At 41.1% G+C, this 109,519-nt stretch overlaps 2 protein-coding genes across 8 annotated transcripts; one reads left to right on the forward strand and one right to left on the reverse strand.

Moving 5' to 3' along the window:
- Nucleotides 1–422: 422 nt before the first annotated feature.
- Nucleotides 423–7,786, reverse strand: ADCYAP1 (adenylate cyclase activating polypeptide 1). 5 transcript variants are annotated; one of them, XM_064507268.1, is made up of 7 exons: nt 7,515–7,786; nt 6,504–6,611; nt 4,572–4,706; nt 4,027–4,122; nt 3,105–3,242; nt 2,437–2,551; nt 423–1,361 (listed from the first exon to the last, which is right to left on the reverse strand). In XM_064507268.1, exons 1-7 carry the CDS (start codon nt 7,571–7,573, stop codon nt 1,359–1,361), a joined length of 654 nt encoding a protein of 217 aa, XP_064363338.1. In that variant the 5' UTR covers nt 7,574–7,786; the 3' UTR covers nt 423–1,358. The 5 variants fall into 5 exon arrangements, with proteins under 5 accessions (XP_064363338.1, XP_064363337.1, XP_064363341.1 ...); XM_064507267.1 differs by having other exon boundaries at nt 423–2,551; nt 7,515–7,784; XM_064507271.1 differs by lacking the exon at nt 7,515–7,786 and adding an exon at nt 7,353–7,508 and having other exon boundaries at nt 423–2,551.
- A 43,872-nt stretch (nt 7,787–51,658) lies between these two features.
- On the forward strand, nt 51,659–101,350 carry YES1 (YES proto-oncogene 1, Src family tyrosine kinase). Of its 3 annotated transcripts, none has more exons than XM_064507272.1 (12): nt 51,659–51,836; nt 85,048–85,320; nt 89,060–89,159; nt 90,223–90,321; nt 93,311–93,414; nt 93,598–93,747; nt 93,959–94,114; nt 94,392–94,571; nt 97,029–97,105; nt 97,447–97,600; nt 98,136–98,267; nt 99,092–101,350. In XM_064507272.1, the coding sequence occupies exons 1-12, from the start codon at nt 51,674–51,676 to the stop codon at nt 99,298–99,300; spliced, it is 1,797 nt and encodes a 598-aa protein (XP_064363342.1). In that variant the 5' UTR covers nt 51,659–51,673; the 3' UTR covers nt 99,301–101,350. The 3 variants fall into 3 exon arrangements, with proteins under 3 accessions (XP_064363342.1, XP_064363343.1, XP_064363344.1); XM_064507273.1 differs by lacking the exon at nt 51,659–51,836 and adding an exon at nt 51,917–52,156; XM_064507274.1 differs by lacking the exon at nt 51,659–51,836 and adding an exon at nt 52,320–52,420.
- The last annotated feature ends 8,169 nt before the right edge of the window (nt 101,351–109,519 follow it).

Here is a 109,519-nt window from a genome sequence, read left to right on the forward strand (position 1 = left end):
TATGAAGCACATTATCGCATACAGAATGTTCATTAAAAGAGGATTAGGTGAAGATCTCATCAAACATACCAGCTCTGTTTCAAATTAACGGCTTCTGAGCACAGGAACTGTTAGAGAGCTGGGCTGTAGGCACTGGCCGGTTTGATTTGCATATTTTAGAAAACATCATTTAGCTAGCGTGCGTGGAGGTAGACTTCTGCTTCAGAAGTTCTGTTTAATCAACTCCAACAGAGGAACAACCATCAGTAAAAATGGTAGAGGTTATTCGAAGATAACATGTGGAGACTTAATAAAAAGGTATCCCAGATGTGAAAAAGTTAGAAGAATGCTGCTTAGAAATAAACTAATTAAACACATTTTATAATGAAGTGCAGCTTTCACTGTTGGATTCTAGATTACTCTCCCCCAAACATTAGACGAAATTGCATTGTTTACAAAAATTTATTAATACAAACTTTACACACTTTATATAACAGTTATCAAAGTCCTAGTTATAGATATCATGTGTGTAATAATACTTTAAGTTCTTTTTATATTCATTTGCACACAAAATAAGTTCTCCAAGACTAACATCTACCTAAGCTATCACTGCATCTCAAATCTGCTCAAATTTTGGTAAGGCTGTTGGCGTTTCTAAAAAGTATACAAAGGATAACCTAGGTGATCACTTCGAAATGCTTGCAACTAGCCACGGAACTCGAGCGGAGAAGGTCATAAACAAAACGCCGAGAGAGCCCTATGCCAGTACACCACAGCCGACACAAACACAGCAAACTCTGCCCGTCGCCGAAGAACAGAAGAAGTACGACTAAAACGCAAGCCGATGTGTTGCAGCATCGTAGGGCCACTGAATAGCCATCCGCGAACTCGTGGCGATTTACAAGGTGAAGAGAAGGCACGAAAGCTGCAGCCCGCGCCCCGCCGAGCCCCCCCGCCGCCGCCGCTGCCCGCACGGCCGCTGCGGGCGGCCCCAAAGGCGGCGCAGGCAGCGCGGGCGGCGCAGGCAGCCCGCAGGGCGGCGCGGGCAGGGCCGGCAGCGCCGGCAGCCCGGACAGGCGGTGTCGGCAGCGCAGGCAGCGCCTGCCGCCGGGGCTGCGGGGGCGAGCCTCTCCCTCCGCGGCCGCGCAGCGGGGCGGGAGGAGGAGGCGCGCTCCTGGCAGGGCTTCCCCGCGACCTTTTGGGGGGATCGCTTTCCCAAGCAATCGTCGTCTTGAATTCGGGGCTCGGTTTGTGTCTTTGGAAAAAGACTCCGCTAAGGTTTGTGGGGCGAGCTGGAAGGAAGCTTGTACCTACGTGTCCTCCTCCGCCACCTTCCCGGGAGGAGGGACGGGGCGAGCCCCGGCTGCGTGCGCCGCTGCTTACTGTCCCCCGGGAGCAAGGTAAGATAGGAGTCCGTACATAGAGAGATGAGGTGAAAATGGTTTATCTCGTTAGAAACCGGACCACAGGTGAACACTACACATTCTTTTATGACAAAAGTTTGTTTTATGAAATAAATTTTACTAAGCAATAAGCCAGAATGTAGAAAAATACATTTTACCTCCAAACTCAATAAACAAGGAACAAAAACTTTAGTAATAGTGCATAATTATTTAGTGGTAGCTACAACAGGGGTTCCTAAACTTTTACAATAAGAGCTTGCATAAAACAGAACAAAGGAGTGAGAGAGCGTTCACAATCTTTTTTTTTTTTTTTTTTTTCCCCAAAAGAACATAATCCAAAAAGGTGACTCAGGTGGGTTAAACAGTGGATGAGAGGCGGGAGGGGCTACAAGAAAAAACAGTCAAAGAAAAGAGCAACTCCGACCGAAAAATGCCAAGGCGAGAACCCTGCCCGTTACACATGATGAGAAGCATGGACAGCACTGGAGAGTAACACACTGTACTTTGCATCCAGGTCCAGTACCGAGCTGCCGGGGCAGTTGGGTAGCGGATCGGAGGTGGGGTGGCCTCGCCTTGCCTGCGCCCCGCCGCATCGGCAGCGGCACCGGCAGCGGCACCGGGCGCGCCCCGGGGCCGCCCCTCGGCTCCTGCCCGCTCTTCCCAAACGGCCCCTCGCTCCGCTTTGGCTTGTTCTGCAACTCTGCCCGGCCAGCCAGGAGAACAGCGCACGGGGCTTGCTATCCCAGCTGCTGGGTCGGGATTTAGGAGGTGGAGGGCTGTTTTTTTGGTTTCTGCTTTTTTTTTCTTTTGGGGGGGGGGGTGTCGCTGGGGGATTTTAACTGTTTCTCCCTTCACTAGTCAACAGAGATGCACAATTTGGATCGAGCTGTTGTTTTCACCACAAGAGAATTATCGTCTAAGCTCATTGTTCGAGGAGACACTAATACAGATACAACTGGAATCAAAGAAAGCAGAAAGAAATCGAAATCTAGAGCAAAGGGGACGGGGCCCCTTCAGAGAGGCTAGTGGCAAAGGAGCCTGCCTTGAGACTCACCGGGGGAAGAATCTGCTTCAGCAATTCTCCCAAATCATTTTCCTCATAATCCCCTGGGAGCAGGGCATCCTTCTCTATGTACAGTAGCAAATGGTGAAAATTAATGTCTTCGACCCTGTCGCGGATAAAAATACTATCCTTTTAATTTCCGTTACAAAAATAGGAGTAATATTCAAAACAATGATTGTCTTTTTTTTCTATTTATTTTATATAAAAACATAAACAGCTCAGGCGAATTCTTGTTCTTGTGCAGGCTTTATATGAAGATTTGTTCTTTAGTATTCGTAGTAGTATTTATATATATATATTTATATATTATATATAACTTAATGATTGGTCCACAAAGTAGATCTGTGCGTTTCTCTAGTGCTTTTGTACAAAAGAAAAACAATATTATTATCAAAATATTCATTTAATGGCTTTACTTCATACATAAATACATGTTTAGATAACACAGGAGCGGTGATTGTTCAGTCAGTTTGGAAATGACTTTTGTTTTTGTTTTGTTTTTTTTTTTGTTGGGTTTCTCTCTCTCTCTCTCTCTCTCTCTCTCTCTCTTTCTCTCTCTCTCTCTCTTTTTTAGGACTTTGTATACACAGGAGTGGCTGGTTACTCATCGCTACAAATACGCTACTCGGCGTCCTTTGTTTTTAACTCTTTGTTTATACCTTTTCCCCAGGACGGCTGCTAAGTATTTCTTGACAGCCATTTGTTTCCGGTAGCGGCTGTAGCTGTCCGTGAAGATGCCGTCTATGTGCCGCTTGCTGAGCGGTTCCGCCTCGTCCCCCAGGCCGCTGCTGGCACCGCTGCAAGGGCCGAGAAGCACAGCTGCATCAGCGGGGGCCGCGCCGCCCCGCGCCGCGCCGCGCCGCGCCGCTCCGCCCCGCGCCGCGCCGCGCTGCGGGAAGGCGCGCGCAGGGCCGCGCCGCACCGCCCCCCGGCGCCGCTCGCCGCGCCCGGTGCGGGGCCGCCGCTGCGCCGCGCGCAACGCGTCCTGCGCCGGGAAGACAAAGGAGCCGCCCGCACCGCTGCCAGCGCCGGGGCGGCGGGGAGCAGCCCGCCCCGCCACGCACCACCCGCCGCGGCGGGGCGAGGGCTCCGCCCGCGGCCTGCTTGCAGCGCTGGTTGCAGCGGGGCGCCGCGCTCGCCTCCGCGGGGCCGCGGGGGGCCTCCCCAGGAAAACGGGGAGGCCGCCCAACTTCTTATTTTTAAATAACCCGGTTGTAAAAAATATATATATAATATATGTGTACACATATATACACGTATCTGCGGGCACACCTCAAATCCGTACGCGCGCACAAACCGGGCGACCGCGGCGAAGCGCGGCTCCGGCAGCTCGGCCCCCGCTGCCCCGCGCCGGCCGGCAGCCGCGGCCGCGCAGTTTGGGCAGCGGGAGCCGCCCGTGCCCGTGCCCGTGCCCGTGCCGGCGCCGCGGCCGGGCTTCGCCCCGCCAACCCCCCCGCCGCCGGCGCAACAGCTCTCCGGCGCGGCCCGCGGAGCGTTGCTGCCTCCGGCCGCCGCCTTTTAAGCAGCTACTGCAGCAGCAGCAGCGCCCACCGCGGAAGAGAAAGGGCAGGAGAGCCTCACCCGACCCGCTTGGCCATCAGGGAGTGCAGGTATTTCCTCGCAGACAACTGACCCAGGAGTTTCCTGTAGGCTTTGTTGAAGATCCCGTCGGCGTGCCTGGGCGGAGGGAGAGCCCGCACATGAGCGGCGAGGCCCGGGGCCGGGCTCCGCAGGGATGCGCGCAGCCCGCGTCGGCGGGCACCGTCCCCCCCGCCTCCCCGCCGGCAAGCCGCGGTCCCCCGAGGCCCCCTCCCCACCCAGATCCTCCCGCCTGCGCGCTGAGCTCCGCGCTCGCCCCGCGTCTCTGCGCTGTTCCCAGGAGCAGCGCTCGCCCTCCCCGGCGCGGCTGCCCCCCGCTGCCCCCCCGCATCGCTGGAGGTAAGGCGGCTTTTCCCTTTCTTCTGGTCTTTGCTCCGGCGGCCGGGCAGCAGGACGGGACCCGTGTATTCCGTTCGTTTTTTTTTCCCTTTTGCTTGTTGGGTCTTTTCTCCCCCCAGTCGGTTCGGGCAGACCCGTTTTGCTCCCGGCTCACAATTCACGCCCGCCACCCCGCCACTCGCAGTCACCTCTTTTCCGGCGGGTAGTACAAGGTGTACATCTCGCCTATCATGGAGGACGGGCTCGCTATACCGAGGGGCTCGTGGTCATAGGCGAAGTCCTGCAGAGTGTTCCCGTCCTCGTCGTAGACTTCATCCTCCAGCCTGCAACGAGAGCAGCGAGGGGAAGGAGGCAGCCGGGCGCGGGGCTCTCCGCCCGCCCGGCCCCGGCCGCGGCTCCCGGTCCCCCCGGCGCCGCCGCCGCCGCCGCCGCCGCCGAGGGAGCGCACACGGCGGCCCCGGCAGCCCCGGCCCCGGCCCTCCCCGCGCCCGCCCGCCAACCCGCTCCGCCGCTCCCCATCCCCGCCCTCCGCGCGGGAGGAAACACCCGCCGCCAGACGCGGTGCAAGAAGGAAAAAAAAAGAAAGAAAGAAAAAAACACACACGCACCCGCCCCCAGCCCCAGAAACAGCTTCAGCGCTGCCAGAGCCGCGGCTGGTGCTTTCCGCACCGGCTGCGCGCACACACACACACACACACACACACACACACACGCACACGCACACGCACACGCACACGCACACTCGCACACATGCACACCGCGGGGGCCGGGCCGCGGCGCAGCAGCACCCCGACGGCGCCGGGAGGCGGCGGGCTGAGGTGCGCGCCCCGCGCTGCCCCGCGCAGCGCCCCGCGGGCCCGCGTTGCGCGGTGTCCCTGCCCGCTGCGCTCGCCCGCGTTTCGCGTCCCAGCCCGCCTCCCCCCCGCTCCGCTCTCCGCAGCACGATGTAGGTCACGGCACGTTACAGGCAGCTATTTTTGCCTGCGCGTTAGCGGAGGTATTAATAATAGATGCCGCTCAAATGTCTCCCTTCTGCCAGCCCAGGCGCTGGGAGGAGGCGCGGCGGGCGCCTGGCGGCCCCCGCGGTCGCCCTGCGCCCCCCCCCCCCCCCCCCCCACCGCGGCGGCAGGGCAGGGGCTGCCCGCAGCCGGGCCCGACGGGCCCCGGTGAGGCCCGGGTCGTGCGAGGGCACCTCCAGCCCGCCCGAGGACACCCTCTGCGCCCAGCCGCGGCCCCCGAGGGCACCCCGGCACAGGGGGGTCCTCCACCAGCGCGCCCCAAAGCACCCCCAGCCCAGGCGACACCGGCTGCCCCCCCACACCCCGGGGCTAGCAGCACGGTGGGCCCGCGGTGCCCCAGCCTGCGAGTCCTGCGCGCCCGGCCGCGGCCTAGTGCGGGCAAGCGGCCGGTGCGACCCCGCCGGCGCCCCCGGCCCTGCCCCCGAGCAGCGGCTCCGCGCGCCCCCGGCTCCCCGGCGGGGACAAGACAGGCACCAGCCCGCGCTGGGGGCCGCCAGCGCCCCGCCGAGTGCACACATACGTATTTAAAAGAAAACCAATCTTGCCGGCCGCTTTCCCCCGAAAGGGGGGAACTACTCTAAATACAGACGAGGCGGGGAAGAGACTAAAACCCCGTAAGGTGCCACCCGCGTCCCTGCCGGCCAGGCCCCTCGGTGCCCGCCGCGGCCCGGGCGAGCTGCAGGAGAGCGGCGCGGCCCGGGGGCGCCCTCGGAGCCGCGCTGCCCCGGTGAGGGGCGGCCGCGCCGCGGCACCCTCCTGCCGAGACCCGGCGCAGCGGGACCGCCGTCCCGGGGTGACAGGGGGCCGCAGATCACCGGCGCTGGGACCCTGGGCACTGGCCCCTCTCGGAGTTAGTGCGGCAGCCTGGCCGGGCACCCCCTCCCTCTGTTATTCGCCAAGCCGGGTTTTTCCATCCCGCCGGCTCCTCTCCTCAGGTGGAGGGGGTTCACACACGGGCGAAGTGGAGGGGGCTTCGTTTCGTGACTCCCCCCCATTCCCCTTCCCCTTCCTTCCTTGCAAGTTTTGCCTTCCCTTAGCCAGCTCGGGGCAGCAGGGGCCTGCAGGGGTCCCGGAGGAGCCCCCGGGCGAGGGCGGACCTACCTGAGCGCCGGGTACTGGAGTCCAGCCGCAGGTGAGCAGTAGACGCTGCAGTGCATTATTATGCCATAGACCAGGAGTGCTAGGATCGCTTTGCTACACATTGCCACTCTGTGCGGGAGGGAAAGGAGAAATGCTGTCACAAAAAAAAAAAGGGGGGGGGGGACCGCGACCCACCAAGCCCCTCGCCGAGCCCGCCGGGGAGGGAGGCAGCGCGGCCTCTGGAGCCGGGCGCCGTCCGCAGCCGCGGCGCGGAGCGGTGCGGAGCAGCGCGGAGCTGCCGCCGCCCGCCCCGTCGGCGCCCGCCCGCCCCGGGACCGGCCGCGGGCGCCGGGCGAGCCGCCCCTGCCGCGCTGCGGGAAGGCCCGGCGAGCCGGCTTGTGTCCTTACCATCAAACTCTACACCCCCGGCACTAAGAGCGTTTGGCTGCGAAACTAAAAGGGTAGGTCTTAAAAAAAAATTTAAAAAGGGGGGGTGGGGAAATACAGCTGTCTCCCAAGTTGCGGCCGAAAGGAGTTAAAACCCTCGTGGCATCGCCTCTCCGGTGGGCGAAGGACCCGCGGGATGAAGAAGATGCAAAAGCGGCAGTTACTTGTTTGCTGATTTAAAGGGAATCCACTCCGAAAAGAAAAAGAAAAAAGATAAAGAAAAAAAGTTTGCAGGTAGCAGCACAGATCTGGAGTGGAGTCTGCGAGGGAAGGGACAGAGAGAAAGAGGGATGGAGCGAGATGTCGGCGGAGAAGGGAGCACAGGGAAAGGGGGAAGAGAGCGAGCGAGCCCGGAGGGAGAGAAGGAGGGGAGCCGAGGGCTGGCTGCTTGAGATGTTGTCTTCCCCAGATCTCTCCCCTCACTGAGAGCCTTCAGCTTTCTCCTCTTCTTCTCTTCCTGCTCGGTGGCTCCAAACTTGACCAGCCTTCCGCAGCCTTCCGTCTGATACGCAATTAGCAGCAAAATCTTTGCAAACACCCCGCTTCAGCCAGAGCCCTCTTCGTAAACATTTGCCTGCATGTTACCTTAGAGGACGGGCAATATTGTTTGTTACCCCCGCGGTGGTGTCCGGATTTTTATTCATGAATCAAATGCCTTTTTTTTTTCCCCAGTCACGTAATAATCGGGTATCAGAAAAGACGTCACCACCCCAATTCCTCAAGGAACACATTCTGTGTCGTCCTCAAAGATGAGCTTATCAGGAGTCATAAAGCTTCTCATAAACACCAACTCATGCTTCCCCCAAAATAAAAAAATAAAAAAAGCCCAAGCCATCCCACGAGCCCAAAAGGATGTCCGCCACGGCCGAGCTTCACCTGCCGTGGGATGGAGCACGGAGCGGAGGAGGGAGGCTGGGGGTGGGCTTGGGGGTCCCCCGGGCTTGGCCGCCCCACCCCCCCCGCTCGGCTCCGCACCTCTCCGCGGGGCCGGCTGCGCCCGCGGCTCCGAGCCGGCCCGGGGGCTGCGCGCAGGCGGAGCAACCCCAGCGCGGGACCCACTTTTCCACGGAGATTTGGGAGGGCGTCCTTCTCCCTTGCTCCCCCCCCTCTTTTTTATTGTTATTGCTGTTATCATTATGCAACGCTCCCCCCCCGGGAAAGCAGCAGTGCCGTAAGCGCTCCGCGTGTGCCGCCCGCCGCAGCCCCACGGCGGCCACGGGGACGGGCCCACGCGCGGCTCCCGGAGCCCGGCCGCCGCCAGCCCGGGGGCGGCGGGGGTGGCTTCCCCCCCCCCCGTCCGACCCCTTCCCCCTTCCCCGCCTGCTGCAAAGCGCCGCTGCGCGCCTGGGCACAGCGGAGCGCGCACACTGGGAAGAGGGAAGGATTGCCATAAGAAAAAAAAGGAAAAGAAAAAAAAGTTAATTTGCGGAGGGACTCAGGGAAATCCCTTCTCTGGGGAGTTCCCCGCCGCCGGGATTATTTTCCCCCAAGCGACGCGGTGGGAGGCGAGCGCCGGGCGAGGACCCCCGGGCGGCTACCAGACCCCCGGCTATTTCGCTCATCTCCGCGCTCCCCTCCCTCAGTGGTCGAAAGTCAGCCCTTCATTTCCGAGAATTACCCAAAGAAATACAGGCTGCAGGAGCCATTACTGCACATTTTAATTATTGGGATCATAAGCAGAGAGTTCAGGAAGCAGCAATAATTTAGTTCTCCTGTTTCCTATTTGAATGGTTTTGGTGTAACATGTTTAGATGAGTTATTTGAGCCCCAATCGATTTCTCAAAAACAACAACAACAAAAAACATACCATACAATTACGTTCCTATTATGGTCATTTAAGGTTTCCATATTTTCCGGAGGTAAAGGAAATTTAACGTGAATGAATTACTCTCTTAGAAATGGCCACTGACGTGATTACGGGGAAGGGGGACGGGACACGCAACACACAACAGGACGTTGTTTTAATTACTGCTCCGTGTCGGGCGCGTGAAAATACGGAAACGTCATGTAACCGGACAAAGTAACCGCGCAGGGCCCCAAGCCGGAGCGCCGCGGCGGAAGGGGGCATCGCCTTTCCCGGAGGCAGCGGGGCCGCGGCGGCGGCGGCGGGGTTGCCCGCAGGCGGGCGGCTCCGCGGGCGCGCAGCGTGGGGCGCGGCGGGCGCTGCGCCAGCGCGCACCGTCCGTGAACGGCGGGCGCCACCGCGCGGGCAGGCAGCGCGCCTGCGGCCGCCGCCGCCGCCGCGGGGCCCCGTCGGGGCGGCCGCCGCCGCGGGCGCAGCGCGGCCGGGCCGGGCCGGGCCGGGCCGGGCCGGGCCGGGCCGCGGGGAGGCTCCGCGAGAGCCGCTCCGCGGGGAGCGTCGGCGGCCGCGCATGGCGCGAGGAGCCGCGGGTGGGACGCCCGCCGCCAGGGCAGCGATGCCTCCGGCTTTCCCCCGTCGCAGACCCCCGGGTGTTGCCTCTCGGGGAGGGCTGGTTTTTCTGTTCTCCTTTGAAGTGACTCTGTGATAGCAGGTGTAAGTCGAGGCTTTTCTAGCCCCGGGCGTGGGTGGGTAACCTCACCGCGCCACCTTGACCTAGGGAGCGGGAAAGAAATATTACCTCTTCCCAGAAAGACCAGAATCGTGGGCAGCAGCTTTTAAAGCCGTGGCTATTTCCACTTTAGAAAAGCTACTTTCAGCTGCTCTTTGTTTACACATCCTCATTTCCTCTCCTCCCTCCCCTCTCCCCCGGTTCCCTACAGAAGTACCTGGATACTTGGGCTCAAGCAACACAGAGATACAAATCCCGGTAAAAAAAGGACTAAACTTCCAGACCATTCTTAATGGCCCTAAGCCTCTCCGCTTTTACAGTGTACACAGCCAGTGTGCTTTGCAAAAATACAGCTTCTAGACGCTCATTTAGGGTGAGTAACTCACAAATGATTCATGCCAATAAAACTCTTGTAATATCTCCGTCTAGTTCACAAGTGTGTGTACAACACAAATATGCATGCAACGTGATTACAGCTCAGACTGAATAAGTGAAGGTTTTAATCTGGCCTCCATATATAAGTAAATTTCTAGATAACTCTCATTTCAAGGCTGAAAGGGATTTAAGGTTTATAACACTTGCCTCTAAGGCAGGCTCCTAAAACTGCATGTGAAGGAAAGTAGGTTTTTCACTGAAGAACTTCTTTCATCTTTCTCTATCGGCTTAAATTAGACCTTTTAATTTATCTGACTCTGCTATTTTAAATGTCTATTTTCTTAACTAGAGCATTATAATTCTATAGATATTTCCAGTGGAGCTTACATCCTCTGAGCCTTGTTAAGCATGTCTGGGACTGATTGCTCTAAAACCTACTGCCATAGGTTTAATTCAGAGGAATATATCTGATCATGTACCATGAGGGGTACATGGTCCCACTCTTCAGAAAGCCTCTTTTATGCATATTTATATGTGTTTCTATAAAAAATACCAATACCAAAAGCAATCTATCAAACTTGTCAGGGACTTTGTTACCAGTTGGTCCATAAAGCAGGATGATATTGCATGTGCACTTGTCGGATGCCCAGCCACTCTACCTGTATTTTCTCAGTATGTCTCACTTTAGATGTGTCTTTCATGAGACTCTGGGAAAGTGCCAGACCTAGAATAAATAATTTTATCATGAAAGCTTGTGTAGATATAGCTCAATATAGAAAGGAGTAAACTCTTCCTTCTCAAAAGCAAACAATCAACCCAGCTGTCACACACACACACACACACACACACACACACACACACACAGGTTTATCAGGTATCTCGCAGTTCTCTTTCTCCAGGCCTGATGTCTTACTGAGATGGTCTTACTGAGATGGCTTGGGGAAGCTGCTGCGGACCTGTGGGCTGCTGAACTTTGTTTGCATCAACGTTATGAATGTATTGCTGGCCTTCATCCTCTCTCTGCCTTCCAGCCTCTGTCTTGTACTAAATGCCAGTGAGTTAGCGCCTAGGAGGAACTGCCTTGCCAGAAGGGAGATTATCTTGTCGGTGAAGCCACTCAGCTGTATCTGTGGCCATCTGATAACAGCTATTTAGGGGATCACCCAGCAGAACGGAAGTTATTAAAGCTCAAGCACCAGCAGCTATATCTTGTCAGATATTTTCAGCAGTTCCATCTGAGACACGGTATCTGCAACAGAGGCAGGAAAACCCCACTCTCCTGCTCAAATAGATCCCAACAGCCTCAGAGACAGAGAGTGCTGAGGGTGTTTCATTTACAGAGTTGTTTTTCTCTTATTAAACTGCCCCCCCTTGTGCCTTCTTCTTTAACTAAAAGCAGCAGTATACTTAGGAGCACTGTGAAAAGCATATATACCTGCATGTTTTCTCAACTCTCACAAAGAAGAAAGCTGAAATCCAGAAAGTTTATTCACTCAAGGAGATTCTAGGAAAGAGGCACAAACTACAGAAAACTTTGAGAATAACAACCGGGAACAGTACCTGGACTGCAACTCTCCCAAGACATATACCGTGGAGGGTCTGAAACGTGAAATTCAACTCTAAAATCCCAAGAGTGAAGGGAAATGCTTATGCCTGATTGAGATGCCTTGTCTGGTGGCTGGGTCCCTTGGAGTCATTTCACAGGTGACTAAGAGGGGTTAGCTGGCCACATCCCATGGCAAATTCTTCATGAGGATTTTTGAGATAATGCCTTGTTGCCTTTTGTTACCATAACTCTGTTCCAAAACAAACAGTTAGAAACCATTCTTAAATATACTCTGGGAAGAAGAGCTTTTCTTTCTTTTTTTCTTTTTTTTTTTTTTTCCTTTTCTTAAGAGACAAGCCACAACACTTCTTCTCAAGACAGCAGCGTGGGAGTAACAGGAGTGTGGTCATCCTTCTCTTGCCTCTTCTTAGAGTTTGTGGTGAGATACAAGACTAGCGGGTTGTCTGTGCCCTGCTGGGTTGCCTACACACCTACACAGAAGTTCAGTGTTTGAGTCTATATGACAGGTTTCCTCCTCCCTCCCTTTCTGTCAGCCAAGCCAGATGACCAGGACAACAAAGCAGCAATGGAAGAGTCATTCCTAGCAAAGCACAAAGGCAAGAAAAGCACTTTCCAGATTCATGAAAAACCGAACAGCAGACTTGGTTCCACGCAGAGTTGCTGTCACGCTATGCATGCACGGTGGCACTGGAAAGATGTGACAGATAATTTCCTTGGACAACCAATACCCCTGTTTATAATCTTCCTGTCTTTTACCTGATTTCCCCAGAAATAAATTCATGTCCTACAAAAGAAGAAAAAAGCTATTTTCCTTGGCACTTTTTGATGAAGGATCTTTGATTGATTGTTTATATTTGGAAAGTAAGACAATACTTTGTTATAAATAAGTAAGAAAGAAAATACTTTGTTAGTGAGAGGCTAACAACAACAAAAGATCATTTTTCGAAGATTTAGTATTCAAGGACCTTCTCTACATTAAAGCCAGAACCATACAAAATGCCACTAAAGATCTTGTGAGTCTGCAGGGCATGAAATAAAAGCAGAAATATTTTATTCTGCAGGATAAAAGCAGTGGCAACTGCTTGTGAATGGCAACTGATCCAGGCCTACTCTCACTCTCCATTCTACCTTTTTGAGCATTCAGGGTCAATCCTAAAAAAGCTAGAGTAAATCTGTAATGGCTTGAATAGGCAAGGTTTCACAGAATGCTGCTGAGCTACAATAATTTATGCCGGACAAATAACGACCACACTATCTTTGTGTTCTAGGTTGTTTTAGATGAAGCTGTAACCCAGTGCAAACAGCAAGTACAAGTTTATGCACTCAGACATGGTAGAAATTTGGGTACACTTTCAGAAACAGTTGGCATCCCATGTGCCTGTGTTCAAAACAGAAAATCTGTCTGCAGTTTTGAGGTATTGCTAATGGCACGGCTAAAGTTATTCATAGTTTAGAATGACCAGAAATAGTTGGAACAAATTAATAATGAATTAGAACAGTTCTTATCATTGCAGGAGCAAAAGAGAATAAACAGAATCATCTATATTTTCTTATTACAAACCAGTGTGCAGCCTATTACAAAACACTAATTTGGTGTTGCTTGTGCTGGAAAACTGTTAAAGGGTCCCTGACTTCTGGCGGCGCAGCTTAATGCTGCCTGATTAGCCCAAGGCTGCGCAGAAGCAGGCCAAGCCGGGCAGGCGCGGACCGTCCCAACAGGGGTGAATCCCAGCCTGCCAGAGCCAGGCGCCGCTCGATAATTCCAATTAAGCACGCTAAAGACAGCAGAGATGGGGCCTGCAGAGCCCAATAACTATCAGTCGGAACTGCATATTGCGACGAGGGAATAGCAAAGTCCACCTCGCCAAGGACAGGAGAAAGTTTGGTTGGGCACGCCAGCCCTGGCTGGCCGGTCCCGCACCCTGCGAAGCCGGGCCATGGGGCACGTCCCGCGGGGCTGCAGCGCCCGCCAGCCCTGTGAGAGCCAGGGAGCGCAGCCGCGACCAGCGCGTTCCCAGCCAAAACCGCACAGAGCGCGGGAGCCCTTCGGGCTGCTTGTTTCGTGCCTCGGGAGCGATGGGAAGAGCGCTCACTGCCCGTCGCAGCACGGGGGGTCCCTGCTCGGTCACGTCCAGAAGGATGCAGGGCCCGGGATGAGCGCGAGGAATTCCGCTCGCTGGCCTCCGTGGCGGGCGCCGACGGGGCAGCAGACACCAGGGATGCGAGCCAGCCCGCGGTTTGGCGGCTGTCGTAACCGCGGTCGCGGGAAGCCCTGAGACGTCTGCCCTGCGCCTGCCCCCGGGGGAGCCGCGGGCTGGACCTCTCTGGCCGGCCACAGCCTCCGCTGCCCCTCACAGGCACGGCAACGTCCCCGGCTGCGCGTTGTAGCCGTTCGCTGCCAGCCTCGGGGCTTCCCAAATTCCAAAACATGCCCTAATTAAACAGACTGAACTGAATATCTAACTGCACGCATGACCACTGGGGGGATGTTTAGGGGCAAAAGACTGTAATTGTAAGACAGAATTACTGTTTTTAAACCTTTTTTAAAATTCATTTAATTTCAATAAAGTGCTTGGGGCTACTTAGCCTAAAGAGAAGTGGCTGATTCTTATTTTTTATAATTAAAGATGGCATAAAGCATTTCCTTTGTGCGGCCTTATGGCTTGATACATCTCTATCTTCTAATAAAATGCATTTCTGTAACAGCTGAGGCAATTAATCACTTAAACAAAATTGGATTACAATCTCCATTACTTAAAAAGTCAGCCTTGCTGTCTTTCTAAAAGATCCCAAGCTATTGAGCAAAATCCTTTGGCCTGCTTTATGCAAAGGTCAGACTAGATGTTTGTAATGGTCTCTTGTAATGTCAAAAATCAGTCTCTGACCCCTGCAATGCCAGAGGAAAGGCTCTCACTCATTTCAGACAGAACTGGATTAGATTGATCAACCTTTCTCATTAGGAACAAAGATTGTCTGCAGAAACTCCTATGTGATTTCATAACTTCAGGTAGGTGTTGACTGAGCTCATTATGTAAATACTGTAAATATATGAAAATGTTGCCTTTGGTCTTTTTGGAATTTCTTAGGCATTTACAGTGCTCAATGCAACCAGAAGTTGCTAGGACTTTGCAGGACTGAGCCTTCTCTTTCCACCCCCAAAATTTGTTTTTAATCTCCGGATCTAACCAGATTAGTCAACAATAATCACTGTAGCTGAAATATTAAACTATGGTAATCTGTGGGTACATTTAAATTCTGAAACATTAATCTTGTATTCTTCACTGTAGTGCAATTCTATTTCCTGGGTTTTTTTGCTACCAAGTGCAAGTATATTATTCACTTTGCACTTAGGTCTCATAGATTTTTAGATAAAGGAGTCAATTGTATTTAATTTTGTGTGATTCTCTAAGATGTTTCACCCTACAGTGAAAACAGTTCTCTTATAAATCTCAGTAACTCTTGAGATTGTACTAAAATGGGTATATTGGTTTTGTTTTAACTGTCTGAAATGAATGTTTTACCCCGGATAACTACCTTTAGTTAGCTTTCTGATATAAAAATCTGGAAGTAACAATAATTTGCCCTGAAATATAATAGAGAAGAAGTATGAGCATGGAATTATATGAAAAACATTATCTCATTACCTGATGATAACAGCTGAAGGTGGTCTGGAGGAAGGTGTTGTTAGGTTAGTTGGGGTTTTTTGCCTTTTTTTTGTTTTTCCTAAGGACTCCATAGGGAGATATCTTTGTATGCTTCACTTTCCTCTCTGGGAAAAAAAATTTCCTCTCTGTGGAAACAAAAATCTTTTCATCACAGTCAGAAGAAAGTCATTGTCAGGAACATTATCTATTCAAACCTCTCTTCTACAGAAAGTAAATAACCCTGTTTTGAATATAGCTAGTGACCTTCTCATCTCCTCAGATCAGTTCTACCAGTTCTTTTCTGAGTCAGGGACTGCTCCTTATGTACCGTTCATTTTCAGATGTGCTCAGTTTCTTTTCCCTCTTTCCTAATGTAGAACATTTTTATGTAATTATTCCAGAGCTTGAGCTATAAGGTAAATACAGGAATATGGGTTTAAAAGTCTGCTTAGGAAAACAGCAATATTTATTCAGTACTGAGAAAATTATGTTAAAAACCCCTACATAGAAGAGTTAGGAAAAAAACTGCCTGTTTTCTAGGTAAAAGATGTTCTTTATGTGATCTGCTGATGACATGCCCATACTGATTTTATGGGTTCTTCATCATTGTAAGATATTCTACAATTATATAGTAGTTTTCATCCAAAAACATTACTACTAACCTGATAATGCTCTTATGAGGCATATAGGCACTATTCTATTTCTTTTATCCAGTACAGTCTGAAATATAGCAATTTAAGTGACTTCTTTGAGAGCACATAGCTGAAAAACAGAATAGCTCTAAAATAAATACTTGACTCCGTTGATGTCAAAGGCAAAGCTCTTAGTGACTTTAATGAGGCTGGATAATCACTTTTGGTAACTTGACTCCAGTTTGCCAGCAGTGGAGTTTTACTGCTCAGGAGTAATACATCCCCTTGCCACCAAACACAAGCACGGTTTCTAGGAGAATGGTTACATCCTTCTATTTCCCAGGCATAAATTCATGCAATGCCATTAATGTATATATAAAGTAAACAACCCCTGATGAGATCTGTCATGGATTCAGGGGCATCCAGGGAGAGTCCCTATAAAGAGTGATTTTAGTCAAAGAAGGTTATCCCCTGAAAACAGCAGTCACTGAGTGGCGGCCTCCACCAATGTATATAGAAATCGGTATCATTTAGCATGGCAAAGAAAACTATGCATCCAAAACAGAAAATGTACCGTGAATGACATGAAACACTGGTGAACTGCTGTATTTGTTGTTAGCTTGAAGATGATTAATAACCTTGAACTAAACCAAAAATAATTAAAACCACATTACTCATCCTCAGAGAACAAGTTAATCAAAGGAGACTTCGCAAATGAGCAAAAGCTGTCCTTCAGAAGAAATCTTTCCCATCTTTCAGTGTTGATTAGAGAACAGTAGTATTAGTCATTACACTCAATATAGTTGGTGTCCTTCCTTTATTTTCCTGGGGGAAGGAGAGGCAGTAGAGAGATTTGAATCATGAGTTTTCCTCATATTTTTCTTAATGAACAATAGTGCGCGCTGCTGTTCTGGAACACAGCGCTGGGTAATGCCAGCGGAGTCACTGGCGTGCATTGGAAAGAAGACAAAAGTTCCCAAGCATTGATCTCTGGACTAAAAGCATAAACTTGCTTTCAGGATGTGAGGAAAAGTATATGGCCAATGGTTCCTCCTGTTTTCAAAGCCTACCTTTAGATTAAAGAAGTTAAACCTATAGCCAAACCTTTCTCAGGATCACTTCCCCCTATTTCTGCAACTGCCAAAGGATGGGAGAGGAGGGTGTTTTAGAGACAACATCCCAAACTGTGTGATTCATTGCTATAAAATTTAGGAATGGTTAACTGGGAACAGCACTGCAAAATGTCAAATCCTTGTGGTATTCTGTGCTGTGCTACATTAGTCCTAAGCCTAAATGAGCCTGAAATGAAAGGGAAGCTCATCTTGAAGAAGAAAATAGCTTCTCTGCTCCAGTTAGGCAATATAAAACTAAAAGGTCACAGAGATATTAAACTCAAATTTTTGAGCTAGTAAGAAATGGAGAAAAGGTGAGGGGTTTGTGGGTTTCTTTTTGCAGATTTTTTTGTGAAAGGAACAAAGCAGAGTGAAGGCAGGTATGGCTCTTTAATTCCTTGGAGATTTGTGAGCAAAGCACTTACAGTTGCTTTAACTCACAGCTACTGCCTTTACTCTTGTTAAGCACTGCATACCAGCAACTCCTACTGAAGTCATTAAATGTTGCTAATATCCTTACATAGCCTGGAGTCCTGGGTAGAAATACTGCAAGTTTTAAATATGTAAGTACAATAAATGGGGGTGTTGAATGCCTGACTTCCTCAGGACTTGCTTGTTAATGGAGCCTACACAGTACCAGGCACAGGAACTGTTTGTTTGACGTTATCCTACACCCTCAGATCATCTGGTAAGCGAAATGTTAAGGCTAGGTAAAAGGAAAACTTTCCAGGGGCAAGAACTGTGCACTGCTCCCCTGAGGGGGCCAGCAGAAGCTGTATCTCCGGTGGAGACCTCCTAAACGTTATCTGAACAAAGCTTTTGAAGGTATGTCACAGGGAAAATTCTGGCTCTGACAGAAGTAGTATTGCATGGAGAACAGTAAAGTTCATATAAATGTATCTTATAATGTATAAATGTATTTTATATTATTATAACGCAGCCCTGGATTACCTCTGTCTCTACCACATCCTCACAGTTCAGTTTTGCCTCAGCAAAAGCTGCAGCAATACAAGATGTGTCATCCCATCCTGCCCCCCAGCCACCCATAACCAGCTAAATGTCCCAGAGGCATCATGTATGCCCAAGGTATCCCATACTTACCAAGGAGGGGTTTATTTGCTAGGGAAGATGCTGACTGTACTCCCACCTCAGCCTCCCCTAGATATCTGTACCAAAGACAGTTGCAGCCTCCTATGTCAGTGCCTGTTCTCATTTTGCTGGCAGCTAGCCTTGCTGTAGATTAGCTTGAGAGCAGCAATATTAGAAAAGCTGAGGTGGGAATACCTGCTGCACTGCATAAGGCCCGTTGCAGCTGCGTGGACGCGGCAGGTACAGGGTATGCTCCCGTTCTCCCACCAGCAGACGCTGGGGCTCCCGCTGACTTAGCATGGGGCTTGATGTCTTACCGTGCAAGTCAGGTGGGTCCTCAAACGCCACCGGCCCTGTAAGGCAGAGCGGTGGCCCTTCCTTAGAGCACCTGAATGATGCAGCAAGGGACGCTTGTTGCACACCCCCAGGCTAGTCCTAATTTAACCAGGCTGAGAAACAGCGACCCCAAGGACATAGCAGTTCTGGGTTTTGCACACAAGAGTCCTTGGAGTACCTGCGAACAGCTACGCAGGTTGTGAGGGATCAGCATACAGTGGGAGTATATAGCCAGATGCTACTTTATGGCATACATTTTATAAGAAAAGCGCAAAGGCTTCGTGCCACCTTGCGGTTGCTAGACTACAGCTGGCACAGGGGGATGCCACCCCTCCTTCTGCTCTGTAGACATGCTCTTAGAATAAAAGCACTTAGCCTGCAGCAAGCTACGGGGACGTCTATCTATCACTTTAGGGCGGGTGTGAGCCTCCATCCCACGTATCTCCTTCAGGCGTATTATGGGGCCTGAGTCATCCTTAGGAGCTCTTGGAAGAAGCAAACGCTTGGGTCTCCAAGGTGAGCGAGGGCACGCACGAGTGCCCGTCCTGCCGGCACTGCCTGCGAGCAGCGCGGAAAATCGCCTCCTGGTTTGGGTACGCAATGTTCCAAGCGAGCTCCACAGCTGGCCACGGTGAGAAAAACATTTTCTTGTTCTCTCCCAGTGCATTATGAAAACCCACTAAAAGGAGCTTTTCGCACCACAAAACCTTTTAAAAGGATTCTGTCAACACAAAAGCAAACATTGACAGTGGTTGCCTTTAGAAGTACTTGAGTCTTCAAACTCTGAAAGACACTTCTTAACTTATTTTGCTTATTTTTTCCTTTTTTCTTTTTAATTTTTCAGACTTGCTCTACTCACAGCCTTCAGAGAAATATTTTTTGTAATTGCAGGAGTAAGAAAATGTGTCTGGAGATTAATTCCCATAATGATTTTTAAAACCATTTGTAAACATATTCTTCACAAACTGGGTATTCAAACACATGGACCATTGCCTCAGCACTATTACAAAATATCCATAGGGAAAATTTACCAGAGATATTGAGAGGGTATGAGTCCCATTAACATGTGGTGCCCATGGCCCAGGTCACGTCACTGAAGAATGGTCACCATTCTGAGCCGTATTTTTCTCACCTTCTCCTCTGCCCTTCATCCATATGTATCGGCATCCTGGCACTGACTGATAGGATGCACAAAGCTGATTTTTCTAACTCAGATTTTCCCCTGTTTTTGATGATATTAAGAGGCAGGTTGTTCCTGAATTTAGCCGCACAGACAGCAACATGCCCATCTCATATACTTTTAAGTAAAATACTGCCATTGCCATCTCTGGGAAAACATATAGGCTCTTTTATCTCTCAGCAATAGATAAATCATTTTTCTTAAAAGGGGCGGGCAGTCAGAGTTCTGTCTCCTGAAACTTCTCCCTTGGCTCTCATTCTGATATCTCATTACTGTAAAACTCATAGAAGTGCTCCATATAGAGCTACTACAGCACAGGAATTTGCAAGTCAAAATAGCCAGTTAGTTTATCAATTAGCAATCTTCCATCTTTTGGAGATGATTTAAAGCTCTGGCCACTGCAGCATTCAGTAAAGAATGAAAGTACTGGAAGACCTTAATGCTGATCCAGCTGAGATGGAATCATGTGCTACATTCAATTTCTGTACTGAGAGAAACTAGTATCACAGTAAGAGGAGCCCATTATTTTGGAATAGTACCAACCACCCACTTATTTTTTGCTTAAAAAGGTTTTTTTATGGTCATTCAATAGGAAGCATCAAAGATGCTAATAGCTAAAAATTAGTCACCCTGCACCAAAATATCCTGCTCCCAGAAATAATCATGCAAGTAATGAAACTGTGGGTCAGCTGATGCTTTGCGAAGAGTTTTTAGTCTCTAACAAGAGGGCAATCTACAGCTCGCATCAATACCTTGGCTGTCAGAGAGTAGCCAGTTTGGCTGGACAGCTAGTAAAAATGAAATTTCAGACGTTGAGAACCAATTCAGTCTTAATGACTTTGGAGCTCAAGTTGGCAGCTGACCCTGGCACCTGTCAATAACAGTTACTTTACAATGTTATGCTATAATGAATCCCAAAAGGGTTTTAATATTTTGACCTGATACTATAACTCAGAGGCAGGCACAGGAAAACATCCTTTCTTAAGACATAGCTATCAAAAAATCAAAACTCATAATACAAAATTCAGTATCACTCCTTTTTTTTTTTAGCATTAACATAATGTGTCTAAAGAATAAGCAATACTTCACCTCTGTACAATTCAAACCCTGAAGATAGAAGGACTGCAACATACCAACTTTTGAAGAATATAAAGGATCCATATGGAACTTTCTGCGTCTGAGGAGCACTAACTCTGGATCATGTGGAAAAGTCTAAAATAAGAACATGACTAAGCTGGCCTCTTTAATGACTAGAAAAAGAAACAAAATGGAAAATATCCACCTTTTAGGCCTCATCCTGTGCAGTGACCTGGAAAAGAAAACCTATTGGCACCAGCAATCAAGCTTTTCTGTATTATCCTCCCGGGGGGTTGATTACTCTGTCCTAAATGTGGGTGACCGCTTGAGGTCCAAAATTCTTTATACTGTAGTTATCCCCCAGAAATCTAAACATAATTAGAAAAGCAGAAATATAGAGTGGTATCCAGCATACAGTATGGCATATAGTAACAACAGTTAGAAAATTGCCAGTCAGGTTGGGTAAAAAAACAAGGCTACCAGCATGCCAGCTGTGAAGTTTGTGATTTTCAAGGCAATTTTTATAAAAAGAGTGTAAAGCAATTCCAAAATTTGTAGTTATGCAGTATTATGTCTGTTTCTCCCAATAGGCATTTATAGTTTCCAATGCAAGAAATGCACCTATTCTCAAAGTACCATTCAGCATAATTCATTCACTTCTAATCTTTTTTTAAGACAAAATTCTAGCTTTATATAAAACTGAAACCGACAAAAGCCTTTAAGCTTTCTAAATAGTGAGGGAGTTAGGTGATGGGTTTGTTTCATTCACATGTCTATCTTATGTTACTCTACAATTAAAAAAGAACAGCAAATACAGCAAATGTTCTTCCAGTATTCACTTATTGCATTGACAGCAAGTTTCTCAATGTTCCCATCACATTTTTTATTCATGTTATGATCGAATCACGACGTACCAGCTAGTACGGGCAGTGTGTTGTACCAGGCACTGTATGCACCTGTTTGAAACAGATCTTTTCAAAGGACTGCACGATCTGAACAGGCAGGACAGACACAAATGAGAAACTGCCGGCACAAGGGAGAGCACTTTCCCTGCGATTGCATAGGGAAATCAGTCTCAAAGTGGGAGATCAGCTCCACCTCTCCAAGGCTGCTGCTCTGTTTCTTAAAACATATTACTTTGCAGTACACGCTTGTTTTTTTTCCTCTTCAGTTGGTTATAACATATACAGAAGGAGTTTTTTGTGTCTAATAAGGCTTGGTCCTAACGGCAAATTCCAGCTAGAGATTATGGGGAAGATTATGGGGAACGTTTTCTGTTAAACGTGAATCCAATGTCTCAGGCAAAATCTGTGCCTTCCAGATCACCTGCAGGATTAGAGTGGTGCTGACTACTTCCCTTGCAGTGTTTACACTTGGATAGTGGCCAAACTGTATGGACATTTTTGGCCTTCAACTTCAAAAACAAGCATTCCTGCTGCTTGCATTCCTGTGGGGAAGTCACATGCAGCGCTATCATTTCCAGTTCCTTATCCTGTAGAGGAGTATTGGCATCCTATTTCGTACTAGACGCAGTTGTATTTTAGCAGAGCATAAGAGTTTTGTGGGGGGTTTTTTTTCCTATACCCACAAGCTTGTAAATCCCCTTGGAAACCTTACAGAGGAAACACTCAAGATCAAGTTATGAACAAAAAAACCAGTAAAACTCATATAAAATTTGGTGTACATCCTTATTTTTGTAACCACGCTGTAGGTCAGCCGGTATTAAAAATAACATATAGTTATTCATATTTCACTTTATATCCTAATTGCATACTTTTTTGTTAGAAGGTCTGGAAAAAATACTTTTCTGTAGCAGTATGTTGGACTTAGTCCTTCATCTTAATCACATAAATTTAGTTGGAAACTAAAAAAGAAAGATTGGTTAATATTTATAAAGTGCTTTAAAGATGAAAGAACTGCGTATTTATACATTTTATTGCATTTATGGCATTATCATCATAAGCTTACATCTGAAATGAATGTTTCTTCTGTTGAACCGGGATCTGAACTAAGAAACTTTTTTGCAATAGATGTTTTTCTTCATTGTATTGAAAGCTTCAGCCTTGAGGTGATGAAATCACCCTGAATGCCACATGGAGCGAATGCCATTCAGCAAGCAGTGATTTTCTAGCTGGAAAGACCAAGAAACTAATTTGTGGCCTTTTACATCTTTAATGCAGGACAGAGTTTAGTCATTTTGGACAGAGATAGATTAGATCTGTCTGGGTGAGTAACCTGAGGGCAATTCATTAATTAGGGAGAACATGCAGCTGTGTATGGGTGAAATTAGGAAGAAAACAAATTTGTGAATGCATGAATGACAGCATCAGCAACTCCTTCTCAACACTTGTGTTTATGCTGTCATGAAAGAATGGTATTATTCTGCAAACTGATAATAATTTAATATTGGAGATTCCAGAGGTCCATTGTAAGTATGGGTGGATGAACTCCACGCAACTGAAATCCTATTCCAAACTACTTTTTTTCTAGCTCCTTTTTTTCTAGCTCCTCAATGTTCATTTTAGATCTGCAGCAGATGGTGTTTTGGCCAAGACAAAAAATGTGGATAATTGAGATATGAAACTAGGTTTGAGAGTTGAATGGCCTTCCTCATGGGTATCTGTACCTGCAGCCCAGGTAGCAGATGATAAGCAAAATAAAAATGAGAGATATCAGGAAGGGAAATAACTTTTATGAAGTCAGTAAATATCTGTCACTGTGTCTCAACTTGCAAATTTCTGATGAATAAGAGTGCTTGCAGAAATCCTATTTAACTAATACAGCCAAAATAATGGATGTTGTTATACCAGTCACCATTTTCCCATTCTCCTGAGAAAACAGTTGTTTACAGACTACAGATTGAGACAGTTGAAATCGGCTGTCCATAAACATGATAGGAAAGGAAGAAGGGTTGACAATGCAGTAAGCTCTCATATAAAAGAAGATTTTTCTTTTTACACTGTGCCTCAATGATCAGACATGTTATTTCCTTTTGCAGTTAATTTCATTACTGACAGATGTAGAAGAGAGGAGAAAAGAAATCAGCTAAGCAAGCAAAATTCTCTGTTTAACATGAGAATTGAGCATGTCAATATTTTCCTCTGCACACTTTGCAAATGAAGAGCTCTTGCTTTTCACATTTAGGCAACCTGGAATCTGCTCTGAGGTTTTAAAATATTAAAAAGAAAAAATGTTTACATACCAGATTTTCTACTGATCTTTTGCACCCTGACATTTTAGCCAAGATGTATGAATTAAAATAATACATCAAAGTCCATACGTATCAGATGCAGCAACAGAAGCATTTTTCTTTGTAAGCAAAGAAAGGAGCTTAGATTGGTGCTACTGTATTACACTTCCATAAAGTGATCAGGAGTATCTCTGAGATGCTTCCTCCATCTGCCAACCCCTCCAACTTTCACTTCCCATACCTCCCCAACCAAAAGTGCCAGCAATGGAGATGGATGAAGACAAACAGACCAGTTCATGCCCTCAGTGTCTCAAATCCATTTGTTAGCCACATTTGTCGGCCTAAATGACTGATGGTGAATTCCAGCCTATGCATCTGGTTATTGCTCTATAAAAATTGACTCTGTGCTTTCTATACCTAATCTTGTAGCTAGTGCTTTCTACATCTCACTAGATAGCCACACAGAAGAAGCTACACCGCCTGGGTATGGCTTTCCACAATTAGGATGGAAATACTATATCTGAACCTTTGTATATTGCTTTTGTTAGGAAACGTTGGGATTCTGACCATCAGTTCTAAGGACAGTGCTTTTTGGTATAACAATACAAACCGAGCAACAGAGAACTTGGTGAAGGTTTGTATAGTAAATAAACAATTTATTGCTGAGCTTATTCTTTTTTTCTTTTTCCTTTCAAAAGCAATGCTTTCTATGTGACAGGTTGAGACCATTCCAGATGCAGGAAGATGTTTAAATAGGAAGGCTTTATCTGTCATTCTTAACAGCAGAGTTCAGTTTCTTAGCTTCTGACGCTCTTGTTAATTCTTGGATCAGTAAAGTGGAACAAGGACTAAGTTAAAATTGTTATTTTACTATAAGAATTCTGGGCTCACACAATGGAGAAGCTCACCGAAGGAACATCAGTTTTACGGTTCTTTCTAACTCTCCCCAAATTTTCATTTCCCATATCTCCCTAAGCTCCAAGGCAAATAGTGAGATTGGCAGTAACACTCAGAAGGAGTCAGAACAGGAGGGGCAAGTGTGATAGACGTCAGGCTCAGGCAGGTAGCTGGAGTTTGACTTTACACAACAGATTCTCTTCCCATGTCTAATGAAAGACTAGCACTATTAATTCTCTATCAGAAGTCAGTCAGACAAAAAACAGGCTTAGACTGTTTCCTATGATTCCTGTGTACTAGAACAGACTTCTTTGTGAAATCAGAACTTCTATGATTAATTTAACAGTGGTAAATCACCTTTCATCTAGTACTACCCATTGTATTTTAGGAGCCTGATCCAAAACTGACTGTTGCCAAAGAAAAGGTAAATGAATAGATATTCAGAAGTGTCCACCTCCCACCTGGGCATCAGAAAGAGGTACCCAGATTTTCAAGCACTCAGAACAGGGTGCTAAGTTCATTTGAAAATTGGGACACAAGTACTGCAAACGTGAATTTCTAAGGTCTTTGAAAATCATTATCTTTTGGGGGGGAGAGCTCAATTCTTTTGATAATCTCTCTCTTAATAAGTATGTGAAAACTGAAGTGTTCAATGACACATAGAAGAAACAGCGTAGCAGAAAAGCCGAATCATAACAAATTATTAGAGAATTAATTTCACATGGGCATGCCCAGAAAATGTCTATGAGTGTCTTAAGCATCTGAACTGTCAGAAGTTAGCATTACTTTAAAGCTACCTGGTTTATATTAATTACAAAATAAAACACTATAAAATGTCACAGCAGAGCCAGTTATTATTTGAATGGAAGCTGTGTGTAAAAAAGGTGTGAAGTGTGATAAAACAGAAATGCCTAAAGGGAAATCAGACACTATTAACAAATGAATTTTATGGGTTTCTGACTAGAAAGGGCACAAAAGAAATACTTAAGCTGGTTGTGCATATACGTATAGGAAAACAGATGTTTACAAACTTTAAGATAGGAAACTAGTTACTGAAATCTTTTAGATACTATAGTTACTTTGGTACGGTTTGAATGGACCTCAGGTTAGCAATTTTGAACGTGTCAGAGTGATAAATAAAATCCTTGGCAGAATGTAAAACCGATAGCTTAAAAGAGGAATTCCTTGAGGAAATCTGAGAGGCAGAACAGATGTTCCACTTATCAGACAAAATGTGTTCAGCAAACTCATGTATTCACTGTTGTTTAATTGAAGATCAGTCCTTCCCCATTTCACAAGGTGAAGGAGACACTTATTTACTGATGGAAGACAGTTAATGGTTACTCCTTTTTTTTTCAATAAATATTTCATTATATAACTACAAAAAGCGACAAATGAAACCTCCAAATACAAGCTAATAGGTCCAAAGCTTAATGGTTCTTTACAAAGCAAAGGACACATGACAGTTCTTTCCCACATTTGCTTAGAAATGATTAAGTACCACGGTTCCAGGAAAAAAAAAATCTTTTTCTGGTAAATTACTTTTGTGAGATCAGATAAAAAAATAGACTTATTTGCAGACATACAATAGTTTCTAAAGACAAGATATTTATTTTCAAGTAAATGTAAACAACAAACTTGGAGTTTAGACAATTTCCAGTTCATTTCAACAAAGCCAGAGGTGAGAGCAAAAAATAGGAAGTCTCAGCTGACAGCATACAGTGGCTCACCTTGATTTGGAAGTTCAGAAATTTAAGAAGCAAGTTTTCAAAGAGGCTCTGCTTTCACCCCAGGGGCTGTATCAGTGTAGTCACAAGTGGCTTCCTTCTGCCCCCGCTTTCATAGGGAACGAAGGACTGTGATTCATACCCACATCAGTGGGCAGGAGACACTGTGGCTCTGTTCTTGGCAGTCCTGATCCTTTTTTTTTTTTTCAAATGTATTTGCTGTTTCAGGCCAGAAGGCAGAATTCAATTGTTTAGTTTCACTTCTTCAGTTTCATTTAGTGAATGAGCCAAATATAGAACCAAATAAGTTATGATTTGGTCAAACTTCACTTTTTTTTTTGGCCAGATAAACAGATAAGGCCCTCGGTTTTGTTGAAAGACATTCAGGAACAGCAAAACCCATTGTCTCTTCCCACAGGTCCTGGTAAAACCTCGTATGCAATTTGACACAACCTAAAAAATTATTCAGGCAGTAAAGAGAAACATGATGGGATTCATCCGTTATTGCCTGAAGAATTCCTCATTTGACCTTAGTTTCCAGTTTTTCCTGCAAAGACTTGGGGAAGGCAATATATCTGAGTAATACACAGACAGTTTTGAAGCAAAGATGAGTGTTGTGCTTTCAGGTGTGTTTGAGAAGCGTGTTGTCTAGCCATTTCAAACCACTGCTCAGGCAGTTTGTACACCACTAAAACGTGACCCACCTGAGACAAAATATGTTTATAAAAATATTTAGCCGGCATGTAAATTTTTGAGCTTTCCACATGTTGTGACTTTTATCAAGAGCCTTCGAACAAGCGTCCCTCATGTTTTACAAAGTTAGATCGACTCCTGGATCATTGTGCCCTGGAAAAGGCTGCGGTTCCTTTCGCATGGAAATCCAGTTCTCTACCTCGCAATACATAGGTAAAAAGAGTGTGTTAATCATGGCATTTGTGCCAAAGGATGGTATCAGATTAGTTACTCTCAAGTGCCCTACGTCAGCCTTCGGCATCCTGATGTGCTCACGGCATTAAAGCAAAGGAACAAGGCTGATTCACAGGTCAGTTGCAGTTGCAAAAGCCATCCCTGCTTCACCCTCCCTTGCGTCCTGGGCCTGCCACCTAGCTGCCTGATGGTTGCCCAAGCCCCTGATCCCAGCCAGAGGAGACACGCTCTGGTCTCATGATTTAAAGAGCTCGTGCTTAGAGGAAGCCTGGAGATGGTCTTCCTCTTATAGGATAGGCCATAATCATCTTGTCTCTAGTGCTCCTCCTTTCGTCACGCACTCACCAGGGGAGAGCCAGGCTGTCGCTACCACGCTGCTAGGGGACACTGACCCTTCAGGCATCACGTGAACCACATTTTTGCCTCAATTAGCTAGACCAGCCCTGCCACGGCCTCGGCCTCAGCCTAGCCCTGCCAGGACCAATTTCCACTAGTTTTACCTGTGGAAAGTTGTAGTATATCCTTGAGGTGAACATTTCTGAGGGGTCCCTGTGCTGCTACTTCAGTGGCACCAATAACACATGTGCTTCAACTAAGAAGCATTGAGTCCAGTCCTTCTCTTCTTAAACTTTCAGTTTCACCAACTTAAGAAAATGATTAAGGAAAAAATGTAGTTATGAAGATGCAGTCTTCCCTAGAAGGCTAGTTTCAAGCTTTTTCAATATTTGCAAGTCTTTCTGAACCATCTGTCTGATTAAATAAACACTAAGGAATCCCAAGGCCACAGTAAAAGTTGGAAGAAGCAGCAGAATTGAGGAAACTTCTCTGGTCCCTGTCGGTATTTCCACGATGGCTGAAGTCTGCTTAGACTGACCGACCTTTTCAGCATCAACAGAACTGCACTAACAGCACTGAGGTAAGCTAAGCCAACATAAGGCAACCAAAGAGTCTATTACTGACCCCAAGAGACTTACTGACCCCAAGAAAGAAGGCTGCACTTACACAAGGAATAGGGTACAAACTGTGACAAACGATTCAATAAAATGAGTGTTGTTGACCAGTCCATTGAAACAAAATCAAGAAGAAATCATTTTAATTTTCAGCAAAGATTAGCTAAGTTAGATATGCGGAGAACTTTCTAACTGGAAAGATAATGAATCTCTGGACCAAGCTGCAGAGAAATGCTGAGGGACCTCCTTCATTCAAGGCACTTAGGAATAATTTGACAAACATTTTTGCCAGTGGCCTAGATATACTTGATCTTGCCTTACACCAAAGCATTAGACTAGATGATTTATTGAGGTCCTTAAGGCTGTAGATTTCTATGATTTCTATTTCTATTACTGCTAAAACTAAGGTATTTTTCCACAGCTATAAACAATATCTTTTGCATAGCTCTTATGTAGAACCTAAACGCATGCCTATTCTGCAGCCTGCCCCCACTGGAAGTGCAAAAAAAAGTGAAACAAAAACATCTTTTCTTTCTCCCGCTCCTAAAAGAAGGATTGTCTCTGATACCTTTGCATTAAAACAAAATTGTGAAGAGCAGAAAATTCTGCAGGCTCTCACCTGCAAAAATGAAAAAATCCCCCAAAATAAAAACCAGATTGAGAGGTTGACTTATTCTTCTATTTAAAAGAAGAAAAAAAGGAAGCAGAAATCATCTTTTCTGAAAGTGCTAATCCCAGTGGTATTGTAATAGCTGAAAAATATCTTCTTCAAGTTCTCTATGCAAAAAATCTCTATCCACTTTTAGATAATGACATTTGGGTAGAGAAGAATAGATTTCCTGTGGGAATGCTTTTATGTCACATGTGGTATTAGGTTCCTGAAAACAGCAATTGATTGGTGGGGGTCAAATCTACTTAAATCATGTTTAATATTACCAGAAATTAGTCCCTCAATAGTCTCTCTCAGACAAAAAATCAATAACTAACTGGTTTCTTCTCTATATGTACATAAAACTATATTACTGTTACTTTGTAGATTTTGTATTTAGCATTTTTCCCATTTTTTAGATGTACAGTTTCATTGGTCTTAGTAGACATAAGCCCTTAAAAGGAATTTTAACCAAGATTTGTATAATCTATGTGGCCCCAGGCCCTCAGTTTTTGCAGTTTTTATACTACACTAGCAATGGGTCTCTAGTGAGAAAAGTGCTGTGCTCAAACTACACTGTGCTCGTGTAATAACTCTTCACTATGTGCTTGAAAGAAACTATCAGGTGTATTTAAATTTTAATGTAATTAAAGTATGCAGGGAATTGTCAACAGAAAATGGCAGCTGACAAAAATCTAAGCTTTCCCTAGCTGAAGACAGAGTTTTGGTGAAAGGAATTTATTGCAGAACAGTAACAGCAGAGACAGCAGTCCCCTGAGATACGAGTTTGAGACTCTCTGACCTTCCTGGAGCACTCTGGCATTTGCTTGTACAGACACTGGATGAGTTGCACAAGACCCACGAAAACAGTTCTGCTTAGAATACTTGTGTGAAAATGCATATAGCCCGATGTTTGAGGTGTCTCTCTGCAATGTGGAACACTCAGATTCAAGTCCCTTAGAGTAAAAGACCTAAGACTTAAGAGTTGTAGAGAGCAGATTTGGGGACATGAAAGCTATAAAAACTGCTGTATTGACTCAGACCAATGGTCTGAGCATCAAACCTGCTCACCTACCTCCAACAGCAGCTTGTGGAGCAAGCTTCAGATACTTAGGAAAGAAGCAAGAGCAGGGCAAGTGTATATGGGTACTTTCTCCTCATGCACTTCCAGCTTCTGGGTATTTGAGGCTTAAGGAATTATTGAGGTATTAAGCATATCCTCATTCTGATTTTCTGTCATTGTCTGACTTACTCTTATGAACGTGTCTAATTGCATTTTGAACTTGTTTATACCCTTGACTTCCCTAAGATCTATGGCAATGAGTTCCACAGCTTAACTAGGAGCTGTGAGCAACCAAGTGTCTGTTCTGGACTTTCAGCTTTTTTACACATTCATCTTATTCCAAAGGGATCTTGGGTGTTACTAGAATTCCAGAGTTCAGTGCTTTTCATGAACCGTAACTTCTACATGTTTCATCCCTTTGCAGTGATGCTCTGGTGTATGGGGCAATACAAAATTGCACTTGGTGGATGGCAACCACATTTTTCACTTGCATATTATTAGCGTTCAGATTCGTCCCCCAGATATAAACAGAGTCCACAGTGCAGGTCGGAGGCCAGATAGTGCAAAAGTTCATGCAGAGCTCACTGCAGGAGCCTGAAGACAAACATGCTCAGAATTGACTGTTGAGCAGGTTTAACTTAAACTACAGTTATGCTGCTGAGGCAGATGGGAAATAACAGTGCAGATAGTGACCAGGCTTTACACATTGACCTTGGCTACATCCCTCCCATCAGGCAAGAGGAAGCGATGAGCTAATTGTTTGATCAGCCATAGCATTCTCAGTTAATATTGTGTCAGCAATGCATGTTTATAAGCAAAATTCAGTCAATATAGTAGCTTAGTAGTATTAGTAACTTAGTAATATAGTAATATTTACATTTCAAAAAGCATTAATTTATGCATGTATTACTACTGTAAGAAAGGGGAGTATTGTTATTCCATTTACATTCCATGTGGTTTTTGTTTTTGATATTTATCTTAACATATCTATATAGCTGTATGGCACAGTGGCTAAGTAACTTGATATAGATTAGCAGAGACTGTAGCAGCATAGAAAATTGAAGCAAAATATCTTAAGTCCAAGGACATGTCTATATTATGGATTTTTGAACCAGTATAGCAACACAGCTGCACACTTTCTTTCTTGCCTAGAATGAAGCTGGGCTTGCACTGAGGTGACCAAATGTAGTTTGAATACTTAAATTGCACTGGTTATAATACCATTTTACATAGAGCACTATGTTTCTCTGGTCACTTTACTGACACTATGACCCTAGTATAAAATGTGTCGTGTTGACAAGCAGGCCTAGCTTTCGTATTTAAGCCACAAGCAACATTTTCTAGTGGAGCCATGAGTAAACACTTTTGATCTTTGTTTAGGTTCTTTTTTTGCTCCCCTCTTAGGACTTCCTGGAAAAAGACTAAGAAAGGGACAATTTCATCATTACTGAAAAATGATACTGATTCTACAGGAACAAAGCTAAGAAAGAGGAAGAAGGAAAGTAGTCTGGACTACCATTTCCTGCTATTTTTATGTTCCACCTGTGTTCAGCCTAATCTAGCCAGCAATAGCAATGGCACAGAGCTACATCCCAGTTATTACATCAGAGGCGATATGTTGTGGCTGCTCTATGCCCATGAGTCTGCCACCTTGGAGCACTTAAAGGTGCTTCTGAGACACCAGAATTCCCTTCTCGCATTTTACAAGGACTCCATGGCAGGTCCAGAGTTGGTGTAGATCAGTCGACTGTTAGGTCAGTGAGAGTGAAGGCTGAAAAAGTCATTCAGATGTGTTAGGCCATTCATTTCAATGCTAGTGCTGGCTAAAAAGAAGACCATGGCCAACAGCCATATGGAATGAAACTGAAGAAGAGCCTTCAGGGCACAACTCATCCTCTGCTGGAGCCTGTAGTACAAGTAACATTTCAGAAGAGCTGCATTTTCCTTTGTACCAGCCCATCTCTTAAGTCAGCCATTCCCAGCTGTTTTAATAACTGAGAGAGGCAAATGCAGGAGAGATTTAAACAAAGGCAGATTTACCCAGCCCCTAGGGCTGCAGCAAGCTCCAACGACATTACAAGGACCAACCTATCTTTGTGCCATTTCCCCATCCACACTCCAAGATGATATCTTGCCAGAGATACACTGGCTCCCTCATGAGTAGTTTCTGTCCAGTTACAGGACGGCTGTTCTTTTCTGAGCCAGTGTGTACAGAGCTTTTACAGCTGTATGCTGCTGGACGAAGTATTAATTGTTTTAATTTTAAGGGAAGGGAACAAAATTCAGCTCTGGAAGATCAGTGGGAGCTGGTTAATAGAGCTTGTTGGGAAAACAGTGTTTGAATAAATAATTCACTTCCATTATCATTGACACATTTGCAAAATGGCATAATTTTCTCAGCAATTTCATTCAGCAAAGGGAAATAAAAGGGAGAAAAGTTGTGAAAATGTTGCAAAATGCCTTTTTGCAACCTGTGGAAATATCCTGATTTTTTTTCAAAAGGATTGTTCATTTAATTTTATATTTCACTATAAAATCTAAAATGGCCACATCTTAAAATGAAATATCCAGGCTGACCTGACATTAATCCTTTGTGAAATACCCTTCTGCATAGAATTTGTGAACTTACTGGTATTGTTGCTAATGAGGACAAGTGTCCAGTCCTTTGCCAAATGGAATTTCCATTTTCTGCAGGGCTCTATTAATAAACTGTGACTTCTTGGGGACTTGAAGGTAATGATTTTTTTCACCACACACTTGCAAGAATCAGATTTGCTCACCATAGATAATAGCAGCTTGAGGACAAATGATTACTACATGGTCTCATTACCAGATTGCCTGGCCTGAGACATTTCTGTTGAATGGCTTCTATAGCCAGATAATACACTGTTACCCATCTTCTAGGATTTACCTTTTGCTGCTGCTATTGTTCCCAATCCTCCTGTCATGGACACTCATTATTTCTCTACTCTCTCACAAGGCTTTTTAATAGCACAGTGTGGTATGGTGATTGATAAATTTAGAATTGCACCCATCCTTTTACCTTGTCTTCCATCCCTCCTATCACAATCCACTTATTTTTCTCATTCGTGTGTTCTGTCTTCTCTCATAGCTGATATGCTCTTTGAAGTAAGTACTATCATTTTCTATATGTCTGAATGGCACCTGCCTTAGTAAAAAGGCCAGGCCAGCTGAGAAGTACTGTAATGTAAAATTATCTAATAATTGTAATTATCATCAAAGAGACAGATTCCTATAACTAATTGTAAAACCATCTAAAACAACCTTGTCTTTCTGCCTGCCTGTCGTGTTCCTACCATCATCCTTATTGCTCTTCCTTACCCTTTTTATCCATTTTTTCTAAAGCAGATTTCTCTAAACAATTGGCTCTCAGTGGAATTCTCTCCTCCGTATTTATCGGGTACTAGTGCTGGGCAGCACTCTAATTCTAAGAATAGCCATAAGTGAGATTTAGGGAATTGGCTGAATGATGTCCATCTGCAGAAGGGGAGCATCACATAAAATAAATATCTTACTGAAGTCAAATACGAATGCACACTCATTTGTTGTGCTTCGCCTCATTTCCCATGCTCTGCAGCATACTGCGTCAATGCTCCACACTGGAGAGAGAAGGCGGCAAGCAAACACACATAGTGTTAGTAAGGCCATTCCCTCATCTAAGAAACATCTGACTACAAGCAAGCTGCAGCAGATTTCACAGGTCCTTCCTCAGAAGGCTGACCATGTCCCATATGCTGCTTAAAGCCTCTGTAGCTCATTTATGCCCAACTCCACCAGCCTGCCCTAGTTCAAAAATACCCTTCAGACAGATGGATAACTTTCACTTCACTTATTCCCTGACAGTGAAAATACACCTCCATTTGGGAGGCAGTGAAAGCCTGACTAATATCCTTCACGGCCTTAGCAGAAGAAAAACTATGCACATTGCACAACTAGGTATCTGCACAGTGTGTTTTTTGCATTTTGACCACAAGATGTCTCCTGCAAACCATGGAAATAGCAGAGGACTATACGACAAACGCAGTATTTTGGGAACATGTATTTTGGACATGTGCACACAAGTGTAGTGCTGGTTTGTCTTACAGCTGCCTAATAAAAAATTGATTCAGATTCATCCCTCTTGTTCCAGCAATTCCAACAATAAAGAATTTGGAGCATAGAAAGGATTTTTTCATTTTATTTTAACGCTGCTATTAGTTTCCTACAGAAGTTTACAAAGGTTACAAAGATTTCACAATGCAGTAGTGAATAAGACACAGTAAAAAGAAAGCTTCTCACATCAAGCAGCTTCCAGGAAACTGTATGAGAGGAGCTTCCCCATGAATGTCCCATCTCCCACCCAGTAAGCAATGGCCAACTTTGAAAAACAAGGAATGTCCACTTAAACTAATCTTCGGAGGGGGAGACTAATTGAAATAAGCTATAAGCATTTACAGAAATATTTTATAAACACCCAGCATGCAATAAAAGACCAAAAGACTGACTGGCACAAGGTGCTAAGGAACCGCTCTGAAAAACAGCAATTTGTGCAAAAGCAGGAACTTCCTTGAACCATAAGATTGCTGGAATAGAGAGAAGCTTCAAGAACAGGCATGAATTAGTCTGTGAGAACATAGGGAGTATTTGGCTTTTCTTTCAGCGGAGTATTTTTAAGCTTGGCCAATACCAGTTATTGTGTCCATCCATACTGGAAGGGCTGTATGGCTAGATTGTACTCATTGTTTCCTCTTGTATACAATGAGGGCTTCAGCATATAGGCAATGTTTTAGTTAATGTATTGTTCATCCATATTCTAACACTACATTAAAGAATTGAGTTGTCCTCCGACTGTTCTGTTTCTAGTGTAGGTTCTCCTTTTGGAAATGTGATTTACTGTAATGCGTAATGAAACTGAATTGTCCATTTACAAGTTAGATCTAGTCTGCATGCTCAGGAATATTTGTTTCTGCAACCTTTCGTTAAAAGACTAATGAAAAAGCTCATATTTGAAAACTTGGCAAATTTTAGTTAAAAAATAAAGGCATTTTACATACTGATTTTTTTCAGCTTGAGGATTGAGGGATTTTTTAAAGAAACTGGGCAAATCAGAGGCACATATTCCTGAAACAGGCTTTCCACCTGAAATCAATATCAGGGAGGTTGTCATGGTAATTTCTCAAACAGCAAGTGCTGAGGGGAAGGAGCCTTAAAGAATAAGGAGCTCTTTGGAAACGGTGACCTGGAACGTAGCTCTCAGAGGCTGTACTTGAAACTAGAGCCGCAGAGAGCAGTATAGATTGTTGCCTTCCCTGCACAAGCCCTGTCCTCTTAATTTGTTAGAGTACTTATCCCAGCAATGTTTCTACTTAACCTAAATATAAAGATGCCTAAGGGCCCCCCCTCTGTTATGCATTTATCTGCTGTTTAGCTCTACAGGACAAATGTGTGATGCAAATAATAACGAAGACAAAATTTTGAAGGCAATTTTGAAGGCAAAAGTGTCTGTATTGCAGTGGGGAGGAGAGGGGTGTAACTTCCCCTTGCTATTTTCCAAGCTACATTCCTTGTTATAAAGAGTATGTTCTCTTCAATAGCACTTACTGTCAGCTCCACTAAGGTCAGTGAGACTCCTTTATAAGCTGTAAGGTTTGACTTTTGTTGAATATAAGCAGTTACCCAAAAAAGGCAAATGAAAAAGCCTATTGGCTTTTGAACAAATGGCTTATATGAAATCTAAAGATACCAGGGACTGTTTTGAGACATAACACATAAATTGATTTGTGGTCTTAAAGTGAAATTGAATATATACCTCCAAAGTATACTATTAAATATTATAATATGAAAGAATTGCTCTAAGCACTTTTGTACATTTCTATTCTTGAAATATTGATTCAGCAGTTTTAAAGGGCTACCAGAATTTTTTATAAATACCAAACCAAGTTGGCTACCAAATATATTGTATGATAAGTGCATAATTATTGCATTTTCCATGCACTGTGCATTATGCAATTTATTATTTATGTATGATACTTCTTATTGATCATGAACCATTGTTAAAAGAAAAGTCAGCTCAGGATACTTAGAAAAAAAGGGTGAATGTGTTTGAATTTCCAATTAATTGTGGAAAACATACACATAAATTGGTGATTACTACTATCTGTTCTATGATGGTAACTACAGAACTTCATTAGAATTTAACTGAGTGGTCACCAATGTTTTTGCTAAAATTAAATTGGTAAATTCATTAGAATTTAAATGACTTCTCACTGCTTTTTTTTTGCTAGAATTGGTAGCTAGGCTTTGAGCCCAAGTATTCTGATTTTCAGAAACTTTCTGGCAGTGATGTCTCAGTCCTTCAATTTCCTTAGAACCCATACAATTAAACATATGTGTGTGTGTGTGTGTGTGTATTTTTTATAAACCTATGTATATATATTTACATGCGCGTGTCCTATATGGGACACTAAGAATGCTGGCTACTGTTTGCTCTGCACACCTTTATAGAGGCACGAGTGTGTTCGGTTTTCCTAGTGCTCTTAGCCAGCATATCTGAAATCTGATTAAAACCTTAGAACACTTTAATATTATTTATTGGGGAACTGTCAAAAACTATGTTCACTCAGAACCCTTTCTAGCTTTAACCTCATCAAAACTGGCTCGTCCAATCTAATCTCTCCCCTCCACCCCCAAAAATACAATAGCTGAACTCCCATTAGTGGTTCCCTGACTCTCTTGTCAGAGCTGACATGGAAAGAAGCAAACTCTAACTAGAATAATCTTAAACCAATCTAATACTTCTCCCACCTTAGCATCTACAACTTCCAAGTTCAGTAGGACTGAATTTTTTAAATAAAAATAAATAATTTTGTATCAACATAGCAAGAAATTAAGCCCTGCTGTTCTTAACCTTAAATGTAACCCTAGAACTAAGCATAAATCATTCCTTTGCTTGAACCAGCTGCTGCACTTAACCTGAAGTAAACTGAGTATTTCAGCCCTCAGTGTCCTAATCCTTACACTTAATCATCATCCAGAAACTCCTAATTGACTCTGAATGAGCCATAAATTATTTGCCAGCACTGATCATGTTTTCCTGTAGGTCTTGCAGAATTCAGTAGTAAAACTGAGCCCTTTGGTCCCTGTTTTCCTGAACCCAAAAGCTAATCTCAAATCCTTGAAATAAACCTAATTCTATTCTATCCCAGAATAGATCACGCTATCTAGCTTTTGTTACCCGGAACTTAAATTCAGCCTACCCTTCCTTCACCCTCATCAAATTCCTATAAGCCTTGGGAGACACTGAATTTTCCTGATTTTTTCAGACTCCCATGAACTGAACCCTAACATTAACCCTAACCCAACCACAGGGCTTACATATATCCCCCCAATCCACTTCAGCATGAGCCCAAACAGTGAGCTGTTTTCCCCCAGTTGTGTGAGTCCACAGCCTAACCCTTTGTGCCTCTGGCATTCAGCAATCATTTTACTTTTCAGCCCTCCTAAATTCTGGGTTTAAGCCAACCTCTAGCATTAGTTTTAATCAGAGATCAGAATTTAATCTGCAGTCGTGGCTAGCATCTTCATCCCCTGATACTTTTCTGGATCAACCCTTTCCATCTGGACCTTTAGCTGTAACTTTAGCCTTCATTGCAAGGACTCACATCTGATCCTACCCTGTTACCGAGAAACTGTCCCCTACAGGCAGCACTTCCATTCTAACTTTAAGGTTTCTGTAAGAATCCACAATAGTTCTGATTTTCATGCCTTACGTTTCTGAATCCAAACCTTTACCTCAGCACCAGGCTCAGAACTTACTCTTCTCAGATCTGCTGCCACAACCCTTCACCCTTGCCACCCCCAGCCATCGTTCTCTTTCTATGAAAGCAGCGCATGAATACGTCAGGATCTTGCAACGTCCTCCAAGAGAAGGGCTGGGGTTACTGTGGGAAAGAAGGAAGGAGATGGTGATTACTGGCCCATGATTCAGCCACGATTATGATTAAAGCTAAAATTTACTAGCAGAGCAGAGACCAATGAGTAACATCCATCACTAGTCCCTGGAAGGTGCATAGTGCTAGGGTAAGAGCTTCTGCCAGCAGGGCCGAGTGACTCATGCAAGGTTTGGGAAGGCTGCACCTAGCAGGGGATGGTTAATCTTCAAGTTAGGGTTTCAGAAGAATCATGCGCAAAAAGAGTTTTGCTGATTGCTGAGTTTTGCAAAGCCCCCAGGCCTTGTGCCAGGAACACCCAATGGCCTATAGTTAACTGGAGTACAAGTAGGGATCCATGGTTAATGTTTCAGCTGGAGGGAGGGACAGGATTATTAGTAAGATTCACACTGCCAATAAATGAAGATCGTGGTTTATTTATGGATTTTCCAAAGCCACAAGTTTTGGGAGAGAGAATGGCATAGGCATAGGGGGATTGCTTATGACAAGCTAGGAGAAATGGAGGCCGCTAGTCTGTAGTTATTCCAGGACTGGAATTATGGCTTCTAGGTGGAAAGGACTGAAAATTTCTGTTTCTTGCAGTTCTCAAGCCAAGTTCATCCTAAAATCAAGTTCTGATTAAAGCTAGGGTTAGAAATGGCATTACGTTTGGAATATGGGATAAGAAGCTGGGGCCAGGGGTGGGGGTTTGTAGCCAGTAGAGATGCCCAGGATTATAAAGGGGAATTAACACTAGAAGTTGAAAATGGCTTTGCATTATTTATTGGTCCCACAGGGACCATTTTAGGTACTTGAATTCACTTGTAGATCTTTGGGTTTCAGCAATGTTTTTTTCTAAAATGGGAATGGACACGCTCCCTTCCCCAGGGGAGAGTGGAACCAGTTGAAATCATGCAGAGGTATGAGGTACGGCTACAGTGGCGAATTCTGGGTACAGGAGCTTGAAGAAGGCTCAGATTACAGAGGACTAGGTAACGTGCCAGGATTTCAGCAGGGAGGTAACCTCTGCGGCAGGCACCCAGGGATATAGGCAGGCTGGTTCAAGTGGGAAGCAGTGCAGTATGGGATCGAAGCTGAAGCGCTGAGAGTGATATAATTGACTTGAAAGAGGGATGCAGCTGCATAAACTTCACATTCAAGCTCACTCTAGAGAAGGAGCTAACTCACATGATTCAAGGGTGATAAAGGAGCCCTTCTGCCTTTGGAGGCACAAAGGAATTCATGCTGAGATCCAAGAAGCAGTTTTCCCACGCACGTGGGTGCTCATTCCCATTTTTGCCCATCCGCCAGTGCGTACTTGCATGCCCCGTGGAAAGGCGTAACGAAATTACAATGTCAACAGTCATGAGAGCATTTGACCTGTTTTTTTTTTTTTACCTTTGTGCTAACCCACAGAGTGCTAAGCCGGCTGGGCCGTGTGAGCTGTCTCTTCGAGAGACCTGCAACCATAACTGTTCGTCTTGGGTCAGCCAGCTCAGGGCCAGTCTTCCTGCAGTTCTGTGTTAAATACACAAAATAGAGCTATACAGGACAAGTGTAAATATCCTACAGAGATACTAAAACAAGGCTTATATCCTCATCTGGTGTAAAGTACCGTATTACTGAATACAGAAATCTATACTTTCTACGGATACAAAGTGCCAGGTAAAGCACAGAGCAGAAGCACAACAGAAAAGCAAGTAGAAATACAAACTTCAAATACAGTGATTGGTGTGGAAATACAAAAAGGGCAGAAACTCTGCCACAGGTAACACAAAGGCAATATTTGACCACGATTCCTTATATGCAACTTTTGGAACAGCATTTTGAATTACCCCACCTGGCCGTGTCAATGGGTTGTGCTCCACTGCTCAGTGAAACATGCTGGCAGTGTAAGAACATGTTCAGACATAAAAATGCAAATCAACTTACCTAATTAAATTCTACATAGAGCAGTGGATCAAATTGCTTTATAACTGTTACCTTTTTTTTTAATTAACCATTTGCAGAGAGTAAGACAAATTCTTCCAGATTTGAGATTACACCAGGCTCTCTGTTAACTCTGTTCTGAGAAAGAATATCAGCACTGTGCCCCATAATAAAGAGCTGGTCCTTAAATGGGAGCTTATTTCATCAGAATGCTTTGTCTATTAAAATTATACAAAATGTTTCAATATTATTTCTTTGAAATTTATCTGTGAAAACTGGTATTCTCACAATGCTTTGCTCTTTTTTTGTATTATTACCCTTTTTCTCAGTGAACATATCTGCTTACGGATGACATGATGAATTATTATTTCAACAAAATTCTGAATTTCCTGATTTTATCTCTGGCAGAAACTCATTGTTTTCACACTAGTAACAAATAAAAAGAGAGTCTGAGTGTCTTTCACGGGAAAAATGAATTTCTTGTCTACTTTTTTTCTTTTCTTAGTAAGGGAACTATTGTCTGAATCTCTGTGAGCCCCTATATTGCATGGTGGGACTTGGACTTGCCAGTGTGCATCTTCCAAGTTGAGGGAGCTCTTGCTGTTGCTTCCCCTATCACCAGTGCTCAGAGCCCAGAGTTTAAATGCATTCATGAATTTAAATACACTCATTTTAAATACAGTCTTTGCAGGAATGGCTGAAAAAATGACATGGTGAGATTTACAAGTTTTCAAAGTTAAATCTTTAATGTGCTGCCTAACCTACTCCCTTCACAAGCATATTTGCATGCAAGAACAAGCAGTGTTTCCATTAGTGCACACAGGCAGGGTTCACGGGATTTGCACATATAGGCAACAAATGTAAACTACTTTGCAAGTCTGTGCTGGATCCTAATACTGAATTATTGCCCAAGTTAGTTCTAAATGTATACCTTTGATGCACGTAGCCAAACCAAGTCTGTTTTTCTTGCAGAATATATTGTGGTAGGAACTCCCACAAAAGTCAAGGGCAGAGAAGTTCCCCAGGGCACCTTTGAAAGACTTCCCCACAGACGGTTGTCTTCAGAGGCCGTCAGAGTTCAGACATTCCTAAGTTGCAGCTCATTTTTGAAGTTCTCCAGGAAGCTTTGCTGCAGTGTGGCCTCAGGGCACTTCTGCTATTTGCTTTTGTTTCATTTGACCAAAAAAATAAACCAGAAGGGGCACCATGAAACCAAAATAATCTACTTATCAGCAACCACAAGAGGGTGCAGTTGCATCTTATTAAATCCAGAGCCAACAGCAAACAAGAAATTGATTGCAGCAATAGCTGCCTGCAGAAACGTCTAACAAAACAATTACAGGAAAAATTTAATCCAGAGCAGTAAAATGGGAGAAAAAATATATTGAAACACTCTGAATGCATTAATAAACAAAACTGTTTCTCAGTTGACATTGGCTAAAAAAAACTAATGCACTTAAAATTCCTTTCAAACCGTAGCAGGATCCATTTGTAATTTGTTTTCTCTGAGCGCATGAAGAGCCCCAAGTGCTCCAAAGGGAAGCAATGGGCTATGAAATTCATTCTGCTGTTTTACTTTGGCTTCTCAGACATTCTCAGAAACAGCATGAAGCAAGCCAAGCATTTTCTGCTTTACCAGCATACGTCTGCAATGACGTTCTGGGCTTCAATAGTTAACTGTGAATTTATATGGGTGTGATGAAGCTCAGAATTGTTAGTGATTATTTCACATCTGTCTGACTAACACAGGTCATTTACATGATTATAGCTCTTATTAAGAAAGTCCCTAATAGACCCACTTTGGGGACAACCAACCCATCTTGAAAATTGTACACAAAGAACAAAAAAATGATAGGTGCCTGCAAGGACTAGAGAAATGATCATGTAATACAGCCGACCAAATGATCTGCGTACCAACAGGCAGTCACACTCAGATACCAGGCACAGTTCTGATGTGGTTCATTTCTGCACTCTTCATGGTCTGGTGTCACTGGCTATACTTGTCACTCCCTGAAGCCCATGTCACCCAAAGCAGTGGCTCTCCCTCTCTCAAGTCACTTCTGATCAATATGGATACTTTAATACAAGTTCGTGGGCTCAACCGTGGTGTAGCTGCGGGAAATCTGAGAGGCGGTGATATTCAGAGTGCTTGACTAGCTGATCTGTTAGTCACACCTACTCTCAAATGCAAGGAATTACGTGTTTATTATACTCAGCAAAGCACTTGATTAACTTGGGGAATGGGAAACACAGGCTCTGTCCTGTGTCCACTGTTGTCAGGATGAAGCTTGCCCTGATACAAAAGAAGCAGGACAAACTTTGTCATGTTTAAACCAACAGTTGCCCTGAAATATAGACACTGAGACAGCCATCAATTATAGAAAGTCTATAGAAAGCCTTCTCTTCTACTTTGCAGCCTCTTTGTGTAGTCAGTGACTCGAGGCCTCTTTTACAAAGCCAGGGAGTACAAAATGGCCTGGCAAGATATCTTAACTACCAATATCCTAAAGCTCTGACCAAAGTACATCATCCCATACCTCTCCCAAAAGTACTTACAGTTGTTGTTAAAACTGTTTCTGTGCCTTCTGTTAGAACTGAATTTAGCAGTATGTTTCTGAATAACAAATAAAACCGAATTTTGCTGTATGTTTCTAAAGCTAAAAGTAAACAAAGCTTTTGCTTTGTAGCCAGGGATCTTTTTTTCCAAAAGCAGAGTTCAGAGTTTTTAAAAAATGCCCAGCCCTAGCAAAACAGTTGTGAAATCTCATATGTGATTTTTCACCTCAAAGGCCTAGGTCTTCCACATTAGTTCTTTTTACATTTTTTAAACAAACATAGCTTTTGAGTGCCTCTGTGAAACATCATATTTTAAATGTGTTGAAACACACTAAGTCATACCACATGAATTTCATCACGTTACATTCAATGTGTATGAAATATATTTACCTTTATACTTAGAGTAAAACAGGGAGGTGATATACAATTCTTACTGCTAGGTTGGAGCAACCATAATATTCTCTAGGGAGAACATTTTCAAATGTGCTCGGTTTTGGCTTGACTCCTTTTCCTTATTACTGCTCCAGAATTTTCTGTCCATGTTTTTTAATACAAAAGCGGTTTCTGTAATATTGACTTTTTCCACAGGAAAAAGTTGGTTATGCCAAAACAATGTGATGTCCCTTTGGGAAAATAAAAGCGAATTGAGAATGTTTTGAACTGTCAAAAAGAATCTAAGTGTTTTGCTTCAGGATGGTTTGTCATTACTGGCCATGAGTTTGTCATGGTCTGGGTCCCTCAATTTCCCTGTCATCTGGGGTCCTGGATGGATTACATTTTCCATAAGGAACAATAGAGTCCCTTCTAGTGTGTTACAATGATGCGTCAAAGATGTCCCACATTTCAAAACCAAAATATTTTGGAACTTTCCGTGTTTTATTTTTCTCCTCATTTGGAAAACAAAAGCAAAAATATGTGAAATTATAGGACAGACGATCTGATTTTCAGTAGGCTCTGTTTTGAAAGAACTAGGACTAGGATATGCAAATTCCTGTGCTCTGGAAAACCCACTTTAACCAAAAGTGAAAGGAAAAACAAGCTGAAGGAAGCAGCATGTGAGCCACACTAATGTAATCTTCAATGCCATATATTTTTCTTTCATTAATATTTTTCTTCTTTCCTTTAACTACATTTGTTTCTGAGTTATTAACTAACATTGTCCCATTATTATGAGAAGATTGATAAATCTATGTATTTATCCCATCAGTTACAATTCATTCCATGGACAATGGAATATCACCTATGTGATGTTTGTCTGGCTTCCATAAACCATTAAATGAAATGTAGGAAACAAAGGTAAAGAATTAAATATGATGTTACTCAAAAAAAATCAAACACTTAAATATTACCTCCAAAGTTTTGCAGTTCTCTGAAACAACAGGATCAATTACTTACAAATAAAAATAAACAAATAAATAAATAAACAAACAGACAGGAATAGCTTCCACCTCCATTTTGTACGAAAACCCAAAACTTGGAGAAATGTATGTCAGTAAAAGCCTTTCTTTCTAAAATAAAAAAAAGTCCTTTTTCTGGCTTTCAGCTCTGAATTCATGGCATGTACTTAGCTTTCTCCTGAACCTTAATAGCAGCATTTTTTCCCCCTTTTGAAGACTTTAAATAAAAAAGTTCCGAAAAGCTGTGACAGACATCACCTGTTTAATCATCTGTGCTAGGGGAGTTTGGGTTGGGCTCTGCTCTTGTTTCCCCACTTGAGAATCAGATCCTAGAGAAGCCTGGTGATGAAGCAGCAGGATAAATCAGGAGCCCAGAAAATGAAAAGAAAGCAACTTGGAAGTAGTGTTTTCCTTATTTATACATCCCTGTATTTTTTTTAAGAACGGGTTGGAGGAAGGAATGGCAGCTACTACTTTCCCACAACAATTGCTGCATGGTGGGAGGTCCATTGCAGCCATACATTCTTATCCAATTGCAAAGAAATTCTGACTCAGTCTTTGAAGACATGCAATGGAGCATCTCCAGTTTACCTGGCAAGTAGGACTTGTGGGAGGATATGAAGATAGAGTTTTTGGAGGACTCAGATAAGTTCTACTAAATCCCTACGTGAGACTGACTGTGCAGTGTCTTACTTACCACCAGGTCAAATTTGGATGTATTATTAATAGACACCACAAAAGGCACATTCCTGCCATCAGCATGGCAGGCTTGCTAAATTTCAAATGACTGCTCCCAGTTTGGAAGAAGTAGTGCTTCTCTATGGAACAGCTGGAAGAGTTACTATTCTCTAACACGAGAAAAGAGCAGATTTTCACATTACAAGTGTCCCAACAGTATGACAGGCTATTACCACAAAAAAAATTAATCTAGGAAGTTGAAGTTGTAGGTTTCAGTAGGTAACTGAAAATTCTTACAAACAGAAGAATTAGGCATCATCAACTGGTGGAAATGGTACCAGCTCTGTTTTTAATAAATTCAGGTTTCTTCCATCTCTTAATGTGTCTTTCACATATTAAAAATCAGTTTTTCCACAGGTGCATCTTCTACAGTATATGTTACCTCAACTACCTTACTCATGATGATCTCACTTGTCCCAGTGCAGATTCTTTGGGAAGAATGAGAGGCTGGCACTGCTTCAGCAGTGCAAAGCAGGTAACAATGAGAGAAAAAAAGAATATTATTCTGGAGCACGGTGGGAACTGAAAAAGCTGCATGTAGGGCCAAGAAAAAATTAAACATCAGGGAACCAGAACCATCTGTTCTTCCCTATTCCCCACCACCACTGTCTCCTCAGCTATCAATGCAACGACATTTGGATTTCCCAGATTCTGAGGCCTCAGTCAGACTGCTCTGGCTGCAGCTAAAGTGGGGTAAGAAGTCACAGACTTCCTCCATATGCTGTTATTTCTTTCCTTATATCAGTAGGGACAGCTATATATATGTCACTCCCTAGAAAGTCTTCATCAATATAATCTAGCTTTTTAGAAAACTACTATTAGGAGACTTGAACTGACTTAGATTGTGCTGACAGAACTACAAAACTACAGGAAAAAATATGCTTGCCATTATGCTGGCAGATCTGAGGGGATCGTAACTTCAGTTAAAGGAACAGTGATGAGAAAAGGGAAGATGGGGGAGATACAACAGAGAAACAGGCTAAACAGGCATGACTGACTGCTGTCCAACTTCTCTGAACCCTGCACAACATTTGTGTTTACCCGTAATGGTGAACGCAGTGACGTTGAACAGCTCCACCTGAATCTGAAGCTCCAATCCAAGGATTTGCTTGGCATCTCAGACTGAGAGGATGATTTTTTTTCCCTGGAACTAGTCTGAAAGTAACAAACTTCATCACATTCATCTTTAAGCTAAGAAGGAAGGCTTTCTGGTGCCCAAGATTGTCACAGACAATTATCCTCAAAACATTATAGCAACATCAACAACCTGGTGCATAAAATTCAGAAGATATCTTAAGGATTAATACATAATAAAGGGTACACAAGCTTGTGGATTCTGTCCATCCTCGGTCAGAACTGGGGCTCAGAGGAAAGGACCACACACAGCTTTGAGCAAGGCTGGGTACAGGAACTAACTACCACCAATGAGAAGGAGGATGAGCAAATAATTTCAGCTGCAGAGTGCTAAAGGTGTTCAAGAGACAGAAAAGTGAAACAGGAGAAATAGGGGGAATACTGCAGGGACGAGGATGTTGGAGTGGATGAAGGAAAGGCTGATTAGGAAAGGCCGGTCCCACAGGGCCATTTTAGGATTATGTATGTAGTTAAAACATCTTTGTAAAAAGACAGCTGTTGAATTCTGTTTCACTTTGCTCATTTGATGAAGTCATGTATTGAAGCTTGTAATAGCATATGCATTCAAGAGGTAAAATTCAGGATCCCCTGGAAAAGAACTGAAATTGATGCAGACTGATTGAACAGCTCACACTAAATGCTGTATTAACTTGAATTTTGCAGCTAATAACATTATTAAGCATGCTTCTTCCACAGTAATTTCTTAGGCAGCATAATTACTATAACCAACATGTATATGTGCAAACCTCCCAAAGTCAGCAGAAATTGCTCCTTTATACCAGCCGCCAAATGAGGTCAGAAGTCCCTTAAAGGGTATGAACAGAATCTAGCATTGATGTTAAAACTAAAGCTAGGACCAGGTCAGCTTTAACACATGTATTTCTTTTTCCCTTATTGTTTGTTCTTTTCTTTTCTGAACAAGAGTATATGACCTGCTTTGTGAGGAAGGGAGCATACGTTCCAATCTCTTAGAAGAACACAGTGGCCCAATTAAAAGCATTAAGGTTTTCTGGACATGTATGATTTCACAGGCTTCAGATCTTTCATGTGTGAAATTCAAATGAAAGACCTGTATCTGTGAGGCTTCCAAGTTAAATCATAAAAGAATCAGAGATACAAGATATGTAGCTGCTGTCAAAGCAGGGATTAGTGTTAAGTGTTCATCATATATAACATTGCCCTTGAAACAAAAGCGGTAGCTATTTTAAGTAACCATAAGCAATACTCATGTGCAATTCAAAGGAGATCGGCTATAAAGAGATAAAGATTAGAGTACAGCAATAGGGCTTTCATTATACAGTGTAATCCAGCGTGTCTGATATAACTGGATGTGACACAAATGTAAATAGCAACAGGTTTAGAAGTGTGGGATTTTCCTAGATAAAGTATAACAACCTTTCAAAAATGTTTAAATAATTTCAAAAATAATACGTTTGAATCACTGTATTTTAAAAAAACCCTCACCACACTTTCTGAAAGTATAAAATGCGTAAGTAATTTGTCATGTTTCACAAGAGCAGATGGAAATGTTACTTAAGAATGGAATATTTGATCTTGTAAACAGATGTGAGTAGCAAACACAAAGATCCCAGCCATTTGGAGATGCTGGATCGTTCTAAGGTGAAACTGGGCATTTGTGACAAAAACTTTTTAAAGTTTAGCATAAAGGTTAAATAAAATGCTTGTTTCAGAATAGGAAACAATGACAAATCCATCACTCAGTGACTTCACACTCTATCTCCTTACTGAACTGCTATATTCATATGTAATTTGCATTACACGCAAGGAAGATGTTTGACTTTTAAAAATCAACTATTTCATTAATAGATTCGCTTCTAGGGATTAACATGACAAAACAAAAACTACCCACTTATTTAACTAACTCTTAGAATAATAAGATTCAAAAGAACCATCTATGTTTCAATAAGAAGCTTTGTTAAACTCCCAGTTCTTAGAAACATTTACTTAAGTGCTTAAAAGTAAGCATGTGAGTGATACTAATTTAGGGCATGAAGAAATGCTTTTTGTAGTATGACCACGCAGTACAAGAAGCAGTGGGAACCTGGCCCATGAATTTTAGGAGATGCTGCTATAAAATGCCATTATTTTCCACATCTTTAAAGAGCAAGCGATAGCTAGGATGAGGCCTTAGCTACCATAGTTGTTTACTTCTCAAAATGAAGCAATGAATTTAGGTCCAGTGTAACTTCATCAGAGGGAAATTTCTCTCCCTGTGTTGTGCATTCATAGTACCATGGGAAATTTTGCATAGCTGTGGCTCATGGGGTTCCTTTTTAAAAATATCTAATACTATCACATAGTGCTCTATACCTAAAGTAATGGAAAAACCCACGCAAATAATTCTATTACTCCAAAGCCACTTTCTACTCCCAAGAAAATATTGTAAACCATTATTGCTATTTTATTCCATCAGTAACTGTTCTGAAACATTTTGTTGCTGTCTTGCAAATATAGCAAATAAAGAACAAGTAATGTCTCCATTACATAGAACACCTTTCTACACTCAGTTGAGCATGAAATATAGCTTGCCAATAATTTGTCTTTACAACACCAACTTCATAGTTACTTTAAAGCAATACGGAAGTTAGAACTTCTAGGTAAACAAATGTTATTAGGTCTTCAAGCTTCTTCTACAAATAGCAACAAAATATTTAAAAATAAACATAAGCTAAATTTGGTACCTAGGCACACATAGCCACTAAGTGATTTATAATTATTTTCTTTAAACGAAAAATTCCTTTTAAAGGAACCATGTACCATTACAATATTCTTCTGTTTGTTCCAGTTTATTGGAAAACAAGCCCACCAATTCTTTCCAAGAATCTCTCAGTGTTTCCAAGTTACTACATGCCTATAATACGTACTATACGTTAACCTTTGGCATGCACTGTCAAAGCTCTTCAGAAGTTCAGTCTGCCCATTGCCTTCCAGATCTCAGGATAAAGTTTTGCATTCCTCAGTTACAAATCACTGAACCCACATCAGTGCCTGAAATATCTTAGTCTGCATTACTCCATCTTTATTCCTCTGCTGCTGCTACTACTTCTTTCTGCTCTTACACCTGTATTCCCTCTCATAACCCTAAAAATACTTCATTTGGCATAATATGTACCTGCTTCTACCGTTCATTAGGTAATCTGAACCCAAAAAAGTCATTTAGAACTGTATAAGCCTTCTCCAGAAATTCATTCAAAAATAGGCAATTTTTCAGATAGCCTACATTTAGGAAGATATTTTGCTTGTATTATTTGCATGTATCTTTATGGTTTTGTTAATGCCAACCTCGACAGACGGATGTCTCTTAAGATACTGAAAATGGAATATATTTGACAAGTTAGTGAACACTAAGCCTGTCTAAACTAAACTGCTAGTCAGGCAATTGTATCCACAAATGGCAGCACCAACCGCTAAAGCAGTAACATCTCAAACCAGTCCTTTTAAAACATAAGTGCAACTCCTCCACTTCCTTCTTGTGCAAAGTCAAAAATATTAACTTAAACCAATAGAAAAAAAAAACAGAGGAGAAATTCCTAAAAGCCAGCACTGGTCTCAGCTGACTGTCAATGTGAGCAGTGCCTGTTACAGCTCATGTCTGCTGAGCAAACGACAAGTGGTTTAAGTTCATCTTTATGGCTTAGCACTGCAACAGATTTTAGAGCCCACTCAATAATAGCAGAGCAATACTGCAAGAACTACCATCACCTAGGTAAAATGTGGTGACAGGTTGCAGGCTGACTCACAGGCAGAAGGTGGCAATGACACTGCAGTCCCCTCCAATGCAGAATTAAACAGATTGAACTACCAGCAGTTTGATGGTTTAAAATCACGTGTTCAACATTTCCTAACAAAAATTAGGAAGATCCAGACTGCCACTAATGACTGCAAGACAGTTTAAAAGCACCCAACTTTTCTGCTGAAATGAAAGCATGTCCAGCCTCCAAGACTCCAGATCAGAATCCTGATTTTTTCTTCCACATCCACGCAGCATGGGTCTGAGTTTGGTTTTGGTTACGAGATTCGTCATCTGGTCTTCTCCCAAACTACTGTGCTACTTAATCACACTGTGCCTGAAATTAAGCCTGCAAGTCTCTTCACTACTGAGAAAAGTTGATCACTGGTGCAGCCCCAGTACTAATTGTGGGATTATGTCCAGACAGCCAATTGCACAAATACATGTAAGACAGCAAGCTGAGGCCATAGTTAAGTTGTTCAGTCTTTGAGAATCCCACCAATTCATTCCTTATATTGATCTGAAGGAGAGAAAGCAATCAGAGAGGTACAAGGGACAGGAGAATCAGCCCTTTGTTCAAGTTTTCCCAGATAACCTTTCAGCGCCTCATGGGCACCACCAGGTGTTGAGAGAAAGGTCTGCTGTTTAATCCCAGGCCTGCCACCTAGGAGCGAACTGCAATGACAGCTGGCAAGACCCAATGTCTTTAACTATGAAGCTTTTGCCTACATTTCATACATCTCTTAAAAAAATGAATAACTTGGAAACATATTGAAGATGTTTACATAGTTAGGGCTCAGTCTGTTTTACTGATGCACAAGTTTTATCACGGTGCTGTAACTACGCAGCACTGCCTGCCTGCGCACAGAAAAACACGACTGATAGCGGAGGTCTTTGTCCTCTTTGAGACTACTGTAAACCCAGCCAAATCTGCGAAGCGGTGACAGACCCAGAATTTCAACCAGCCATACTTAAGTAATTCATTGCTCAAGTCAATTTGTAAAACTCACTGTTAATTTTCAAATTAAAAATCAATTCTGCATAATGTGATTTAGGCTCCTGACAGGACAGGAACATGATAAACTCTAACCACTCTAACAGGATTACATGAATGGGATTTATGGTAAGGAGTCTCAAAAGCTAAAACACTTTTGCTTTTTTTATATCTTGCTAACTGCTTAAAGTACTAATGGCCCAGTAAGAGCAATTACATGTATTTTTTTTTCTATCTTAAATTAAAAATGGCTTTATTCTGCAAATGTTGTCTAGGAGAGAAATTGGACCTCCTGTTTCAAATTTGTTTTAAAGATTAAAAATAAATTGTATTATTAGATTATCATTACTGATTAATACAATTACATTTTATATTCAACCCTTGAAGCAACTATACATGCAATAGATGTAAATGTTACTCTAGGGCCAAATTTGACTATTGGAGAGCTGAAAACCATAAAAGATAATTCTGAATGATAGTTGCTGGTTTGCATGTGTAAGCTTCAATAGCTTTGGCTGTTTGGGCTCTTTTTTTTTTTTTTGCTACACTTGTACCTGTGCAATTGTGAGGGTTGCATGCTTTTCAATGTGACCTTTCTCTTTGAAGCCCATCTCGACAAAAATCCAATTTTTATTTCCTTTTTTATTATTTCTTTAAATGTGAAACGCTGACTTCTGGAACCATGATTAGCAGGCAATCCATAACACCAGATATCCCAGAGCCCACGTCACGTCACCAACGGGCCTGTTCTTGGTGGGCTCAATGCTCGGGTGCCTTTTGCCGTGTAACACCCAGCTTTCCCCGAGCCGCGAGCGAGGCTCCCACCAGCATGCCCTCCTCTGCCGGAGCAACTGGGTTAACACTCCAGAGAGGGGAATACCGTCTCACAGCTGTTTCGCTCAGATAAATTCAATATACCAAACCTAAGCCGTGCCCATCTGGCAATCTCTGGCTGAAGAGTTTTAATGTAATTTTGATAGGCCCCTTTTTTTTCCTCTCTCTCTCTCTCTCTCTCGCATCACACCAAAGAGAACCGCGCTGCTGCTGAAATCTCCTAAATTCGGCTTTTTCTTTTGGGAGAAACTCACTGAAGCCGTAAGACCTTACAGAGGGTGAAAGAGAGGGAGAACAGCTCAGCTCTGACGGCACCTGGCACCCACGGGTAGCTTCCCCAAAACGGGGAAGCTGCCCCCCAAAAGGGCCTCGCCTCTGCCCCCACCAGCCACGGCCGGCAGGGGAGGGGAGGGGGCGGCCGCCTCACCCCACCTCGGCGGCGGCTGTTAACCCGCCCCGACCGCCTCGCCGACCCCGGGGCGGGGAACCCCCGGCCGCGGCCCCGCGCCCGCTGCCGCCGCCCCGCGCGCCTCCACCATGTTGTCTCCGTGCGCGGCGCAGGGGACCCCGCCGGCAGCCCCGGGGGCGCCCGGCTCCTCCCCGCCGCCGCCGACTGGGCGGGGGGCCGCCGTCCCCAGCGCGCAGGCGAGGCCAGGCGAGGCGAAGCGCGCCCGCGGCGCACGGGACGGCAGGAGGCGGGGTGAGCGCGGCGGAGCCGCGGCGGCGGGGGGAAAGGGCGCCGGGGAGGGAGGGCCGGGAGGCGCCAGCGGCGGCGGCCCGGCCCGGCCGCGGGGGCGGGGAGTCTCCTCCTCCCCGCAGTGAGGCTCCGGCTCCCCGCACGCACCGGAGCGCCCGGCTCCCTCCTCCTGCTCCTCTTCCCTCCTCCCTCTCCCTCCTCCTCCTCCCCCCCTTCCCTCCCCGGGTCGCCGCGGCTCCGGGAGGAGCGGGGGGGGCCCCGCTTCCTTCCCTCCCCCCCTCCTTCTCCCACCCTCAGCGCCGGGAGCGCCCAGGCAGAGGCAGGTGAGGACCGGGCCGCGTACCCGCTCCCCCCCCCCCCCCCCCGCCCCGCGGGAGAGGCGGCCGCGATGGCGGCGGTGGCAGCGCCCGCCGAGGCGCTAGGCCCCGGCCGCCCGCCCGCCCCCGGCATCTCCCCACGGGGTGGCCCCGCGCCCTGGGGGCGGGCGGGCGTGGGGGGGGGCGTCTCCTCCTCCCCGCAGTGAGGCTCCGGCTCCCCGCACGCACCGGAGCGCCCGGCTCCCTCCTCCTGTTCCCCTTCCCCCCCCGGTAACGCCTCGGTTTGCGGAAAGTTTCTCGGCAACTTTCTCGCCGCGGGCGGGCGCGGGCCGGGCCGCCCCTGCGGCGAGGCCGCCGACGGCGGGGCGGGACGGGGCGGCCGGAGCCCCCGGCGCCGGGGCCGGGGCCGGGGCGGGGGAGGGAGCAAGTTTGTGCGGGGCTTGGGTGCTCCTCCCCCCGCCGCAGTCCCCGCGGTTCCCGGCGTATGCCCGGCTGGGTTACGCCTCGGGTTTCCCTTGCTTTTTCTGTTTTGTTTCCCGTGTGGCTGCTCCTAACCTGTGGGTGTTATTTCGAGGCGTTGCTGTAAGGTTATTTGTTCCCTTTCGGTGGTTTTTACTACTCCGGCTCCTCATGACCGTACCCGGTGCAGCCCAGGCCCCGATTCAGTGACTCAGTGTGCACAACCCAGGGCCAAAACCCCCCCGGTAGGGCAGCGTTGGGGCTGAGGAATGTGAAAGGACGAAATTCAGGAAATTGATTTCCAAATCAGCTCGCTTGGCCCGGCTGCATATATGTAACTATTTTCTATTTTTTGCTCTGTGTTCTGGTTTGTATCTCTCCATCTAGCAGGAACATGACTACTTTAAATTTCTGAGTCATTAATTTAAATATTCAGTCATCACACTTCATCAAACCTCCTCATGTTCCTTACAGTTAAAAAAATGTATTGAAAACCCATAGGCCCCGATTCCTGCGGAGACTGTGTGTAACTTTCTGTGCTGTGTAGATCTGTAGACATGCTGTGTGTTAAGTTATGCACAAGTGCCTTCAGGCAGAGGGCTATTTTATTTTCTTTTTTCGATGTTATACAATATTACAAATACATAGTTTTACTGCATTTATTCCAAAATGGGCCATTCCAGATGTCTGGAATGGATATGGGTCACTTAGTATGGTAAAACTGGAGTACAAATACCTCTGGATCTCACGATTGTTAAGGAGGTTTATTCAAGCCTACCTAGCAAATTTAAACCTCAGCAGAGGCTGGTTGTTAATTAAAAAATAGCTGTTTGAATTTAGTTGATCAGGCAGAATGATCCAAAAACAGTTTAAAGCTTAGACAGTGTTGCTAAGGAAGGTATATTTTTTTTATCTTAATAATTCAGCTGAATTAAATTTCAGATCAGTCTTGCAAGCAAAATGTACCTTTAGTCAAAGAAGCAAGATTAAGAGTATTTTCTTTCGTTTTTGGAAACTGTGACCCTAAATGAAGAACTTGTAATAAAATTGCTTTGTCAGTTACATTTGTAGCATCTCTGTCAGGATGTAATATGGTTCTACCATTACTGCCTGTGTCTGCAGACTTCATAAATTTAAGAATTGATCCTTACCGGATAATAAAGCCTTTTACTTTCAGTTGTTTCCAGTGCATGTTTGTAAATTTAGCGAGGGGAGGTTCCAGCTGAATTCATGCTCAGGCTATGGGTATGTGAAGACTATGGGTATGTTTTGTGCAGCTAGGGTGTAAGGGTTAATTTCAGGATGAGCTAGTATTTGTGACGTGAACAGAAGGAGAGCAGCGCTGGCCCTCAGAGGGACTGTGTTGAACTTCAGAGAAAAATAAACAATACCAGGCAGGTAAAACTGTGACAATGGCTGGTGACAGTGATTGCTAATGATTCTAGGGGTTTTGTTAGCTTTATTTCCTCAAGAAGTACAGCGCAAGGGCAACTGCAACGTTCGTGTGTCTGTCATTCCCTCTAGTAACTCTTCCAACTGTTGGCCATTATCAACTAAACTTGGCAGCAGAGGTCTCAGAGATGGACAATTTCCACAAAATTTGTGAAAGTAGGGGTGTCAGGTAGAAGAGAGCTGTTACTTGCACACCAGAGCATTCACATGAACACTCATCTCAAGTTTGAAATTGTTACAGGCAATTAGGCTTCATTGGTTTTGCTGTTTGCAGAGCTCCTCGAGTACTTTTCAGTAACATTTTAATATTTAAACCGCAGTTTTACTCCTCATGCTATCTGAAGAGCTCCATTTGGAATGAGAGTGAGCCCACAGTAGCTTTAATTTGTATTTCATATTATAAAGTGGGATTTCGTTTGGAGTATTTGCCAACTAACCATTCTTTGTCTATGAAACAAATGAAGTAAACTAAAAGTATATTTAAACATCTAAGTTACTTGAAATAGCTAAAAAAAAAAAAAAAAAAGCTGTACTTAATAAATCTGTGGTTACTTTGGTGTGCGGCATGCTGTGTAACAGAATTAATTCTTGAAAAAGTGCAATTTATAATTTAGTTTTTAAATCAATGTTCTTGTAGCAGAGCAAATAAATACACTTCTGAAGAATGCTCTTTATTTTGATGTTTGCATACTTCCTGCAACCCCAGAAGAACAAATCAGAACTGTGTTCGCTCTGGTAGACGGTTGTTGTCACGTGACAATGATGTGAAGGTCTGCGTGGTGGCAAATGTCCGTTTATATGGCCAAAGTTTACTTTACGAACAAAGTGCTTACATGATTTTACTCTTCTTTTATGCCCTAGCTGTGGATGAAAGCAGTATATTGAGTAGATAATTCCTTGTGTTCAGACCATTGCCAGTTTGAATAAACTACCCCAGCGTTAATTTGAAAATTTGTGTCAGTTAGGAATACTTGAAGAATGCTTGATTATTCTGCACTGTCATATTAAGCATCCTTTTTCAGATAGGACACCTTCCATGCATATATACTCTGTGTGGCTTTTGAGAAATCCTTGTGAAAGGTTTTGGGCTCCTAGCACAGGAAACCCTCTGTTAGTTGACAGAACAGATTCATTACTGAGGGAGAAATGTAGTTCTTCGAACTACTGTAGCAGTACAGTTTAATTTTTATCCTGGAGGAACCACTTCTGAAGTGAACCGCCCACCACAAGGAGATAGACCATTCTTGTATCATTTTCTATATTTAATTCATTTTTGTCCCCTGTAAGAATGTCAGTGGGATGCTGCTTTATAGTAATGGATTTTTATGATGTGGCAGCCATTTTTTTTCTTTGATAAAAACTGTCTTACAGTTGCCATATGGTAACTTCTTTCAATCACTGCAGTCCTGGGCTGCATTCAAACCAATGACTTAGAGCTGTAGAGCTCCAGATTGCATTGCCACTTGCCAGTTTCTGAATGCAAACCTGGACAAAGTCCCATGTGTATGCTGAATTTAGTAGGGAAAAAGGTAATATTGAAAAGATACTGTCAACTAACTGTAGGACAAGTTCAATTATAGTTTTTAAGAGGTCATTCTTACTGCCATGTCTGTCTATGGGAATATGATTTACTCTTACTGGTGCCAATGCAGCAGAGCAGAAGCTGGTGCCTAAGCACTTCAAAATGAGTGGGACTGCTCCCTTAGGTAAAGTTAGCGTGCAAGCTTAGGGACTAAGATGATAGTAACATTAACGATAGAAGTAAAGTAAGTAAACGTAATTATTTACACGTGAGTTTTGTTCTCTCTACCTTTAAAAACATGTATTTTTTTTAAAAAAAGTATGAGATAGCTCAAAATAGCAGAATTAGAATAATACTAAGCTTGGAAATATCAAACTTCCCTTTCCATCACTTCAGGCAGGCACCTACAAAGAGCACCAAGTCTCACACTGTGTCCCAAAAGTCGATAAGTCAAAGCTTCAGTCAGCTGAAATGAGCCCTTTAGTTAAGGGTCTCCCCTGAGGACTGCTAACCATGGCTTTTATCATAGCCCTCCAGCCTCCTGGTATGCCCCTGGTACCTTGTAGGGACCATCAGTAAGAAAATCCTTAGTTGTGTTGGCTGTTAGAACTGAGACTCGGGGTTTGTTTTGATTTCTTCTTGACTGCAGTAATGGATAATGTTACAGGATGTGGTTGGGGAGTGCAGGGGAAGTAATGACCACTGAAGCCTCAGATTGGTATTATCTGTTTTTCAATACCTTGAATAATGTAAGATGTCACATAGGAAATTAGATAACTTTTTCTTTTTAATGGCTGATCTCACTCTCTCTTGTTTGGTTTTTGGAAGGTGATGGTTGTGTAAGACATAGATGTTATATATACATACTAGATTCTCGTAGAAGTTTACTTAAATTCTTGAATTCTGATGGTGCTGCTGAACTTTAAATAATTTGTCTTTTAAATTGGTACTTTGTGGGGGAGAAAAAATTCTTGCGGCTTAAGATACAAGTTTCTGTGGTTTTCTTCACACCAGAAGTCTAGAGAAGTCTGGGAAAAATAAATGACTCCTCAGAAGCCTGGAGCTACCCTTTCTGTTCAGATTTTAGGATCTGCTGGGCCAGGCTTACATATGTGAATAACTTCATTTAGTTCCAGACAGTGGAGTTGTTGAGTAAACATACTCATGTAAGTAAATTTTTTTGTAGGTCAGGGCCTAAAACTTGTTTCTGGGGAAACTTTCAGAAGCATTTTGTGGTAACCTGATATTTAAAGTTAGTCTTCATATTAGAAGACCTTGGCTCAGTGGGGTTAACTTCCTCCGTCCCCCAAAGCACCTTGTAGTCTTGTACAAATGAGCCCTAATGGTGTTTTAATCATGGTGTGAATGACACAGCATGAATGCAGTCAGGTCTCAGGTATGCTTGCAAGGATTGATGGCCTTACAGCAAAAGAAAGTTAGGAAGAGGACAGCAATATTTATGTTTATCCTGTTCTTAATGTTTGTCCTTCATTGTTCAGGCAAAGTTTCTGATATTTCCACTAAGTGCATGCAATGTTCTCCTTCAGGAAGAAAAATACAATGTCTAGGTTAAAGGTTTGAAAAGTTTCAAGCATACTTAATACGCTTACAATTGTAAGAAAAGACAGTGCTTGTTGTGAGGTATTTAAAGGTTAATCAGAGGCCACTGTGAGTCTCTTATCTATTGCCATTGTATAGCAGTATAACTGTTTTGGCAGTCAGCCAGGAAGAGAAGACTTGAAACAAATTAATACTGGACAGTCTTATTTAAAATAAGTTGTTTTAAGTATGGTTAGATAACAAAATTAATATTTATGCTTAGAATTTGACAAAGGAAACTAGGTCTGAGTTATTATGTATAGTATTTTCCTCCTTTTCAAATACATTTTATTGGAAACTGAAATCATGACCTATAGTTGTTAGCACAGAAAAGATCAAAAAGCTCCAAAATGTTTATGTATACTGTACTCTTCCTTCCTATACTATTCCTGTTTGTGCTTGTTTATTACCAACCTGGCTTGCTCAATGCTAGTGTTATATTCCTCTAGCAACAGCACCCCAACATCCAGATGCCGAAAGGACATGCCAAGGGTCGCATTGCCGCAGGCTTTCTTGGTTCTTACACTGCTTTCCTGAACATCCACTATTGCCCCCCATCTCAGACGATGGAAACTGGTGTTGGGCCTCTGGTCTGACTCATAGAGATGTTTGGCCTTAGACAGACTTTTGGTGTGATTCATGACAGCTGTTCTTTCAGTAGGCTTCACTTAATGAACACGTGCATCAAAGATGAGAAACGTTAAGATTATGGTTTTGGTGAAAGCATGTTCCATTCAAAAAACTAGTCTACAATTAATGTGCAGAAAATATTCTAGCTTTGAGAATGTCTGTGCCTTGAAAATATACATGCCTGTTAATGTCTTCTTTCCCACAGTCTGGCAAAAGAATGTTAGAGTCAAAGAGCAATTATTGTGTGGTTGAGGAGGTAAATCCTAACTGAAGTGCAAAAGTTCTTTATTTTACCGTGAACTGCTTAAAATAAAAACAGGAAGTCAATAGTACATCTTCAAGATATTTTTACAGCTCTCTTGTCTCTGCTTTAATTCTGGCATTATTTTTCTGAATGTCTGCAGTTTGAGATTAAAGCCTTATCTGAGTGGTTTCCGAACTGAGGTCTTCAGAAGCATGTTAACAGGCAAACTTTGTAACATTTCAGTAAGAAGTTTAACAAGGTTAATCTCTGAGAAACTGAGAATTAAGCAATGTGTAGATCTGAAGTATGTTTGGAGACAATCATTTTGTACTATTTAAAAATCAAAAATCTGCCCTAAACCTAACAACAGTCTTCAAGTTCTTTAGAGAAGTGGCCTTTAAATTCAGGTTAGGAGTAAGCAAAAGTGAGATGAAACAGGAGGAAAGCATATGGCCATAGTAGTTAGCGTTTAGTGTCCCTTTTGTCGTAACTTCTTGAACTGAAAAGAGAAGGTACCAGCAGAATGTTTTACCTTTTAGTGTTTTTAGTATTATGTAGCATTAGTATTTGTTATCGGCTCTGGTCCAGGTAGTTCAGTTGAAATAGTCTGTGTTTCCTTAGAACTGCAAATTTATTTTGGCAGTATTACGAGGCCCCAAACACATGTAAGAGTGCATCTTACACACTTTTAGAGAAGGTATTCAGGTTTCCTTCCAACAGTAGTACCTTAGAATATAAATGCAATTTCTGGTTTCTGAGGCATGTAATATTTGGGGGTTTTGCCAAAGTATGGTGTTTTGGGTTTTGCTTTTTATTTTTTTTTCCCCTGCTCCATAAGCTCCAGGGAGAAGATGGATTAATAGAGTGATGAAGTCCTGAAAGCAAAGAGAGGGAGGGATTTAAACTAATTCTGATATTCAGTGTGAAATATTTATTTAAAGGATAATTAAAGGTCATAATAGTTCTGGCCTGATTAGCTCGTCTGTTCCTAACTGGAAAACATGCATTGAAGAGGGGAAAAAGTATACTGTTCTCAGTGTGGACACCCATGTTCGATTCTTTCTTCACAAAAAGTTAAATATTCTAATCAGTAACACCTACAGCATAAAGTACTGTAAAATACTATTCCTTTTGAAAACAGTTACTCATGAAGTATAGAGAGGAGTAAGGAAAACTAAAATAATTACTATTAGTCAGTTGTGGAAGTTGTCCTGAGTAATTGCTTTTCTCAGGAGCTGCAGTCTTTCAAACCTGAGAACTAAGTGCATGCAGTATTACTAAGAGATTCTGTAAGGGATGGAGGAAGGGGTTTGGGATGGGGATTGTTTTGGGTGGTTTTTGTTTTCCTTTGTTTTGGTTTGGGTTTTTTTGGCATTCTAGAGTCTTCAAATGAGTGGGCAAAATGAAAAATACAAAAATCTCAACTCCTAAAATAAACCACAAAACAAATTAGATACTTTTTCACAGCTTTAGAGACCCAGATACAATAAGAATATTGATATAACTTGTTTTTTACGTTTAAGTACAGGTTTGCACTTAAAATATAACATGATTCATAAATCATAGTGATTGAGATTATTCCTACTACCTTAAAAATAGCTTGCTGAATAATTATGTATATTTTGCTAAAGAAATCAATTACCTTTTTCATTCTAAAAAGTATTTATTAGCTCATACTCTGTAGAAACCTGTAGAACTGATTGATTCAGGCTAGCATAACTGTACACGGAACATGAGACAAGTGATAGTATATAGATGAAAAGTTATTTCCCTGGAATTGTGCATAGAAAGTATGTATATGTAAATTAATTCTGAAGTATTTAAATTTTTATTAAATCTAGGGCTTTTTGGTTATCTTTTAGGGGGAGGGGTTCCCCCTTTAGGTCAGAGCTGACACATCTTTGGAATACTGTTTAAATTTGGTGTGTACATGCTGAAACCATGGCCAAGTTAATACCAGGCAATTTGTAAAATGACTTACATTAACAAGCATGAAGCCTTGATTTTAAATGATTATTTTTAACCTAGTTTTGCACTTGCACTATTTAGTTCTTTTCCTAAAGAAAGAGCACTATTTAGTTCTTTTCCTAAAGAAGGATACTGAGTCTTACTAATCAGTAATAGTTAAAGTAGGTTGACTGTAATTATATATTGGAGTTTAGGCTAATCTAGTTACTTTTTTGCCAATGGCAAGGATATACTGCATGCGTTGTTTAATGTAGTAATAATAAGGTGTCTGAGTAATTCTTTTAAGCTATATATATGTAATTACTAAAGCAATGAAAGCCCAATTTATCTGCTAGATTGTTTTTCCTTCCTAATTTGTATTTAGTGTCGTTTGAATGGAAATTGTGATCAAAATTCATATAAATAACCAGCATCGTATTTTAAGGTACAAGTTAATAACACATTGGCTTTTAGATAAGGATGTAGAAGGAGATAGGTCTAAAAGAAAACATGTTTTGAGTTTAAATTTACCTGCTTTATTTACACAAGGGAACAATAGCTTTAATTGGTTAATTATTTTTGGTCACCAAAACTTCTAAGATTTTACAATGAATGGATTTCATACTTGACACTTTTTGCTTTTTTCAGGAGTATGAATAAGAATCTCTCCTGCTTCTTTTAACCTCTTACCAGTATGTTTCTCAGATTCTAATGAACTGATATTTAAATAAAATCAGTCTGGGGAGAATTTTCTATCCTTGTAGCATAAGTCACTGCTTTAAGTATTTTGCGTATCAATTTCTGGTTCTGGGTATGTATGAGTGACTTCTGAGAGTTTGATGGTTTGAATGTATTTAAAATTCTGGCAGCTGATACAGTTCAAATAATTTTTGAACTCAAAATAAGTTATTGTAATAGTAAGCTTAGGTTTACCCATCAAGAACCACTTTCAATATTAAAAAATGCAATCAAAAGGATAACTTTCCGTTATAACGTGTTATGTGGTCAGTTAGTATGTGACTAAATTTGGCTGGACAGATCTGTTCTATTTTATTGTTACTGTTACACAAATACTTAGAAGTAAGTATTACTTACTGCATTTTATTTAGTATAGCCAGGTAACCGATAATTTAGATGTCTGAATCATCTTGAGGCTGACGGTGTAACCTAACTAATTGGGCCAAAACTTTTGAGCCAGTGGACTACTGACAGTCTAAGACACTCTTAAGGATCCTAAACATATGGATGGAAATTCAAAAAGTTTTTAAAATGTTACTGCTGCATGATTCCCACAGCTTGGAAACCATACGTTTAAACTGTTGCTTCTTTTAAAGTATTTTCCTAGACTTGGGGAATCATCAATTTTTCCCCTCAGTTCCTGTGAAACTGTAAAGACAGGACAGATGCATTAAATAGTTGGAGTACTTGAATGGAATTAAATTCACTTTTTAAACAACTGTTAAACAACTTTTCATGTGCTTTTAACTGAAATGGAAATTAGACTTTTTGCCATTTTTGAATTTTTTGTTTTATCAAATCATTTGTATACTACTTCAGCTAATTAGGAAGTGGGAAAAATCTGAATCTGTTCTCTTATTCACAGATATTTTATTAACAGCAACCTTGCTGTTCTAGGACCTGATCCTTTTTCACACTGAAGTCAAGTGCAAAATTCCTCTTGACTTCAGGAGGAGCTAGATTAGCTTTACACAGAAGGACCATGTTGTCCTCTGGGATAAGTGGAGGCAACTCTATTGAAGTAGACTTCATTGGAGTATAAAATGAAGACAAAGAAGTGTTGCCTGGCTTTGCTGGCAATGAAATTGTATCTATTAATTCAAATAGATAGGTTAATTTAGCAGTTGAATCAAAGTTTTCCTGTTTCCGATTAGGTAGTACAATTATGTTAATTGACTTCATTAAGCAGTTACTTTAGTATGTCACTTGTTTTTGTGTACAAATATTTTAATGGTATTAACCTTTTAGTCCTGAAAGCTAGAATCTGTTCATGAAAATTTTTTTTTTTTGCATATGTGACATAAGAATTATCAGAAAAAAAAATTTTCTAAACTACTAGCAAATGTTGAACTTGGCTGAAATAGTTCTACATATATATGGCTAAAAGTTTTACATATCGTTTTCATTTGATATGCTTTATATTACAAGAGTTGTCTTTACAGTCTTTCCAGCAATTTTATGTAGCAGCAGCATCAGGCTAGTCTTCTGAGTGGTTTGCTAGGTCTTGCTGAGTCTTGCTAAGGTAGGAAAAGTAAAATTCATATAAACTGAATGTTGGACAGTGTTTTACCCTATATACTTCCCAGTGAGCATGCAGAGCGATTCCACTGACTTCTGCAGTAGATAGTAGCCTCTTTGGCCTATTTCTTGTGCTTTACACAGTGATATTTTTATTGTATACACAAAAGATTAAGAAACAGTATTTGAAAAGTGAACTAAAATACAGTGATTTTTTATGTAATACTGTCTTATAATTTTTTGTGCGTTTTATTTATTTGTCTGTCTTATGTATCAAGTTTTGCTGTTTTCTTTCAGTGCTTCTAATATCTACTGGGATCATGAATTCAAGTTTCTGTGATTTATTTTGACTAATCACAGTATGGCTTTCTTGCACTGTCTATTTGAAGTTTCACAAAGGGAAGAAGGTCTGAAACACTAATCTCCTTAAAATAATTTTAGAATGAGTACTTAAATAGTGTTCAGGTTGAGTTTCTTTAATAATATTTCACATGCAAAATAAAATCCCGTCAATGGAAAGAGTGCAGATCCACAGAATTTTCTGCCAAAAATGTGTAGCTCTGAGAGGGAAAAAAACAAACACTCAGATCTTTGCTGCTGCTACAGTATTTAGGTGGGGGGGGGGGGGTAAGAAGTGAAACAAAATTCTGTGAAATATTTGAGGTGCTAAATTTACAAAACAGGACACAAGAGTGATTTTAGGATTAGTCATAGTTAGGAAGTTTACTGAAATACCAGCTTCTCCCCGGAAACATCCTGTACTTTTATCATCTTCAACTGGCTTCATCTATTCAGAGTCTCACTGCTTTTAGGTTTTTAGAAACTCTTGCTGCAACTTCTTTGTGACTAAAGCACATTGTCAATCAGTCCAATCCTCTCCATGCCAGCCAACTGTCCCCTTAATGCAGCAATTGAATTGAATGAATAGAGCTCATACTTTAAGGAGACAATTGGCTACCAGAGAGCGTGCCAAGTTGATTTAACTTTGCACAAGTGTGAAAGAGTTTTTAAATGGATGCTGTCAGCCAGTGTTGGCCCAAGGTTTCAGCTGCCTGAAAATTCTTATAATCCGATTGGGAGTATGTCCAAATTTGCTTATAATATTTTAGTCAACCACTTCACTGCAGAGAGTACTAATATCCTAAAAACTATTGTTAGACAATCGTCCTTGGTCAACCAGAGCTATAGTAGATGTGTTCTGGCCAAATGTACAACATGGCTTTTTAAAATGGATTTTTTTGGCAGTACATCACTAAATTGGTGAGAGAATGGGGGATTCATGTTGTAATCTGCTCTTCCAGTTCAGTTTAATGCCACAGCATGTGTTTGAATCGCTTAGATGTATAATACAGTGTAAAACCACAACTGTAGCCTGCCATTACTGTAAGACTCTCAGTGCTGAACTACCATGTAGTCAAACAGCAATTAGATTATCCAGTAACTGGAAATGCCTAGGACCGGAGGGAATTTAGGAAAAATGCATCATATCTGTTGCCAACATTTTTGGATTTGGTTTTGGTGGAGGTTGAGAAGATGCTTACCTTTAAGGTATGTAGATCAGGGAAGAAAGAATGCACAGTACCAAACCCTCTCTCCATTAAAGTGATGGTGTTAGCACTGGCATTTTTTTTTTTTTTTAGCACAGTTATGGTCTGATGTGTCATTTTCACTGCAGTCTGAAGGGAAGGCAGAAGATGAAAAAAGGCAAAAAATGTGTGAAGAAGATGCTCCCTAAAATTCCTAATTTTAGGCATTCCTAAAATTCCTGTCTCCATTTCAGGGAGGCCAGGAAATCTGGGAAATGGAGCTAATTCTGTCAAGAGCCTGACAAAATATGGGAATTAAACAAGATCTATAGAAAGGATTTTGTTAACAAAATGCCTATATAAAGGAGGAGCAAATTCTTACATGCATGATGGTCAGACAGTACGTCTGGTGAACTTTTCTTCTTTTTCCAGCAATATGCAGTGAATTTAGTTGGAGGGGGAGAAAAAAAGATATTTTCCTTGCTTCTCTGTGATCATTAGGCCATTACAGCTGCAACAACATTACTACCAATTTAGATGCATTTGTGGGAGTAAAAAAGAAGCATTGTTATTTCAGTGCCTAGCTGGAATAAGTACTCTGTTAAGCAATGACATGAGATTGTTAGTTGTTTTAAGGACATCCCAATTAGTAGATGTGCAACTATGAATGAGTTAGCACATTTTTATAGACCAGAAAAAAATATTTAGATAGGAGAAGATGAAGAATAGGAGCTAGAGTGATTTACAAACCTGGAGGACAAGAAGGTGATTGGGAGCTGTCAGCATGGATTTGTCCATGGCAAATCATGCTTAGCCAACCTCATAGCCTTCTACAATGAGAAGACTGGCGGGGTGGATGGGGGGAGAGCAGTGAATGTTGTTTATCTTGACTTAAGTAAGGCTTTCATCACCGTCTCCTGTAACGTTCTCGTAGACAAACTGATGAAATACAAGCTAGGTAAATGATCTGTGAAATGGACTGAAAACTGTCTGAAGTATGAGGCTCCAAGGGTTGTGATCAGTGGCACAAAGTCTAGTTGGAGGCCAGTCAACAGTGGTGTACCCCAGGGGCTGATATTGGGGCCAGTACTGTCTAGCATTCTCATTAATGGCCTGGACAGTGGGACCGAATGCACTCTCAGTGAGTTTTCAGGTGATGATACAGTGGGAGGAGTGGCTGCTACACCAGAGAGTTGTGCTGCCATTCAGAGGGACCTTGACAGGCTGGAGAAACGGGCAGAGGGGAACTTAATGAAGTTTAGGAAAGGGAAATGCCAAGTCCTTTACCTGGGGAGGAATAGCCCTACACAGCAGGATGTGCTGAGGGTGACTAGTTGGAGAGCAGCTTTGCAGAAAAAGATACGGGGGGCCTAAGTGATAAGTTCAACATAAGCAAGCAGTGGGCCTTCGCAGAAAAGAAAGCCAACAGCCTTCTGTTGCACTGCTAGCAGGTTGAGGGAGGTGATCCTTCCCCTCTACTCAGCCCTGGTGAGGCCACGCCTGAAGTGCTGTGTCCAGTGCTGGGCTCCCCAGTACAAGAGAGACGCAGACGTACTGGAGCTAGTCCAGCGAAGGGCCAAGAAGATGATTAAGGGCTTGAAGCATTTGTCATATGAGGAGAGGTTGAGAAAGATGGGACTGTTCAGCCTGGAGAAGAAAAGGCTTGGGGAGGGCCTGTTTTATCCATGTGCATAAATACCTGATGGGGGAGAGTAAAGAAGACAGAGCCAGACTCTTCTGAGTGGTAACCAGTGACAGGACAAGAGGTTGTGAACACAAATTGAAATACAGTGGCTTTTACTGTGAGGTTGATCAAACACTGGAACAGGTTGCCCAGATAGGCTGTGGAGTCTCCCTCCTTGGCAATAATTCAAAACCCAGTTGAACACAGTCCTGAGTAACCTGCTCTAGTTCACTCTGTTTTGAGTGCAGAGGTGGACTAGATGATCTCTAGATCCAACCTCAGCTATTCTGTGATTATTTGAAAGGAGTAAGAGGGCTGCAAAATGAAGTGCGGAAGCCGAGATGAAACAAAATACAGGTTTTCAAAGGCAGATTTTTGCCTGTTTTGCCAGGCATTTTTGCCAGCTTTCATATGATAGCTTCGAGCGGGGTAGCTCTTTGCAGCTGCATACTTCTCTTGGATTTCTTTCTTTTCCACTTTCTTCCCCTGTCAGTGCAAAGTCTGTATATGGCTTCCTTCTCTGTCTTTCCCCTCCTCCCTGTCCCAACAGGGTAGCAGGGGAGAAGAGTATTGCGAATTTCCCCGCTGCCTGGAACCCTGCGTAGCACCAGACGTTTTTAAATCAAGATGTTTTCATTTCTTGGAAAAGTGGTTTTTTTCAACATTTATGGTAGTGTTATCTCTTTTTTTTCTTCCCTCAGTTCTTTAGAAACTTGCAATGTGAACTGTGTACTTGCTTCAACAGCCTCTGTACCACTGGCACTAAGGGATTTTTTTTTATTTTTCTCCATACATTAGGCTAAACACATTGAAAAGCTGAAGTCATGCTGTTCTGTCGGTGTTAGTATTAAGAACTTCTGTTAGTGTAATACAAAACATAGAGGCGAGAAAGGAGCTGAAACAGTTGCATGTGGATATAAATGCACTATTATATTTATCTTTAACAGATTATGAATAGAAATATGGTCACAATGAAACCTAAAATTTGAACTTGCATCACAGAAAGGTATCTGAGCAATTTAGTAAGTTGGGATTCCTTTTCAAGTGTTTGGGTTTGGACATGTGAGTAGAAAATAAGGTGAAAATCATCGTTATGATGAAGAAAAATTGGTTAAACTTGGACTTCAACTTTAGAGGGCATTTAGAAACCTTGTGAAGCAGAGCTGCAGTTTCACACAATTGATGAGGACAAATTTCTCATATACATTTAAGATTGGCTTGTTTTAGCCCATGTCTTAAATTGCCTATTGGGTGGTTATCATTTCTGCAGAAGTTCTCAATTCTAGTCTTCTAGCAAGATGTTAAAAATTATACTTCCTTTTGAACAAAAACTCATTTGCAAATTAATAACTTTGTTTTCACCAGTTCTTTTACATTTGCTGGTAATGAAGGCAAATTATTAAATAGTTGAATTGCTACTACTGCACATTTTTTTAGGAGCACATATTAATGAAACTATCATTTGTAGAGTGAAGAGAGTTCTTTTGATACAGCTAAAGGTTTCTAGTATTATTGTTAAAGTAAACCTTTATAATGTACCAGTCTCCTCAAAGATGCTGCTTAAACATTCTAAGGAAAACAAAAATATTTATGTCTTCTCATGATTCTTTCTTTAAAGAGGCTTGCATTTGCATTTATACCTTAGAAAAAACATAGCATTCCACAGTGGAAGAAAATAACTGAAGGATCATAGAGCAACAAAGCAACAAATACACCCTCTAGTTAAGATGTAAATTCATTTATATATGATCTGTAATGTCTTAGCTTGCATATGATACCAATTTTTAAGAAAAGGCTTCGGGAGAGATCTTGGGAATTACAGATCATTAAGCCTGACATGCGTACCAAGTAAATCAATAAAAATAATAATGAAGAATTATTGTCCACTAGAATTGGTGTTCACTGTTGTTCCAAAGTATTGTCACTAGAATTAGTGAACAGCATGGATAAACATGATATTTTGAGGGAGAGTCAAAAGCCTGTTATAAAGGGACATCATATTTTGCAAACCCATTGGAGTTATTTGAAGGCGTCAGCCCGAATATAGCTTAAAGTGGTGTGTTTTGGGGAAGGAAAGAGCAAGGCTTACCTTCACATCTCAAAAGATGATATAAAAGCTGACCACTGCCACTCAGCACTGAGATCAAAAACAACCAAAGTTTAGAAATGGTTCGGAGAGAAAGGAGACTATAATGATTCTACTGTAAAAACAAAATCATTATCCATTTTATCTAGTTCTGCTCGCCACCTGCTCCCACCCGCATCTTTGTCCCCAAAAGAACATAGTTGAAGTTTTAAGGAAGAGCAGATGTGACTAAAGTCATGAAGCAATTTCTGTAAGAGGAACAGTGTAAATTCTTTAGGCTGGAAATGGTGCCTGAAAACAGTGGTGTGGCAGAATTCTGTAAACCGATCAGTAGCAAAGAGGACATAAATAGGGAGTGTTTATTCACTGCCTTTTTTTAGTATGCACACACACACACACACACACACACACACACACACACACACACACACTGAGAGGTATCTAATGAAACTAACAGCTGATGAATTGAAAACGGACAAAAGGAGGTGGTTCTGAACACAACATGTAATTAAGCTTTAGAATTTCGTGCCTCAGGATTTTAAGGAGGTAAAATGTTTACATCAGTGCAAAGGGAAACTGCAGTTTCTTGGAAGAAAAGTCATCAAATGCAAAGACCAGCTTCTTGTTCAGGAAATCCTGCTACTGCAGATTGTTGGATGCTCAGGCAATATTCTGGGGAAGTATCACTGTGTATTTGTGCTGTTACACTCTAGGTATCCACTATTGGTTGTTGTTAGTGAGAGTGTATTACTTTGGATGAACCTTTGGCCTTGTCCAGTACAGCCACTCCTTTATCTTTTTGTTGTTATTTCTGATACTTACTTCCCAGAATCCTTTAGACCAGTGACACTACCAGTGGCACTCAAATTTTCACCCAAAATGGGGCACTAACCTCTTTAGGAGCTGTTTTAGGGCCATATGCTACATATTCTGTTTGTGTGACCCCCTACCTGCCACCAAAATACTAAAGCTCTGTGAAGCAAGGGCCATGTCCCGGGTGGGGGCAGGACTGCAGGTGCACATCAGGCTGTGACTAAATTTTGAGACTAGTCCTGTTTCATTTGCATAATACTTCTTGCTCATACAAGAGATGCATCTCCGGTCAAATCTCTCACACACCCCTCCCCCTTTAGGGAGAAGTATTTTAGGAAAGAGGCATTTCTGAGTGGGTACTGGCCAAACAAAGGGGTGGTCTGGGCTGTCCATACACTGGGTATTCCTGCTTTCCTTGAGACTGCTTTGTGGTGTTTCTGTATTGCTCTTCCCTCCCACAGGCATACTAAGCCCCTTGCATCTCTATGTTGTATGTGACCATTTTATCCATGAAAAATATACTTCTTTATGACTATACGAATAATCAAGAGAGCTCTGTACTTGTTAATGGGGAGGGTAATATTAAAGAGGACATATTTTGTGTTGGATGGAAATACTGCAGTTGAGAAAATTCTCACTCTTTAAAAGAAGATACTGCTATTTAATATAGCTTTTGTTAGGATGACAGCTGCACAAATCCTAGAAGATTTTTACTGTTAATTTTTTTGATATAATAATATACTTCACTGTATAAAGCATCACTGGTTTTGATTCCTAAGTCCTCATTTTCTGTAGAAACACTCCTAAAGCTTAGGCTGAGTTTAGGCAATTGGTAGTCTTAATATTGTATTTTGAGCCAGTTATGTATAATTTTATAAAGATACAGAATTCTGAATAGCTTCCTCTATGTGGTTGCATTATTTTTAAATAATTCTTTCATAGTCAGTTTGTGTTACAGTTTGTACAAAGATGTCAGATGGATGGGCTTTTTATTTGACATATGTGCTCATTTGAACCACTTGAACCACTGTGTGAGGGGCAAATAGTAGAGCCTGATAATGTTTACATATAACTTAAACTAATTCCAGATGTTAATTTAGGCTAGTGCTGCTTCTCACCTTCTTGCAATGTTTCCTAATTCTTTGATCATTCAGTAATGTAAGAAGAGCATAAGGTGTGCTATGCAGCTCAAACTACAGCATTAGTTACTAGGAGGTAGGTTGGTGAATGCCAGCTCTAGCTGTCTATATCTGAGCTAGTTCTGTAGGCTCCCTTAATAGTCAGTGGAGAGAAAAAAGCACTTTTACAGCATGATTCATCTCATCTTGAGATAGATATCTAAATTTGGAAGATGAATTCCACCTGAAGTCCACTGCTGAATATAAATGGTATTAGTTTAAGCTAGGGAGTTATTTAAAAGGGCACTAGCTTGACTGGGGTGGCAAATGAGTAGAAGTTTTTTTGTTTTCTCCTATGAATTAGTTTTCAGAGATTCAGTATCAGCACCCTCTAGCCTGTTTTGTGTTCTGTAATATTTGAAGCTGCTCTGCTTATGCTAGGTTTGAAACTCAGCAGATTGTGCCTTATTCACGTTGCCTAATTTTTGTCACCTAGCTCAGGGTATGGCTACCCGAGTAGTAGTGTTGCCAACTGTTTTTGGGGTTTGGGGGTTTTGGGGGGTTTGTTTGTTTTTTCTTTTTCTTTTTTCTTTTTTCTTGGAAAGACTAGCATAATGAGAAAAGCGGGACGTATGACATCATTTTCTTTCTGCTGTAAACTTCATGTGAAATGATAGAGATGGGGGGCCTTTTTATCATGCCGTGAAGGAGCCTGTGTCTTTCCATTGGTTATACAGGCAGCCTGTTTGCAGAAGACCAGCCTTCCTGTATTCAGCACCTAAAGTTAGGCAGGGCAGGTACTTTCCTTCATCTTTGTTTCTGCTTGTGTGGAGTTGACGCTTGAATGGATAGCCTTTTTAAGTACCTGTCGTGCTATGTCACACTCTCTCTTTCTGCTATGCTTGAAAACTCTAAATTTCTCCCCTACCCCCCAGCCTTTTTCGTTTGTTTGTTTAACAGGTCTTCGTTCCCTTCAGCAGCAGTCTCCTGTTCTCTTTTCAATTTCATTCCTTTGGGGAATTCTGTTTTTACGTCTTCATTTGTCGCAACTTTATCTTCTCGATCACACTGATCAAGTCCTGCCATCAGACTCTGTCCCAATACCTGAATCAAAGATGAGGAATTATCACAATCCCATTGCCTTTGTACCACTTCCGTTTTTCTATCCTATTATATTTGTGTTCAGTTACATACCAGAGACTACTGGGTTTGTATCAAGTTTTATTACATTAAAGTGAGTGTTCCTAATTTCCCATATCAGCCTGAACAGTCTAGGAAAGTAGTTTTGTAATAAAAAAAATTTAAAACAGTGCCTCAGGTTGTATTTTATATCAGAGAAACCTGTATTCTTCAAACATTTTCTTTCAATTTTAAACCACCAGATGCAGATTGGGATGGGGGGAAAGGGTGCACATAGAAGAGGAGTTCCTGACTACAAGCTTAGGGTAAAACACTGATTGGAAACTTGCAACTGAAGGGATCAGGTAGGTTACAGTGGTTCATAACAGGGAGGACCTGGATGCTGTACCAGTTTTGTGTAGACTCCTTCCATCTGCGAGTAAGGATCTAAAATAGTTTTTATCTTCCTTACAAAAAAGATGGGAGTTGCAACTATAACACGTAATAGGAAGATAAGAGGACAGATGAAGTGCATTACCAAGAGCTTTTGTTAAATAGAAATTACCAGCTGTTCCTAGAAAAAGTGCCACCATGCTGCAAGGCGCGACAAGAAAAACCGAATAGTCTCTACTAATTTGACACAGCCAGAAAATTTCCCCACCCCAAGTCTGGCACTTTAATTGTGGGTGTTGTATGAGCAGGAGATGCAAACCTGAGAGGGACAGAAAAGGAGCAGTTGCAAAGGTCTTCCCTAGATACAGAGAAGGCTTTTGCTTGGGGATGGCATCCCACCTTCATATGAAGTTACAAGCAGTTATTTAGTAGAAACGTGAAGGGCGACCTACTCTTTTTTGTCGACTGCTCCAAGGGAGTTACTCCCTTCTGATTTCTTGTTCTTTTTACGGTGTATGTGGGGTTTAGTGCTGTCCTTTGCAGATTTTACCAGTCTTTAGACTGGTTACCAGTGAACTCTGCCAGTCCTCCTCTGGTGGCTGAAGGTGCAGGTATTTGCTTCCACTCATTCTGCTCAGGCTCAGGGTTATCCTGTTGTTATGATTCTCTGTGACTAGCACTGGATTGTGGCACAGAGTGGTCTCTGAATTCCTTCAAACGGCAGAACTTGTTTTTCGGCAGTTTCTTTTAGTGTTTAGTCTAAAAGACAGTAATGTTTAAAAATATGGAAAATTGATTCTTAAAGCTAACCTGTGGGATGATAGTATTGCATTGCTTCCTACTTGAAAGATGACATTTGGAAGGATAAAGGATTTAAAACTGATGGGGAGGTCAAATTCCTTAATTTGAAGTTTAGAGAGATTTGAGGCTTAGCAAAGAAATCCCGTTCCTGCCGGACAGGGAACATTTCTAACTTCCTCCTCCTTCAGATAGATAAGCCCTTTATTAAACAACTCCCTGCTTAAGCTTAGAGAAATACAAGTTTTGAAGTGCTTGTAAACCACTAGTTTAAATTAGTATAACAAGACCTGGAACACTGGCATGAATAAGAAAGCCATATGAAAAGACTTGGAAAAAAAAAATCTTTCCCCTCCTTTCCCCCCTTCCCTCCCAAAAAGACATGGAACAATGTTTTCTTCTTCCCTTTCCTCAGTTTAATGGAAACATGGTTAAAACAGAATTATTTAAAATGCTTGTGTTTTTAGTTTTGTTTCTAATCAGTTTTTTTTGCTTTAGTGAACATTTCAGTTGGAACCTCTCATATCTGCTGCAAGGTACATGTTTCAGCTCTTTTAAGCATGCTGCTTTTGTTTGAAGATTAGGAGTCCTGTTGTTGCAGGAATGTTTTATGCAGCATTAGTTCTCCTTAAACATTGTTAATTTGTTGTTTTCCTCATTATTACTCATAATATAAATCCTTATGACCTGTGACCAAAATTTAAATTACTCCTGGAAGTTACTGAAGAATGAGTTGTTAAACATGCAAGTTTTTGCTGAATCCCTAACGTTTTCTCCCCACCCTCCTATGTTTATACCTTTAAAAATTAGTTAAAAGGAAAATCGTCCTTCCTTCTGGTAATATTCTTGCAGTCAAAAGAGTATTGCTAAAAGCTCTGCTTTAGAAACAAGAAAGTTTGCTCAAGAGGTGAATCTTGAGATACAGACTCCTGGAAACAAGATAACAGAATGATTGAGAACATAAAATGGCCAAAGTGTTTTGCTTACTCATTTAAAAGTGCTATCTGAACCTATAGATAAAAATTGAAGGATGCTAGAATTGTGATAGAGTATACTTTATTGTAGGTTAACAGTATTTGCCTACCTGAAATGCTTACCTCAAAATAAAACTGTCTTCTACTGCTCTTTTCTTTGCTCATTGATTACTAATACTCTTTCTGATTCTTTTTTGCTTTCGTTTTTAGAAAACACAAAGCACTCCAGTTGTTACTGTAGTACCTCTTAAGATTCTTCTTCGCACACTTCTCTCATCTATTCCTGTTTTCTGCTTGGCAAAACTATCAGTTTTGTTCACTTCGCACACTTTGGAGAGTAGTGATTGACAGTTTTATGTGCTGCCGGCTAGTTCACACTTGGATTACGCTGCCTGCGTGGTAGTGAGTCATACAAGCTGGAAAATGCCAAAATAGAGGGAAGGCCTGCTGGCTAGTATGAAGCACCCCTTAAAAGGATGAATAGAAAACTGATTTAATTTTTAACATATCTTTAGAAGATGTCCAAAGACTTCAGTGTTTTTTGAGTTGTATTTTATTAAGCTTCCTCATAATAGGAAATGTTGAGTTGGTTCCCCTTTGTTTCTCTCCATCAAATAAGAACACCCAGGAGTCTTTTGTGTCTCTCAGGAAAAGTTTGTCTTCTTTCTTTTGATACCTTTTTCTGAAGTGCTTTTAGGAACTTTTAAAAAGTCTTTCGGAAACTTTAAATGGTAGTGGAAAAATCAGCAGATTTATGTAAAGGAAAACCAAGAAGAAATAGGAAGTGAATACTATGTGGTTTTCCATTACATACCATCATTGCAGGCTTGGTACACCCCATACATGCCACTCTAATTGCTAGTCCGGAGTTGGAAAGAGTTGAGTGTTTTGATTCCTTTGGCAAATGCACCAACCAACAGAAGCATGAGGGAAAATGTCACCTTGTTTTTGAAGGCAAAGAAAATTGAGACTTTTTGGTAGTGGTAGCAGGCTCACGAATCACTTGCCTGCACTCAGAACAAAACTCCTCTGTTAAAGACAGAGGATACTCCTACTTCATAGGTGACAGCCCTGGCCTAGGACAAGTGACTGGAACCTACAAAGGGCCAGTTTTGCCACCCGAGATGACAGAAAAGCAGGTACTTTTCTTCTATGGTATGCTTTCCAAGATGCAGCTTAAGTGTCTTCCTCCCATAGAAGCAGCTGAGCTTGGGAGATGGGTACTCTGCAGCCCACATGGAGCTCAGCCATGCAAAGTGTGGTGCTAGGTGCTTGCAGGAAAGGTTATGAATGGGACAGCAGAGGATTGGAAGTATGCGCAAGAAGCCCTGGGTAGGGTAGCGTTGGGACTCCACTCATTGGCTCCATTTTCAGCTGACGGATAGCTTTTCCTTTCTTCCAAATTTGTGTCACAGTTCCATGAGTGGAGTAATCTGGACTGATTGAGAGTTTGCATGTGTTTAATACAGCAAAATATAATATACTTGTAGCAAGAAGAATGTGGGCTATGCTTTCAGGATGAGGGAATCTCTATTCTAGAGCAGTGACTGAAAAAGACCTAAGAATCATAAGGAACAGTGACTACTGCCCAAAGATCTAATTAAATCTTTGGATGTCTTCAAAGGAGAACCTTAAGGAAGAATTAAGAAATACTTCTTTCCTGAAATACTGTATCTACTTCTTGCAGTCACTGTGACCAGGGAGACACTGGAAAAATTGAGGAGGACTTAGAGAAGATAAGATTGAGTGACTAGAGTCTAGTAAGCCTTATCAAAGGGAAGGTTGAAGAGAGATGTGATCTACATGCTTATAAAGGGAATAGAAACTTGATGGTGACAGGGGACTCTTTGACCTAAGGCAAAGGTGTAACAAGATTGTTGGCTGAATGTTGGAACTAAATTCAGATGACACGTGAGGCATTTATTTTTAATGGATACAGTGTTTAAAATTTAGGACTTGTTCCGTGTGCGTGCACTTTCCATAACAGTTAGTTTTAAAATGAATGAATTTGAGCACATGTCTATTTTCAGAAGCAAAAAAAGATAAATTAATTTAGGGAAGTCTTGTGGCCTCTGTACGAGAAGCCTGACTAGCTAATTACGATAATTTCTTCTGGTCGTCTTGTCTGTGAATACTATTATAACTCTATCAGTATAGAAAACAATATAACAGCAGTAATGATAGCAATTAGGGATAATAATTCTTGTTTAGTTAAAACATGATCCAGTTCTTTGCATTCAGTAAGGGTATTATTTAGCAGGTGTCATCTTACATTTTTTGTGTAATTTTGAATTTCTTTACAATTTAATTGTACTTCTCACTTGTTTTATGAACAAAGGAAAACAAGCTATTGAATCACGAAGAAAAGTGTACTTGTGTGGTTGTAATTGTTTATACATACTTTAACTTTTTGTTTTAGTAAAAAAAGGTTGATGTTTTCCAGTGACTTCCTGAAATTCCTGTTGTCCTGAAAAGAACTAATTGCTCGAGGAGATCAGGGGTATGGCCTTTGAATAAATGAGTTGCAACATTTTATCAGTAATTGGATTAAAATACTTTAGTTACTGATTTTTGTTAACATACTGATCACATCAGTTATGTTAGGATAAAATACCTTGAGCATATAGGGAGATGTGCTTAGAGTGACGTGGTGAACTAGCTGTGGAAACTCGTCTCTGCAAAGCGGGTATGTGCAAATGCCAAGTAACTTTGTGTCAAACACACCAAATTAATTAAGTCTAAGTTCCATGTGATTTCCTAGCAGTGTTCCTGTGAGATAATTTGGGTAGATGTGGCAAACATTTAACACAGGCTCTTTTTTGGTTTACCTTTTAAGTTGCTGTAACTGTTTGTTTCCATTATATTTTTAAGCTGACTGACAGAGACCAAATGAAGCTGTAATTGAAGTAAATCTCATAGATACTGAATTTCTGTATTTGTTGTCCTAAAATAAATTGCCTCTTCAGCCGTATGACCCAGCTGAGAAGATGTTATACATTTCAAAAAAAAAAAAAAAAAAAAAAAAAAGACTGTGGTTTTATATGAATTTGGACTTATGAACAGAACTCAGGATCTCTAAACTTCTGTGAGCTTGCAAATGTTATAGTCCATGTTTTATGTGTAGTTCATTGTTCAGAACAAAAATGCCATAGATTGTTGTTCTGCCGTGTCAGCTTCCCTCCACCTTAGCGGAGGCATCCCTTGGGAAAGCAGGCTTTGTGCTTCCTGCTATGAGAGCCAGAAAACAGAATCATTACTTTATTTAAACTATTTAAACGTTGCTTTTTAAATAAGCACTGGGGGCATCTTTTTCAGAAAAAAAATACTTGAATAGAATGGTTGAAAACTGAAGGTATAAAAATATTCTGTGGTACCAGACATACTTTTTGTTCTTGTCCAAATAGGGTTCAGAGAAAACAAAGTCTTTCTATTTATAAATCTGTTCATAAATCCTGTCCAAAATAGACTAGATAGCTTTGACAAGTTATGACATGCATGTTATTGTAATCTGAAACAATCTTTTAGCCTGGCTTTTTGTATACATCGGGCTTCTAATTTTTGAGGTAATTCTAATCATTTATGGATTAATAAGTATGAACTGCTATTACACTACCTAAAAAAATGTGAATCGTCCTTTTCTACTTCCATTTGTTTATTGACTGTGCACTTAAATGTTCTAGACAATGGAGAAGCAATAATACTGTCTAGACAATATATTCAGTATTTTTGTCTGTGGTATCTTGTCAGAGAAAATTTCTGTGTGGGGTAAAGGCTTGAAATTGTAAGGCTAGACAGTGTAACTCTGAATGTTAAAAATGTTCTCGTGTATATTTATTACATAGCACACAAGATTACTTTTGCAATTCTGATATTTTAGTTAATCTCTCCCTTGCAGTCTTGAGCGTTGGAATGAAGAAAATTAATCCATCAGTGTTGTGTAATTATTTTACATGATCTGCCTTAGGTTTTTTGGCAGGTTTTTGGTTTGATGTACAAAAAAGCACAAATTATTTTTCACTCTTGCTGAATACAAGAAATATGCTGACTTCACTGAAAACTTAGAATTGATCCCGAAAACATAAATGGTCTTAAAATCAAAATTCTATTTAGTAGTTAGTTGGTTTTTAATATCTGAGCTTAAACATTTAAATCTAATAGTGTTTCTCTGCTGTACCCCAAAAGTTAGAAGCAGCTCCCTCTGGCTATGAGTCGGTACCCCCATGCAGGCTCTGGGCCTAGTGCAGTTTTTTGGGATGGTTGTAGGGGGGTTGCTTTTGGAGTGCGTGGTGTTTTGTTTTTGTTTTGTTTTCCCCCTCCTCCCATCATCTGCTTGCTTTCACGCTTTCTGTTACCTTGCTCAAGGTAGGCAGTGGAGATTACTCATGATAGCAACAGGAGTGCAAAGATGAAGCCATGCTTTTAGTCAGGCCACTGCAGTTGTGCTTGGAAGATCTCAGTCTAGGTCTTGGCTGTGACATGTCTCCTGTTGGTTTAAGAAACCTTGTCTAAACAGAAAAGTATGCAGTTTAAATCTATGTAGTTATATTAATACTTTTTCTTTTCTTTGATACAGTTAATTGATCTGGTTTAAACCAAACAACATAAAATAATTCAAGTAAAGACATACTTATACTAGAAGGAAATACCTATGCAACTCTTACATCAATGTAACTACATTAGCTTAAATTCGTAAATTGATTTATACCTGTAGGATTTTTCCCATGTAGGTGAGTCCTTAGCATCTGTCTGGCTTTGGAATTCCTGAGCTGGAAATCACTGAAGGTTTGGAAGGTTTCAGCTTGTGCTTGTCCTGTTCTTGTGTTCTTCATAGCCATCTGCTGCTGGTGACTGTTTCTACAAAAAGCCAACTTTATTTGTTGTCAAAATCCTAGCCCAGGCCCATGGTTAAGGAGGAGCTCCTGGTTAGAGGCTAAGGCCGCTGTTGAAGAGGGGATACTGAGCTAGGTGAGTCTTTTTGGTTAGAAAAGAAGGGTACCAGATCAGTTTTTAATGACAGTATGCTTGTTTTCTTCTACCTCTAGTCTGTCTTTCCTGAACATTTTCTTTTTTGATGGGAAAAGACACCCTTTCTTGCAGTGTTTGCATACAACATCTGATCAAAGGAAACATACGATATGTTTGAGATAGTGTAGGCAAAACTGTGCTTCTAAATACAATTTTACAAGCAATAACAGCATATATTTTGCAGAGCAGATCATGTGTCATCCATAACACAATCTTTTTCTCCAATGTGGTACTGTGGCGTTTGCTTGCCTTTAAAATAGAAGAAGACGGATACAGCTGTCCAAGTACACCGTGAGCGGGAGGAGATCCTACATATTTGATCCTAGGCAAAAGAAGAGTGTGACTGAGAAGGAGAACGGAGTGCTCGCCTCTCTCTTGATTTTGCATTGTTGCTAATCCTTAGTTCCACATTGTTTGTTAGAATTTAGTGTTGCAGTAGTTAATTTTTCCTTTATGTCTTGAACCAGAGTGGAACATCCAGTGGGAGCTTGCAGTCAGATGGTAGGGCCTGTTGTTGACTGGGATGTGGGGGTTGTACTGCCTGCTGGAGCTGGTCCTATCTCCTACCTTCTGGAGCTCCAGCAAAAAACAGTAGGTGCTTCTTCAAGAGAGAAGCCTTTGCCTGAGAAGAATCAAGTTGGAAAGTTGGAAATCCTCAATCTCCTTCATAGATATTATGTTGAAAATCTGATACAGCTGAGCAAGGCTTCCACATCTAAGCTGTTCAAGGCTCAGAAGTGCACTTCCATCATCCACCTTCCTGTCTTCCATTCCAAAAAATGTCAAGAAATCACAGGAGGACATGAAAGGCTGAAGGACCTTATTCTTTCTTATGCAATTCCAGCTTATGCTAATTTTCCAAGTAGTGTTGCAAGCTCTGGCATTCCTTCAGAGTACAGTCATTATAGTAATCTTGTCAGCCAGGTAACTAGCTCCTCCAGTAGAAGAATCAGTCACCCTCAATAATTAATTTAATGCAAATTATAAATCTGCTTTCTGTAGGAAGCATGAGCTAGAACAATAGATGTAATAATTGCAACAGCTTTTAATTCTTTGAAAGGTATTTCAGATATAAAAGCAATTTTATACTCATTTTTTTCTCTCTCTGTGCAATGTCCTCTGTTTGCTATACTGTTTTTGCTAGCTGTAGCATTATTAGCAGCCAAGCTGGGTTTTGTTCTGCTTCTATGAAATCAAAAGCATTACCATAGCAGCCACAGAACTGCTCCTTGAGTATGTTTGTACAGTCATGTTGAAAGCAGGATTTGGTCTGTAGAAACATTAGGATCAAAAATTTCAAATTGTATTAGTCAGGGATAAAGGAGGATGTCTCTTATTGTTAAATATGTTTTAGTGTATGGGAAACCTGAAGTCTGATAGTGCTGTTTTACAGTTATTTTTCTGTGTAGAACCACACTTAGATGAGTGCTAAACATTGAAATTCCAATAACCTAAATCCTTTCTTCAGTGTCATTCTTTTTATGCTTCTTTCTTTCTCTTCACTTTTTGCTCCTTATTTCATCACTAATTACAAGGTCATTGTCAGTTGCACTTTAAATGCATAACAATAGACTCCGAGGTCTCATTATGCCAGTGCTATTGCTCATTGTAAAGACTGAATCCAATAGAACGTCATTCCCTGAGATTTCATGGGTGGCTTGTAGTAAAATAAGCAAACTAATATATGGCAGCTCGTAAAAAAATTAATTGTATCACATGATAACACATAATTTACAAATAAAAATTGTGTATATTACGTAAAGAATAAAAACCACTTTTGCTCATTCTTTAGTGTATTTTCCTTTACGCACATGGTGGATCACTTTGTATACAAAAAACCCATTTTCTTATCAAAGTATTGACTTTTTTAAAGGGTGAACAGAATTAGTAGTATATCATAGTCGTGACAAAAAGGATTGTTAGTGTCTTTCTGGTTATCTTTGTTTCTTCTCCTCTTGCAGTCTATGTGACTTCTAATAAATGACTTTTAAATACTACTATCCGAGACCACCTGTTTGACAGATGCTTTGCATTGTTTGCCTAGCTGTATAAAAAGCAAGTATAGGTTGCATGTCTCCAGTGACATACAGAATCAGCTCTGCATTTGTTTAAGCAAATAGTCAGCTGTTAGCTAATGGATCCATTAGTGAACTTTCTACAAAATATCCTGTCTTCATTACTGCATGAAATTTTAATAACTTTAAAACATGACTCTGGTTGAAACATAAGTGGGCCTTTCTGTAAAACATTAGTTTCATATATGTGAACTGAAATGCTGCTTTTCTTGCCCTTTTTTTGGCCAGTACTGAGAAGTAAAGGTGGATTAGCAGTGGAAATTTCTTTTTATTGTCTTTTCATTAGCAACTGGTAAACCTCCGAGAGCATTCTTTGCTTTTTATTATGTAACACAGTTTGTTTTTCATAAAAAGGATAGGATAAATAGTATATGTGCAGTCTCGCTTTCTTCTTCTGAAGAAAGATTTGACTTCCTCATTGTTCATTTGACTCTTCATAGCGAAAATTGAATTATGTGCTCTTTTTGACTGTATAAACACTTTCAATAATTGAAAGGAGGGGAGAAAAGAAATGCCCTTTTCTCCCCTTTATTATTTTTTCCCTTCTCCTACCTATTGCATTTAGTTCTTATATGATTTAGTACTGGGTTAATCTAGAGGTTGAAAAGAGAAAATTCATGCGAATATCTTTGCATCATGTTAGAGCTTTTGCTCCGTGAGGCTGTCACTGCCATACGTTTTGATGAGGTTGCCAGAGGGCATCTGAGGACGTGATGAATCATAACAAAAGTGAGAGATGAAAAGAACACCTCCGGCTGGCCCCAAGTAGAAACTTCTCATTCTTCTTGATTTTTGTAGTGAACGGTTTTTGTTATCAAATCTGTGACAGAAGTGAAACAAGCATGAGGCTCTTCCAGCTTCTGGTCTGCAGGGTTTCAGAGGCTAACCTCTGGCCCTCAGAATCTCCATGCTGATAGGTAGAATCCCCTTTATGGAAAAAACAAGTAGCTTCAGCTCTTTTGAGGCATTGGCAGACTGCTTTGCTCTGAGAATGCCAGCTGTAAAAGATTGTCTGAGTTAAAATCACCTCTTTCAGAGAAACCTCTAGCGTAGTCCTTCATTTCAATAGGAGAACTTTCTTTATGTACTTGGAGAACCTTATTTTCCAGAGAACCAACAGATAAACAACTTACACAACCATTAAACTAGACAGAACAAGGACATTTGCTGGACAGGGGGGTCCCTTGCAACACCTGTCCCTCAGCACTGAACAGAGAAGGCCACCGACTCTCCTAGTAAACAGTTGCTCAGGTATCTTAGAATATGATAGCTCTTGAAGAAAAAATCATTTTTCTCAGACTGGTAGAACATCTTTTCTGAAATGAAAGCAGGAAAAAAAGTTAGCAAAGAGCTTACTAGCCACACTTTTACATCGTTGCTGAGCAATGTTTTTCCTCATGCTATAAAACTGAGTTGGGTAAGAAAAGATGGCAGCATTGACTTTTTTGGAGTTCTCAATTTGGCACAGGGATAGGGGGCCTTCCTTATTGTCTGAGGTGTTTGTAGAGTGTTGAATCACACTTGACGTGGGCTTTTTGGAAAAGTCATCCAAAGGCCAAAGTTCAGTTAGGTCACTAAACTCTCATCTGATGGCTTCCTGCTAGAGTACTCTTTCTTCTATTGATTTTTTGGGGCATCTACCTGCTAACCTTCAGCCATCCTTCCGGTAATCATTTTAGCCGCTTCTTGTTCTCGAAAGCATTCTAATATTGGATTGTTTTCATTTAGTAAGCGGAACAAGACATCTGTGCTTCTTGTCCATGCCTCTCAGAACAGAGTTTCCTGATAGACCTCCAGCAAGCTGACTTCTAACCCGCCCACCAGACACATTTGCACAGTAATCAGAGTGAACAGAAGAGTATTCATTTCAAAGAATGAACAAAATACTCTTAAGTTATTCAACTAGTTTGTTTCAGACAGCAGACTGAACTAAAATAATGATTTAACTAATGGGAGTGGAACAGTGGTTTGTGAATTACTTATCCTGGGCCAGCATTTCTTTGAATAGACAGTCTTCTACAGGGCAAACAAAAACTTCTCATCTATATCTCTGCCTCTGAAAAGAGTTCAGTGCTTCAGAAAGAGAGTTTGAGCTTTGTCACAGAAATGTATTCCTTAATATTTTGTTGCTGATAAGAAAAGGGGGGACAAAACTAGTTGTAAGCTTTTTCAGTAATACAAATTTTTGATAACAGATAAAGTACTAGAACAACCAAATCCAACACTGTATGCTAGCTGCTTAGTGTAGGGGGAGGGCTGCTTTATGTAGTGATATACTGCAAGACTAAACCCTAATAAATTTTTTTTTCTTTTCTGTACTGTAGGCAGTCATTTCTCCCTTTCATACTACTCACCGTTTGCTTCTGTCATCTCCCCTCTCATTCCTCTACTCCCTCCTTGTGAAAGCATGCGCAGTATTTTATAGGAATTTTCCATCTATGTTTTTGACTTTTAAAAGCAGTATTTTGCTTCCCTAAAAAAACTTTTTGTCGGTATGCAGTTGTGAAAGTAGAGCTTTTAGATTTTAGTCTGTTTATTTCTTTGTCTTTGAAGTGCTGATTGAATCTCTGTAATCTCTCTAACCCCTGGAAGAAGATTATGTTAACAACGACATGGGTGGGGAGAGGAGAAGCAAGGAAAGAGACTGTTGACTGTGTTTCTCAAAAACGAATCCACATTTTCAGTCAGTGCTTATCCTTGGTTAACTTAATATGGTAATATTAAGTAATGTGGTAATATTTTGCTACTAAATGTACTAAAGTGCGTGAGCGCCTATGTGTTACGCTAGTTATAGTGGCAGCAGGTGGTAGCATTGACACTGTCCGTTTGGTTGAAGGGGCAATTGCATGGGCAGAAACCCACAGTATCACCAGGACTGGTAGGTTTGCTTCTGTCTTCTGTAATCTTGGAGTCTTATCAGCCTATTACAAGTTAACCAAATGCCAAAAATGGGGTTGGGGGTGGTGGGATTGTCTGTGATCAATGCTTAATTATACAGGTATTCATACCTTTCCTTTTTAATCTACTTTATTAACCAAAATAGTGTGTTGGACTTCTGAATCATGTATTATACTTAACTTTTAACCAAAGGTAGGTCAGTCAACTTACATCAGTACTGTTAGCAAATGCGTTTTCACGGAGGTGATTGGACTTACATTAACCTTCAGTAGAAAGCTGTTGCTTGCAGTTGTTTAAAGAGAACCAAAGAAACAGGCCTCGAAGTAAGGGAAAAATTTACCGTAGACTGCCACATGGGCAAAAAAACGTGGTTCCGGTTACAGTGTCTCATTTTTAGTGATGGAGGGATTAAAAGGATGTGTTTTATTACATGATTCAGCTGTATCATGAATTAATGATTAGCTTTTCTACTGTAGATTGTAAGGCTTCTTTTGTAGGATGTTTAGATGCATTAAATTCTTCATTTATGTCTTTGAGTCTCAGTTGCTCTATTAACATTCATGCACAATTAATATGTTGGCAATAAAGGTATCAGAAGTAAAAGATTAGATAAGCTGTGCTTCTGTGATTATTCCTAATGCTTCCCTGTAAAACTCTTAGACAAGATGTGTAAAAATGCAGTCATTTGACTTTATGGCTGCTAATTTCTGCACCAGTAATTAATTGTCTGTAGTACTTTACACTATTAGAGACTGAAGTGGCAGGGTGAATACTCAACTTTATGATCAGTAAATTTCCTATGGTAACCTATGGTCATTCTTTCCAGAAACTCAGATTTGTCGTTCTTGAGGAAATTACAGTATCTTTAATATTGTAATGGTTAGTTATATAGAGGAAATCAGAAGACAATTTTAGATTAAGAACTATGTTTTATCCCAGTGTGAGTAGATTGGTATTTGTCTAGTAAGATTTATTTTATTCTGGATGCCTGTATCTAATAGCCAACAAAGTAAGAGAGAGTTGAAATGGAAAATAAAAATAATTGGACATATAATGGGAAAATTTTCCTAATAGTTTGTCCTACATCGTTTGTTGCAGAATCTGTGAAACTGTCATTGCAGTTATCAAAAACTGTATTCTTAATGCTTTCAAATTGTTGCTGTTTCCGTAACAAATCAGTTTAAAAAAAAATAATGTGGAGCAGCAGATTTCCTATTTTTGTGGAGATTCCTACTCTTAAAGTAGGGTTTTTTTCAGGAACACAGGCATTTTCATATCAGATTAGTATTGTATGCAATATGGACTTCTGTTTCCTCCCTGACTTGTGTCCCAGTGGGGGTAAGTCAGCAGATGCCTACTATCAGTTGTCACCACTTGACAAATGACAGATGGGGACTTCTTAAGCAGCAGTAAATTGTTTGTGGTGTGTCCTCTCGCTGTTAACTATCACCAGGTAACAGCCATCCCCACAGTAAACAGCTATTCCTACAGGAATAGTCTGGCCGTAGCAGAAGTTCGTGGCAGTCTTGGGCAGTTAAGGCTAGAAAATTGTCACCTGTCAGGGTGTAGTTCTGTTTCTAAACTACTATGGATGTTGTAGTTACTCTGGTAAATTTTTTTCTCATTACTCTGCTTAGACTCTTGAGCTTAGTCCTGTCCCATGGCAGTGAATATTACAAGTTTGTTTGTGAGCTGTATTTAGAGGGCGGGGGAGGGGAAATGGATGAAAACTACTCCATTTCTTTAAAGCTATCCTTAGTTGTAATGCAAGCAGCAGATCAGAACCTCACTGCACAGGTACTTAAAAAAGAAAATAGGAATTTCCCACTTGTTTTCTTGTATAATTGTTTATATTACTCTCTAATTGTCACCTCTGCTCAGAATTCCTAATCTTTCTGTTCTCCTTTGCTGTACAAGTCTTCGGTGTCCCTGCTACTTTCCTTGCCTGTTGTCTGTCTGACTCTTTTCTTTTTTCCATGTGCAGTCCACCAAGGAACTGGGGCGAAGAATAATCCAAATGTGCTGTCAGTGTGTGTTCTTGTAGAGGAAAATAATTGTTCTCTCTAGTCTGTGAATGCTTTAGATTTTCTTCCAGAACAGTTTTTCATCAGAATGTGTAATCTGCATGTAGTAGCAGTTGCTGGGGATTGTTGTCATTTTTACTGTTTTTTTTAACAGTAATAAATCAATATTTACAAGAACTTTTTGTGAATCTTCTCTGTTACCTATCAGAAGACGTAACATAAAGATGAACTCATTTTTTTCTCTCGCTTTCACAGAAGCAACCATGGGGTGCATTAAAAGCAAAGAAGACAAAGGTCCAGCCATGAAATACAGAACTGATAATACTCCAGAACCAGTTAGTTCCCATGTCAGCCATTATGGATCAGACTCAAGCCAAGCAACACAGTCACCGGCAATAAAGGGATCAGCAGTTAATTTTAATAGTCATTCCATGACTCCTTTTGGAGGACCCTCAGGAATGACACCCTTTGGAGGAGCATCATCTTCATTTTCAACTGTGCCAAGTCCATATCCTAGTACTTTAACGGGTGAGTGTTATATAATTTTTTTTAACTTATAGATAAGCTTGAGGTTCGTTTTTAAGAAATACTACGACCACTTGCCATCCAGAAATAAAATACCTATTTAAAATAAATTGTTCTTTAGGGATTTCTGATTTTCAGTATCTTTACTACTTGGATAATAATTCAGCCCTTATCCGCCATTTGGGGGGTTGGGAGTTTTGTATCTGTTGGGTTTTTGTGTTTGGCTGGGGGTTGTTAAGATCAGAGCACAGAGAAATTTAACGTATGCTAAGGGCAGTAATGGGAATAGATGCTAAAACCATGTTAGAAATTCTAAGCTGTTAGAGAGACACATGGAGTAATGGCTTTAAACTTTAGGAGAGAGATGCAAAATGAAAAGGATCTCAACTTTCAGGAAACTGAGAATTTAAACTAATTTTCAGACTTATTTGATTAGCTATAAGTTACTTACATTAGCGCAACATTGAATTTGTTTGTTTATAAAGATGATAAGGATATGCAGTGTATGCCGAGTACTATATGAACAATAACTATGAAATGAAAAAGCAGAAATCTCACCGTTCATGGTCATGTGAAAACTAAAGCTGAAAATGTTAAAATGTAAAAGTTTGCAAGATGTAGAGGCCTTCTTGACTGAGATATAAAGTCTCTGCAGGTACAGCATTTTAAAGCAATGCACATGTTTGATGGTGAAAGCCTGCTCCCCCTTTATATCAAAATTTTAAAACTTCATTTAAAAAAACTTGATTTTGTGCCAATGGCTAATCTCAATAGGTGAGCTTTTCTTTGTGTTCACTTAGTTCACTGATTTTTTTTTTTCTTTTTTTTTTCGGAGAGAGGAAAGAGTAGTTTATTCTGGAAACTTTGCACAGATACTTCACAAAATACCATAATTCTTTGTTAGTCTATTTCTAGTTTTCCCACAAAACTCTAATGTTAGCACAATTACAGTGCTTAAATGTTTGCTTAGTTAGTATGGCATTTAAAAGCTTTTAAACACAAGAAATGTGAGATCCATGAAAACCCCAGTGGCCTTGAGATTAAGCAATTCAGGAAACCAAGTATGAATTGTCAATAATGATCACCTCCTATCCCCTTTATAGGAATCCATTAAAAAACAAATAATTAAAATGAGCATCTATCTTGTCTCAAAATTTTTGAGCCAGCTCTGAATTTCAGTTTTGGATTAACATATGCAGGAAAGAAATAATGGCAGCATTTCTTTTTTATTCATTAGCACTAGTAAGTAAACTCTGGTGTGCTTAAAGAAGTGTTTATCTCCACCAAGGATGTCTGTGCATGTCCTCGTACTAGATCTGATTCTTTGTTTACATCAGAATCTCCTGTATCGCAGGCAAGCACCCCTGAGCATCACCAGACATCAGGAATGTCGCCCCCAAATACCATAAATCCTTTGCTACAGAGACTAGAAAGGATGTTCTCTTGCCTGTCCCTGTGCCAGTTAGTACTTAAGCATGTTATATATCTTGGAGCGGGATCAACAGGAGAGATTTCTCATGGGAAGATAGTCTTGAATTTCGTTAGTGTGGATTCAGGTATCCTCAGGCAGGCTGATTTGGGTGAATGCCCCCATTGTTTTGTGATCAGGTAAAAATGATACAGCCTATGTGATCATTTCTTGTTTTGTAAAACCAGCCCACCCACACGCGAACCCACATGCCTCTCTTTTCCTTTTTTTCCCCTCTAATGTAAGAAATTCACCAGCAATTATTTGGTAAATTCAGTTCCAGTTTTTAGATCCAAGTTGCCTGGTTTTGTGAATGAATAAAATGACAGGCTTGTCTGACTGTAACAATAATCAAAGCTGCGGTTGGTATCATACAGCTCGGGATAGTGAACTGGGTCTTGTAGGCTTGCCTGTTCTTGTCGTGTTATGAACTAGAGTAAGTCTTGTCAGGTAATTTGTTTACAGAAGCATCACACACAGCACAGCTATCTTTGTGCAGAGATAAGCTTTCTGTAACTGTGACAAATAAAATACGGGATCCTATTCTGTGGCCTTTTTCTTAGGAAGAGAGAGAATAGATGGGCTTGTCAAACAGAAGGATGTAAATGCCAGTAGTACTTATACCAGTCCATTAGTGATGCCTGACAAAAGGATGATACGGTTGTCATCGTAGCTTGGAGCTATAAGGCTGAAGAGAGCTGGGCCATCTTTTATTCCCCTAGAGCAGAAAAAGAGGAGAAATCTGTGTAAGACACATTGCTCCTACATTATATGTTCTTAGTCATCAAACACTTTGAATTCATAGAGCATTATTGAAAACAAAAACAGGAAAAGTGACCATCGTTGTTATTCCCTCCCATGAAGCTCTGCAAGCACTAGTGTTCTGTAATCCTCATGCTGACTTCTCTCTCCAAAACCACTTCTAGATCAGAAGAAGAAAATTTTACCCTAGTCAAAGGATACCCTTTAAGTGAAATGTTAGCTCCATAAACAGCTTGAAAAACTAGATCACCTCAGAGTGATCCAGAAAGATGACAATGATGAGAGCCTTGAAAAACATTTGAGATGCATTTGTTAGAAATACTCTGTGTTGATGTTGTTGTCCTGAAGTCTTTTTGTTATTTTTTGCTATGGAATAAATTACATTTGTGAGTGAGAATAAAAAGAGATTTTGTTAGCTGAAGTGTTGAAATTAAAACTTTACAACTTTACTTACTAGCCTTTTTGGTTCTCTTAAATGAAAAGTACACGAATAATATCTCTTGTTGCATGGATTATATTTGAATCCATTGTTTCATTTTCTTGACTAGTGTTACGCTGTTTAGAGAAGTATTAATATCTGTCTTGTTCCCATGTTGAATTAATATCTTTCTAGATGTCCTACAGTTTATTCTGAAGTGGAGTCTCCCATTTGCTTTATATGCAAGTAATATTGTGACTTCAGAGTATTCATTTTCATCATCTTCTGAAGAGTTCTATGGAGATGGTTTATCTCCTTAACATTTGGTTTCTGTTTGTGTGAATATGGTATATTATCCCACAGTCTTTTTCTGCATGCAGCAGCTTGTGTCATTAAAAAAATAATGCAGTAACACACAGGAAAAACTGTAGAACTGTGTTAATTTTTAACTTAGATTAGGTGTTAACTTCTGGAAGATATTCTAACTAATTCTTGATATGTAAATCATATGTTAAAAAAGTCCACCTACTCTTATGGGAATTAAAAAAACCTTAGTCCTAGAGCAGTGAAATGTCTTTGTCCCTTACGAGGTACTTCTTTTTTTAGTTTCATTCCTTGAGTAGACCTTGATGTGTAGCCCCAGAAGGTTGGGAACACATCAGTTAGTTATAGAGAAGTTTAACAAGAAAATTATTTTGTAAAAAAACTTGTAGTTGATAGTTTAATGTGATGCTTTCATGGTGTTGTAGGATCTTCTAGGGTTGCATTTATTAAAAATAAGTCAGCTCAACTGTTAATGTGTTGTCCACATTTCATTGTAGGAGTGCTCTAATTATTAATATACTTCCAATGATGTATCTAGCTGCCTCTTTTGGTGTGGAGGTAATCCGCTTTTTTAGCGGTATCTGTTTATAGGCCTTCCTCTGTCTTAAGAAATTAGCTGGTTATTGATCCAGCTTCTACAGTGAGATGGAACCCAAAGTGTTGATTTGCTTCCAAATCAAAACTGATTAGTTGTTTTCATGGACTAGTCCTTAAATCAAGTGTTGCAGCATTATTGCTATATCATATGCTTTTTTTTCCCTTTTCCTAAGGTGGTGTTACTGTATTTGTGGCCTTATATGATTATGAAGCTAGAACTACAGATGACCTTTCATTTAAGAAGGGCGAACGGTTCCAGATAATAAACAACACGTAAGTTTTCTCATCCACAGACTTCACCGGGATGTTGTTGGAAATGAATACTAACCCAACATTTCTTTAAATCTATTTCAGTGAAGAGTAGATGGATTTTTTTACTTGAATAAGAGAGTTCAAATAAGGGGTTAAAATAGCGATTCTGATAAGACAGTAACTTAGGTAAGCCCAAAGCCCTCTTCTCCTCTATTAATAGGGTTATATCCTTTTATTCCCTCCTGTAATGAGGCACAGCTGTCCCTTTCTGGGCAGCAGAGGTGGAAAACTATGCTACCGCAGACTCTGCATGTTGCAGGTTCTCTCTTACAGGTAGGCGGGAGCGGGGGGGGGGGGGGGGGGGGGGAGGGGGGAAGGGGTAGGGGGAGGGGGAAGACAGAAGACTGCACTGGGAGTGCAGGAGTTGAACACCCTGGCTCCAGGCAAGGACAGCTCAGAGTAGAAGTGGGTCTTACTAGCCTCCTTTGAAAATCCGCACTAGGTTATCTCAGCAGCTTGATATTCTAGTTTAATTGCAGTAATGTTACAGTGTTATGATCTCATTTCTAAAAGCCTCTTAAAGAGAAAACTATTTGCTCACCTTGGAGGTTTCTTTATACGCAGCTTTTGGCTGTGGTAACAGTTCTAATTCATCCATGCAGTAGTTTTCATTCATCCAATTCTCCAATTTTATTATCTGACTTCCCGTTTCCTTTGTTGCTCGCTGTCAACATACAGGCAGAGTGATCTAAGTTAGGCAGATTAAGGCTAAAGTACTGTGAAGTTTGTTTACAGCTCTACCATAAAACTTTTTGTTACAGATTTGTGTTTTGCATATATAGATAAATGCTTCTTTTTATATTAAAAAAAATATATAAAATTCCACTAAGAAGCACTCACATAGATTACAATAAAAACAGAAATAAATTTAGGTGGGTGCAGTGCAAATTATTTTTGATGCCTTCTTAATTAAGACAAAATGTTATTTAAAATTTAGCCCGCCTTTCATATGTGAAGATGTTACAGCTGTTAGGGAATGATGTATTGTTTATATGTTGAAGAGATAATTGATGTTGTGTTGCAGGGAAGGAGACTGGTGGGAAGCACGATCCATTGCTACGGGAAAAACGGGCTACATCCCAAGCAATTATGTAGCTCCTGCAGACTCCATTCAAGCAGAAGAGTAAGACATTCAGTTTCCTGTCAGTCTGTTCTTATTATCCATTCTGCGCTTACAGTCCTATGGTGATAGTGTTCCCTTAAGTCAGTACATGTAACATTTGATGAAGAAGTAGGATAATGCTACTAATTCAAGGATAAAAATGCTATTTAGATGGTGTTAAAGGTATAATTATTAATAGGCATGAGGCGGATACTCATGTAAATGTTTTATGCCTGCTTGCTCTATGTAGGACTAAAGCAAAAATACATGTTTTTCAATCAAGAGCTCACACACCCTCAACTCCAGTTTTTTATATATGTTTTTGCTTGGCAAACCCTAATTCAAGGTCAGCTATATCCTTGATAGCATCTAGTCTCACATTCTGAAAAATATTTGCATGAGCAGTTACTGCTAAGCTATCAATCTGTAACAATTTGTAGGTACAAAATTGCTAGTCATGCTAAGGACTGTTTTGAATTGAGAAAATTACATTGCTTGCAGTACCAGCACATTCTACAGTCATTTATTCCCAGAGCACTTAAAAATTGCACAGAATTATTTTGGGAATTATGAGTTTGGGGTGCAATTTCAGGAGGTACTTGTTTCAAGGGATTAATTGCATTTATTTTACTAGAAACTATAAAACTCCACTGCTCAATATACAGGCATGGTACTGCCAATAAGTGATTCCCTGATACATGATCTGGGCACTTCTGTGTCTCCTACTGCACTTCTGGGAAAACAGCCCAATTTCCAATATGTTTCCTGAATCTCAAGCTGGGATTTTAGCATGTTGCTGCTGCTCTCACCTGGCTCTTTGCTATTGAAAAGTGATAGTGTCAAAGTCACAATGTTGCTAATGTCCTTGAGTTTTAGTTATTTTTAAAATCATGATCTGTAAGCCAAAAAATTGAGATTTTTAAACTATGTGATAAAGACATATTGCCATTAGAGCTGTACTAGTGGTACCAGTAGAAACCATAGTCCTTTGCTAGCTAAGAATGTAGTGTTTCTAGAAGGAAAGTATTGCTCCTGAATACTGGCAAAAGGTGGGGAGGGGAATTTGTCATAAGTTTATGTGATGGCCAGAGGTGGGACTAAGAGGCAATGAGTGAGGAATTTTTCTTTAATTGAATATTTTAAAGAACTAGTGCTAATTTTATTAAATGTTACCACAGCATTTGGAATAGAGTTCATTTGCTTTAAAGTTCACTCGTCAGTCCTTGACTTTGATAGCATTTATAGTTTTGTTTTGTTATCGCAGCTGGAGTTACAAGTGCAAAAGCAATATACAGCCACAAAATTGTTAGGATTTTCTTTCTTAAGTGGTCTTTTCTAAGCCTAAAGGCGTTTATATCACAAACTACTTGTGACAGGATCCATATTATCCCTGTGGCTTTTGAATGTTGCCATATTATAAATGCTGAATGCTCATAAAAAGGACAAATAAACCCTTCTATTACTTTATAAGTAGTAAAATAAAATAATGCTTTACAATGTAATTTGTAAATTGCCATAGTAGTTGAGGGAAGAGGCATTTTCATGTGAAGTAATTACTGGGGTTGAAGTTTGCTTCAATAAGATTATAGGTTACATCCAAATTGTCGTAAACATCCATGCTCCCGTAGCTCATACCAGCTTTACATATCTACTTACACAGTCAAACTGCAAACATAAGAAAATGTAAAAAATAAGTTTGGTGTTCCTAAATGATTGCGTAGGCCATTCTGATCACATGCCAACAAAATGATCCCTTCTTACCTACTTTTTTTTTTCCACACAAAATGTTTCTGCAACAAAATCACTGTTTTGCAGTGGTTTCCGATACTACTTTTCTTCTCCCTGCACCTACAATGCCCAGTTTGCTTGGTGCTATGACAGTCCCAAATTAAAATGTTTGAAATTTACACTTTACATCATTTTATGATTTCTGAGGCACATAATGCCAATAAAATATGGTTAGAAATAAGTGTTATTCCAAAGCCTCAAGATTCACTGGGAGCTGGATGATAAAATTATCATTGGCCCAGGACAGAACTTTGTGCATAGTATTTATGAGGATGAGCATGCTTTGGGAGCACAGAAGAAGGAAATTCCTTTTGTGAAAGAATTTTAGGCAAGAGAAACAGCACAAAATAGCAAACAAAGATGGACTGTTAACTCATAGAGCACAGGACAGAAGTGATTGATACTTATCACAGGGGTGCTTCTACATGAACAGCAGAAAACAGAAAACAGTGCTGTTTTTACTGCAGTGGACAGCAGGAGGACGAGACAATGGATGTAAGCTGAAAAAGGGGAGGTTCCAACTGGAAATAAGGAGAGAAAAAAAAATTCACCGCGAAGGCAGCCAGACAGGGGCATAGGTTGCCCAGAGAGGTTGTACAGTTTCCATCCTTGCAGGTTTGTCAAGAACCAGCTGGACGTAGCCCTGAGCAACCTGGTCTGATCTCAGAGCTGACCTTGTTTGGAGCAGGACGTGGGACTAGAGACCTCCTAAAGGCCCTTCCTACCTGAATGATTCTGTGATCCAGTGGTATTTGTGCACACCCACTTGTTATCAAGCAATGCTTTTTAACACATAACTGAAATGTCTACAAAGGAAAACATAGCTAGGAGTGCTGCAGTGCTCTGAGCGTGCTGCCAGCAATGTTTCACTGTCATCTGATTCAGCCTGTCTTACAACTTCTTAACCACAGGGAGTGTGTTACTTTAGCTGGTGAATACTATTGATGTCTATTGTTAACCCATCCAAAAAACATAGTATTTGTGGATAGAGGCCTCTTTACATAGATTTTGAAAGCAGTAGAAATTAGAACTGTATTAGAATAATGATAGGTCACCTTAATCTTTCAGTTATATGGAAGTCATAACTTTTGATGATGTGTAACTGCTTTTGGATATTAGGAGTCCAGTCAGTACTTCAGATTTCTAAATCTTTTTTTTCTTTATCTGATTACCCAAGCTTAGGAAGTTTTTATTTACAGATATTTCCTTTAACTTTTTCTAGATGGTATTTTGGTAAGATGGGCAGGAAGGATGCAGAAAGGCTACTTTTAAATCCTGGGAACCAGCGTGGTATTTTCTTAGTAAGAGAGAGTGAAACCACTAAAGGTATGTATATTTCTGCATATTCCTCCCCCCTGTCCCCCGTCCTGGCCTGGCCCCCCTGAATATAGTGGCCATTTTTATGTCTATTACGTTGTACCTATACACATGTGCATTTGTAACGAGACTAGGGGAGATGTATTAAATATGCTTTTCTATTTGGTTCTTCACCAAAAATTCGTTTTCTAGGTGCTTACTCCCTTTCCATACGTGACTGGGATGAGGTCAGAGGTGATAATGTGAAACATTACAAAATCAGAAAACTTGATAATGGTGGATACTATATCACAACCAGAGCACAATTTGAATCGCTACAGAAGTTGGTAAAGCACTACAGAGGTAAGCCTAACTTCCAGTGTTCCAATATTGCTTTGTGCCTACTGCGAGGAAGAAAAACTGCGTATGTAGCTTATTTTTTAATTCACTATTATAAAAATTACCTTTTGACTTTGACAAACAGTAAATTAAATAGTTCTTTTATCAACATTAGCATGTTCCCTTTATAGTTTTATCCCTATTTAACTACAAAACTTACTTTTCCATTTTCCAGAACATGCTGATGGGCTGTGTCATAAGCTGACGACTGTGTGTCCAACTGTGAAACCACAAACCCAAGGACTAGCAAAAGATGCCTGGGAAATTCCTAGAGAATCTTTGAGGCTAGAGGTTAAGTTGGGCCAAGGATGTTTTGGTGAAGTGTGGATGGGTAAGAGCATAATGTAGCACCTCTCAATTGTTCGTATGATTGTTTTAATAATATTTTAAGTAAATCAGTATTAAAGTCTGAAAAGATAATTTGACAAAGAATTGAAGGGAAAAATAATAATGATGATCAATCATGTAAAGTTAAAACTAATTTTCAATATAGTTACTGATTTATAGTTATTCTGTTAGCTGACAAAACAGAAGCAAAAAGCAAATGGTTTTAGTAGGAAAAACTCTCAGTGTTCTAGCAGAGAATAAAATGTAATTTGGTTCTCTAGGAACATGGAATGGAACCACAAAAGTAGCAATCAAGACACTAAAACCTGGTACAATGATGCCAGAAGCATTCCTGCAGGAGGCGCAGATCATGAAGAAATTACGACACGACAAGCTTGTTCCACTGTATGCTGTTGTTTCTGAGGAACCAATCTACATAGTCACTGAATTCATGACAAAAGGTGTGTGACTGAATAGCTTTTAGATACTAAATTTAAAAGATTATTTAAAGTCCCAGCAATAAATTAAATGTTAAATTAACATTAGGTTTAAACCGACTGGAGTATAAATGGTAATTTTGATTAAATTAAAAAGAGCAACACTTGACCTACTTGAAGCAGTTCTGATTTAGAGCATGAGTGGAGGCATGATTTTTTTGCACATCTGTTTCACCCTTGGTAATCCTCCAAGAGTTTTTTCCTCTTTTTTTGTGTGTGTGTGTGCATGTGTGTGTGTGTGCGTACTGCTGTATTTGCATTTAAATTAGATCGTATACTGGGAATACCATTATGAGAATATGCCTACGTGTAGCCAGGTCATGTTCACAACCATAGAATCAGTTGGGTTTATTTTCTCTCTAGTAGAGTAATTGCAAATTTTAAACAGCTTGTTTTTTTCCCAGACTCCTCCTTTTCTCTCTTGTTTTCCATCCCTTCCTTCCTTCTTCCCTTACCTTACATCATTTCATCTCTCCATCCCCCCCGCCCCCAATCCCCTCCAGAAAAAGAGATTTAGGGATTTAGTCTGAGTGTGGAAGTAAACATTGTAAGCATATTAGTGTTAAGAAGAAGCAGATTCTCAAATCAGTTATTCCAGTTTTTGAAAAATGCAATTTCCTACTCACCTCACAGAAAACTTTTACTGTCTTGGTAAGCAGAATAAATAATGTCAATGTCAAGAGAGTTGCAATTTATGTTCAGTGCTCTGCCACAAACACTTTTTTCTGTTGGATGGATTTTTTTTTCTAAGTATTTTTTTAAGGCTGGAAAGATAGAAAGGAGTAGAACATGTGAAAAGTTCCTTTCTTGTGGTTTTATTCCTAAATAAAACAAGACAGTATCTCTGTCAGACCATACAGCAGTCATGCAAAATCACTTTGCGTTATTCAGAAATCAGATTTTGGCAAGGCAATCAGGATAAGCAATTGCTTTTGAGCATTCCATCTAAGAAAAAGTAAAGATTAAAATTGGAGCTGGGATATTACCTTACAAAAACAGAAGTAAAGAATTGTGGAAGCCATTGCATGTTTGTCTAAATTACAGATTCAAAATGCCATTGCAAGTTTGTTTTCATTTGAAAAAAATGCTTAATTTTACCAAAAAAGTAAAAAGTACTGGAGCAAAAAAGTGTATTTTTTTTAATGCTTTATAATGATGCCATAAAACATGGACATAAAGTGACCCTTGAATTAGGTGGGTCTTATTTGTGTGGCTTTCCATACTCCTGTCCCTTGAGATTTCATATATTTTCATACCTCAAAGACTGCTACAGTAGAATAAAGGGGTTTTTCTTTTTCTTTTTCTTTTTTGCCAGGAAAAGACCTGGGTAGGAACTGTATAGTACCCCAGAATTTTTGCAATGTGGACAGATTGCTGAAGTCAATGTGAAATCTTTCCTTTTCAGCAGTCCTCTGAGCTCATGATCTGAGATGGGGAAGTCTGTGCTAAATCCCCAAACAAACATCAGCAGCAGCACGGGTCTGGCCTGTCACACTTTTACTTTTGATGCAAAAATATAGCAAATGACTAAGAACATATGAGAGAGATCTAGTTCATGGCTGCTGCAATAAATTCCACTGCAAAATTGCAATTTAGTGACTTTTTTCCCCACAGTTGCCACTCTCTTCATCTTTGTAATTTTGAAAGATTGATTAGTTATTAGTCTTTATTCAGTCTTTACCATTTCTTAAGAAAAATATCATGTTCTTGTATCCCTAATGTCACCTGTGGAGAAAAGTGTTATGTTAGAGAGTTTTACCATACATATAAAGATTACTATATTGAAAGGCGCACAGGTCAGGGGAACACACTTCAAATACTACTACTGTTGTGGTGATCTGGTCACAATTGCATTATATAATGAGAGAAGATAGTACATCTTAAAGAATGAAAGATGCTTTTTCTTCCACTGTGAGAAAGAAAAAGCAACAAAATGAAAGCAACAATTTCATAATCATTTTTCTAGTATATGATGGGAGCTGACAGAAAAACTTAACAACTAGGAAAAATTTAGTTTACATGCAGGGATTTTGTCTTGTTTTGTTCTTTAATTACACAACTCATTGTGGAAAAAAGTCTAAATAGGAGGGGCATTGATACCAGGAATACTGGAAAATCCTTATGTACTGCCAGTACAGTGTATGGACTGTACAGTACAGTCCTTATGTACTGCCAGTGGCAGTCTATTTTATAAATATTCAGTTATCTAAATTACTGAAACTGACTCTAAAATGCTTGGATAAAACTTGCACTAACTAATCATAAGGGCAGAGTCAACTGTAGGCATTGATTGGGTTGTGGGTTTCAGTAAAGGAGGGTTTTCAAACAGAGTTTGGGAGCTGAATGTGTAAATCATCATGTTTAGGTCAAGTTTATGATTTTTATCATGTTTTCCCAAAATGTTTGCGTTACCTTTTTCAGGCAGCTTGCTAGACTTCCTAAAAGAGGGAGAAGGGAAGTACTTAAAACTCCCACAGCTGGTTGACATGGCTGCACAGGTATGTTGTATAAACCAAGAAAAGTGTATTTTGTACTTAGAGAAGAGATTTGAAAGTATATCAGATATCAGCTAAACATAATTATTGAATGTTATGGCTATTGTTTGCTTTTCTTTACATCTTCTGTTATAAATTTGTAAGCTGTCAAAAGGAAACTGTCTAGATCAAAATTAGCAAACACTGTATAGCCAGACACCCTATAATTAGTATGTGGTTGTAAGATCTTGCTGTGTGATACTTCCCATGCTGAGAATGGAACTAAAATAAAAGGACATATATTAATTTCTGGAAAGCATTAGTGTAGTCATCAAAATAATTCTTAATAAAACTTTATTTTTAAGATTGCTGATGGCATGGCTTACATTGAAAGAATGAACTACATCCACAGGGATCTCCGGGCAGCTAACATTCTTGTAGGAGACAATCTTGTGTGTAAAATAGCAGACTTTGGTTTAGCAAGGTTAATAGAGGACAATGAGTACACTGCAAGACAAGGTAAGACTGATTTATTTACTGAATAAACAAAACCAGTTACCTTAAAGTTGTTATGAACTGTCACATTTAGCAGAATGTGTCCATGTGTTCAGTCTATATGATAAAAATTATGCATATAAGTGTACCTTCATAGTTATGTAAGTTAGATGGCCCCTCTTCTAGCACAGTTTTTGTAAAGCTTTTAATGTTCAAAATTATTTGGCAGATTGCTTATTCTTTCAAAACACATTTTTAGTTTTTTTTTTTAGGTAATAGGTTGCTAGAGTTTGAAGAGGGCCAAGATTCCAGAGAGGGTGCTCGTCACATCTTGAAGATCATTCCCCTTTTTAAACGGGTTAGAAAAATTGTAGCCATTAGTTGCTGCCCAAATGCTTTTCAGTTTCAAATATTAAGATACTAAATCACCTCAAATTTGGTTTAACAAAACAAAATGTAAAAATTTTTGAGTGCAGTATTACTTCAAAATATTCTGAAGTGTAAGCAGATGATACGCAAGTAAGGGAAAATTAAGTGTCTGTCTTTCCAATGTCTTTAGGAGCTAAATTTCCAATTAAATGGACAGCTCCTGAGGCAGCGCTGTATGGTCGGTTTACAATCAAGTCAGATGTGTGGTCATTTGGAATTTTACTGACAGAACTGGTAACGAAGGGGAGAGTGCCATATCCAGGTAAGGGGAAAATTTAATAGATTTTCCTTTTTTCGTTGTTTTTTGCTGTGCTTTTGAAGCTTCCTTTTATGTTTTTTAGCTTCATTCAGAGTCCACAGTCAACAAGCAGAGACAAATACTTAGTCATACTTTGCTGGGTTTTGTGTTCACAAAGTTACTTGTTTTAGTTACAGATTAACTACTGTATAATTAAAGTGTTTTAGGATAATAACATTTGTAAATGTGACTGATAGGTCATTTCAGATGACTTAGTATCCTTATATTTTGCTATCTATCAGATTCTGAAATTTCTAATTTTGACATTTTCTCAACTTTCAGTATCTGTAGAGTGAACTTGCTAGACCAGTTTTTGAAACCAAACATATGTAACATGTTTTGTTAGATACATTGCTGTTTGTGACTGGAATTTTAAGACACTTCTGCCAGGTATATACTGTCTCTTTCATGGTCTGATTTCAAATTAAGTGATCCTCGAATGGAATTTAATGCAGGCAGAAGGTATTTGTGCTTGAATCACCTTTCTGAAAGAACAGGCCCAAGACAGTGGTAAATGACCTGTAACAAAACATATGAATAAGTATACAAATGGATGAAGGAGCAGATATTGAGGAATTCTTGGTATAATGAAATAATTTTCAGAAAATGTTTTTAATGGAAATTTTGAAAAATTCATTCAATATGAAGTGTGCTTATTACATGTTCTGTCATGGTAGATTCACATGCACGTCTTAACAGCATTGTGTCTGGAGAAAGAAGACCTGAAAAAAATTTGGCAAACTGTACTTTGTATAATGTCATTCAAAGATAAAATGCTTTCATTTTAGGGATGGTGAATCGGGAAGTTCTGGAACAAGTGGAACGTGGATATAGGATGCCTTGCCCACAAGGCTGTCCAGAGTCTCTCCATGAGTTAATGAAACTGTGTTGGAAGAAGGACCCTGATGAGAGACCAACATTTGAATATATACAGTCTTTCTTGGAGGACTACTTTACTGCTACAGAACCACAGTACCAGCCTGGAGACAATTTATAAGCCAACAATCTATATAACATGCACAAATCTGCCAAATGTAAAAGACTTGCAAAGAATTCCTGATGTCTTTAAGGAATCAAAGGAAAGAAAATCTTCGCTACTTTGCATGCTTTTAATGGCAAACTGGAATTTCATAATGCAGTTGCACAAAACCACTTTTGAAGTGTTATAATCTAATTTACCAATGATGTGATTTTTTTTTCTTTTTCCCAACTTATTTCAGGGTCCAAAGGAAGCTTATTGAAAATACAGGGTGATAAAACGAGTGTTGGTGTGAACAACAGCAGCAAAACAATTGTTTAAAATCCTTTATTTTGCCAGCACTTAATAATCATTCAACTAAAGAGGGAATTGTCTGGAGTTGCAGTTGATCTTGGGGTAGGATGTTTTTAAAGCAGAGGAACTTTATGGGACCAAACAATTCCATTCCAGTTCTGTAAAACTTCCTGCATTCAAAATTACGTGGGGCTTTTTCCCTTAAAGATGGTACAACCCTATTGATGCATAGTTTTGATCTTTAAGCTTCCTATTTCATGGACTTAATTAGGGTAGGCAGGTTAAAAGAGAAATTGGAACAGTGTATGACAAACTTTGATCTAAATGGTAGACCTCAATAGTGAAATTAGCATAATGCACTGTGTTAATACATGTTAATGTAACTGGAAAGTAGCATGAGAGTTTTTTTTTTCTTTCTGCATAGCTAATTAAGAATAATGAAGGTAACTAGAAAATGAGGTAATATTTTATAAAGTTACACTGATAAAGTATGATGATATTTGAACTTGAAACTATATAATAAAATTGGGGTGGGGGAAAATCCTTTCATCTTCTAAGCTCCAACCTTACAAAGAGCTTTTGTATGGGACGACTACCTGAACAAAGCTCACCATGAAAGCAAGACTGAAGTTGGTAAATGGCCACTTTTAGTCCATTTTCAGAGACAGATTTGGTACTGTTATATGTGGCTTTTACATTGTTAATAAGGGTGGGTGCCACAAATGTAAACTGTCACTAGTTCAGGGATTTGATTGCACTTTTGCTTTTCTTGACTATTAAGACACTCTTAAACACAGTTTCTCTTCCCACTATTGCCCTTCCCATAGAATTATTTAACTACAAATAAACAGAAGAAAATGTGAAAGTTTAAAAACTAAAGGGATAAAGTATATTTTATGTTGACCGAATATAGTGACAATGAACTTTTGCTGGCATTCAGCGCAGCTTACACAACATCTAGATTTATTTTCTTCAGCTACTGACATATCGAGCAATAACATCGTGTCTTCTATTCAACAATTTGCATGAGGTTTTTGAATTTCCGATCAAGCTTGTATAATTTAATTTTGAAACACTAAACTCATACCTAGCTATTGGGTTGAAATTCATATTATCATTGTAAAGCTATCCAACAAGCAGATTTCAGAAAAGTTGGTAATATAGTTCTGGTACTAAACCTAATGTTTTTTCATGGGTTTACACTACACTGAATCCAGCTACCAAATGGATCTCTGTAAGAACAGTGCCATCATTTTCCATTTTCATCCCTTATCACCTGTACATCTGTGGTTATCAAATTTTAAAAGGGCTTTATGTAAAAAAAAAAAAAAAAAAAAAAAAAAAATGGAATTTTAATTTTTTTTAATATTTTAAAATGAATAACACAATCATACGAGTTTATGTATTAACACAGCTATAACAAAGAATGCCAAAAAATGACACTGGCATTGTTTGGATTTTAATTACTGAATGGAACAGTTCATTTTAGTAACACTTGTATAGTAAAGGAATAAAACACTAACTTAATGAACATGTTCATTGTAAATGGTTGTGTATTATAAAACTCCAAAAGAGATTGTATGTTTATGAAAATTTATGTGTTTCTCCTCAAGACCTTGATGTGGTTCTTACCCTAACAGAGTTTAAAATTCACATTCACATTTTTTATATAAATAGTAATAAGTTTAATTATGTAACTAAGTATTTTTATAAAGTATGGCATTGTTGAACTGTTTTGCAGAATTGGTTCAAAATAAATTTCTCCTTGATTGCATCCGCTTATTTAAAAAAAAGGAACAAAAACAGAGTAGCCTTCTTATGGAGGGGGAAGGGAGGGGAATAAAAGGGAAAACTGAACTTTGAAGCTACAGCTATCTTGATGAGGTTTTAGGTATATGTTTTTCCTCTGAAAACTATTTTTATGTGCTTTCATAAAACATGCTGAGTTCATGGTGTTTTAAACTATTGCTGTGAAAGGGAGACTTTTTCTAGAGCAGTTCAGAAGTCCTTGGCAAGAGCTGGCTAGAACAGTTCTGTCTAGGCTTGAAACCGATCCCCAGATGGACAGACGGACAGACAGACAGACAGACTTGGGATTCTTGGGACAAAAATTCCAAAGTAGGCTCTCGGCGATCACTGCCACACTGTAGGCAGACACACTTCCTCTCTCTTACTTACCTGGCATTAGCAGTCACTGTTGATTTCTGTGCAATTTTTCAGGGAATTTTATAAATTTATTCTTGCAATAGTGGATATTTTTTCTCAACTGTGTTGAATGTTATCGATCTCAGTGACCAGTACTACTCGAAGCCAATGTAGATTAAGCAGCTAGTACTGTCAACATACTGTTTCTGAGTTTCAGTAACTAATACAGCACTAAAAGAGTTCTTACAGAAGCTATGAACTGCAAAGTTTACTGTATTTTTAGTATTTCCTGTAATGTAATTCATGTTTTACTATTTTTAATGACAACAATCCTGTAAAATTTCTGGTAATCTGTACTCTTCCTGTTGTCCATCAGAGCTTTGTCATATCCATTTTCTTGTGGTAGAGCTGCAGATTGTTTCTGTCGTACGTTGTTTCAAGCTGTAGTATTTGAAAAATACTTTCATATGATTTTTGAGTAAATTTCCAAACATAAAAATGTGTATGATCCTACTGTTTAGATAAAATACATCCCTATTTTAGCATAAAGCACCACAAAAAGAATCTTACCTGTTCCTAGCCTTGAAAGCATTGAATTTTGTCATTTACTATGTTTGTGACTAGCTCTTACCACTGAAAATTAGCCTTGGAAAGGTAATTTGGAGGAAAAGAAGAAAGAAAAAAGAAAAAAGGTCTCCCATAGCTTGCTGATGGGTAGAAACAAGCCAGAGTACTATTCTTGCCTTCATTCTTCTAAGATACTGGCAATTCTGAAACATGATCTACACCATATTGAGAAACTTCAAATGTGGAATGAACATAAACTTAACTAAATTTAATAATGAGCCCCAAACTCTTGTTATTTATTTTGATCTGTTTAGTCCAATAAAATTCTCCGTTTTTAACTTTTCTGTGAAGGTGCTGTAGATGTTTGTACCAACTTTCCCCCAATATGCAAGACTGCTGCAGAGCTACATAGTCATGTTAAATATAAACCCCAAAGACCCATGCTTGAGCTAAGCAGTTGTAAACAGCAGAGTCAAATTCTCACACCCTGCTAAGGAATTTAGGGCTAAATTTGAGTAATTTATTTGGGGACCAAAATCAGGTCTGGGCAGATAACTGCTAAAGCTGCAAATTGCACTTCATCTATTCCCTGCTTGCCTACCATCTTCTGCGGTAGAAACATAAGACTGTGCAGATGCCTGGAGGCTTGTGGTCAGTGCAGGAGTGGGAATCTTCATCATGTGCACCTCTGGCCACCGCCTTTTTAAGACAGGATGGGAAGAGGTGGTACAGGGGAATGGACATATCTACCTCTGATACAGCAGCCTTGGGCTTCTGGATTGCTGTTGCATCTTATACAGGTGCTTGTTAAGTGTGAAAGAGATTTAGTTGTGAATGCAAAACCAAGTATAGGACTTCATTCACAGCCATGGGCTTAAGTGTTTACTCTAGAGCAAGGTTCTTTTCCCTTGCTTTCTGTTTTCTCTCGTGGTGCTTATGGGGAGAAGATTAGCTGGAAAAATATCAATGGCATCCCAGCTGCTCCCATAGCATAGGGGAGAGAAAAGGAGAGATTGAGAGTGAAGGATGGAGGTGAGAAGCTGGAATGCTGCTTTCAGCACTTACAGGAAAGAGGGAAGCAGGTTGAGGAGTATAAAGCAAAGAGAGCAGGGATCACCTGTTTTCTTTGTCATATTTTGGAAAAGAGGTAGAAACAGGCATGCAAGGGAACTGAGGAGCATGTGCTCCCTTCTGCACAAACATGGGTCAGTGGAAATGGAACAAAGCCACAGAGAAATGCTCCTTCTGTTTTCTGTGATGGTTCTGTATCTGCTCAGCTCACCCTGACTGGTTCCTAGCTGAGCCCCTGAATATTAGCTGAGGAGACCCAATGTGGCAGAAGAGCAGCATTCTCTTGCCCTCTAAAAGAGTGAACCTTGATCAGCTCTTTGAAAAACTGATACAGAGGGGCTAACCAGAGAGATACTGGTTCCTGGAGACCATACTGACAGGGTGGTTTGCCTCTGCAGTTTAGCGCCGGAGTGCTGGTGTTACAGACACTCTGGCAAGGAGCTTAGCATTTCTTCCCTAGTAGCACTAGGTGGATGTAGGATTTGGGATTAGGTTTCCCTCCTGTCCACATGTGTATTGAATGCTCAGGAACCTAAAACAGAGTTCAAGCATCCCCTGTGGGACCCATGTTTTTCACTCGACCTAGTCTTTGAGCTTATTTTTCTTGTCAATTCTGCATGCAAACGTTTGCTTTTTGTGTATAGCACTTTGGTTATTCATTTTTAACATTCTTTTTTAATTTAAAGTCATACTTTTGTTAAATTGCAATAACCACTGTTGTTGGGGGGATAAAAGTGTTTATAGCACTATCTATCTTTACAGGACATTGTCCATCTTCTCTAAGTATTTCATTTATTTTAAATGAGTAGAAACATATATTGGCCCTTTTGTTGCTTTTGATTTGTTCTTCTTAAAGGAGAAGGGACAGTTATCTAATTAATCTTAGCAGGGCCTGAGGAATAGACTGGTAACTTAAAAGAGAAACCCGAATACAAGCTTGTTGATGAGTCGGTCATGTACCAACATTGACGCTAACTGCTGTGAAAGCATTCCTTTTTTTATGAAAAAGCTACTCGCAGCAGGAGCATTTGACCTCTCTTCTTTGTGCCCTGCTGCTAGGTTATTAAGTCTCTAGCTGAGACCACTGATACGTACATTCTATGGCATGGATGGATTGGTGTACCTTACATTTGATCCTGAAAATCCATCCTAAGCATGCTAACAATTAGGCTTTTTTCCTTGCTGCATCTGCTATTCATTCAATACCCAACATTTACTCACACTTGGGGCAGTCTTCCAGGAGCTGTGGCTGATGACCCTTTCCTCTACTTTAATGTTTGGAAGCACCAGAGTTATATTTTCTGGATAAGCAAGGATTTCTACTCTTGCAAAAAGAGGAAAGAATAAATCTCAGTTCCAATCTGACTCTTATGAAAAAAATACCGTGAATAAGGAGAACATCTAATAATTTGACAGCTTCATCATGAGAACAATGAGGATGGCTCCCTGCTCCTTCACAGACGGTGGAATATGCCCAGAGAGGAGATGCTGAAGGTGCGTTGTCAAAAAGTGAATGATAGCGCTACATTGCAGCCCCTGCTCAATCCTGGCAAGGAGGCCAAACCTGTGAATTGCATCCAAAGGGATTCTGTCTTTTTGAAGAGCTCCGAGGAAAAGGCAAGAGTGGTGGTTTGCATGCCTGAGAGTGGAAACTGGCTCCTAAATGACTTACATCCCTTACTCTCCACTCCACCTTCCTTTACCTTTCTAGGCAAGATGTTCATCATTCACTACAATTCATTGGCTTTTATTTCTCCATCATGTGGCTATGTAGTAATAGCATGAACATGTATGAGAATTTGCAAATTAAAGATAAGCAGCTTTATGCACCATCACTTTTTTTTTTTTTTTAAACAGGAAGTGACTGGCAAATTGAGAAGCTCTATTAGAGCAAGATCAGATCCATATCACTTTCACTGAAGTACCCTCTTCAGTTCTGGGATGACTGTCTTTTTCATACTAGTTTATGAATAGCATAAATTTATCCTTTCCTTTGTACTAAAGGACTGCAAGTACAACAGAAAGAGTTTCAATATTTACATTTTGATTTAGTGCCATCTGTTAAGGCCCTGGATTTACTTGAAAGGGGATATTTATGGAAAATTACTGAAAAGCCTGTGGGAATTCTCTGCTGGCTTTCTGGCAACCTTCATGGGGAAATGCCCAACCTGGAAACAATTAGACATTCTGGATAGTCATATAAGAGCAAGAATTCCCTGCAGCACTGCATCAAACCTGTGCATTTAATCTTCCTGCCACATTCGTCAAAGGACAGCCACTTGCGAGGAGAGGTTTTTTTCATATGAAACCAAAGTTCGATCAATAGCTTCGCTGGGTTTAAGGTTATAATAAGTAGATTACTAAAAAGCTAAACATAATCTCTGGCACCACTGTCATTAGAATGGCCTCAGCCTATTCAGACTGCTACTAAGTGTTTTGAAGAGCGAATGTATGTGTACTTAGCAGCAGATATGGCCCTTGAGTTCAATTGATCATTAAGGCGAGTAACAAGGTATGATACTCTCCTCAGTTTAGGGCTGAAAAATGGCACTCAGCAAGGTGGTGAAAGTATGTCTACTTTGGCAGGCCAGCCTGCTTTGGGAAAATGCCGTTAGATGATCAGCAACATAGCACAACCCTCCTTTGTCCACCCCAAGGCAGCCAGTTCACTCTTCTGCCAGGCGATGGACAGAAATCTACTGCTACACAACTACTTTCTTCAGGGTTTCCAAGGCATCTGCCATCTTGCTCAACAGTCATTCTTACCTAACGTATAGCACTTCTCATTCTCAAACCCTTCACAAATGAGGTCAGTTTGATAATCTCTTGAGGGGAAATCAAGGCAAGGGGACAACAGGTATCTCACCTCATCCAGAATGAAGTGGGAGACAGCAACAGAGAAGGACACAGAAGTGAGGGCTTAGTCTGCTAAGAACTACCTTCTGGTGGGCAGCTTTTAACATCTGCCAACTTGGACTCCTTGTCTTGAAGTTGCAGAGGTCACTTCCTAAGACGTGCTTGCTGTAATTTCGCATTATCCACCACAGTAGACACCTGGATAAAAACCAGTGGATCCAGTGCAACAACTCCAGGTACCTCCACAAAGCTAATACATAATCATTATTTGCAGACAGCATGAAGCTCAAGCTGGGAGACCCTGCTGGCCCCTTGCATGGGGCTGACTCAGGTACTGCTGTGGCTCAGCTAACCTGCTACCCAGCTAACCTGTGCGTGGCAAGCGTTGGCTGTCCTGTTGGCACCACTTCCAGTGCCATGGCAGTCCTGCACCACAGCACTCTTTGCCTCCAGGACCAAGGTCTGCAATGCCCCAGGGAGCTCACGTGCAGCCTCACTGGTGCCTGTGCAAGTCCCTGGGGCCTGAACAGACACAAAGCTGAGCAAGTGGCTTTGCGCCATGGGAGCCTCATGCTTTTAGCATGCTCTAAGATCACATCGCTGAGGGAGTATTTGATTTTACCAAGACATCGTCAGATCACAGGCTCATATAGGTAGGAAGGGACCTGCAGAGGTCTCTTGCCCTTCCTGCTAAGTGGGTCCTGAGCTGTCATGGCTTGCAGCTGGTGGGGCGGCCTGTGGCAGTGCTGCAGGTAGCTGGGTACATCTCACCCAGCGCTGGAGCCCCACACGCTGGCATTGCCCTTCCCAAGTGCCGGGGGAAGGAAGGGGGGCAAGAGGGTGGTGGAGCCCACACCAGCTGGACCCAGTGCTAAGAGCAGTCACTGCAGCCCACACAACACCCTCACCCCAACTACTCCAAAGCCCATGTGGTTGGTGGTGGAGAGTGACACCGCTGCCAGGCTCAGAAGCTACAGGCTGACATTACTCTGGGCACGGGCAGGGAAGTTGGTAAGTTGTTATCCTGCCCAAACTGAAGGAGGAATCCCTGGGTTCACACCTGATGCTGCTCCTGTATCTTGCAAATTCAGTGCGGAACCATGTGTAAAGGTCTCAGGTCTCAGAGTGATCTAGGTGGCCTGACACTAGAGGTTAAATTTAAGCTATTCCCCCACCTGCCACCACCCCCATGTACCAGTAAATCACTTACCTGAGGTGTGTCTGCAACCCCACTCTGTGCTATGTGTTTGTTCATATGTTGAACATGGGTTTCCTCCCAAGCAGGCATGAAAGCACTGCTCCTTTTCCCCTGCCTTGCAGACAGGGAGCCAGTCTGCAAGGTCACACACACGCTGAAGGAGTGCTCTGGAGCTGGCCCAAAGCGCTCAGCCGTTTTCAGGTACAGCAACTACAGTTCTTGGGCAATGCAGGGAACATTGTACAAAAATTTGTGTTCCCTAATTGCACAGCAGGTTTTGTGTCTGTTTTTATTAGGTAAAGCAATTCGTTATGAAAAGTTACAGCTGAGATAGCATTCTGCTTGCAAGGCTTAACAGCAAAAGATCTAGTTTCTCTGTAGTTGTCTTTGCTTCTTTATAATACCAGATTTATCTTCTCTTGTCCTCCTTGGTATCTGTAACACTTTCTGTATAAGGGTAGAGCACACTGGCTGTAGTTAAAGGGTGTTCAGACTGGTCATTTGCCACAGAGATACAGTGTGAACTGGGAAATGTGGTCCTCTGCTCACCATTAAACCCAGTCTCCCAGATCAATACTGCTCTAAGGACTAAATACATAAGACTGTGGAACTTCCCTTTTTTCTTTTTTTTTTTTTTCTTTTTTTTTTTTTTGACTGTGATCAGAGCAAGGTAAATGGGTTTTCTAAATACGTGATCTGTTTTTATTTATGTAAGCATCTGTCTTGTTTATACAAAACTCGTCTGTACAGTCACTTGTTACTTGTCCTGTCCATCAGCTCCGGTTTCTGAGCAGGAGTTAAGGACTGTGCTCCTTGCCTCTTGGATGGGCTATCTGAAGAACTGATCTCTCCCCTACATGCAAAACTGGACATTAACCTCAACTTAGCAGCCCTGGTTCTTGAATTCTGTCCCTTCTCTGCCACCCCATGATTAGCACACAGGTCTACCATTTACTCTCAGACTATACTACGATGAGGAGGCAGAGTTGAGTTGCATGTTCGGATTTTTTTTCTATACAAAATTTGGTATGCAGCAGTGTTTTAGAAGGGATTTCTAAGTGCCCTTTCAGCTAGCAGGTACCCTAGACCATAGAATGAGCAATTCCTTTTTTGCCGCACAAGTCTGGTGTTTCACTGACACTACTAAAAGTGTTAAAAATCTCTAAACAATCATTTGAACACCTGCAAAACCTGTGACCTGATGATATTGTACCTTTTCCTCCATTGATTCACCTCTGAAATTGTTTCTCATAGAAATATCTATTTTTTAAATTTTATTTCACTTAGCAATCTGGCAAGCACATACTCAGTTATTTTAAGTTTCTTTAAAGATTCACCATTATCTTTAGTCAGGCTAAGATCTGAGCCTGTGTATCACCTGGTTTGATATCTGCAGCTTCAGACATGGTAATATAAGATGCTGAACACTCCTCGGTCTTCTTGAGAGGGAATGTGCTTGGTACAACCTGCTTGGACGCCTAAATGACCTCGGTCACTGTCACGTGATTCATCGTAACCAAGGAAGGTGCGATAGGAAGTTGTCCCCATGGTGCAGATAGGAACAGCAGAAGAACAGAGACACAGGCAAGTGAAGTGCCTTGCTCAGAAGCAAGCCAAAAGGTGCTTATGAAACTGAGGTTCAGACATGTGTTTCTCAGATCATAAGCAAAGACCCTAAACAGGGGAGACCTCAGAGAATTGGACTCTCAGTCTCCTGTTCAGATTTCTCTCACATTTTTCTTACAGATCTTACAGATTTCTCTCTTTGTTCCATGCTGCCGAAGAAAATGATGGTTGGCACATGAGTTTCTATTGCGTCTGTCCTTTCTCTGACCCTCTGCAGCTTGCTAGACAAGTGTCCTTGTAAGGATATGCTTTCCTGATCTGCGTGTGTTGTATTCGATGGTGCTCTGTATCAGACTGCTGTGGATGACACTGGTGCATGTATATTTGTTTGCTCAATAGATTGGACCAGAGAGGGGTGCTGTGCACTTAGCTACAGCTGCTGTCCTGGATGCTTTGTGGGATTTGTGGGCCAAGCAAGAGAGAAAGGTTATGCTAATGGGATCCGCATATAAGAACATTCAGTTCATCCAGAGAGATTTG

Source organism: Dromaius novaehollandiae, chromosome 2 (assembly GCF_036370855.1).
Source record: "Dromaius novaehollandiae isolate bDroNov1 chromosome 2, bDroNov1.hap1, whole genome shotgun sequence".
NCBI lineage: Eukaryota > Metazoa > Chordata > Aves > Casuariiformes > Dromaiidae > Dromaius > Dromaius novaehollandiae.

What these genes read in the sequence shown, in the direction of transcription:
- ADCYAP1 (XM_064507267.1), bottom strand. Translation starts at nt 7,573, where the DNA reads ATGAATAAAAATCCGGACACCACCGCGGGGGTAACAAACAATATTGCC. An exon ending in TACTACCCGCCGGAAAAGAG is followed by an intron (nt 4,123 to 4,571) that starts GTGACTGCGAGT and finishes CCCTCCGCCCAG; the next exon opens with GCACGCCGACGGGATCTTCA. An exon ending in CTGATGGCCAAGCGGGTCGG is followed by an intron (nt 3,243 to 4,026) that starts GTGAGGCTCTCC and finishes CGGCCCTTGCAG; the next exon opens with CGGTGCCAGCAGCGGCCTGG.
- YES1 (XM_064507272.1), top strand. Translation starts at nt 51,674, where the DNA reads ATGTTGTCTCCGTGCGCGGCGCAGGGGACCCCGCCGGCAGCCCCGGGG. An exon ending in ACGGGACGGCAGGAGGCGGG is followed by an intron (nt 51,837 to 85,047) that starts GTGAGCGCGGCG and finishes TCGCTTTCACAG; the next exon opens with AAGCAACCATGGGGTGCATT. An exon ending in TTTTGGTGAAGTGTGGATGG is followed by an intron (nt 94,115 to 94,391) that starts GTAAGAGCATAA and finishes TTGGTTCTCTAG; the next exon opens with GAACATGGAATGGAACCACA.